The following is a 144,179-nucleotide window of genomic DNA, read 5'->3' as shown; positions in this document are numbered from 1 at the left end:
TCTGGCGTGCCGACCAGGGTCGAACACGTGTGCCCGTGCGTTCTGCTCAAGTTCTGGCGCGTGTGGTCGCTCATCCGAGCCTGCTCTCGCCTTGGTCAGTGCACAAAACCTCTTCTCCTCCCTACAAGCTACCAATCTTGTGTGGGGGTCATAGGATTTTGCCTACTGGTTGCAGAGATATGGAGCCAGGAAATCTGGTCTGTCTCCCTGCCCAAACCCGAGGCAAATCCAAGGTTTTGTCGTGTCTAGGGCTCGCGTCCCAATGCCATCTTCTGGCACACGACAGAGGGGTTAGTTAGACACAATTTTGTCAATGGGGCCATTAGGATTCGAGTTAGGGATCAAGGTGAACATCCCTGATCTTTGGCTCAAGGTCTGAATTTCAGAATTCTAAAATTTAGAATTCCCATTAAGTCCCCACATGAGAGGTTTGATTTGGGATTTTATTTGAGTTATTTTGGCTAAGCTTTCTCAACCTTTCTTGTTGCTCATTAATATACTTCAATTTTTATAATTGGCTCAAGTCATAATTTTAAACTTTTCATCCCCTTTTTCTTATTTTCTTGAATTTTGCTCATGGGGCTCACTTAGGGTTTTTATTAGGGTTGCACACTCTTACCTTTTTTTAAAAGACTCAATTGTTTTGATCATGATACTTTTAGGTATATATACTTGGTGGATTCTTTCTTACTTAAGTTAATTTGATGCTCATGCTTACTTTGGTTCACATGAAATAATGGTTCTTGGTTTGGCATTTTAAGAGAAACCCTAGGTGACACTGGGGTGTCACATCTACTGGCCAACTGCGGTGGCTGACGCCACTAGGATTGTCCGCACCTGCCAAGGGTGTCAATTCTACGCAAGGCAGACACACCTGCCCGCTCAGGCCCTGCAAACAATACCCATCACCTGGCCGTTTGCTGTGTGGGGTCTGGACCTCGTCGGTCCCTTGCAGAAGGCACTCGGGGGCTTCACGCACCTGCTGGTCGCTATCGACAAATTCTCCAAGTGGATCGAGGTCCGACCCCTAAACAGCATCAGGTCCGAGCAGGCGGTGGCGTTCTTCACCAACATCGTCCATCGCTTTGGGGTCTCGAACTCCATCATCACCGACAACGGCACCCAGTTCACTGGCAGGAAGTTCCTGGACTTCTGCGAGGACGACCACATCCGTGTGGACTGGGCCACTGTAGCTCACCCCATGATGAATGGGCAGGTAGAGCGTGCCAACAATATGCTCCTGCAAGGACTAAAGCCAAGGATCTACAACGACCTCAACAAGTTCGGCAAGCGATGGATGAAGGAACTACCCTCGGTGGTCTAGAGTCTGAGGACGACGCCAAGCCGAGCCACAGGCTTCTCGCCGTTCTTTCTAGTCTATGGGGCCGAGGCTATCTTGCCCACAGACTTAGAATACGGTTCCCCGAGGACGAAGGCGTACGACGACCGAAGCAACCAGACCAGCCGAGAAGACTCGCTGGACCAGCTGGAAGAGGCTCGGGACATGGCCTTACTACACTCGGCGCGGTATCAGTAGTCTCTGCGACGCTACCACGCCCGAGGGTTTCGGTCCTGAGACCTCCAGGTGGGGGACTTGGTACTTCGGCTGCGACAAGATGCCCGAGGGCGCCACAAGCTCACTCCTCCCTGGGAAGGGCCATTCATCATCGCCAAGATTTTGAAGCCCGGAACATACAAGCTGACCAATAGTCAAGGCGAAGTCTACAGCAACGCTTGGAACATCCGATAGCTAAGTCGCTTTTACCCTTAAGATGTTTTCAAGTCGTTCATATACCTCGTTCTCTTTACATACAGAAATAAAGTCTAACTGTCAAGGAAGGGTCAGCCTTGCCTCGGCAAAGCCCGACCCTCCCTTGGGGGCTAGAAGGGGGGAACCCAACCCCCTCTGTGTCAAAAATTTTCCTCGAAAAAAAGTCTTTCTGCCAAAACGTCTTTTGCGCTTTTCGATTGCTTCGATAGCGGGGTCCTGAAAACGACAGAGTACACGTAAGCGGCAAGGCCGACCGAGCCGAGGGACTCCTACGTCTTTGGGATACGGATACCTCACTCATCACCTTCTGCGATAAGTAACTCTCGCTCGGATAAGCGACTCTGCTGCCGAGCAAGTCTTAACGCTCAAAAACCTTTCTGGCGAACGATTTTTCGTGCCTTCTCGACTATATCGATAACAGAATCCAACGAACGAGTAAGAGTACATGTAAGCGGCAAGGCCGACCAAGCCGAGGGACTCCTACGCCCTCGGGATACGGATACCTCACTCATCACCTTCCGTGAAAAGTAACTCTCGCTCGGATAAACGATTCTGTTACCGACGGACAAGTCCTGATACTCGAAACAAGAGGAAAGGAAACACAACTTTATAGTACGACAATGATATGTTTGGGCCTCGGCGGCCGCAAAAAACATAAGCACACTATAGACAAACTCTCCCTGCGGGTTCAGACATCAACAGAGGGAGTAGCAGCACCCTCGGCGTCGTCTCCACCTTCGGCGGAATCTGGCCCGGCCTCGGACGGCGACACGGGCGGAGGATCTCCACCTCGAAGGAATATGTCAGCACCGCGCCTGGGCCATCGCCGCCAGGGTCTCCTCCAGGAACCCGGCCCGAGCAGACGGCTTGACCGGCCGCTCCGTAGCCTTAGCCAGCTGTCCTCCGAGGACATCAGCCCGACTCATGGCCTCGGCAGCCCGACTCCGGGGTTGGTCCCGCCAGTGGACGACCTGGCCAGGTTCTAGCCGCCGCAGCTACGCCTCCTCGGCCTGGGAAGTCACCTGCTCCTGGGCCGACGAAGCTTCTTCTCGAGCCAACTCCACCTCTATCCACGCTGACACTGAAAGTCGCCTAAGGGGGGTGAATAGGATGAATCTGAAATTTACAAACTTAATCACAACTACAAGCCGGGTTAGCGTTAGAAATATAAACGAGCCCGAGAGAGAGGGCGTAAAACAAATCATGGGCGAATAAAGAGCGAGACACGATGATTTGTTTTACCGAGGTTCGGTTCTTGCAAACCTACTCCCCGTTGAGGTGGTCATGAAGACCGGGTCTCTTTCAACCCTTTCCCTCTCTCAAAAGGTCACCTAGACCGAGTGAGCTTCTCTTCTCAATCAATTGGAACACAAGGTTCCCGCAAGGACCACCACACAATTGGTGTCTCTTGCCTCGATTACAAATGAGTTTGATCTCAAGAAAGAATGAGAAAAAGAAAGCAATCCAAGCGCAAGAGCTCAAAAGAACACAACAAATCTCTCTCTCTAATCACTAGAGCTTTGTTGAGTTGGGAGAGGATTTGATCTATTTGGTTGTGTCTAGAATTGAATGCTAGAGCTCTTGTAAGTAGTTGGAAGGTGGAAAACTTGGATGACTTGAAAGTGGGGTGGTTGGGGGTATTTATAACCCCAACCACCAAATTAGCCGTTTGGTGGAGGCTGCCGTCGCATGGCGCACCGGACAGTCCGGTGCGCCACTGGACACTGTCCGGTGTGCCAGCCACGTCACCAGGCCGTTTGGTTCCGACCGTTGGAGCTCTGTCTTGTGGGCCCGCCTGGCTATCCGGTGGCGCACCGGACAAGTCATGTAGACTGTCCGGTGTGCCACCCGCGCGTGCACTGCTCCTCTGCGCGTGCAGGCGCGCATTTAATGCGTTGCAGTCGACCGTTGCGCGCGAAGTAGTCGTTGCTCCGCTGGCTCACCGGACAGTCCGGTGTGCACCGGACATGTCCGGTGAATTTTAGTGGAGCGGATTCCCGAAGCTGGCGAGTTCAGAGTCGCTCTTCCTTGGGGCACCGGACACTGTCCGGTGGTGCACCGGACAGTCCAATGAATTATAGCGAAGCGCCTCTGAAAATTCCCGAAGGTGTTGAGTTTAGTTTGAAGTCCCCTGGTGCACCGGACACTGTCCGGTGGCACACGGGACAGTCCGGTGCGCCAGACCAGGGTACACTTCGGTTATCCCTTGCTCTCTTTGTTGAACCCTTTTCCTTGGTCTTTTTATTGGCTTATTGTGAACCTTTGGCACCTGTAGAACTTATAGACTAGAGCAAACCAGTTAGTCCAATTATTTGTGTTGGGCAATTCAACCACCAAAATCAATTAGAAAATAGGTGTAAGCCTAATTCCCTTTCAGACACCGCTGCCTCCGACTCCGGCTCATCGCAGAGCAGCCGAGGGTTCCTTAACTGAACAAGAGAAGCCTTGGGTGGCAAGGCCGACCAAGCCGAGGGATTCCTACGCCTCCGGGATACGGATACCTCACTCGTCACCTTCCGCACAGGCCAACTCACACTTGGTTAAGCGGTTCAGCTAGCCGACAGGCGAGTCCTGGTGCTTGAAATGGAGAAGAATCCCGGTATTACACTAAAATACCCAGATGTTCAGGCCCCGACAGCCGCAATGAACACACACTGGCACTCAAGGTGCCATTACAAACGGAACTCTGGTTCCACTCCTGCGGGTAGGAACAACCTCCACATCGGAGGGCCTACGGCTCGCCGCCGGTCGCTCCATTAGCAGCGATACTTTACTCGTCGGTCCAGGGACCCCCGCGGTTACAAGCACTCCTCCACCTTCGCCTAAACCAGCGGGTGGAAGGGCGGACCGCCATGCAAGTGGCATGCAACTGCACCACGGGGGCGCACCCTTTCGACTTCGACGCATCCAGCATGGAGGCCCAGGCCCACACATCATGTAACCGGCGCGCCGGTTACTACGTGCGAAAAACTGCACCGCCACTTGCGCCAATACCGTGCCTTCTCGACTGCGGAACCGGTGCCGCGACTCAAAGCAACCCTGCGCATGGCCCTACGGTGCCAACCAAGCGCATCGGTCATGGGTCAGTCAGCCGCGGGAGAAGGCGCGATGGTCGATATGGCCAAAAGTGGGCCGGCAGTAATGGCGGCAGCAGGCGGGCGGAAGCAGCAGTCAAATCGTCTGCAGGCTCACGTCCACTCCTGGAGCAGCAGGGGAGCCTTCTCCCACGGCGTGAAGACGATGCACCCGTGTTCCGTCCCTCGAACGGCTCGCGCACGCACAACGGCTGCCCCGCGAACCACCCGTCCCGTCGCATTAACTTCGCGGCAGGGCAGGCGACACCTTTGGCAGGCGAAGCGGGCAACGTTTCACCTCCGCCATGATGACCGCGTCAAAAAAGGTGCGCCGCATCGTTTAATTTCGTATCCTTTTCCTCTTCCCCTTTCTCTCTCTTGCTACAGGGACCGGAAAGGGGATATTTCGAAAGGGATCCTTCTCCGCGAAGGAAGCGGGCCCCGAGCCCCCCTACTGATCAGGGGTTCGAAGGCTGGCCCCTCGAAAGGGTTCGACAACCGCCCAGAGCACTCGGGCTTCAGGCTCATTACTGATCAGAGGTTCGAAGGCTGGCCCCTCGGAAGGGTTCGACAGCCACCTCAAAGCACTCGGGCTCCGCGCCCACTACTGATCAGGGGTTCGAAGGCTGGCCCCTCGAAGGGTTCGACAGCCGCCCCAGAACACGCAGAGCGAGGGATGACTCTGGGTACGTCCGATACATGGCCGAGGCTCGGGCTACGCTCCCGAGGTACCCTAGGACATTTCCGAGACCACCAGGAGCGATTCTGTAACGGAATCCCATCAGAGGGAGGCATCGAGCCCTCGGACCCTATCAAACGGGACCGGGTCCGGCAAATCACCTGCAGGTACTTTTGGAGCGCGCCTCTGGGCCACTAGCCGACCCTTATCGAACGGGGCACGGACGTCCACTCGGATCACCCGTTAGCAACTCACTGGAGACACCATGTTCGGTGCCCTCCGAGGGCAACATGGCGCTTTCCCCCCTCCTCCTTGCGGAAAGGCGACAAAGGGGCGTATGATAAAAGCCGAGTCAGTTCTTGATCGTCCTCTCGCTCTGTGCAGAGGCTCGGGGGCTGCTCTCGCAAACCCGGCTCCGGCCAACCCGTTGACAGCGTCAACAAACCAGCCCGAGAACTTGGAACCTGACCACGCACCCGGGCTACGATCAGATTGCATGAGGGAACAACCAGACCGACCGAAGCATCACAAAAGGCATTAAGACCTCAGAGGAGTCAAACCACTCCTCCGAGGCCTCGTGGGCTACACCCAGCGGGTGCGCTTGCGCGCACCCACCGGAACAAAATGTATCCGAGAAAGGCCGGTCCCCTTGCAAAAAAGTGCGACAAAGCCTCCAAGCGAGTACCAACACTCCCTTTGAGGCTCGGAGGCTACTGTCGGGGACCATAATTAGGGGTACCCCCAAGACTCCTAAACTCGGCTGGTAATCACCATCAGCGCAAACTGCAGAGGCTGATGGGCGCAATTCAGGTCAAGGCCTCGTCTATTCAAGGGACGCGATCTCGCCTCGCCCGAGCCCAGCCTCGGGCGAGAACAGTAGTCCCAGGCGGATTCACGCTCGCCCGAGGGCCTCCTCAAGCAACGGGCGCACCCTCGACTCGCTCGAGGCCCAGCTCGGACAGGCTTCGCAGTGAAGCAACCTTGGCCAGATCACCTCGCCAACCGACCATATCGCAGAAGCATTCAATGCGAGGATCGCCTGACACCTTATCCTGACGCGCGTTCCTCAGTCGACAGGGCCGAAGTGACCGCACTCACTTCGCCCCTCCACTGACTGACCTGACAGGAAAACAGCGCCGCCTGCCCTGCTCCGACTGCTATGCCACCCGCTAGGGTGAGGCTGACAGCAGCCGAGTCCAGCCTCAGGCGCCATAGGAAGCTCCACCTCGCCCGACCCCAAGGCTCGGCCCCCGCCTCGGCCTCGGAAGATGGTCTCCGCTTCGCCCGACCCCAAGGCTCGGCCTCAACCTCGACCTCGGAAGGCGATCTCCGCCTCGCCCGACCCCAAGGCTCAGCCTCAACCTCGACCTCGGAAGGCGGTCTCCGCCTCGCCCGACCCCAGGGCTCAGACTCAACCTCGACCTCGGGAGGAATCGCGTCCTTACCCGACCCCGGCCTCGGCCTCAGGAGGAGTCTCCGCCTCGCCCGACCTTGGGCTCGGACCGACCACACCGCAGGGGGTACATCATTGCCCTACCCTTAGCTAGCTCAGGCTACGGGGGAACAAGACCGGCGTCCCATCCAGGCTCGCCTCGGTGACAAGTAATGATGGCTCCCCGCGTGCGCCCATGACGACGGCGGCTCTCAGCCCCATACGGAAGCAAGGAGACTTCAGCAAGGTCCCGACAGCCCCGACAGCTGTGCTTCTACAGGGCTCAAGCGCTCCTCTGACGGCCACGACATCGCATGCACAGGGCTTTAGCACCTCTCCGACAGCCACGTTGGCATGTACATAGGGCTCTGGCTCCTCTCTGCCGGACACGTTAGCATATTGCTACACCCCCATTGTACACCTGGATCCTCTCCTTACATCTATAAAAGGAAGGTCCAGGGCCCTCGTACGAGGAGGGTGGTCGCGCAGGACTCTCTATCTCTCCCTCGCGGACGCTTGTAACCCCCTACTGCAAGCGCATCCACTCTGGCGCAGGACAACACGAAGCCGCGGTTTTCCCCTCTTTGTGTTCCGTCTCGCGCCAATCCATCTGGGCTGGGGCACGTAGCGACAATTTACTCGTCGGTCCAGAGACCCCCAGGGTCGAAACGCCAAGATCCACCAAATGATTCAGTGCCATACAGTATGTTGTTATTACTCAAGCAGACAGATAGTAACGACACTAACATAAATCGGTATGAAGAATAAGAACAAAGCCAAGTTTGTGACTGAACTTCACTCAGTTTTATCCTACCAATCTAGTGATCCAAACAGTTTAACGGTAGAGCCAGACTCCATGCAGGGAGAGAGAGAGAGAGTAAGAAGGAAAGAGACAGATCTGCGGTGCCGCTGCTGTTGCCGGCCTCTATCCGGCGTTGGTGTTGGCGTGAGGAAGAAGAGAACCAACACATGCACTCTGCAATGCGATCTTAATTTTTTGTGATAGGTGACAAAATTCTGGAGGCGCGAAAAGAGGGAGAGCAGATAGAAACTGGGGGGCGTGGCTACATTTATAGCCGATGAGGACACTGCCGATTTCCACCTTCCATAGTTCCATCAATAGATAAAGTTGGAAAGGAAAGAGATCCACACATTCAAGGAAACAGAGCAGAGAAAAATATAGGAAGGGATCCACCTCAGCTAAAATTACGGAGGTAAATATGACATTCGCACTACAGACATAAGGCAGGAGTATCTTCTAAATGGAGCAAAATCATAAACCCAAAATAGCAGTTAAATCTGTTCAAACAAAATTTCCTAACAATATCCTACTTTTTGGTCCCATAGAAGGGCACGTGTGATTCTATTGACATTTTTTAAAGTCAGTGTCGTAATTTTCATAGTCATAGGTGAGTGCCCATGCGTTGCAACGGGAACATATAATAACATAATAACTTATATACAAAATCTGTCTTATATTGTTATAAGAAAATGTTTCATAATCCATTTGTAATCCTAGCCATACATAAATTTTGTTATTTTAATTTAGCTGTTTCACTACTACATTACAACCATCAGTATCATGCAGACTTCGATATATGCCACGATTTGCATGGTCTCATCATTGAAGAGCACGTGCCACACCTGCCGGTAGAAGTTCCCTCGTACATTGTCAGTCATCAGGTACGCACCACCATACACGCTTGCTTAAACAAAAAAAGCAAGTGTATGTGTTTGCGAAGAGAATTAAAGGCAGGCCGGCACAAAAGCTACCCCGACGATGGCGAGTGGTCATTGTTGTCGGTCCTCCTCTACGTTACCTCTGGCGCCAAGATGACACCATAGTCCTTGATATAGTAGTCGTTGAACTCGCACGACATGGCGAGTACCGATGACTCTTGGTTGGGCTGCCAAACGAAGTGCACCCCGGGCTCATCAGCGAGGTAATACACCTAGCTGTTGCACCACCAGATGTGCTACTCCTCTACATATATTTTGTTCGAGGACACTCACATAATGTCAGCAACGGTCGTCGTCCTAGCGCACAAGAATTCATGGCCGGTCAGTAGTGACTTACGTGGTAGGTTGAGCTTCAAGTGATGATGAGCTGGACGGTGTGACGGCTCCATTGTCGGATGTGGTGCCCAGAACAACCCAAGAGTCGCCGGTGTTGGTGATGACCATGAGGTCCCCCTGTTTGAGATGGACAGCGCGGTGCAGCCGCTCTGGACCGCGTCCAAGCGGCGGCTGCGACGGAGCTTGTCGAACACAGCGACGCATGCGGCCACGTAGTACTGCTTCCAGAGGTCGAACTGACAGTCGCCAAGCTTCTTCTCATCGTCGATGAGCGACGCCAATGCGAGCGCCTCCTACCAGTGGTTTTTGTTCGGGGTTTCCAAGTAAGAAACATGTATTCATCTTTAGCGTTGGTTTATGAAAATGACTCACAAGTCAGATCCATGGAAAAATATTACGGAGAATAAATGTCACACATATAAAAAAGAATTTAAGTTGAAAACATTATTCAAACAAAAATAAATTGCATGCAAGGCTCTTCTTTAAATACTACTTCCTCCATCCAAAAATATAATTCAGGAATCTCGTTGATAATACTACTACACATTGTGCAAAAGTAGCAGGTAGGCTTTGGGAGAGATGTAGTAGATATTTTTACTGTAACAGATATTGACATAAACACATATGTGGTGTAGTGGTAGCTACGAGCACATTTGCTTGAGAGGTCACAGGTTTGCATCCCATTGTGGCCACATTTGTGTTTTTTTAATTTAATTTATCTATGCGTGGGATGCACGTGAGAATGGGAATGAGATTTGCGGGGAGGGGGGAATGAGAAAGACAGTAGTAGACAGGAATGAGAATGAGCTTTGCGGGGAGAAAGGAATGGGAATGACAGAACACGGAATGACAACCGAGAATGAGAATGGGCTTTGCGGGGAGGGGGGAATGGGAATGGCAGAACACGGAATGACAGCCTACCTCTTACCGTCTTAATAAGTAGTAGAGATAGCGCATGTCGTTTGGTTAGAGTACATTCCAGTGTGTGGGTAGAAACGGAGAATCAAGTTGAAACCAAGTCGCCGACCAGCAATAGAGACGAAAACGAACCGAAACGAACGAAAAAACCTTTCTCGGCCTCTGTATCCGTATTTTATTATTGAAATAATCGGGAACGAGAACAGGAGCAGGATAAATAGAATTACGAAAATAAATGGAAACGGAAATACTAATGGAAACTCATAATTTAATTTAAACCCAAATGATATTGATGGTTGACTAGTGATTGATTGGCAAGATAATAACATAAAACAAATAAATACAGGAAGACAACATTCCATTATTGTTTGGTTGCTAATAATATACATATAGTACAGACCACTTGTCATAGAAAATATCTAATGGTTACAATAACCACTTGTCCTTCGATACCATTGATTTAGATTTTGAACCCCTTCAATACCATCACCGTCATTGCTGCCCTCTCCTACCGTCACCTGTTAAATTGGACCCACTCGTCATACCTAACGTCCATTCCATCCCTTTCCATGCTCATCCCCTTTTGTTTAGGTAAAAAGGGATTCAAGTGGATTGAGGTGTATTGAAGAGGATTGAAAAAAAAAATAGTTTATATTACACTTTAATACACCATATACCACCTCAATCCACTTTAATTTGAGATTATCCAAACAAACCCTGAGGCTCGAGTCACCCGCGCGGGCGTTAGTGTCGCTGCCTTTCCACCCCTAACCGTGATTCTGTGAACATGGAGTTATAACGTAAAAGTAAAACCACTGTCATGTGTTTTTTCTTTTCCAGAAGATAATAATATTTCTTTCGCGGGCCTTTTGCGAACCCACCAGAGAAGTTTGAAGCCCCCCAAAATCGCTAGAGCCCACCAGACATGTGTGTTTTCTCTTCCCAGAAGATAATAATATTTCTTTTGCAGACGGATCAGTTTTTTTCTAGGTAGCTTTTATGATAAACTGGTTGTGAGCATAAATTGGCTGATAAGAATCTAGATATTTGGTAAGCTGACGGTAGAAAGAAGCTGATGATTAATTTGCTCCACAAATAACACATGTAATGTTCATTATAACTAATTTGATTTCAACCCTTAAATAGTTTACTTCCGTGTCTGCTTAATGCGAGAAGTCGTCCAACTTCTCGTGGATGCGGGCTGCTGGCCGATTCTTGGGCGCTATAGTGAAGCCTGCTAGGGACGTCGCGCGGTAGGGAGAATCTGATCACGAAGCTAGCTGAAGCTTCTAGCGGCCAGAAGTCCACCAGAAGAAGGTGATCCAAACACTGTCGGCCCGGTATCTGAAGAGATTAGCAAATGGCACAACTCAACATATTGGCGGTCTCGCTGGGCGCACGTCTCTGTCAGCCATCCGCAGAAGAAGGCCGCGGCATGACGTACGGGAGCAAAGTCCGAAGCGCTTGTTGATCTGTGCTTCGTCCGCACGCCTAGCGTCCCGGTCGACCGTGTGACCGGGACTCATACCATTCGTTGCGTCGCACTGTTGGACCGTGACCACTGACTATAGCTGCTCAACATTTTTTCCTCTCTACTGTAGGAAAAGTGTCTGATATCCTTCAGTCAGTAAACTTCTACGGATTCTGACTTTCTTGAACTGATCAAAGAAATGCAGCCTGTCGCAACCAGAGGACGTGTGTTCGTGGCTGAAAACGTGGGTGGAACATCGTGCTACAGTGCAGCCGTCTTGACGATTTCCGTCCTCAAATGACATGGTACCTAGCGGACATAACTTACATAAGCGTTAGTACGTTGTCACAGTAGAGTAGAGTGATACACGAATTGTCCATTATCTGGATTTGACTGAACGCATTTGAACCGAGTGAGGTATCGACGTGGCAAACAGTGTTGTTTGGTTCACGTATTTGTAAAGTAATGTGTAATCAATGATGTTAAAATATGTTTGTTTAAATTCAATTGTAATGAGATGCTACACTAGAAACTGATACCGGTATATTCAAACTTATTACCGCTGATATTCGAGTGTAAATTATTACTATTACTATTTACATTACATTTCATGAATCAACCGACATCTTAGTTTTTTCCCTAAATTATAAATTATTCTATTTGTTGAAAGTAAAATCATTTTAAATTTGACTAAAATTACAGAGAGAGCTACAAAGATATTTGACATCATATAGGTATACTATAAAAATATAATTGATAAAAAAAATCTTATGATACTTATTTAATATAATAAACATTATTTTTTTATTACATAAATTTTGTCAAACTTAAGATGCTTTTAATCTCAAAACAGTTAACATGAGTTCTGATTTGGAAAATATAAAGTATACATACCTAACATTAAAGACCTATAGTTTTATTTTATTTTTTCATTCACATCACCCTAAAGTTGTTTGCTATCACAAATGAGCTTTCGCATATCTTGCAAAGAAAATATACAAATATAGTTCAAGCTATGGAACTAATCAAAGATGTGAAAGCCCAACTAGCCACATTGAGAGATATTGGTTGGGGTCAAGTGTTTGATGAGGCTTAGCAATACTATGAGCACAAAAATATGTTGGTGCCAAATATGATAGACGACATGCTAGTTAGAGATCATGCAAAACGCTGAAATAAAACTATTACTTTCCTTCATTATTATCGTGCCGAGATTTTTTATGGTTCTTGACAAAATATATGTTGAGATGATTCATCAATTTAGGAAATCAACTATTTAGATATTGACATATTTTTCATGTCTAGATCTAAAGAATAACTTATTGAGGTTTCATAGATATAACTTTATTCAGGTTGCTCTTATGATATTGATTTCTCTACTAGTGAGATTGTACAAATTAGGCAATAACTTGAGACTTATATTCTTCAAGTGATAAGACATGCAACATTCTCTACCTGCATAGGTATTGCTATTTTGGCTTCAAGATGGTTGAGATAGAAAAGCATATGATTTTCCATTGGTTTAGAGACTCATTGAATTGGAATTACTATTGTCGGTGTCTATAATATTTGTTGAACGGGATTTTCAGTGATGAAAATTATGAAGACTTATTTATGAGACAAGATAAAAACTATCAAGATATATGAAGAAAACATTAATCACTCTTATATGATACAACATCCTAACAAATGGACGTCACCGCTCGTTCGACCCCTTTTCTATTCCAACATGTGTGTCTGGAATAACTTGACCTGATCCTCCGAGTGTCAGGTAATAGATATTACTATACTATTGCCTCTGGCATGACCTTTTCTATGTGTGGCGGGAATACTATTCGTTAGAAGTCACAACAGAAAATAGAGGAACGACGACTACGGTTATTTCCGACGACCATCCTTGACGGACCTCCGCCACATTTCCTTTGGTTCAAACACAATAGGTATTCGTTTATATATACATGCGTGCGTGTTACAAATGAAGAACTTAGTGTTTAATATCCGAATTTGTGTTACATGTTTCTAAACATCTCCCGCTTCGGTTGCAGCACCTAGAGATGGTGAAAGTCGCCTAGAGGGGGGGGGGTTAATAGGCAAAACCTGAGATTTACAAACTTAAACACAAACTTCAACCATGGGTTAGAGTTAGAGCAAGTCTACTTCAATCAATTGTAGAATTACTTTGGGAACCAACTCAAATTGATATGAAATCAATCACAAGCAAGAGAACAAGAGAGAATGGAGAGGAAGAACCAAATCGCAAAGTAAAGATCAACACAATAAGGATGGGTTTCCCGAGGTTCCGCTCCGAAGAACGTACGTCCCCGTTGAGGATGGGTGAGATTGGTTGAGTTTTCCTTTCCCTTAATGTTGAGGAGTCTACTAAGGATGTGTCTCTTTAAACCCTTTCCCTCACTCAAGCAGTCACAGAGATCGGTTGAGTTTTCCTTCAATTCATGGGGACACCAAATCTCGCAAGGTCCTCCACACAAAGAATAGTCTCTTGCTTCACTTTACAACAATGGGAATGGTGAGAGTAAGAATGAAAACTCAAATCTAGATAACAAGAACTTGAACACTAGAATGCATAAGTCGCTAAGTCTCTCAAACTCAAATCGATCGAATGTGGTGCATATTTGGCTTTGAATACGTGATAGGTGTTGCACTTGATGTATAGTTGGTTGGAGTAGTTTTTGTGTCTTCAATGTGCTAGTTGGGGTATTTATAGCCATGAACCACCCAAATAGTCGTTTGAATGAAAAAGGGTGAATTGCACTTTTTGCGGGTGCACTGGATCACCTATAGTGCTAGTCCGGTGCACCACAGGATCGCCTGGTCCTGTTAGAGTAGAGAGTGAAAGGGAAATGTGCCCTTGGGCCATTTCTAAGTATTTTGGTGATTGAGTGCCAACACAAGTGCTTAAATGTGAATCTATGCCCATGAATGGACAAAGTGCAAATCAAGAATTAAAGGTATGTTTCTAAGCCCTAGTACATTGGTTTTGTGTACTAATATACTTGTCTAAGTGTTAGAAACAGAAAGAAGAAGAAAAGAAAAGAGGTGCAAAAGGCTTGGCTGTGTACAACCAAGACTCAACCCAGTCTGGCACACCGGACTGTCCGGTGGTGCACCGGACAGTGTCCGGTGCGCCAGGCTGACTCGGAGCGAAGTGGCCGCTCTCGGGAATTTACCGGCGACATACGACTATAATTCACCGGACTGTCCGGTGTGCACCGGACTGTCCGGTGAAGCCAACGGTCAGCCGGGCCAACGGTCGGCCGCGGAATCCGCGCGCGACACGTGGCCGAGCCAACGGTCGGAAGGGGCACCGGACTGTCCGGTGTGCACCGGACATGTCCGATGCACCAACGGCTCCCAAATCTGCAACAGTCGGCTTCGCTATTTAAGGAAGGAAATCAGGCATCGGACAGTGTCCGGTGTGCACCGGACTGTCCGGTGCGCCAAACGACAGAAGGCAAGAATGGCCTTCCAGATTTGCTCTCAACGGCTCCTAGCTGCCTTGGGGCTATAAAAGGGACCCCTAGGCGCATGGAGGATGAAACCAAGCAACCTTAGAGCATTCTTGATCATCCACACTCAGTCTTTGCGCATTCGTTTGTCATTCTTAGTGATTCGAGCTCCGTTCTAGTGAGAACTTTGAGATAGTCTTTTGAGCTCGATTCTTGGCCGTGTGTGCGCGCATTTTGCTGTGGATTTGTGTGTGTTGCTTCCCTCCCTTACTCCGTGCTTCTTTGTGAACTTTAAGTGTAAGGGCGAGAGACTCCAATTTGTGGAGATTCCTCGCAAGTGGGATAAAGATAAGCAAAGCAAAAACACCGTGGTATTCAAGTGGGTCTTTGGACCGCTTGAGAGGGGTTGATTGCAACCCTCGTCCATAGGGACGCCACAACGTGGAGTAGGCAAGCGTTGGTCTTGGCCGAACCACGGGATAACCACCGTGTCATCTCTGTGATTGATCTTTGTTGGTTATTTTGTTTTGTTGAGGATTCCTATCTAGCCACTTGGCAATTATTGTGCTAACGATTAACCAAGTTTTGTGGCTTAAGTTTTCAAGTTTCACAGGATCACCTATTCACCCCCCCTCTAGGTGCTCTCAATTGGTATCAGAGCCGTTCTCTTCAAGAAAAGGACTAACCACCCGAAGAGATGGATCCTAAGGGCAAGGGGATGGTGATCAACGACAAGGAGAAGGAGTCCTTCGTCAACGAGCCCAATGATGACAAGCCCACCGACTCAGGCTCGGGCCACAAAAGAAAAGACGGAAGGAAGAAGAAGACAAGGCGCATCAAGGAAATTGTCTACTACGACAGCGACGAATCTTCCTCCTCCCAAAAGGACGACGACGACTACGATAGACGAAAGACGTTTAACTCAAACTTTTCTTTCGATTATTCGCGCATCCCGCATAGCTCAAATGCTCAATTGCTCCCCATTCCACTTGGCAAGCCCCCTCACTTTGATGGAGAGGACTACGGATTTTGGAGCCACAAAATGCGTACTCACCTGTTTTCTCTCCATCCAAGCATTTAGGAGATTGTGGAAAGTGGAATGAAATTTGATAGCTCGGTTAGCCCTGTGTTTATTAATGAATAGATTCATAAAAATGCACAAGCTACTACTGTGTTGCTAGCCTCTTTGTGCAGGGACGAGTACCACAAGGTGAGCGGCTTGGACAATGCCAAGCAGATCTGGGACACCCTCAAGATCTCTCATGAAGGGAACAACGTCACCTTGCTCACCAAAATGGAGTTGGTGGAGGGCGAGCTTGGACGGTTCGCGATGATAAGGGGCGAGGAGCCAACCCAAACATACAACCGTCTCAAGACCCTTATCAACAAAATAAGGAGCTACGGGAGCACGTGATGGACGGACCACGACGTCGTCCGCCTAATGCTAAGGTCATTTACCGTTCTTGATCCTCATTTGGTAAACAATATACGTGAAAATCCCAGGTACACCAAGATGTCGCCCGAAGAAGTTCTTGGGAAGTTCGTAAGCGGGCGAATGATGATCAAGGAGGCAAGATACGTGGACGACGCGTTGAACGGTCCTATTCATGAGCCTCAACCCATTGCTCTGAAAGCAACAAGGAGCAAGGAGGCGCTACCAAGCAAGGTGGCGCAAGTTGAGGTGGCCGGGCTCAATGATGAGGAGATGGCCCTCATAATTAAGCGCTTCAAGACGGCGCTTAAAGGTCGCAAGGGGCAGCCAAGCAAGACCAAAGCCAAGGGGAAGCGATCATGCTTCAAATGCGGTAAGCTTGGTCATTTTATTGCTAACTGTCCCGACAATGATAGTGATCAGGACCAAGGGAACAAGAGGGAGAAGAAGAAGCATTACAAGAAGGCCAAGGGCGAGGCACATATTGGAAAGGAGTGGGATTCGGATTGTTCCTCCTCCGACTCTGACAATGAAGGACTCGCCGCCACCGCCTTCAACAAGTCATCCCTCTTCCCCAACGAGCGTCACACTTGCCTCATGGCAAGAGAGAAGAAAGTAAGCACTCATACTAGTACTTATGATTCTTCAAGTGAGGATGAATCTAGTGATGATGATGAGATAGATTACTCATGCTTATTCAAGGGATTAGATAGAACCAAGATAGACAAAATTAATGAATTAATTGATGCCTTGAATGACAAGAATATGCTTTTAGAAAAACAAGAGGATTTGTTGTATGAAGAACATGATAAATTTGTAGAAGCACAGAAATCTCTTGCTCTAGAAATTAAGAGGAATGAAATGCTCTCTAGTGAATTATCTTCTTGTCATGAAACTATTGCTACGTTAAAAAGTTTTAATGATGATTTACATGCTAAACTAGAAGTAGCTAATAAATCTAATTCGTGTGTAGAAATTGTTGAAACTTGTAATAGGTGTAAAGATTTTGACATTGATGCTTGTAGTGATCATTTAGTTTCAATTTCCAAATTAAATGATGAATTAGCTAGTCTTAATGCCCAACTTAAAACTAGCAAGAATGAATTTGACAAGCTAAAATTTGCAAGGGATGCCTACACGATTGGTAGACATCCCTCAATTAAGGATGGACTTGGCTACAAGAGGGAAGCCAAGGACTTGACAAGCCATAAGGCTCCTATCTCCGCCAAGGAGAAAGGGAAGGCTCCTATGGCTAGTAGTGCTAAAACGAACCATGCTTTTATGTACCATGATAGGAGACAAACTAGTAATGCTTATGATGATTTTGATTCTCATGCCATGTTTGCTTCTAGTTCTTCCTATATGCATGGTAGAAATATGTCTAGGAGAAGTGCTATTCATCATGTGCCTAGAAAGAATATTATTCATGCTCCTAGGAAAGTAATGAATGAACCTTCTACAATTTATCGTGCTTTAAATGCTTCCTTTGCTATTTGTAGAAAGGATAGGAAAATAGTTGCTAGGAAGTTAGGGGCAAGATGCAAGGGAGACAAAACTTGCATTTGGGTCCCTAAGGATATTTGTGCTAACCTTGTAGGACCCAACATGAGTTGGGTACCTAAGACCCAAGCCTAAATTTGCCTTGCAGGTTTATGCATCCGGGGGTTCAAGCTGGATTATTGACAGCGGATGCACAAACCATATGACGGGGGAGAAGAAGATGTTCACCTCCTACGTCAAGAATAAGGATTCCCAAGATTCAATAATATTCGGTGATGGGAATCAAGGCAAGGTAAAAGGGTTAGGTAAAATTGCAATATCTAATGAGCACTCTATCTCTAATGTGTTTTTAGTTGAGTCTCTTGGATATAATTTGTTATCTGTTAGTCAATTATGCAATATGGGATATAATTGTCTATTTACAAATGTAGATGTGTCTGTCTTTAGAAGAAGTGATGGTTCACTAGCTTTTAAGGGTGTATTAGACGGCAAACTTTATTTAGTTGATTTTGCAAAAGAGGAGGCCGGTCTAGATGCATGCTTATTTGCTAAGACTAGCATGGGCTGGCTGTGGCATCGCCGCTTAGCACATGTGGGGATGAAGAACCTTCACAAGCTTCTAAAGGGAGAACACGTGATAGGTTTGACTAACGTGCAATTCGAAAAAGATAGACCTTGTGCAGCTTGTCAAGCAGGTAAACAAGTGGGAGGAGCGCATCACAGCAAGAATGTGATGACCACTTCAAGACCCCTGGAGCTACTACATATGGACCTCTTCGGACCCGTCGCCTATCTAAGCATAGGAGGAAGTAAGTATGATCTAGTTATTGTTGATGACTTTTCCCGCTTCACTTGGGTATACTTTTTGCAGGATAAATCTGAAACCCAAGGGACCCTCAAGCGCTTCCTCAGGAGAGCTCAAAATGAGTTTGAGCTCAAGGTGAAGAAGATAAGGAGCGACAACGGGTCCGAGTTCAAGAACCTTCAAGTGGAGGAGTTCCTTGAGGAGGAAGGGATCAAGCACGAGTTCTCCGCTCCCTACACACCACAGCAAAATGGTGTGGTAGAGAGGAAGAACAGGACGCTAATCGATATGGCGAGGACGATGCTTGGAGAATTCAAGACCCCCGAGCGTTTTTGGTCGGAAGCCGTCAACACGGCTTGCCACGCCATCAACAGGGTCTACCTTCATCGCCTCCTCAAGAAGACTTCGTATGAGCTACTAACCGGTAACAAACCCAATGTATCTTACTTTCGTGTATTTGGGAGCAAGTGCTACATTCTAGTAAAGAAGGGTAGAAATTCTAAGTTTGCTCCCAAAGCTGTAGAAGGGTTTTTGTTAGGTTATGACTCAAATACAAAGGCGTATAGAGTCTTCAACAAATCATCGGGTTTGGTTGAAGTCTCTAGCGACGTTGTATTTGATGAGACTAATGGCTCTCCAAGAGAGCAAGTTGTTGATCTTGATGATGTAGATGAAGAAGACGTTCCAACGGCCGCTATGCGCACCATGGCGATTGGTGATGTGCGACCACAGGAACAATTGGAGCAAGATCAACCTTCTTCCTCAACAATGGTGCATCCCCTAACTCAAAACGATGAACAGGTTCATCAAGAGTAGTGTGATCAAGGGGGAGCACAAGATGATCATGTGATGGAGGAAGAAGCACAACCGGCACCTCCAACCCAAGTTCGAGCGATGATTCAAAGGGATCATCCCGTCGACCAAATTCTGGGTGACATTAGCAAGGGAGTAACTACTCGATCTCGATTAGTTAATTTTTGTGATCATTACTCCTTTGTCTCTTCTATTGAGCCTTTCAGGGTAGAGGAGGCCTTGCTAGATCCGGACTGGGTATTGGCCATGCAGGAGGAGCTCAACAACTTCAAGAGAAATGAAGTTTGGACGCTGGTGCCTCGTCCTAAGCAAAATGTTGTAGGAACCAAGTGGGTGTTCCGCAACAAACAAGACGAGCACAGAGTGGTGACGAGAAACAAGGCTCGACTTGTGGCAAAAGGTTATGCCCAAGTCGCAGGTTTGGACTTTGAGGAGACTTTTGCTCCTGTGGCTAGGCTAGAGTCCATTCGTATTTTGCTAGCATATGCCGCTCACCATTCTTTCAGGTTGTTCCAAATGGATGTGAAGAGCGCTTTCCTCAACGGGCCAATCAAGGAGGAGGTGTACGTGGAGCAACCCCCTGGCTTCGAGGATGAACGGTACCCCGACCACGTGTGTAAGCTCTCTAAGGCGCTCTATGGACTTAAGCAAGCCCCAAGAGCATGGTATGAATGCCTTAGAGACTTTTTAATTGCAAATGCCTTCAAAGTTGGGAAAGCCGATCCAACTCTTTTCACTAAGACTTGTGATGGTGATCTTTTTGTGTGCCAAATTTATGTCGATGACATAATATTTGGTTCTACTAATAAAAAGTCTTGTGAAGAGTTTAGCAGGGTGATGACGCAGAAATTCGAGATGTCAATGATGGGCGAGTTGAACTACTTCCTTGGGTTCCAAGTGAAGCAACTCAAGGACGGCACCTTCATCTCTCAAACAAAGTACACGCAAGACTTGCTGAAGCGGTTTGGGATGAAGGATGCCAAGCCCGCAAAGACTCCGATGGGGACCGACGGACACACCGACCTCAACAAAGGTGGTAAGTCCGTTGATCAAAAGGCATACCGGTCAATGATAGGTTCTTTGCTTTACTTATGTGCTAGTAGACCGGATATTATGCTTAGCGTATGCATGTGTGCTAGATTTCAATCCGATCCTAAGGAGTGTCACTTTGTAGCAGTGAAGCGAATCCTTAGATATTTAGTTGCTACGCCTTGCTTCGGGCTCTGGTATCCAAAGGGGTCTACCTTTGACTTGATTGGATATTCAGATTCCGACTATGCTGGATGTAAGGTCGATAGGAAAAGTACATCGGGGACGTGCCAATTCTTAGGAAGGTCCCTGGTGTCATGGAACTCTAAGAAACAAACTTCCGTTGCCCTATCCACCGCTGAGGCCGAGTACGTTGCCGCAGGACAGTGTTGCGCGCAACTACTTTGGATGAGGCAAACCCTCAGGGACTTTGGCTACAATCTGAGCAAAGTCCCACTCCTATGTGATAATGAGAGTGCTATCCGCATGGCGGAAAATCCTGTTGAACACAGCCGCACAAAGCACATTGACATCCGGCATCACTTTTTGAGAGACCACCAGCAAAAGGGAGATATCGAAGTGTTTCATGTTAGCACCGAGAACCAGCTAGCCGATATCTTCACTAAGCCTCTAGATGAGAAGACCTTTTGCAGGTTGCGTAGTGAGCTAAATGTCTTAGATTCGCGGAACCTGGATTGATTTATAGCATACATGTGTTTATGCCTTTGATCATGTTCATTCTGCATTGTGTTGCTTATTATGGTGCTCAAGTTGTACAAGCACTCCCCGGACCTCACAAGTCCTTGTGCCAGTAATGCACATATTTAGGGGGAGATGTGTTACAACTTGACCCGTTGAGACTAACCGTTTGCTTGAGTTTGATTGTTTTAGTCTCAAAGGAGGTTTGAAAGGGAAAGGTGGACTTGGACCGTGAAAGACTTCCACTGCACTCCGATGAGAGGGTAACTTATTCCAAGTTCATCTTTAAACTCTTATTGCCTATTTGCTCTTAATTGAAGATTTTGGTGAGGCAATGGGGTTAAAGGGCCAAGATTGATCCCGTTTTGGTGCTTGATGCCAAAGGGGGAGAAAATAAAGGCCAAAGAAATAGTTGGATCAGCTACCACTTGAAACTTTGAAAATAGTAGAATAGAGCTTTTGATTTGTCAAAACTCTTGCATTGTCTCTTTTGTCAAAAGTTGGCCTCTTGTGGGGAGAAGTGTCGATTATGGGAAAAAGGGGGAGTTTTTGAAATCTTTGATCAATCTCTTTTGGAATGACTCTCTTTATGCTTCGACATGTGTGTTTGACTTAGAGATAGAGATTTGAGGTTGATTTGCAAAAACAAACCAAGTGGTGGCAAAGGATGATCCATATATGCCAAAATTGAATCAAAATAAATTTGAGTTTTATTTGAAGTGATATTGCACTTGTTCTAGTTGCTTTATGTTGTATTGGCATAAATCACCAAAAAGGGGGAGATTGAAAGGGAAATGTGCCCTTGGGCCATTTCTAAGTATTTTGGTGATTGAGTGCCAACACAAGTGCTTAAATGTGAATCTATGCCCATGAATGGACAAAGTGCAAATCAAGAATTAAAGGTATGTTTCTAAGCCCTAGTACATTGGTTTTGTGTACTAATATACTTGTCTAAGTGTTAGAAACAGAAAGAAGAAGAAAAGAAAAGAGGTGCAAAAGGCTTGGCTGTGTACAGCCAAGACTCAACCCAGTCTGGCACACCGGACTGTCCGGTGGTGCACCGGACAGTGTCCGGTGCGCCAGGCTGACTCGGAGCGAAGTGGCCGCTCTCGGGAATTTACCGGCGACGTACGACTATAATTCACCGGACTGTCCGGTGTGCACCGGACTGTCCGGTGAAGCCAACGGTCAGCCGGGCCAACGGTCGGCCGCGGAATCCGCGCGCGACACGTGGCCGAGCCAACGGTCGGAAGGGGGCACCGGACTGTCCGGTGTGCACCGGACATGTCCGGTGCACCAACGGCTCCCAAATCTGCAACGGTCGGCTTCGCTATTTAAGGAAGGAAATCGGGCACCGGACAGTGTCCGGTGTGCACCGGACTGTCCGGTGCGCCAAACGACAGAAGGCAAGAATGGCCTTCCAGATTTGCTCTCAACGGCTCCTAGCTGCCTTGGGGCTATAAAAGGGACCCCTAGGCGCATGGAGGATGAAACCAAGCAACCTTAGAGCATTCTTGATCATCCACACTCAGTCTTTGCGCATTCGTTTGTCATTCTCAGTGATTCGAGCTCCATTCTAGTGAGAACTTTGAGATAGTCTTTTGAGCTCGATTCTTGGCCGTGTGTGTGCGCATTTTGCTGTGGATTTGTGTGTGTTGCTTCCCTCCCTTACTCCGTGCTTCTTTGTGAACTTTAAGTGTAAGGGCGAGAGACTCCAATTTGTGGAGATTCCTCGTAAGTGGGATAAAGATAAGCAAAGCAAAAACACCGTGGTATTCAAGTGGGTCTTTGGACCGCTTGAGAGGGGTTGATTGCAACCCTCGTCCGTTGGGACGCCACAACGTGGAGTAGGCAAGCGTTGGTCTTGGCCGAACCACGGGATAACCACCGTGTCATCTCTATGATTGATCTTTGTTGGTTATTGTGTTTTGTTGAGGATTCCTATCTAGCCACTTGGCAATTATTGTGCTAACAATTAACCAAGTTTTGTGGCTTAAGTTTTCAAGTTTCACAGGATCACCTATTCACCCCCCCTCTAGGTGCTCTCAGAGAGCCATTGGAGTGTGTAAGTCTACCGTTGGGCGTTGTCAACGGTCCGGTGTGCCACCGGACCGATTCGACGCCCTAGCTCCAATCTGCCTAAGAAATAACCTCTCTGGAACTTCGATCTGACGCCCCACCGGACCAGGTCCTTGTACACGGGACTGGTCTGACACCATCTTTAGTTGAAGTCTTGTTGCAGTCCTCTCTGTACACTTGGTCCGGTGTGCCAGCCAGTAGACCAGGTTTTGCTAACTTGATCAAATCTTCTTCAAATGACTTTGGCTATATTTGAGGGTGCTCCTATGACTTAGACAAACATATCTAGTGGCTTTCCAACTAGTCTATTTCATAGAATTTGGTTGTTTTAATTACTCAAACTCATATTCCTATTTTTGCTCCGACTAACTTCAAAAGAGTGAATTGCTGAATCTGAGCCCACTTGTTAGATCTCACCTTCTCCATCTTGTAACAAACTCGTGCGTGCCATCGGGGAGATCCCATCTTCAGTTCATCGATGTTAACGTGAACAAACAGAGCCACTAGGGCTCTCCTCTGCCCTATAAAACTAAGTCGCGTCCCTAGGCCATAGCCATGCGCCACAATGATATCTCCATTCATCGCATGTGTGACCAGAGGAAGCAGTGGTAGATTGGATGCCGCCACGTGCCATCACATGCAGAGAGCCGGGCGGAGGAAGAAGAGAGAGATTGTGCCACAGCTGTTGTTCTTCGCCTACGCGGACGGTCGGTGCTTGGCAAACGAACTGAAAGGGAAATGGCCTTAAAAACCATTTCTTATATTTTGGTGCTTGATGACCTTCACAACCATTCGGTCTGACCAGTTTGCCTAGTCTCTGATTCACAGGTTCATAAGATCAACAGTTCATTTTCTAAGTCAGAATCAGCTTAGTTAACGAAGAGCTCCGCGGCTAAAATTCACCGGACTGTCCGGTGAGCCCAGGGACAACGGTCATCTTCGCTAAAGGTCGACTGCTACGCGGTCAGAAAGGATAGAAGGATAGAAGTGGTCAGAGAAAGTCAGTCGCACTGGACTGTCCGGTGTGCCACTGAAAGGGAAATAGGGTTTAACCTTTTCCTATAAATAATTTTGGTGGTTGAATGCCCAACACAAATATTGGACTAACTAGTTTGCTCTAGATTATATATTCCACAGGTGCATAAAGATTCAACACAAACCAACAAAAGAACAAAGTTAGGGTTCAAAATCAAAGGAGCAAAGGAACCAAGGGTGCCCTGGTCTGGCGCACCGGACTGTCCGGTGTGCCACCGAACAGTGTCCGGTGCACCAGGACCATAAATTCCAAACTCGCCACCCTCGGGTTTCTCTAGGCATGCTCCGCTATAATTCACCAGACTGTACGGTGTGCCACCGGACTGTCCGGTGCACCAGTGGAGCAACGGCTCCTTCGCGCAACGGTCGACTGCAAAAGCTGAAGAAACAGAGCTACAATGCGCAAACAGTGCGCGACAGAGCAGAGCAGTCGTCAGAGGCGCACCGGACAGTGAACAATACCTGTCCGGTGCGGCACCGGACTGTCCGGTGCCACTAGAAGACAAAGCCTCCAACGGTCGTCTGCGCCCGAACCCTAACGGTTGGGTGACGTGGCTGGCGCACCAGACTGTTTGGTGCGCCCATTGACAGCAGCCCAACCCCAACGGTTGTTTGGTGGTTGAGGGCTATAAATACCCCTCAACCACCCACTCCAACCGTCCAAGCATTCATCACTCTTCATTCAATACAAGAGCAAAGTGCAACACTCCAAGACACAAATCAAAGCCTCCGATCCAATGAAAGTCCCCAATTCAATTCTAGTGCTTTAGGACTTGTGAGAGGATCGTTCTTGTGTTTTCTTGTTGCTCTTGTTTGCTTGGTTGGCTTTCTTTTCTTTCTCACTTCTTACTCTCAAGTGCTTTGTAAGTGAAGCAAGAGACACCAATTGTGTGGTGGTCCTTGCGGGGTCTAAGTGACCCGTGAGATTAAGGAAGAAGCCTCACTCGGCCTAAGTGACCGTTTGAGAGAGGGAAAGGGTTGAAAGAGACCCGGTCTTTGTGACCACCTCAACGAGAACTAGGTTCTTTAGAACCGAACCTCGGTAAAACAAATCATCGTGTCATCCGCTTTATTTCTTGGTTGATTTGTTTTCCCCCTCTCTCCTGGACTTAATATTCGTTATAACGCTAACCCCGACTTGTAGTGTGTGCTTAAGTTCATAATTTTCAGATTCCGCCTATTCACCCCCCTCTAGGCGACTTTCAGCCATCGAACTGTCCGATGCGCCACAGGGGCAGATGAATCCAACGGTCGACTCTAATGGGTGACTGACGTGGCACACACCGGACAATGAATAGTGCAGTGTCCGGTGCGCACCGGACTGTCTGGTGTGCCCGTCGACAGAAAGCTGCTACTTTCTGTCCAACGATCATATGGGGGGTTGGAGCCTATAAATACCACCTCAACCGGCCATTTCAGGGGGTGGGAGCCCAAGCAACGTATCAAGGCATATAGTTGACATATCCAAGCCCTCTCAACCACCTCCATTCATTGATCTATCTCATACACAAGGGTTGTGCCACATCAAAGCCTCACAAGCGCCACAAAAGAGAGATCAAGCAAAAGAGAGCTACTCGTGTGTGTTTAGTGATAGTGCCTTGTGAGAATCATTGAGAGAAAGTGTGTGCTACATCTTGTGATCATTTGAGCGTGGAGTTTTGACTCCCATTCATCTTCCTCCAAACTTTTTTGAGACTTATAAAGCTAGCAAGAGACACCTAAGTGTGTGGTGGTCTTTGCAGGGTCTTAGTGATCCTTGAGATTAAGAAGAAGCACTCGCTAGTCTTGGTGATCGATGGAGAGAGAGAAAGGGTTGAAAAAGACCCGTCCTTAGTGGACTCCTCAACGGGGATTAGGTTCTTGGTGAACCAAACCTCGGTAAAACAAATCACCTGTGTCACTTGTGTTTATTGCTTGTGTTTTGTTTGTCTTCTCCCTCTTTATGTTCTCTTTCACTATTCTTTGTTGATATTATTTTGTGTTGCCTCAAGTTAAATTCTCATATATAGAAGCAATGCCTTGCAAGAAAGAACTTTTGTTATTTCTCTTCTCATCTAAACCCTCTTGCATTATTCTCCATAAACATTTAAGTTGTGTTGCTTTTGTTAATTCCGCATTCTTTGAAAGCAATACTCTTTGCAAGCAAAGGACTTAGTTTTATACTCTGATAATTTCCCATCTTGTTCTAACCACTAATAAAGGGATCAAGTCCAGGTTTAAAGTTATAATTTTTAGGTTTCGTCTAATTCACCCCTGTAACACCCCTGGTGTTACTGCCACTAAAACTTGAGCATAACATCATGAGCATTAGCATATCATGTTATTGTTACACTTAGAATGCATCCACTAGGCAAAAAGTTCAAACAAGTTGTACTGATGTGACATGTCATGGGTAAAACCCTAGGGTAGGGTAATTAACCCTAAACTGAGCTTAGGGTATCAATAAAGCCCAAATGAGTTAAATTCTCAAAACTTATTAGAACTGGTCATAAGGTATCCACCCTAAAAGGATTTGATAGTATTCAAACCCTAGAAGTACCAAAAACCCTAAATAGACCCCTAGAAAACCCTGGACTGAAACTAGGGATGGCAACGGGTACATACCCGTCGGGTAGTACCATTCCATACCCGTACCCATCAAAAAAATTCTACCCGTCGGGTTACCCATATATACTCGCGGGTATAAAATCTTACCCATACCCGTACCCGCGCGGGTATTTTTACCCGTCGGGTAACCCGTACCCGCTAGGAAAGAATTAAATTCCAATAAACCAATCACTCAAAATATTAAAGAAACATATAAAACAACTTCAATTTCACATATAACAAATTATATGATTACATAACTTAGTATCTATATAAATGATAATTAGAGAAGAGTTTTATTCTAGCTAAGTTAGACTCTATTAGATGTTTATATTGCTATTGATGCGGGTATATTTTACCCACGGGTAGACGGGTATGGGTAGTACCAACCCATACCCGTACCCGTCTACCCAACGGGTAGAGGTTTTTACCCATTAACATACCCGCGGGTAGAGAAATCATCCCGTACCCGCCTTCATATCGGGTAAAACCCGTCGGGTATTCGGGTTTCGGGTACCCATTGCCATCTCTAACTGAAACCCTAGGGGGTTATATGCAAATGTTGCCCACTTTTGGACCTAAGTGCAAAAATCATGGAAATATGGTACCTCATGTCATATGGTTCACATGGTTGAAGATTTACAAGTCAAAAGATGTGGATTGGGCTTATTTGCAAAAAGCCATTCAATTCTCCTTATAAGACTAAGTCTGAAAACAGTGGGACATAGTTGACTTTAGAGCTCTGTAGATCTAAAAATATTAGGAATTTGCCTAGGGTCAACACATCAAAAGTCTAGAGCTACTATAGGAGAACAACTTTGCTATAGTGATTAAGCCTTGGTGTCATGAGAAATTTGGAGATATTTAGATCCAAAGTCGGGCTATCAGGCAACCTTAAGTCTGAACTTTCAGTGACAGTGAAGTTGGATGAACTTTGGGCTTGATTTTGAGTAAGATCTATTGCTCGATTGAGGATAGTTACCATAGCAAGATTGTAGCTGGATTAAAGGGCTATAACTTTGTTACAGAGAGATTGACAAGTTGCCACACAAAAAACGAAGATTAATGCCCTGCAAATAGCACTGTCAGATAGACTGAATGGTGTTCTGATTGTACAGTAACTGAATAAGATTGCAGGTTCACCCCACTCGCCGCCAGTGACCTTGCACCCAGATCCACGTCGGCGTCGTGATTCACGCCCGGTCGAACACAGATAGCGCTCCTCGGTAAGAAATATCGCGCCGTAGATAACCTTCGGCCACTATTCTCACCGGCCGTCGTGTCCTGCCGCGGTTAATCGCGCTGGCATCACCGGAGTTTGCCATTATCTGGCCCGACTGTGTGCCTCAAAGTCGTACCACGTCGCAGTGAGTCACCATAAGCTGCTCTATATCACTGGCTCGTCGACGGTGAGTCCGCCACGATGAAAGACACACAGCTCTTGCTCCAGTACATCTCCATTTCTCCGGCCGCCACCGCGCCAACTCCAATTCACGCGCCACCGCCCCCGGAGCCTATAAATTGAGCACGCCGTCGGGTCCGTAAGGTAGTCAAGCACCCAATCCACCAAGCCGTGCCTCCAATTGCTCACCAGAGCTCCCCAATTTCGGATTTCCCCCAAATTGGTACGAAACACCGCGCCTTGTGACCTCGTCGTGGTCAGCGTGTTCTAGGTCCCCTCATGCCCCCTGCTCTTTTGTTTCAATATCCTTGTGTGTCCCTGATGCTCCCCAACCCAGCCGATTAAGTAGAACCTATTAAATCGCCGGGAACACTCGGTGTTGTTCTTGTATTGCACGGACACGTGAGCAGAGAGTTTGGGAGCCCGAATGGTGAAATTGAGCGAGGGGAAACGGGTCTTAAGGATCGAATTAGGTGTCAGCCATGTTGGAGCACCGGTCATCGCGTATCCTGGCTAGTGCAAGCTCGCCGGAGTTCCTGCTCCACCGTCCACGGTCATGGACTTTCCCTTGTGAAGAATTAGAACCTTGGGGGTCTATGTGCAAATGTTAGCGAGACAGAGGAACAGTGGGGAGGGCTCTTTATAGGTATTTCAAACCGTCAGGGTCCCCTGCGTAAAATGGACAGCGTAGGCGCGCTTTCGTCTATTTCTGGGCCGACTTGGACCAGATTCAGCCCAGTACTGTTCATAGTTTCTCTTTTTCTTTTTCTCCTGAACTTAGAGAATTTCTAGAGAATTGTAGAAAAATGCTAAAAATACAAGACCAATTTTGCTAAGTTCCTAATTTTCCATAGTATTTAATAAAAATAGTTTCATGATTTTTAGTCCAAATAGGAAATTATAGAGTATTTAAAATAGCCAAAGCTTATACTTCTGGAATTTTAGAAACTAATTAATAATTCCAAAAATCACCAAACTTTTTAGATAAGCTTTAAATATTATTTAGAAGCCTTGGGTAAAGTTTGGTATGATTTGGACCATATTTGGTGCATAGAACCCAAAACCATAGCCTCCTGCCCTATGAACTTCACTATAGACTCCAAAAACCCTAGTTTCCTGGAGATCCGTGAAGGAAAATTATATTCAAGACATTAGATAATATACTTTTATTATCTTTGCATTTTCATGAGCATTACATGAGCATTCATGATTATATATGGCTATATATAGAAAACGAAGAAGAGATAGAAGTTGAAGAAGCAAGGACTACACCACCACCACCACCTGAAGAACCCCAGGTTGGGAACTGCTTTTACTTTGACATCCGTGGAGCAGAGCCTGACTCACCTATAACACAAGGCAAGCCCCGGTGCATTTGCCACCTCCTTTCTTGTTGGCGTTTCGGACCCGGGGGGTCCCTGGACCGACCAGTAAATTTGTCGCTGCGTGCCCCTGCCCAGATGAGTTGGCGCAAGATGGATCACAAGGGGAAACGCGGCTTGTATTATCTCACACCAGGGGTGTGCTCGTAGTAGGGGTTACAAGCATCGCGAGAGAGAGTGAGCCTGTTCGTTAGCTCGTTCCCCCGCGCGACCCCCCCCCCCCTCCCCGCAGGAAGGCCCTGGACCTCCCTTTTATAGATGCAAGGAGAGGGTCCAGATGTACAATGGGGGGTGTAGCTATGCGCTAACGTGTCTGGCAGAGGAGTGCCTGAGCCCTGTGTACATGCCAATGTGGCTGTCGGAGAAGTGCTTGAGCCCTGTGTACGCGATAACGGGGCCGTCGGAGAAGTGCCTGAGCCCTGTAGAAGCACAACTGTCGATGCTGCTGGGATCCTGCTGACGTCTCCTTGCTTCCGTAGGGGGCTGAGAACCACCAACGTCATGGACGCACACGGGGAACCATCATTACCTGTTACCGGGGCGAGCTAGATGGGACGCCTGTCTTGTTCCCTCGTAGCCTGAGCTAGCTAGGGGTAGGGTAATGATGTATCCCCTGTGGCGCGGTTAGTCCGAGCCCAAGGTCAGGCGAGGCGGAGACTTCTCCTGAGGCCGAGGCCGGGGTCGGGCGAGGACGTGATTCCTCTCGAGGCCGAGGCTGAGGCCGAGCCCTAGGATCGGGCGAGGCGGAGACCTCCTTCCGAGGCCGAGGCCTAAGGTCGGGCGAGGCGGAGCTTCCTGTTGCGCCCGAGGCTGAACTCGGTTGTTGTCAGTCTCACCCCATTGGGTGGCATAGCAGTCGGAGCGGGGCGAGCGACGCTGTTTTCCTATCAGGTCGGTCAGTGAAAGGGCGAAGTGACTGCGGTCACTTCGACCTTGCCGACTGAGACACGCATGTCAGGATAAGGTGTCAGGCGATCCCCACATTAAATGTGCATGCGATACGATCGGTTGGTGAGGCGATTTGGCCAAGGTTGCTCACAACGAAGCCTGCCCGAGCTGGGCTTCAGGCGAGTCGAGGGTGCGCCCACCGCCTGAGGAGGCCCTCGGGCGAGGCGTGAATTCGTCCGGGACTATTGTTCCCGCCCGAGGCCGGGCTCGGGCGAGGCGAGATTGCGTCCCTTGGTAGACGAGGCCTTGACCTGCACCGCGCCCATCAGCCTTTGCGGTTTGTGCTGAGGGTGGTTACCAGCCGTGTTTAGGAGTGTTGGGGGTACCCCTAATTATGGTACCCGACAGTAGCCCCCGAGCCTCAAAGGGAGTGTTGGTACTCGCTTGGAGGCTTTGCCGCATTTTTTTGTGAGGGGACCGGCCTTTCTCGGTTATATTTTGTTCTGGTGGGTGCGCGCGAGCGCACCCGCCGGGTGTAGCCCCCGAGGCCTCGGAGGAGTGGTTTGACTCCTCTGAGGTCTTAATGCTTTTCGTGATGCCTCGGCCGGCCTGGTTGTTCCCTCATACGGCCTGGCCGTAGCCCGGGTGCATGGTCAGGTTCCGAGTTTTTAGGCTGGTATGTTGACGCTGTCAACAGTTTGGCCGTAGCCGGGTTGCGAGGGCAGCCCCCGAGCCTCTGCACGGAGCGAGAGGACGATTAAGGACTGTCTCGACTTTTATTATACACCCCTTTGTCGCCTTTCCGCAAGGAGGAAGGGGGGAAAGCGCCATGTTGCCCTCGAAGGGCGCCGAACATGGTGTTTCCAGTGAGTTGCTAACAGGTGATCCGAGTGGACGCCCGTGCCCCGTTCGATAAGGGTCGGCTAGTGGCCCAGAGGTGTGCTCCAAAAGTACCTGCGGGTGATTTGCCGGACCCGGACCCATTCGATAGGGTCTGAGGGCTCGATGCCTCCCTCTGGTGGGATTCCGTTACAAAATCGCTCCTGCTGGTCTCGGAAATGTCCTAGGGTACCTCGGGAGCGTAGCCCGAGCCTCGGCCATGTAACGGACATACCCAGAGTCATCCCTCACTCTGCATGCTCTGGGATGGCTGTCGAACCCTTCCGAGGGGCCAACCTTCGAACCCCTGATCAGTAGTGGGCGCAGAGCCCGAGTGCTCTGGGCGGCTGTCAAACCCTTCCGAGGGGCCAGCTTTCGAACCCCTAATCAGTAATGGGCTTGGAGCTCGAGTGCTCTGGGGCGGCTGTCGAACCCTTTCGAGGGGCCAGCCTTCGAACCCCTGATCAGTAGGAGGGCTCGGGGCCCGCTTCCTTCGCGGAGAAGGATCCCTTTCGAAATATTCCCTTTCCCGGTCCCTACAGCAAGAGAGAGAAAGGGGAAGAGGAAAAGGATATGAATTTAAATAGTGTGGCACACCTTTTTTGACGCGGTCATCATGGCGGAGGTGAAACGACGCCCGCTTCGCCTGCCAAAGGTGTCGCTTGCCCTGTCGAGGAGTTAATGCGACGGGACAGGTGGTTCGCGGGGCGGCCGTTGCGCGTGCTCGAGTCATTCGAGGAACGGGCGTTTCACCTTCGAGTTTTGAATTTCGCGGCGAGTTCGGGCGAAGTTTTGAATAGATCTCGCCCGGGCCTTTATATACCCAGAAGAGGGGCCGGCGGTGGTTCTTTACCCTGCCATTTGCGCTTGCCTCTTGCTTTGGTTTCCGCAACCTAAGAGAATAGCCGGGGAAAAGAAAACCGCGCACCTCATCCCCTCCGCCTCCACCACCTTCATTCGGCGATGGCTAACATGGTGACCGTCGTTCCGCCGCGCGACCCGTGGCCTTCCTCCACATTCGTCGTGGGGGATCTGGAGGCCCTTGTTGCCGATGGTTTGCTCCGTCCCCTCTCCGGTGGGCCGCAGCCGGAGTGGATGGTCCCGAGCGAGGCCGACCCGACTCCGCCGCCGGGGTACGTGGTCAGCTTTATCCCCTTCCATGAGCGGGGGTTTGGAGTGCCAGCAAGCCACTTCATGCGGGCGCTCCTGCACTACTACGGGGTGGAGCTGCATAACTTCAACCCCAACTCCATCGCGCAAGCGGCCATCTTCGCGGTGGTTTGCGAGGGTTTCTTGGGGATTGACCCTCACTGGGATCTGTGGACCCATCTCTTTTCCGCGGAGCTCTTTGCCTCGACGATGGAGGCGAAGAAGGTCCGTATGGCGGTGCGGGCCGGGGGCTGCACCCTCCAGCTGAGGCCAGGGCGCATGCAGCAGTACATCCCCGCCACCCTCGTGTCTTCGAACAAGGGGTGGCAGCGCCGGTGGTTTTATCTCCGGAACGACGACGGGAGGCTCCCGTCGTTTTCTCAACGAGCGGTGACCGCCGCCGGCACTAACTGGCGCTGGGGGGCCACGCGCGAGAAACAGGAGAAGCTCCAGCCTCTTCTGGATGCCTTGCAGAAGTTAAGAGATGACAGACTCACCGCTGCGGGGGTTGTTGCCGCCATTCATCGCCGTAGGGTGCTTCCTTTGGTGGAGCGGCGGTTGCTGCTTTCAGAGATGAAGCCGGGGGTTGATTTGGAGGGCTCACAGATGTCCTCGGCTTCCCTCTCCACCGACGACCTCCGCAGGCGGGTAGCAGGTACGGTAGGGAGGCTAGATGCCGGCGCCCTTACCTAGCCCGTGATGTGTCCCGAGCGTGGGTACGTGTCCCTGGTGAGTGTCCGCTCCTTCTCCTGTTTTGCGCCGAGTTGCCTTTGATTCTTACCGTCGAGATTTCCGTTCTTCTCCAGGGGTTGAGGTTTTACAAGCCCTCCCTGCCACCGGTCCTGGAGGACACGGTGGGCCGAGCCGCGCGGAGGGTTGTCGCGGAGAAGAAAAAGGAGAAGAAGGACGCGGAGAAGGTCCAGGCCCACGAGCGGATGCGGGCTCAAGAAGCCTTGGAGAGGCGTCGTCGGAGGCAGGAGAGGGACGGGCTCCCGAGGGAGCCGTCGCCGGAGACGCCTGACGACGACGACGATGATGATGATGACGAGGACGGCGACATGGCGGCCCATCTTGGCCTCAAACCCGGATCTGAGGCTGGGCCAGGGGTCGCCGAGCCAGCCTCCAAGTGGGCTGGCGCCATTAGTATTTGGGGTCGGGACATCAAGGTCCCGGTCCGAGGAGCGGGGGCAGGCCGAGGGGGTACTTGACCCCTTGGCCGAGGTAGTTGAGATGACTCCGGGGAGTCGGGCCGATCCGCCTGTCCCCCAAGAGCAGGCGCCCGTGCCGGCTGCACAGGAAGTTGGTCCTCCGGCCGTCGTGACGACGCTTGGGCGGGCCGCCCCTTCGACGCATCGGGCGCCCGAGGTGGAGGCAGCGTCGGAGTTGGCAGCGGGGCTACCCTCGGCAGCACCTGCGAGGGCCAAGGGCCGAGGGGCCTCCCCGCAGGCACGTTTGGCCTTGGTCCGGAGCGGGTAAGTATCCGAGGGTACCTCTGCTTTGGTTTTTTCTCCGTGTGTCTTGATCTTGTCTTCTCTCTTTCTTTCAGCAAGCGGAGGCAAGGCTCGACTGGTCTGGCCCCCAAGAAGGCCCTTAAGACGATGCTGACCTCTGCAACCGGTGCCGCGGTGCACCATGCCGGTTGGCTGGCCTCCGCACAAAGCGCCCTCGAGCGGGGGGCCCAGGCGGCACGAGTTGCCATGGGGCAAGTCCCCCAGGCCGACCCGTCTATCGGGGCGGCCATCGTGCCGGAGGAGACCGCTGACGCGGCCGTGGCCCCAAGCCTGCCTGACCTGTTGCTGGCGCCGGCGTCGACTCCCGCGGGGGCCGTCGCTGATTCGCCCGCGGAGCCGCTCGTCGCTTCCGACGTCGGGATGGTTGAGGTGCCACAGCTCGTGGTCGTCCCCGACCTCCCCGTTCTTGGCCACGAGGAGAGGGCGACCGCCGTCGCCGAGGTTGGTGATCGGAGGCCCACCACCTTAGCCGAGGGGAGGCCCAGTACGTCAACGGCGATGGTGTTCGACGCGTGGACTGCAGGGGGACCCAACGCCTTAGTGGAGGGGCGCACAGAACCGTGGCCCGTCTTGGGGAGCAGCGGCCTTGTCCCCGCGCAGCACAACCCCAATGAGTGGCGCGGGCAGCCGCTCTAGTTCTGGAGCCGCGGCGCCTCGGAGCTCCTCCTTTTCCTCAACGATGAGCGGGAGGAGCAGTCTTGGAATGAGCTCCGTGAGCATGCCGAGGTGGCGATGAGGTCGCTTCGGTCAACCATGGAGGTCCTTTCCAGGGACGTTCCCAGGGTCTTCCAGGTAAGGATGTGGGCATACACCTTGCTTGACCAGGGCATTCTTTGTAATACCTTGCTTTCCTTCTTCAAGAACTTGCGGATATGAGCACCCCAAGTCGCTGTTCATCCACCGCGAGAGCGGCGTCTGGGGTTCGCTGCGGTCCCAGAAGGCCGCGCTTGCCGAGGCTAATGAACGCCTCGCCCAACGGAGCACCGAGGTGGCGGACCTTCGGCTGCTCCGTGATGAGCTGAAGTCGGAGGCAGCGGCGGCGCGGGCAGAGGCGGCGTCGGCACGGACGGAGCTGCTCTAGCGGCAGTTGGATCTTGGTCGGGTCATCGGCGAACGGGAACAATTTCGGAGCCAAGCTGCCGAGGCCATGGGCCGGGCTGAGGCCCTTAGGGGTCAGCTGGCTGAGGCTATGGAGCGGCTAGCCGAGGTGTCTGCTCGGGCCAGGACCCTTGCTGAGAACCTAGTCGTGGCCATCGGGTCTGCCCAGTCCACCCAAGCCGTGGCCTCGCAGGAGCGTGCCCGGGCCGAAGGTACGTTTCGACCGCTTTGTGACCTTGATTCAGCTTCATTCTTCAACTCGTGTCTGAGAATTTTGTTCGGTTGTCTGCAGAGTTCGAGACGGCTCTTAACGAGTCCGCCAAGGCGCTTGCCCAGGCGGCTGAGCAGAACGAAGTCGACCACGTGGCTATGTCCGAGGCTATCTCGGCCTTTTGCCGGGCCTTTGACCTCGACGACGTCCCCTCGGGTAGCTCCCCCCAGAGTCACATGTGGGCCTTGGGCGGCCATGTGTGCAGCAGACTCCGCGGGGCGCTGCACCACGGTGTTAGGCGGGCCTTCGCCGTGCTCGCCTCCCACTATGACGTGGATCTGGAGCGGGTCAGCGATGGGTACTGCCTACTCGACGAAGATGAGGCTGCCTTAGCCGAGATCCAGAGGCTTGACGCGGCCGTCGAGGGCCCAAGCATGGTGCTAGCGTCCTCCTTCGAGGTGGAGATCCTTCCGCTCGCATCGCCGTCTGGGGCCGGGCCAGATCTTGCCGAGGGTGGAGACGACGCCGAGGGTGGCCCTGCCAATGTCTGATCCTGCCGGAACAGTTTGCTTGGAGTATGTGTGTAGGAAACGGGTGACGCCTAAGAGGGGGGGTGAATTAGGACTTCTAAAACTTTTACTAAACTAGGCCACAATTAAATCCCTAGAGCAAAACCTATGCAAATAATCAAAACTAGAATGTGCAAACTCGGTTTTGTCTAAGTGTTGCTATCTCTACCGCAAAGGCTAAGTTTCAATCTACACTAAATAAGTATGACAATAAGATTGAAACTTAAATGCTTAATATAAATGCGGAATGTAAAGAGCTAAGTAGAGAAGCAAACTCTCGTGGATGACGCCGGTATTTTTACCGAGGTATCCGGAACCACGCAAGGTTCCGACTAATCCTCGTTGGTGCCCCTACGCAAAGGGAAGCCCACGCGAGGGCCAAGCACCACGGTCGAGTAACTCCGTAGAGAGCCACGGGCCTTCTCCACGCGCAAGTGGTGCTCCGCTTCCGGCTCCTCTCGGACGCTCCCCGCTGTCTCCACTATCGAGCTTCCGGCCGAAACGCCGCGGGCCTCGTTCCCTCCGATACACGGTGGCGGCCATGACACAAACGCGGTTGTCACGGTCTCGCAAGACTCTCGCCCCACTCGGTACAATTACAACGACTCACGCAAGAGCCGAGGGGTTGTGTGGTTTTACAAAACTCACTCAACTAACTAGGGTTCACCTAGAGCAAGCGCTAAAGCGGTCTAACTAACCTAAGCACTTCGCAAAGCACCTACGCAAATCACCGAGTGATTCTATTAAGCACTTGGGTGTTTGAGCTCTTGGAAATGTGCACTATATGCCTTGGTATGTTGCTTGGGCTCCCACACATGAGAATGGCCGGTTGGGGTGGTATTTATAGCCTCCACACCCCAAACTAGCCGTTGGACAGAAAGCAGCAGCTTTCTGTCGTCGGGTGCACCGGACAGTCCGGTGCACCACCGGACACTACACAGTGGATGTCTGGTGCACGCCACGTCAGTCGACCGTTGGCGCCTGTAGCAGTCGACCGTTGGATCCGACCGTTGCCGTCTGCCCGTTGGCACACCGGACAGTCCGGTGCACACCGGACAGTCCGGTGCTACAGCCAGAGAGCGCCTGTCTGCGGCCTCTCTGCGCAGACTGTCCGGTGACTCACCGGACAGTCCGGTGCACACCGGACACCAATGTCCGGTGCGCCACCAGGCGCTGGCTGACAGCCCTTATCTTGGATTTCTTCGCTGATTTCTTCGGGCTTCTTTGTTCTTGAGTATTGGACTCCTATGCATCTTTTTATGTCTTCTTTTGAGGTGTTGCATCCTCATTGCCTTGGTCCAATTCTCTTCGCATCCTGTGAACTACAAACACAAACACTAGAAAACTTATTAGTTCACGGATTGTGTTGTTCATCAAACACCAAAACTCAATTAGCCAAAAGGCCCGGGGTCCATTTTCCTTACAATCTCCCCCTTTTTGGTGATTGATGACAACACAACCAAAGCAAGCAAATAATACAAGTATTTGAGTGAAAATATGCAATCTACTTGCTAAGATGCATGATTGTCCCCAAAATGTGATATTATGGACTTAAGCCTCCCCCTAACTCCATAATTCACTTACTTCCTATTTTTGGACCAAATAACCAAAACCACTTGAAAAGCCATTTGTAGATATAAAATTGTAAATTGGTGGTGTTTGGTGTTTGATAAAGTTTTCATTGCTTTGGTCCCTAAACTTCTCCCCCTTTGGCATCAACCACCGAAAAGGAAGACATTAAAAGCATGTAGGAAGTAAATAAAAGCTTGCCCTCATCAAGAATTGTATCAAATGATATCACTAGAAGGATATTAAATTAAACTATGTGAATGATACCACTTGAAGGAGTCCTCAAAAGATTACTCCCCCTAAATGAGTTGTCTCCTTTAGAAAGAGTTTTTCTCCCCCTTTAGAGATGAAGAAATACTCCCCTTGACAGAGATCCTCTACTTAGGAAAAAGCATGTGAAAATTAGAGGTGCAAGACATGATTTGAAAAGACTAACTTCCCTTATGCATAGGTAACAGAATATAAGTTAACTACTTATGCATTTTTAGCAACATGGAAGCATATGATATGAAATATAGTCTAATCAAATATTGGAGAAGACATGTAAATGATACTGAATGTAGTCTCAAAAGATACCAATTGAAGATCAATGGTGAGCTTGAGAGACATGAGAGTTCTTGGAGATTTTGCAGTGGAAGATTGTTGTCTTTCTCCGGGGACTTCATTTTCCTTACAATGAGACTATCACATGAAATAGACTTGAAAAGGTGTTAGTCTCAAAGTGTTAGATTATAGAGTAACCTCCCCCTAAAGGTGTGCATACAAGTTTTGAATACTTGTAGGAGACATGCACTTTGATTTGATATCAAGAGGGGCAAATTATCCATAATCCAAACTTTGGCACATATAAGTTAAATGATACACTTTGTAGAAATCAAAATTTTCAATTGATGCATCATTTACTATGGAGTGATATAAAAGCTATGTGCCGTGCTTTAACTAAACATTTTACGCCATGTAGGTTTGCTTAAGTATATGAATTTAAAAACTAGCAATCCTACCATATGATTTACCTAGTATGATTTTGAACAAAAGTACATAACAAATGTAATACTAGGCAAGAAAGGTAAACTAGATAAAAGATAAATAGATACACATATCTAAAAACGAGAAATACAATAAAACTAGTTACCTCAGTCATGGGTGGGAAATTTGGGTCCAAAGTTTTCACTAACCCACTTGGCAAAAAACTTGATCTAGTATGATGTATCCCATGATATACATCCCAACTTTGCCAAGTCTCCAAATTTCCCGAAGACCTTTGGTCCACTCACTTCCCTTTCGGGATCCAAACCTTCTTGGTGCTTTTCATGGTTGAAATTATCTCCTTTGGCACCCAGATGCGTTTGGCCCCCTTTCCTTTGTTGGCTTGCTTGTTGGCCTTGATTGCTATCACCTTTCCATTCTTCTTCTTTTTGATTAAGTATGGTGTAGCAGTCTTTTTATCCACCTTTTTTATGTAGGTGTTTGAGATTTTGCTTGATGGCTTTTGCTTGAGCTTTTGCCTTTGTTTATCCCCGGTCATTGCCTTGCATTGGAAAGACTTGTGGCCTTCCTTGTGGCACAGCCTACAAATCACAGTTTCTCCCTCCATAGGCTTGTTCACTCCCGCAGTGGTGTTATCCTGTGGAGGTTGGATTTGTTTGGCTTTGCCTTTCTTGTTATACAAGGCCTTGCCAAGGCGAGCCACTTCTTGCTTTAATTGTTCATTTTCCTTTGCAACCTCGTCCGAACATGTCTCTACACACTACAAGAAACTGGTTAAAGAACGTGGGTGAAAAACCATCGAACTTAATGTAATAGGCCGTTGAACTTACCATAAGAACGTGGGTTTACCCACGAATATAGCCGACGGCGATTTTTGGACGAACTTAAAGAAGTAAGTTCGACGGCCCCCACGTTCTTAAGGTTAAGAACGTGGGTACCGTCGAACTTAACATTAAGAACGTGGGTACCGTCGAACTTAAGGTTAAGAACGTGGGTTTTTAAGTTCAACGGGGGTCGTCGAATGTTTTCCCATAAGTTCGACGGCACCCACGTTCTTAACCTTAAGTTCGACGGGGCCACGTGGTCGTCGAACTTATGGGTCGTGCGTGGGTCGGCGAGGGCTGCCCATTAAGTTCGACGGTACCCACGTTCTTAACCTTAAGAACGTGGGTACCCACGTTCTTAACCCTTTTCCAGAAAAAAATAAAAAATACAGAAATGTAAAATTAGACACACATAATATCACATGCAACACAATATATCACATACAATACAGATTTCAAACACATTGATATATGTTCATATCACAAATTCACATAAGTCCAAATATATAAGTTCGCAAATTCACATAAGTCCAAATACATAAGTTCACAAATTCACACAGGTTCACATCCATAGTTCACAAGTTCGAACACAAGTTCAAACATTAGCTCCATCGCTCTCGATCAGGACATCAGATTGTTGTTCGTAGCTCCACCACTAGAATTGAGACATCTGTCCGCAAAGTCAACGTGAGGGGGAGGAGTCACTTGATGACAGCCGAAATCCTACAAAATAAACCAAATATCTCATAAATATACAACTGGCATTAAATCACATGTACACAAAGATATAGGAAAGCATAATAAACACAAAATATGGCTTCCAAGAAGATCACAAAATGCTGGCATTAAATCACATGTACACGAAGATATAGGAAAGCATGATAAACACAAAATGGGGCTTCCAAGAAAAGTTGCAAGATTAAATTCAGTTGGCATTGGAACGTGTAGGATTAGAGTGGTTGATAGACACAGAAGAAAGACAGAGCTAAAAAGCACTCGCGCCACCATAGTATGTATGTTCATATCACAAGACTTCATTAATCAAGACAAGAACTAACCAAATCTAGTTACCCACACAAAAGAGACTCCAAGCAACCATTTTAATATTTGCTGATTTTTGGACAGCAGGACAGCAACTACTTGTTTAGCTCATAACTCACAAGATATGCATCCAAAAATAGTAAACTAGGACTTTCTAGAAAGCTTATAAAGCCCTCTATAACTTTTGTATTATCATCATAACAATATTCGACCTTTAGAAAGGTCAAACAGTGCTAAACGTAAATTCTGTCCAGATTTGGACAGAATTCGACTACTCACTTCAAAAATCTATAACTGGAGTCTCAGGCATCCAAATCAAGTGATCCTAGACTTTTTAGAAAGATAATAAAATTGTCTACAACTCATTTATAATAATCTCAAGGTGATTCAATGTGTATCAAAGTCAGTTAATACAAACAAACATTGTTGTCCAGACTTTTGACAGATTCAAACATCACATTTCAAACAGCCATAACTTGACTTCTAGACCAGAAAAAAGGGTGCTCCAAAATTTGTTGGAAATCTTAAGGAAAGTACTACAATTCTCCTATAATTACTAAGAGCAGATTCTAAGTTTAACATGGGCAAACAAGGTGTTGATCTCAATGCAAAGGTGTTGTTTTCATCCAACTCCAAGAAATATGGAGTAAATTACATGTATTCATTTCCCTTCACCGTACTAACAAAATCAAGGAATAAATACTTACTGGGGAAAAGAAGTATCCACGTATGTCTCTGGTTTCTCCAAGATGGCTGCTCACAATCGCATGCTTGAGCTTCCCCTTCTCTGGAAAGACAACGACCATTGCGACTTGAAAATATATAAGAAGCCAACCAAAACAGACGCAAGCACAAATAGCAGAGCAGCAACAAATGACCAGCGCACATCACCTGCTGCCGCAATCCTCCCAATTTGATGCATCACATTAACAATGGCCGATTTCCCAACGTTTGGGATCCCGACCAGGAGGGCAGTTCCCGTGCAATTGCAGTCGCCATGCTTGATCTCCCTCATTCTTGCTTGCACGACTTTCAGCACCTACATGGTAGATAGATTTCAGGGGGGAAAACGGCCGTATTAGACATGCATCATCTCCAAGTATAGCAGATCCCAGAATCACCTACACGATTGCGAAACCACCAGAAACAGCACTGCTGGCCGCGACCTGGCCTACCTCCTTGATGCTTTCCCTGCTGTGTGAGTTTACCGCGACGCAAGGGCAGCTCCTCTGCTTCTTGATGTACGCCACCCACCCCTGCAGCAGCACGAGATATACTGTAATAATAAAAGGTAGCTCTGCCTTAACAGCATCAGTCTTAGCAGTAGAACATGACCCGCTTCACGTTTTCCTTGAGGGCAGGTAATGGCCTAACATCAACATTCCCAACACCGGCAGCCTTGGTGTGGCGCCCCCCTAGTGGAGGGCCACGGCTTGCCATAGATCCACTGTCACTCGTATCTGGCTCCATGTAGAACCGAGCTCGAAAGACTGCCAGGTGAGCATATTATGCAGGAGGAACTGCAACCGATCCAAATTGCGGGTCAACATTCTGTGTACCTCAACGGTGACCAAGAAATTGAACTCAAATGCCAACTAGAACTTACCAATCGATACTGAGCGTGTGCACCTAGCATACCTGAAAAAGGTTCATCTTCAGCTTTGAAATCAATCAAAAGAACGAAAGCAATGGACGGGAGCAGTAAAACGTTACGTGTAACACAAGTTGTTGGTGAGAGTTTGTAACCCATCAGTCGTAAAGTTGTTCTCATCCCACAGAACATGGTAATGGGCAGGGCGGCTTGTTCCCTGAAAGCACCCCCCATTAGCTTGGTAAAACAATTAATGAGATTCAGCTATGGGATAGGGAAACCCAACCTGAATGCCAGCATGGCTGCACAGGTAGAAATCAAACTCAGTTGGATGGCAGATCTTCGAGTCCACCACGGTGCCTATATTTCCACACAAAAAAAGAGTTTTAGGACATTCAGATTATAAAATAAAGCTTAAAATGCAATGAAGGACACATCGAGAACTAACCAGGCAGTATGTTCCCGCTTTTATCGACAGCACGATTATCATTGTGATTATTAGCAAACAACCTGGTGTGATGACGCTTCTGGACCACGACAAAAGTAACTGGAGGCTAGTAGTCAGACTCCAATGACGCATAGGCCTATATCCATAGTTTCACAATGGTGGTCAGAGAAAAAAATAAAGGTGAAGCCAGTTACCAAACTAATGCATTCAAATCAAGTTTACCTTTCTAATGGCATCAAGTTCATACAACAGAACTTGGTAGAATTGTCCCTCACTGACGCCATCCCTGAAAGTGATAAAGTGTTTAATATACAGAGAGTGGCAGACAGAGAAGGTGCTCATGAAAGGAAACAAACCTGTAGAATATGATCCTCTTTGGTTTCTGTCCAGTTGCCCTCCAGAAAGATATGAGAAGCTCCCTGCACAACCAACAAAAGTTATGTATCTGGAGGAATCCAAGCGTGTAAGAGTAGGAGCGAATGCATTTCACTTATCTTAGTAAAGATCATACCTGATCATGCCACCAGAGACAGTCCCCCTTTTAGGATCTTGCCATACCTTGAAAAGATCCTGTATCAATTCTTGACGATGGGCTTGAGCAATCACCAATCCTACATACTTTGTAACCTCAGGCCAGTCTTGAGAAGCAACCACCTAGGAGAAAAACAGTGAGAAAAAATAGTAAAACTTCAACTTAAAAGATAGCATTTCTTTGTCAGGATAGGTCTTCACTTACAGCTGCAATGGAAGGACTAGAATCTTCCCCAGGATGGGGATGGGGTCACATCAGCACCAAAGATAATAGTCGCTATGTCACTGACAAGGGGGATTCTCCTTGCCAAAGCATCAACAAGCACAGTATTCCTTCCCCCAACCTTAAAAGTATGATAACTTTAAGAGGAGAATCGGTGTTAAAATCAAGATTAGAAGAGTTAGCGCAACTACATACCTTCACATTTATTTTCAGGGCAACATTTGCAAGATACTGCTGCTTGTTCACCTTGAAAACATGTTTAGTCAGACAACATTGGGAGACCAATCCAAGATTAGTCTCACAGATCCTTTTGACATCCCCTGAAGAATGAGAAGAAAATTAATAGCAAAGCTTATTCATTGAGCAAATGCCCAAGCCTTTTGGAAGAAAACATACCGTAAAGAGAACCATTATTGTCAGGCAGTATAACAATCAACAAGTTGAGTTCTCGGCCCTGAGGCCCGAGTATGTTCATCGCATCTTGATAGCGTCCCTTTAGTGCTCTTTCAACAAGTTCAGGCCTTGCATAGCAAGGTGACAGCACAGGTTCAAGTACAAAATCCTAAAAGAGAGTAAGAAGAGCAAATAACACAAATGAAAATCAAAATGACAAACAGATGTATATTCAAGTTCCAAGTGACACGCATACCATTCCTGATACTTGGCACATCAAACCCAATTCATGACAGAAACTCCCGGCAGCACCATCTTGCACATTCCGGCAGCAACCTCGGGCATCGGGATCCAGAAGCAGCCGCCCCACCCAGGACGCAGCGCACAAACAACGTAGGTCTGAGGAGGAGGGGCCTGGTTACCTCGGTTTCGGATGGGTCCACCAGGTCTGCCTTGTTAAGAAGGACGACCGCGCGGCGGTCTGGCTCCAGAGACCCGCGGCGGTGGAGGAGAGGCTCGAACGATGAGGAGGCGGGCGCGCGTGCGTCGCGGAACTCCGGCTTGACGCCGGGGAAGGACTTGGGCACGCCGAGAAAAGGGTTTATCGGCTGCGGGTCGAGGTGCTCGCAGCAGCGGCGCTTGATGGCGAGCACCGCGTGGTACCACCCTGCCCAGGCGCGCGGTGGGGCGGTGGGGCACGCATGGCGAAGCGCTGGCGGCGGGCAGGTAGCGGCGGGCTGGCGGCGAGGCAGGTAGCGGCGGGCGCGCGTGCGGTAGATAGAGGGAAAAGAAGACAGACGCGCGGGGTGAGAGGTATTTAGGTTTTTAGGTTAAGTTTGACGGTGTTCACGTGGCCCACGAATTTAAGTTAAGAATGTGGGTACTCACGTTCCTAATATGATAAATTCGACGGTTTTATCATGGGCCCACGAATTTAATATAAAAACGTCGGTACCCACGTTCTTAAATTAGCCCACGAACATAACTAAATTAAGAACGTCGGTACCCACGTTCTTAAATTAACCCACGAATATTTATTAGTTTCTTGTAGTGACAACAATATTCTCAACAACGACTTGGTTGCAGGGGTATTCTCAACAACGACTTGGTTGCAGGGGTTAGAATCATCAATTAAATCAAAGCAGGAAGTAGAAGCATCTTTCTTAATTATTTCAGGTATTTCAACTAAAGATGCTGCTGGGGTGCTACCAATGTTTTCTAGCTTAGTAGTTAGCTCATTATTGTGTATGCTAAGAATTTCCATTTTCTCTAGCAAATTTTCAATAGCTTCTTGGGAGCTAGCTAACTTAGCCTTAAGTTTTTCATTCTTTTTAATAAGGTTGTCATCGGTAGCAGTGGATGGAGCACTAGATTCTAATAGCTCAATTTTAGTTGATAGCTCACTATTTAAGTTTGCAAAAGTTTCAAATTTTTTTAGCAAACTTTTGTAATCATTTTGAGAGCTAACCAACTTATTTTTCAAAGTTTTAAGTTGAGCTTTTTGCTTAGTGCAAACATCCTGAAAAAATTCTACGGCTTCCGCAAGCTCATCTAGAGAGGGCTTTCCCTCACCTTCATCATCACTACTACTTTCATCACTAGAGGATGGAATGCTTTTGTTACCTCTTGCCATAAGGCATTTGTGTGATGACCGTGATGAGCATGATGAGGACCGGTGGCTGCGCGTCCTTGGAGGTTCATCTTCACTTGAAGAATCATCCCAAGTTCTAACACTTGTTAGCGCCTTGCCTTTGCTCCTCTCCTTTTTGGGTTTGGCCATATTTGGACAGTTGTCCCTGAAGTGGCCCTTCTCCCCACATGTGAAGCATCCTCTCTTCCTTTGCTTTTTCTTATCAATATTAAAGAGAAGATCCTCGACCTGCAGGGGCACACCCATTAGATTAATCTTGCGGATCATCCTCATTACCTTTCCGACGCGTCGGATTGTTTCTTCGTCCTCGGAGGATGATGTGCATGGTTGATTATCTTCATCATCATCACTTTCTTCTTCTTCTTTTTCTTCGCTTGAGGAACTTGGAGTGGGAGCCTTCTTTTTGCCCTTCCTTTCATCACATGCAAAGGCATATGGTCTTGAGGAAGTTGGCTCCTCTCCCCGACTCATTTTTCGCGACATCTCAAAGGCCGCGATTTTCCCAATCACAATGGTCAGGGTCATGTTGCTCAAGTCCTCCATGTTGTGAAGGATGGTGATGATGCTCCCATATCTTTGTTGTGGTAGCAGGGAGATAATCTTCCTCACAATGTCCGCATCGCCTAGCTTATTAATGCCAATAGAGTTGAGCTCATTGATTATTAGATTCAAACGAGAATACATGTCTCTAACAAGCTCATCATCTTTCATAGCAAAAGAATTATACTCATTTAAGACTAGGCAATGTTTTTGCTCACGGACATTGGATGTGCCGTCATGGAGCTCATGCAATTTTAGCCAAATCTCATTAGCAGTTTTCAAGGTAAATACTTGGTTAAAAATATCCATGCTAAGAGATTCATACAAGCAATTTTTGGCTCTAGCATTTAAATGGATTTCTTTTTCCTCACTCGTGGTGGGTTTCTCGGGATTCTTGAGGGGTTTCATCCTGTCACGAGTGACTCTCCAAACACCTAGATCAACGTCCTCTAGGTAACAAGCCATTCTAGCACTATAATATGGGAAGTTAGTGCCGTCGAAGTGTGGTGGCCTATGGGTATCCATCCCTTCCTCTAAAAAGCGTCGGCTCTTTTAGCGGTGAAGCTAAAGCGTTTCAAATGAGCCAAACCGGGCTCTGATACCACTTGTAGGAAACGGGTGACGCCTAAGAGGGGGGGTGAATTAGGACTTCTAAAACTTTTACTAAACTAGGCCACAATTAAATCCCTAGAGCAAAACCTATGCAAATAATCAAAACTAGAATGTGCAAACTCGGTTTTGTCTAAGTGTTGCTATCTCTACCGCAAAGGCTAAGTTTCAATCTACACTAAATAAGTATGACAATAAGATTGAAACTTAAATGCTTAATATAAATGCGGAATGTAAAGAGCTAAGTAGAGAAGCAAACTCTCGTGGATGACGCCGGTATTTTTACCGAGGTATCCAGAACCACGCAAGGTTCCGACTAATCCTCGTTGGTGCCCCTACGCAAAGGGAAGCCCACGCGAGGGCCAAGCACCACGGTCGAGTAACTCCGTAGAGAGCCACGGGCCTTCTCCACGCGCAAGTGGTGCTCCGCTTCTGGCTCCTCTCGGACGCTCCCCGCTGTCTCCACTATCGAGCTTCCGGCCGAAACGCCGCGGGCCTCGTTCCCTCCGATACACGGTGGCGGCCGTGACACAAACGCGGTTGTCACGGTCTCGCAAGACTCTCGCCCCACTCGGTACAATTACAACGACTCACGCAAGAGCCGAGGGGTTGTGTGGTTTTACAAAACTCACTCAACTAACTAGGGTTCACCTAGAGCAAGCGCTAAAGCGGTCTAACTAACCTAAGCACTTCGCAAAGCACCTACGCTAATCACCGAGTGATTCTATTAAGCACTTGGGTGTTTGAGCTCTTGGAAATGTGCACTATATGCCTTGGTATGTTGCTTGGGCTCCCACACATGAGAATGGCCGGTTGGGGTGGTATTTATAGCCTCCACACCCCAAACTAGCCGTTGGACAGAAAGCAGCAGCTTTCTGTCGTCGGGTGCACCGGACAGTCCGGTGCACCACCGGACACTACACAGTGGATGTCCGGTGCACGCCACGTCAGCCGACCGTTGGCGCCTGTAGCAGTCGACTGTTGGATCCGACCGTTGCCGTCTGCCCGTTGGCACACCGGACAGTCCGGTGCACACCGGACAGTCCGGTGCTACAGCCAGAGAGCGCCTGTCTGCGGCCTCTCTGCGCAGACTGTCCGGTGACTCATCGGACAGTCCGGTGCACACCGGACACCAATGTCCGGTGCGCCACCAGGCGCTGGCTGACAGCCCTTATCTTGGATTTCTTCGCTGATTTCTTCGGGCTTCTTTGTTCTTGAGTATTGGACTCCTATGCATCTTTTTATGTCTTCTTTTGAGGTGTTGCATCCTCATTGCCTTGGTCCAATTCTCTTCGCATCCTGTGAACTACAAACACAAACACTAGAAAACTTATTAGTTCACGGATTGTGTTGTTCATCAAACACCAAAACTCAATTAGCCAAAAGGCCCGGGGTCCATTTTCCTTACAATGTGTATGTTTTTCGCGGCCGTTGAGACCTAAACATCTTATTATCATGTTATAAAGTTGCATTTCCTTTCCTCTTGTTTTGAGTATCCGGACTTGTTCATCGGTAACAGAATCGCTTATCCGAGCGAGAGTTACTTTTCGCGGAAGGTGATGAGTGAGGTATCCGTATCCCAGAGGCGTAGGAGTCCCTCGGCTTGATCGGCCTTGCCGCTTACGTGCACTCTCACTTGTTTGCAGGATTCCGTTATCGATATAGTCGGAAAGCACGAAAGTTGTTTTGGTAGAAAACTTTTCTTGGTAGAAAACTTTTCTAAGGAAAATTTTGACGCAGAGGGGGTTCCCCCCCTTCTAGCCCCCGAGGGAGGGTCAGGCTTTGCCAAGGCAAGGCTGATCCTTCCTTGACGGTTAGACTTTATTTGCTTATGTAAAGAAAACGAGGTACTTGAACGACTTGAAACATTTTAAGGGTAAAAGCGATGTAGCTGTTGGATGTTCCAAGCGTTGTTGTAGACCTCGCCTTGATCGTTGGCCAGCTTGTATGTCCCGGGCTTCAAAATCTTGGCGATGATGAACGGCCCTTCCTAGGGAGGAGTAAGCTTGTGGCGCCCTCGGGCGTCTTGCCACAGCCGAAGTACCAAGTCTCCCACCTGGAAGCCTCGGTGTCGAACCATTCGGGCGTGGTAGCGTCGTAGAGATTGCTGATACCGCGCCGAGTGTAGTAAGGCTACATCCTGAGCTTCTTCGAGCTGGTGCAGCGAATCTTCTCGGCCGGTCTGGTTGCTTCGGTCGTCGTACGCCTTTGTCCTCCGGGAACCGTATTCTAAGTCTGTGGGTAGGACAGCCTCGACCCCATAGACTAGAAAGAACGATGAGAAACCCGTGGCTCGGCTTGGCGTCGTCCTCAGACTCCAGACCACCGAGGGTAGCTCTTTCATCCATCGCTTGCCAAACTTGTTGAGGTCGTTGTAGATCCTTGGTTTAAGTCCCTACAAAATCATACCGTTGGCATGCTCCACCTTCCCATTCGTCATGGGGTGAGCTACGGTGGCCCAGTCCACACGGATGTGGTGGTCCTCGCAGAAGTCCAGGAACTTCTTCCCAGTGAACTGTGTGCCATTGTCGGTGATGATGGAGTTCGGGACCCCAAAGCGATGGATGATGTTTGTGAAGAACGCCACCGCCTGCTCGGACCTAATGCTGGTTAGGGGTCGGACCTTGATCCACTTGGACAATTTGTCGATGGCGACCAGCAGGTGCGAGAAGCCCCTGGGTGCCTTCTACAAGGGACCGACGAGGTCCAAACCCCACACGGCAAATGGCCAGGTGATGGGTATTGTCTGCAGGGCCTGAGCGGACAGGTGCGTCTGTCTTGCGTAGAATTGACACCCTTGGCAGGAGCGTACAATCCTAGTGGCGTCGGCCACCACGGTCGGCCAGTAGAAACCTTGTCGGAAGGCGTTCCCCACGAGGGCTCGAGGTGCTGCATGGTGACCGCAAGCCCCCGAGTGTATTTCTTGCAACAGCTCTTGTCCTTCGGCGACAGATATACATCGTTGGAGAATGCCTGAGGGGCTGCGGTGGTAGAGCTCCTTTTCATCACCTAGTAAGACGAACGACTTGGCGCGCCGCACTAGTCGCCGAGCTTCGGCCTTGTCGAGGGGTAGCTCTCCTCGGAGGAGATATTCTAGGTACGGGGCCTGCCAGTTCGGGTTAGGCATGACCCCATTCTGCTCTCCCTCGATGCGCAGGGCCTCACCCTTGGCGGCCGAGGATACCTCGGGCTGGGCCGAGGCCTCCTCGGGCTCGGGCGTGTCGTCGATCTTGACGGAGGGTTGATGTATGTCTCTGGAGAAGACGTCCGAGGGAACCGTTGTCCGCCCCGAGGCTATTTTAGCCAGCTCATCCGTAGTCTCGTTGTACCGTCGAGCGATATGGTTGAGTTCCAGCCCGTAGAACTTGTCTTCTAGGCGCCAAACTTCGTCGCAGTAGGCCTCCATCTTCCAGTCGCGGCAGTGGGAGTTCTTCATGACTTGGTCAATGACAAGCTGCGAGTCACCACGAGCGTCGAGGCGCCGAACCCCTAGCTCGATGGCGATGCGCAACCCATTAACCAGAGCCTCGTACTCAGCCATGTTGTTTGACGCCGGAAAATGGAGGCGCAACACGTAGCGCACTTGTTTCCCGAGGGGTGAGATGAAGAGCAGGCCAGCACCTGCTCCTGTTTTCATCAGTGACCCATCGAAGTACATGGTCCAAAGTTCGGGCTGGATTGGAGCTGTCGACAATTGGATGTCGACCCATTCCGCCAGGAAATCCGCCAAGACTTGGGATTTTATGGCCTTCTAAGGGACGAATGAGAGTGTTTCGCCCATGAGCTCCACTGCCCACTTTGCTATCCTACCTGAGGCGTCTCGACACTGGATGATCTCCCCCAGGGGGAAGGATGACACCACAGTCACTAGATGAGACTCGAAGTAGTGTCGCAACTTTCGCCGCGTCAGAATTTCTGCGTACAGTAGCTTCTGGATTTGCGGGTAGCGGATCTTGGTCTCAGATACTACCTCACTGATGAAGTAGACCGGCCTCTGAACGAGCAGTGCATGCCCTTCTTCTCGTCTCTCGACTACGATCGCGGCGCTGACCACCTGAGTGGTTGCGGCTACGTAGATCAAGAGGGCTTCTCCCGCAACGGGGGGCACCAAGATGGGCACATTGGTAAGGATTGCCTTAAGGTTTCCGAGGGCTTCTTCGGCCTCGGGGGTCCAAGTGAAGCGCTCAGCCTTCCTTAAGAGGCGGTACAAGGGCAGCCCTCTCTCGCCAAGGCGCGAGATGAAGCGGCTCAGAGCAGCAAGGCATCCCATGACCCTCTGTACTCCTTTCAACTCTTTGACCGGTCCCATGTTGGTGATGGCCACGATTTTCTCCGGGTTGGCCTCGATGCCCCGCTCGAAGACAATGAACCCTAGGAGCATGCCTCTGGGGACTCCGAAGACACACTTCTCGGGATTGAGTTTCACGCCTTTCGCTCTTAGACACTTGAATGTCGTTTCAAGGTCAGAGAGGAGGTCAGAGGCTTTCCTTGTCTTGACAACGATGTCATCGACGTAAGCCTCGACCATGCGGCCGATGTGCTCTCCGAACACGTGGTTCATGCACCTTTGGTATGTCACACCTGCATTCCTCAAGCCAAATGGCATAGTAATATAACAATACATGCCAAAAGGTGTGATGAAAGAAGTCGCGAGCTGGTCGGACTCTTTCATCTTGATTTGGTGATAACCTGAATAGGCGTTGAGGAATGATAGGGTTTCGCACCCAGCAGTGGAGTCCACAATTTGATCGATGCGAGGTAGAGGGTAGGGAACCTTCGGACATGCTTTATTCAACCCGGTCTAGTCGACGCACATCCTCCATTTCCCACCTTTCTTTTTCACAAGCATAGGGTTAGCTAACCATTCAGGATGGAATACCTCTTTGATGAACTCTGCAGCCATCAGCTTGTGGACCTCCTCGCCTATGGCCCTGCGCTTCTCTTCGTCAAAGCGGTGCAGGTGCTGCTTCACGGGTCGAGCTCCAGCTCGGATATCCAGCGAGTGCTCGGCGACATCCCTCGGTATGCCCGGCATGTCCGAGGGACTCCATGCAAAAATTTCGGCATTTGCGCGGAGAAAGTCGACGAGCACTTCTTCCTATTGGGTCAAGCTCGGAGCCGATCTGGACCTTCTTGTCGGCGTCATTGTTGGGGTCGAGAGGGACAGACTTAACCGCCTCAGTTGGTTCGAAGTTGATAGCGTGGCGCTTCGCATCAGGCATCTCCTTGGAGAGGCACTCTCGGTCGGCGATGAGGGCCTCGGACTCGGCGAGGGCCTTAGCGTACTCCACGCATTCCACGTCGCATTCGTACACGTGGCGATACGTGGAGCCGACGGTGATGACCCCGTTGGGACCTGGCATCTTGAGCTGATGTACGTGTAGTTGGGGACGGCTATGAACTTGGCGTAGCACGGTCTCCCCAGCACCGCGTGGTAGGTCCCTCGGAACCCGACCACCTCAAACGTGAGGGTTTCCTTTCGGAAGTTGGAGGGAGTTCCGAAGCAGACGGGCAAATCGAGTTGTCCAAGGGGCAGGACGCGCTTCCCGAGGATGATCCCGTGAAAGGGCGCCGCACCGACCTAGATCGTGGACAGATCGATCCCCAAGAGCCCGAGGGTCTCAGCGTAGATGATGTTGAGGTTGCTGCCTCTGTCCATGAGGACCTTGGTGAGCCTGGCGTTGCCGATGACGGGGTCGACAACGAGCGGGTACCATCCTGGGCTCGGCACGCAGTCGGGGTGGTCGCCTTGGTCGAAGGTGATGGGCTTGTCAGACCAGTCTAGGTAGACTGGCGCCGCCACTTTCACCAAGCAGACCTCCCGGCGCTCCTGCTTGCGGTGCCGAGCCGAGGCGTTCGCCACTTGCCCACCATAGATCATGAAGCAGCCATGGACCTCGGGGAACTCCTCTGCCTTGTCGCCCTCCTTCTTGTTGTTGTTTTGGCCTTTGCCATCTCCCGCAGGGGACCCGGCTTTATGGAAGTAGCGCCGAAGCATGACGCATTCCTTAAGGGTGTGCTTGACGGGACCCTGGTGATAGGGGCACGACTCCTTGAGCATCTTGTCGAACAGGTTGGCCCCTCCGGGAGGCTTCCGAGGGTTCCTGTGCTCGGCAGCAGCGACAAGATTTGCGTCGGCGGCTGTTGGGGCGAAGGCAAAGACGCCACCCTTCGCTCGAGGCCTTCGCTGCAGTCACTGGTCCGACGGAGACAAAACGGGCAGGGACACCCTTCGCTTGATACGGCGCCAGACGAAGGCCTGCGACGTCGTCACCCCACCGTGCGGCCTCGTCCAGCTCAGAGGCCCACGTGTGATCCGGCCCATTGTAACGGGCCCCGCGTGGCCGCTGCGTGTTACAGGCCTAATTTGCAAAGGCATTCCTGTAATTACAGTCTGTAACCCTGCTTTATGGGAATATTCTGGGGATAACCTAGGTATCTGAGGGCACATGCGTCCTTAGCACAAGGCGCTGGGCGCTCAGACACCTATAAATACCCCCGCACAGTGCCCGTGAGGGGGCAGATTAACAGAGCTATTGCCATCTTGCGCGAGAACCCTGTTGACGTCATTGTTCACCCTTGTTGGATCCCCTTGCAACTGAGAGCAAGTTCCAACATTTGGCGCCCACCGTTCGTGCTACGAAAAAACCACCCGCGATGGCACCCAAGAAAGCTAACTCGAAGGCTGACGAGGCTGCGAAGGCAGCGCTACTTGCCGCAAGAAATTGCAAGGCCCTCGTCCTCACCCAATCCACCCACCAAGAAGCCACTGAAGATGACACTCGCCGCACCTGCGAAGACGACACTCTCCGCACCTGCGGCCCTGAAGGACAATCGCAGCCACCCACAGGCTTCGCCCCACTGGAGGGCGCGGACCTCACCGAGGACGGTGAAGTCCTCGGCGTCTCAGCGGAAGAACAGCTACAGCTGCGCGCCCTGCGCCTCAAGAACCACAATCTCCAGAGGCAGAAAGAGATACTGGAGGCCAAGCGCCAGCGCGTGTCCGCACTAGCCAAAGTGCGGCAAATGATCCGCGACGAAGAGCAGAAGGCCCAGGACCTCGAACGGGAGATCGCGCTGATGCAGCGCGAAGGCCATCTTGGCCTGCAGCACGGGCCACCCCTACAACAGCGCGCACAGCTAGAAGACACGCTCGAAGGCCACCTCGGCCTGCAGCATGGGCCACCCCTGCAACAGCACGCACAACCGGAAGACCCGCGTTTCCCCCAGCGTGACCACACCTTCCTGCACGCCACGCCATTCCAAGGGGTCAACTACCTGGACGAGCGAAGTCCCCTGGCGCCACACCTGCAAGTGATGCCTTGGCCCGCTAACTTCCGGGCAGGGACCTATCCCAAGTACAACGGCAGCACCGACCCAGCACAATACATAATGAGTTATCAGGTCGCCGTTGCATCTTCCGGAGGGGACGACGCCACAATGGCCAAGTCTTTCATCATCGCCCTCGAAGGCCCAGCTCTCACCTGGTTCACCAGGTTGCCTCCGCTGTCCATTGATTCCTGGAGAAGCCTCCGGGACAAGTTCTTGCTCAACTTCCAAGGGTACCGCCCGGACACCGACGCCTTGGCCGAACTCTCGCTCTGCAAGCAGTTAGAAAAAGAGACTCTGCGGGAATATTACCGCAAGTTTCTAACACTCAAGTCACAGCTGCCCTCAGTTGACGACCAGATCGCCATTCACTACGCCATCAGTGGCCTTCGCGCCGGCGTCCTTTACAGTCATTGCATCAGGGACCCGCCCAAGAACCTTCAGGAGTTATATCAACTATTTGAAAAATACGCCAAATCCGAAGAGCTCCACCAGCGCAAGGTTGAGTCCCAGAGAAAGCCCAAAGATGCTCCACAGTCCAGCCGCACGTGGACGAGGACTCCGCAGCCAGACTCTGGCCGAGAAGGCCGCAACCAACAGCAGGTGCACAACATCGTCAACCAGCACCCCGCTGGTGATGCCCCCGCCGCCAGGAGTATCCCCCCCAGGGCCGCGGAGGTGGAGCTCGCGGTAGGGGCCGGGGACGCGCGCAGCCGCCGCGCCGATTCTATTGTCTCTTCCACGGCGAAGACTGCGCCCACCAAACCAAAGATTGCCCAGAAACGAAGGCCACCAAAGATAGGATGGCACGGGCGCAGCCAGCCGACAACCCCAGAGTTGTCGCACACACTTACCAGCAACCCCCTCCACCATATATCCACGCCCCCACCCCGCATCCACCGCACCACGCTTACCAACACCATCCGAAAGTACAAATCGTACCTCCCCCACCCCCACCACCACACCAGCAACATCAAAACATCCCCCACGCCCCAAAGTAGGAAGACTTCGCCGATCAGCCGTATCGCGGAGTCATTCACATGATAACTGGGGGGTCCAGCACTGACTTCGACACAAAGCGGCAGAAGCGGGACCACTACCGCAGCATCAACCACGTCGCCGTCACTGGCCCAGTCGTGCAGACAAAGTGGTCCCACATACTGCTAACCTTCGACGCACGAGACGTCGACCTGCGCAGCGCCCCCCACAGCGACGCCATGGTTATCAATTGTAGCGTGGCAGGCTGGGACCTGCATAAAGTCCTAGTCGACAATGGCAGTCAGGCGGACATCATCTTCCTCCACGCCTTCGATCGCATGGGCATAAGCCACAGCCTGCTCAAGCCTTCGGACAACCCGTCGTGTGGCTTCGGCGGCAACGGCACCTTCCCTGTCGGTAAAATAGAGCTGCCTCTCTCCTTCGGTGTAGCACCCAATGCCCGAAGCGAGCAAGTAACTTTTGATATTGTGGATATGGTATATCCATACAATGCCATCATGGGCCGGGGCTCCATCAATAAGTTCGAAGCAGCCATCCACGGACTGTACCTATGTATGAAGATACCAGGTCCGTTAGGCGTTATTACGGTCTACGGCAATCAACAGACTGCGCGCAACATAGAGCGAGACTTCGTGCCCGGTCAGAGAAATGTGCACTGCCTCACGGCCCAGCGCGAGGTCCCCACACCCGCCAGCCCAACCGATAAACAGCACGACAAGGCACAGCTGCAGAGCAACGACGGGACCAAGACTGTCCCCCTCGACCAGGCCACGCCCAAGCAGACAGTCACTATCAGCGAAGACCTCACTGCGCATGAAGAGGAGAGGCTCCTCTGCTGCCTGTCCAAGAACAAAGATGTCTTCGCCTGGTCAGCCCTCGACCTGGCCGGGGTCAGCCGATCCATAATTGAACAGCTTGGGAATCGACCCTTCGGTGAGGCCGAAAAAATAGCAGCTTCGCAAGATGTCCGACGAGAAGACAGAGGCCGCCAAGGCAGAAGTGCACCGCCTCCTAGAAGCCAAATTCATCGAGCCGGTGGCTTACCCCACATGGCTCTCCAATGTCGTGATGGTGCAGAAAAAGAGCAGGAAGTGGCGAATGTGCATCGACTTCACCAGTCTCAATAAGGCCTGCCCAAAGGACAACTTACCGTTGCCGCGGATCGACCAAATAGTCGATAACGCGGCCGGGTGCGAAGTCATGTCACTCCTCGACTGCTTCTCCGGTTACCACCAGATATACATGAGAGAGGAAGACAAGGCTAGCACCAGCTTTATAACGCCCTTCGGCACATATTGCTTCATCAGAATGCCGGAGGGACTCAAGAACGCCGGGTCCACCTTTTCCAGGCTTACCAAGACAGTGCTCAACGGGCAGGTTGGCAGAAACATATTCACATATGTGGACGACATCGTCGTCGCCAGCAAGAGCAAAGAGGACCACCTCGCAGACCTCGCTGAGACATTCGCGAACATGCGGGACGCACGACTTCACCTGAACCCCGATATGTGCGTCTTTGGTGTTCGCCAGGAGAAAATATTGGGTTATCTGGTATCACACCGCGGCATCGAGGCCAACCCAACCAAGATCCAGGCCATTATTAACATGACGCCCCCGCAGTCACCCAGAGAGGTCCAGCGTCTGATGGGCAGATTGGCTGCCCTCAACAGGTTCATTTCCAAATCCGCTGAGCGAAGTCTTCCCTTCCTCAAAACACTCCGTGGCGCAAAAGACTTCGTTTGGGGACCAGAGCAGGTGGCGGCCTTCGCCTCACTAAAACAGTACCTGATGGAATTGGCCGTTCTTACGAGCCCCGACTCTTCGCTACCACTGTTGCTTTACGTCGCGGCTTCGCCGCACGCGGTCAGTGCGGCACTGGTTCAGGAGCAGAAGGCAGAGGGCGTGATCAGGCAGTGCCCAGTATATTATGTCTCCGAGGTGCTCACACCGTCAAAGTGTAACATGACGGAGCTCAAAAAGATTGCATATGCAGTTGTCATGTCTTCGCGCAAATTGCGCCACTATTTTGAAGCATTCAAGGTCCGCGTCACCTCAGATAGGGGACTCGGTGAATTATTCAGAAACCCGGAGGCATCGGTGCGGATCGCCAAATGGGCGGCCTAGCTCTCCGGCTGCCACATCACTTTCGAGCCAAGGACAGCGATCAAGTCACAAGTTCTAGCAGACTTCGTCGTCGACTGGACCGGGCCAATAACAGAGCCAGAGCCATCCGCAGAGAAGGTTTGGACAATCCACTGCGACGGCGCTTGGTGCCATGCGGGGGCAGGCGCTGCTGCAGTCATCACCTCACCCGCTGGGGTCAAGCACAGATACGCGGCACGCTTAAGCTTCGCTCTGGAATCTGACAGATGCACAAACAACATCGCAGAATACGAAGCTGTCATCCTCGGCCTCCGCAAATTAAAAGCCCTCGGCGTCACCACCTGCATAATCCGAACGGACTCCAAGGTAGTCGCCGACCAAGTCGAGAAAGACTATGCAGCCAAGGACCCCGCACTTATGCAGTACCTCGCGGCCATCCGGCGCCTCGAGAAACAATTCAAGGGATTCACTTTGCAGCATGTGGACCGGGTCAAGAATGAAGAAGCTGACGCATTGGCCAAGGCGGCCGCCAGGGGTGAAACCCTCCCCTCCGACGTGTTCTATCACGTCATCGGCACACCAGCCGTCCGCAGCCCCGAAGGGCTCCAAATAACCAACGACAGCGAGGGCCAGCGCACGGTCAACCTTATCATGACCGAAGACTGGAGGGCGCCAATAACCCTGTACCTACAAGGGTTCTATCACCCAGTCGACAGCAACGAGGCCAAGCGCCTCCACCACCGAAGCCGGGACTTCGCATTGATCGAGGGCCAACTGTACAAAAAGGGGGTCAGCCAGCCGATGCTTAAGTGCGTCACCGAGACCGAGGGCGTTCAAATCTTGCGCGAAGTCCATAGGGGGACCTGCGGCTCCCACGCAGGCCCCAGGGCCCTGGCGGCAAAGGTGATACGACAAGGCTTCTACTGGCCCGCCATTATCTGCACCGCAAATCGGGTCGTCAGATCCTGCGAAGCCTGTCAGAAATTTTCCCCACGCTCGGGGCGCCCCTCGCAGTTCACGAAGCTGATCGCCCACACGTGGCCCCTCCAGCGCTCGGGCATAGATCGTCGGGCCCCTGCCCACGGCTCAGGGGAACCTCAGGTTCACCTTTGTAGCCGTTGAATACTTCACCAAATGGATTGAAGCGAGGGCAGTCTCCACCATCACATCAAAGACGGCCCAGAAATTTTTCTGGCAAAATATTGTTTGCCGCTTCGGAGTACCATCCGAACTAACGGTCGACAATGGCAAGCAGTTCGACAACCAAGATTTCAAAGACTTCTGCTTCTCCATCGGCACCAAGCTTGCCTTCGCCTCCGTGTACCATCCCCAGTCCAACGGAGTCGTGGAGCGCGCCAACGGCAAAATTTTCACAGCTGTCAAGAAAATGCTCCTCGACGACAAAAAAGGCAAGTGGCCCGACCTGTTACCCGAAGTGGTCTGGGCACTAAACACAACTGAGTGCAGGGCGACTGGGTTTACCCCCTTCCGCTTATTATACGGATCGGAGGCCATGACTCCGCAAGAAATAAAGCACGGGTCGCCTCGGACAGCCGCGTCGGCCGTCCCAGACGTAGATGAGCCAACTTCGAAGGATCTCATCGACGAAGACTGCTTCTTCGCCCTGCAGGCTCTGGACAAATACCAAGCCCAGACAAAAGCATGGCGTGACCAGGCAGTCATCCCAAGGGAATTCAACGAAGGGGACCTCGTCCTCATCCGGACAGCTCGAACGGAGTCCAGAGGCAAGCTGGAACCCGCGTGGGAGGGCCCTTACATTGTTAAGTCGAAGGCCTCCCCCAGCGCTTACAGGCTTGCAACGCCAAACGGCGAAGACTTAGAGCATTCCTGGAACATTGATAACCTGCGCAAATTTTTTGTTTGACTCATCAGGGCCAGCCCGCCCTTGTAATTTGTAAAAACAATTTTGTTCTGGCCCGCACTCTTTTCCTCCCGGGGGGTGAGGTTTTTAACGAGGCGGAGTCATGTAATATACAAGAGAAAAATCCCCCGCAAAATCCACGTCGAAAAAAGACCGCATCAACGGTCTTCGACATTCGACTAATACAAAGTCACCGCGAGGCCCCGCAGCAGTCGCCCTCGCGTGCGACAAATCCGCGCAGAAGTCGCCTAAGGGTGCAGCCGGATTAGCACAACAAGTGCGAAAAATCGAAGTCTACCGCGAAGACTTACCGCGCAGAAGTCGCCTAAGGGTGCAGCCAGATTAGCACAACAAGTGCGAAAAATCGAAGTCTACCGCGAAGACTTACCGCGCAGAAGTCGCCTAAGGGTGTAGCCGGATTAGCACAACAAGTGCGAAAAATCGAAGTCTACCGCGAAGACTTACCGTGCAGAAGTCGCCTGAGGGTGCAGCCGGATTAGCACAACAAGTGCGAAAAATCGAATTCTACCGCGAAGACTTACCGTGCAGAAGTCGCCTAAGGGTGCAGCCGGATTAGCACAACAAGTGCGAAAAATTGAAGTCTACCGCGGAGACTTACCGTGCAGAAGTCGCCTACGGGTGCAGCCGGATTAGCACAACGAGTGCGAAAAATCGAAGCTACCGCGAAGATTATCCGCGCAAAAGTCGCCTAAGGGTGCAGCCGGACTAGCACAGCAAGGGCGACAAACCGAAGTCCACTGCAAAGACCATCCCGAGGGCACAGCCGGGCGAACGCCTCCGCAAGCATAGCCAAATGTGCGAGGGCACACAACTTCACCATACAAGCCTTTACACATGTACAAGCGAGGGCACCACACTCTACATCGGCTCAACCTTCGGAATAATTTCCATCTCCCTATAGTTAAATAACATAATCCTAAGCTCCTCACCCGCAAAAAGACTTCGCAATTCCCCTTCACCTGTACTCGCGGCAGCCGGCAAGGACAACAGTTCCTGCCGGCTAGCCCTATTCACACGAAGCCGACCGCCCTCCGCCCCGCTCACTCTACGCTTCGCAACAGCCCTTCGCCGCCTGCGCCCAGTACTCGGACCAGGCACATCTTCTGTGTCCGCAGCGCACGGTGAAGCCTCCGCCACTGCCACATCCAAGGCCGCAAAATAGTCCAAGTCCTCATCCGACGACTCCTCAGTCCACTCAACCGAGCTCCCGGAGTCACCAAAATCAGAAAACTTAGATGTGGACCCATCCGATTTATTAATACCATCCACGGTCGAAGCCGCCAAAAAATTAGTAGTGGCGGTTGCGTGCGCAGGCCCAAAATCTTGAACCTGCGCAGCAACCAAGATTCAGCAACATATCCAAAATTCCCTAACTACCCACACCCATTACGCCACCTGCGAGGACCCAGCCGTTGCGGGAGCCTCCGCCGTCACCTCCACCGCCACCGTCGCAGGATCTTCAACCCTCGGCACAGCAGCAGGCGGCAGGCCTTCGCCGGCTGCAGCGGCTACGGGGGCATCAGGGACGCTTTCGGCGGCCTCCAGGGGTGGGCCTCCGCCGGCCGCAGCGGCTGCGGGGGCATCAGAAGTGCCTTCGGCAGTCTCCGGGGGCGGCTCCAGGGCGGCCCCGGACACGGCCTCCGCCGGGTTCGACTCCGGGTCAGGCAGCGCGCTGTTCAACACCCCGAAATCATCCACCCTCTCGCCGCGCGCCGCCTAAGACACAACACACAGATTCAGCAAACCCACACATAGCCCACATCCAGCAAACATCAAACTAAAGCCAAACGTTACCTGAGCCCTCGCCGTCTCGGCCCGCTCCCTGACCACCTCGCGACCGTGCGGACCCCACATCCGGTCGTAGATGGCTCCGGCGGATTCCTTCACTATGGGATCCTCAACCTTGTAGATATCTCGCTCAAAGTCTTCATCAGCCTGGTCGAAGACCTCAAAGTGCCGGCACCCCTCGCGGGAGAGCGCGTTCATCGCCCCCTCGCAGGTGACCAGGGAAGCATACGACATGAACCCCTCCACGATAGTGGGGAGCGCCTGCAACTCCTCCTGTACCCACTCCAGGCAGCGAAGTCCGGACTCTCGGTCCGGCACTTCGAAGTCACCGGTCCGCGCGCCCAGCTCATGGTACGAATCCATAAGCTGTTTGCGCGTCCGCTCGGCCTCCACGCGCGTCGCGGCCTCGGCCCTCTCCACGCGGCTCTCCAGGGCGATGAGCCGCTCCTGCAGCTGCTCGGCGCGCTCCCTGGCAAGATTGCCCTCCGCCCGCGCCAGATTGGCCTCCATCTGCGCAGCCTGCGCCTTGGCGAGGGCCTCGTTGGTCTCCCTCCTCTCCCCCACCAGTTGGCGCCGGAGGTCAGCCTTCTCCCCCTCCAGCGCGGCCACCTTGTCCGCCAGCTTGCGACACTTACTGTCGGCGGCCGATTTTTCACGGACGGCGTCCGCATGTTGCGTCCGAAGTCTCTCGACTTCGGCAGACACAACTGCCGTGAGGGCCCCCGACGCCGTGCGGTTGGCGAAGTCAGCCACCTGCAGAACACACGTAAGACCGCGGCCACAGAAAAAAAACGGAGCCTAGCTCAACGGACCTGACTTAGTGCCTCCGTCACCTCCTTCAGCCGGCGGGACGCAGCGCCCGCCTCATCCCTGACAGCCGCCAGTGCCGACATCTCGCCTCCGGCACTAAGAGCACCGCCCTTTGCCTTCGGCACTACGGCAGCCGCCATGGCCGCCGCGGCAGGCGCAACAATAGCAAGCTGGCCCTCGTCCGACCCTGCAACGTATCAACGAATTAAAAAAAACGAGAACGAGCCAAGGGCTTACCACCAAGATAGTCGTCCACACTAATATCGGTGGCGAAGTCGGCGACGCGCTTGCCCGACGACGGCAACTCTCGGGCCGCCTTCGTGACCTCCGACACCCTGCTGGACGGCGGCACAGCCTTCATCGATTTGGAACCACCGGCGCCTGTCGCTGCCTCCGGCGCCTTGCTAAATACAGGGCCGCCTGACTTCGCCGCCAGCGGCGGCTTGCCTCCGCCAGGGGCCGCAGCCTTCGCAGCCCCCCGCTGCCTCTTCGGCCGGGCTTCATGAAGCCTGACAACCGCCTGGCGCTTTTGTGCAGCTCCCTGGCGATCCTTGTCCATCACTGCCGACACAATAGCAGCAATATTCCGCCCGTAAGGAAACACTTTCCATTCATGAACCATGCGAGATGTAAAAAAGTCTTCGCCGGCCGCGCGGGGGATAGGAACATTCCTAGGCCACCAACCCCCGGTAACCCTCAGCATCCGCGCCGAAGACTCCCGGAGCTCGGGCGAAGACATCCTTCCCCCCGGTGCCGCGCAAGTCCTCATCAACTCTCTAGCAAAACCATCAGAAACCCCAAGTCCTCCCATAGCAGTACCTAATTTCCTCTTTTTAGAGGATGGGGCGGCCGCCAGCGCAGGGTCGTCTCCAGTCTCCACCACCGGCTTCTTCCCACGGCGGTCCACATCGTCTTGGCCGGGGTAGCCGCCATACGGTAGTTGATTCAATTCAAAAACCCTGTTCAAAACGGTCATTCGACCCGCGGATATCCCAGCTACGCTGGCCCTCTGTCCTCGGCACGTACCGACCAACGAGCCGTACCGCCCCATCCTCTATCTCACGCACAAAGGCGGCCGGATCGCGGCTTTGCAGATTCAGCGCGAAGGCAGGACTTCGCACCATCTTCCCACCATGGGAAGGCATCCGGCGAGGGCACACTTCGCCCAACGCCTAGCCATGCGGCAAGGGCCATACCCCGTACGCCATAAATTCTTCAACCAAATCGCGCCCACTGCTCAGGCCGGCGGCGCACCGAAGGGCCCCTTCGTTCGCATCTCCCTCCGCCACCTCAAAGGACGGGTATGCTGAGTAAAAATGTGAACACATCTCGGACACGGGGAGCCCCTCATGGCCTTCGACGGTACCCTCAGCGACATAAAACCAAAACTCATTCCAGTTGCCCCACTTGTTGCGGGCGCAAGGAACCAACTCGACTACCTGCATCGTGGTCTTGCCGGTCTTCGGCGTAAACGTACAGGACCCAAACTGGGCAACTTCATCTCCAATCATCCTCTTCTGCCAGTGCAGACAGTAGTACTTCGCAAAGACTTCGACTGATGGCTGTCCGCCGTACGAAGTCGTCGCCCAGACATACATCGACAGAGCCACCACGGCATTCGGAGTCAGCTGATGTATCTGAACGTTAAACCTGCGCAGGACTTCGCCAACAAATCGGTGCGCAGGCAGGCGGAGACCGGCGGCGAAGAACGCCTCGAACACAACCAACTCGCCCTCCGGCTCGGGGACTTCCTCCGTCCCCGGGACACGAGCAACTCCTCCGCCACCAAACTACTCAGCGTCTCCTCAGACGAGGCGTAGGCCGGCGGCGAAGCGACGGCCGGCGGCGAGGCGTCGGCCGACGGTGTAGCGGCAGCAGAAGAAGAGGAGGTCGGCATCGCTACGTACCGTCGGCGGCGGCGGGCGATCTGCTTCACTCGAGCCAGATCTCCGGCGAACAAAAGCAAGGCGGGCAGACGAGCAGCAAGACGGTGGAAAAGGCGGCTAGGGTTTGCACGGAGCGCGGAAGGTGAAGTTCAAAAAGCGCCGACCCCCGCCCCCTTTTATAGACAGGGCGCGACGCTTCGGGAAACCCGCAATCCAACAGTACGGTGTCAATCAACGGTCATGTCAAAAACCCCCACGGAACCACTTCGAGCGAGGGCAGCGTCTCCGCCATCTAGCGACGTCTTCGGCACCAGGTGACTTTGTCGAACTGGTCCCTCGGAGGGCAAATGTTGGGGCGAAGGCAAAGACGCCACCCTTCGCTCGAGGCCAACGCTGCAGTCACTGGTCCGACAGAGACAAAACGGGCAGGGACACCCTTCGCTTGATACGGCGCCAGACGAAGGCCTGCGACGTCGTCACCCCACCGTGCGGCCTCGTCCAGCTCAGAGGCCCACGTGTGATCCGGCCCATTGTAACGGGCCCCGCGTGGCCGCTGCGTGTTACGGGCCTAATTTGCAAAGGCATTCCTGTAATTACAGTCTGTAACCCTGCTTTATGGGAATATTCTGGGGATAACCTAGGTATCTAAGGGCACATGCGTCCTTAGCACAAGGCGCTGGGCGCTCAGACACCTATAAATACCCCCGCACAGTGCCCGTGAGGGGGCAGATTAACAGAGTTATTGCCATCTTGCGCGAGAACCCTGTTGACGTCATTGTTCACCCTTGTTGGATCCCCTTGCAACTGAGAGCAAGTTCCAACAGTGGCGTCGGGCTTCGCTTGCGACTTCTTTTTGGCCTTCTTCTTTGTGCCCCGCTGGGCGGACGCCTCGGGGACGTCTTCCTGCTGCCGTCCCTGAGGCTGCTTGTCCTTCCGGAAGATAGCTTCGACCGCCTCCTGACCAGAGGCGAACTTGGTGGCGATGTCCAACAATTCGCTCGCCTTGGTGGGAGTCTTGCGCCCCAGTTTGCTCACCAGGTCGTGGCAAGTGGTGCCGGCGAGGAACGCCCCAATGACATCTGAGTTAGTGATGTTGGGCAGCTCGGTGTGCTGCTTCGAAAACCGTCGGATGTACTCTCGCAGGGACTCCCCTGGCTGCTGGCGGCAGCTTCGGAGATCCCAGGAGTTCCCAGGGCGTACGTACGTACCTTGGAAGTTTCCAGCGAAGGCCTTGACCAAGTCATCCCAGTTGGAGATCTGCGCAGGAGGCGGATGCTCCAGCCAGGCCCGGGCGGCGTCGGAGAGGGAACAGGGGGAGGTTGCGGATGATGAGGTTGTCGTCGTCCGTGCCTCCCAGCTGGCATGCCAGCCGGTAGTCCGCAAGCCACAACTCCGACCTTGTTTCCCTCGAGTACTTGGTGATGGTAGTCGGGGCCCGGAACCGGGTCGGGAACGGCGCCCGTCGTATGGCCCGGCTGAAGACCCTCGGCCCTGGCGGTTCGGGCGAGGGGCTCCGATCCTCTTCACTGTCGTAGCGTCCTCCACGCCTGGGGTGGTAGCCTCGGCGCACTTTCTCTTTGAGGCGGGCTCGACGGTCGCGGCGGTGGTGCTCGTCGTTGAGGCGATCCGGGGCTGCAGGCGTCCTGTCCCGCGTGCGCCCGGTGTGGACCGAGGCCTCCCGCATGAGTCGGGAAGTCGTTGCGTGATGCTCTATGGGGCACCCTTGCCTTCGGGAGGCAGAGATTTCGGCCCGTTGGTCCGCGGCATCCTCCAGGAGATTCTTGAGTTCTCCCTGGATACGCCGCCCCTCGGTGGTGGATGGCTCCGGCATTGCTCGGAGTAGCATTGCTGCTGCAGCTATATTCTGGCCGACCCCGCTGGAGGCCGGGGGCAGCCTTGCCCTAGCATCGTCAACGATACAGTGTTGGACGTCCCGGGCCCGATGACGCGCTTCTCCGGCGAGTGCTCGGCCTGCCCACTCCTGCTCAATGTTTTGCCGGAGCTGCACAAGTTGCCTTGCTTCCTCGTCGAGCTTGGCATGCATCTCGCGGATTTGCTTGAGCTGTGTGTCCTGACCCCCCGCAGGGACTGGGACCACAGCTAGCTCCCGCGGGATGTCAACGCGAGAAGCAGGCCTAGGGGGATCGTCATCCTCCGGCATACCGAGGTGGTTGCCTTCGTCGCGACCCCAGATCGACGTGGAAACATTCGCGACTTGGGCCACAACCTTCGTCGTCAAGGCTGTGGCCATCATCCGAGCAACTGGAGAGGCAGTAATCACATGTGGTCATGAAGTCTCGCATGGCACTGGGATCACGGAGCCCAGAGAAATCCCAACCAGAGTCGGGATCGTCTTCTTCCTCGAAACCCGGGGGCCCGTAGGTTGACACGGCCGTCAGTCGGTCCCAAGATGACCACATATGGTACCCCGAAAGGTTAGGATATGCCTTTACGAAAGCGCTCACCGAAGCGGGGTCGCTTGGTGGATCAAAGCTGAATCTAAAAGGCACAGGGTGGAAAATGGACGGTACCTCTTGATCGATGGACGGTGGTGAAGTCGCGTCGGGGGTGGATTGCACCATCATCTCAGGTACGAGGCTAACGCCCAGCAAGTCCTTCGCGAGAGTGCTGGCGTCATCAGTCCGCTTGGGGTTGGCACGTCACGGGGAGATGACATCCATCGTTGTCTCAGGTGCGAGGACAACACCCGACATGTCCCGCGCTGGGGTGCCGGCGTCGTCGACTCGCTCTGGACCGACAGCCGACGAGGTGCCGCCTCCTGCCTGGCCATGGTTGCCTCGTCTCCTCCTCCTGCGGTGAGGAGGGTGGCGAGACTAACCCGGATGTTGCTCTTCCGCCACGGGGGGAAGACGTCGTCGAGTTCGCCGCCACCGGGCGAGCTAATGACCGTCGTTGTTGCTGTCGCGCCACGGGGGGAGGAGTACCATGTTGTAGCTGCCATCGAGGGACATGAACTCGAGACCCCCGAAGCAGAGCACCGTCCCGGGCTGAAGAGGTTGCTGAAGACTACCCATCTGGAACTCAACGGGAAGGTGTTCGTTAACACGCAGCAGGCCCCTACCTGGCGCGCCAACTGTCGGTGTTTCGGACCCGGGGGGTCCCTGGACCGACCAGTAAATTTGTCGTTGCGTGCCCCTGTCCAGATGGGTTGGCGCAAGATGGAACACAAGGGGAAACGCGGCTTGTATTATCTCGCACCAGGGGTGTGCTCGTAGTAGGGGTTACAAGCGTCGCGCGAGAGAGAGAGAGAGTGAGCCTGTTCGTTAGCTCGTTCCCCCGCGCGACCCCCCCCCCCGCATGAAGGCCCTGGACCTCCCTTTTATAGATGCAAGGAGAGGGTCCAGATGTACAATGGGGGGTGTAGCTATGCGCTAACGTGTCTGGCAGAGGAGTGCCTGAGCCCTGTGTACATGCCAACGTGGCTGTCGGAGAAGTGCTTGAGCCATGTGTACGCGATAACATGGCCATCGGAGAAGTGCCTGAGCCATGTAGAAGCACAGCTGTCGATGCTGCTGGGATCCTGCTGACGTCTCCTTGCTTCCGTAGGGGGCTGAGAACCACTGACGTCATGGACGCACGCGGGGAACCATCATTACCTGTTACCGGGGCGAACCAGATGGGACGCCGGTCTTGTTCCCTTGTAGCCTGAGCTAGCTAGGGGTAGGGTAATGATGTATCCCCTGTGGTGCGGTCGGTCCGAGCCCAAGATCGGGCGAGGCGGAGACTTCTCCTGAGGCCGAGGCTGGGGTTGGACGAGGACGCGATTCCTCCTGAGACCGAGGCTGAGGCCGAGCCCTAGGGTCAGGCGAGGCGGAGACCTCCTTCCGAGGCCGAGGCCTAAGGTCGAGCGAGGCGGAGCTTCCTGTTGTGCCCGAAGCTGAACTCGGCTGTTGTCAGTCTCACCCCGATGGGCGGCATAGCAGTCGGAGCAGGGCGAGCGGCGATGTTTTCCTGTCAGATCAGTCAGTGAAAGGGCGAAGTGACTGCGGTCACTTCGACCTTGCCGACTGGAATACGCGTGTCAGGATAAGGTGTCAGGCGATCCCCAGATTTAAATGTGCATGCAATACGGTCAGTTGGTGAGGCGATTTGGCCAAGGTTGCTTCACAACGAAGCCTGCCCGAGCTGGGCTTCGGGCGAGTCGAGGGTGCGCCCACCGCCTGAGGAGGCCCTCGGACGAGGCGTGAATTCGTCCGAGACTATTGTTCCCGCCCAAGGCCGGGCTCGAGCGAGGCGAGATTGCGTCCCTTGGTAGACGAGGCCTTGACCTGCACCACGCCCATCAGCCTTTGCGGTTTGGCTGAGGGTGATTACCAGCCGTGTTTAGGAGTGTTGGGGGTACCCCTAATTATGGTACCCGACATTGCTATTTTAAAATCTTTCTCACTTGCTTGATGCATTAGGTGATAGGAGTTGTGTGCTAAACCAGTTGCTGCATTTCCTTCCTTGAGGATTTGATTACCTTTCTTTAATCCTGTTGGGGACTTGTTCTCAAATGCTAAGAATTAAGAACAAGGCAACACAAAAAATGTTAAGTGTTAAGGTCCTTCGTCCTCCATAACGATATATCCCTTCGGGATATAAAGCATCTCGGACGAAGGTTACGAAGGACATACCTTCGTAAGCATAACAACGAAGAATGAAGCATTCACATAAATCATAGAATATGAAATAAACATTTAAATATTGTCATAGAATTATCTCTACTTGTATTATTGATTATAAATGACTTTGAATTACAAATGTACCTTCGGTCTTGCAGAAGGCAAAAGTACAAGCGTGATGTGAAAGCAAATGACAGGTTCACGTGAACAGTACAGAGGTACTGTTCATTTATTTATAGGCACAGGTCGCAGCCTGTGACAAATTACGATTATGCCCCTTGCGAAAGTTTACAGCATTGACTCAGACCTATATGTATAAAAAGGTCATTCTATCTCTATGTCGGTTTAAAACGCCGAAGCTCCATGAAAAGGGACCTTCGGCCATCTCTTGGAGACGACTTCAGCCGAAGCTGCTTCTTCGTGTGAGACCTTCGGCGCACCGAAGCACGACCCCAACAGTAGCCCCTTTCGCGGTGCTAGATCGTTCTTCGTAACGAGCTTGACCCGTGAAAAAAGCCTCTTCAGCTTCGGGAAGCCGAAGGTCCAAAAAACACCTTCCCTGAGCTCGTTGCGGAGAAACGATCCGACTTCCGAGCGCGTGTCGGTCCCACCTTGCGGAGTTACTGTTTGATCCTTGCGGTCCACTGCGCAGCGGGTACGAGTTACTGCGCGCCTGGTGTAACAATTCCGCCGCTTCGCCTTCTTACCTGCAGCACTATATAAACTGACAAGTAGTTGTGAAGTTACCACAGCATTCATTGCTATTTGCACTGTTTTGCTGCCGAAATTTTCCATCATAGCCGAAGCTTGTTTGTCAGAATTGAACGAAGCTCCATCTTGAAACCTGCTTCGGAGAAAAAAGTATTAAAGTTTCACAAGTTCATAGTTAAATGGCCAGAGTCCGTTCTACCGCTAGGATTGAACGCGAGGGGGAGGAAACTGAAGCTTCGGAGACCGTCCCTATCTCCGAAGCCATGCAACGGTCCGGGCTAGTGATTCCGGAAAAGATTCCTATTGATGATGCAGAACAAGCAATCGCTGAAGCAGAAGGAGAAGAAGCTGAGGAAACAGACTCCGAAGATGATTATCACCTTGCCACACCAAGCAAACCCAGCCATTTGGACTTCGGGAAATCTACTGTTTCGAAGGCTGATTTGTCCAAGATGGTAAAGTCAGGCTATTTTACTGAAAATCAAAAGAAGCTACTACGCTTCGGAGGAGAAGAGACTACCCCAAAGCCGGAGAAAGATGAAATTGTTATTTTTAAAAGCTTCTTAAAGGCTGGGTTGAGATTCCCCCTTCATGGGATTATTGCAGAGATATTGAATAATTTTGGAATCTATTTTCACCAGCTAACCCCTAACGCTATCGTTAGGCTTAGTGTTTATATTTGGGCACTCCGAAGCCAGGCGGTGGAACCGTTTGCGGACAGCTTTTGCCGAGTTCATGAACTGCACTATCAGACAAAGGCTAGAAAGGATGGATTACATGACAACTTTGGTTGCTATAATTTTGCTTATCGGAAAACTACAAAGTGTCCTGTGATCAGCTACCGAAGCAAATGGGCAGCAGGGTGGAAATCGGAATGGTTCTATGTTAAGGTTGATGATGATAAAGAGAAGCTTGTGCAAAGCCCACTGGAACTGACCTTCGGAGAAACCCGCCCCCAGTGCCACATGTTACCAGAGGGTCCAACTCAAAAAGCAATGTATGAATTCAAAATAATTGCAGAAAATATCAGTACAAGGGACCTGGTCCAGGAATTCTTGGCTTTCAAAGTTTTCCCTAGTGTAAAAGAGTGGGAAATGCCGAAGCTGGAGGGGGAAAAGAAAAAGGGTGAACTTGTACGCTTGCCTTACTACTTCAAATTTAAGAAATTCTTTAAAACTCCTTGCCAAGAGTGGCTAGATACGATTGAAGTGATGTGCAACGAAATACTTGGTAATTATTCCAAGAAAGAAGATCAATTGATGACTGCAGCCTTCGGCAGCCGTCCAAAACGAAGGCTGAATCGAGTATTGGACGCCCTGGGCTTCGAATACCCAGACTACGAAGATCTGAACAAAGGTGCCAGGGGCCAAAAAAGGAAAAGGGCAACTGAAGCCTTAGATGAAGGTGAAAAAGAACCAATAAAGAAGAAAATTCAGAAGAAAAAGAAAACTTCTTCTCCGAAGCAACAAATATCCGAAGCAGAAGAAACCCCCGCATCGCCTTCTGCTGCTGTTGTTGGGGAAATTCTGAAGGTAATGACTGAATCCTTACCTGCAAAGCTAAGTCCACTGGGTCCTCAACTGACAAAGTTTTTTCAGAAGGACAAGGAGCCCGAGAAATCAAGGAAAACAATCAAGGCAAAGAGACAAAGAATCATTACCGTGACAGAGGTAATTGACAAAACGCCGCCAAGAGCTTCGGCCCAAAAAACACGAGCGGCTGCAGAGGGAGCAGATATTGAAATTGCACCTTCGGAGGCCGCAGCCGCCAAAGTTACCTCAGCTGAAGATTTTAATTTAGAGAGCACAATTGAACATATTGACCAAATGCTGCTAGACATGGCTGCAGAAGAAACTGCTACTGCTGCCGGAGAAACTGTGACCGTAGCGTCAAAGAAAGGAAAAGAAATTGCTGACGAAGTTTCAAAAAACGAAACCTTCGCGTTCCAAAACTTAGTTGGAGAACATCTAACAAAAGCTGAAATAGAAGAGCTTAAAGAGTATGCCCAATCCTGCGGATACAAACCTGGGGCACTCCTCTTCGGAGGTGTTGATGATGAGAAATTAGAGTGTATTCGGGACCAAACAGGGGCCAGAGTTTTTAGTACTCTGTCCAAGAGTATTGGATTTCCGAAGCTAGAAGCAGATATCAGCCGCTACCGACGACAGCATGTCGTTGGTAGTTTGTTTTACTCCAACTTCAAGGTAGATGACTTGTCCCCTAACTTTTATTGCTCCTAACAAAAACATGTCTGATGAAGGTTGTGTTTGTGTAGAGTATGCTATTGAGCAAAGCCTTGCAAATGCAGCAAGATCTTGAAGATAAAAAGCATGAAGTTATAATTGGAAATTTGGAAAACAAAATAAAGGAGCAATCAGATGCTTTTGAGAAAAAGAACTTTGAACTCCAGGCAGCCGAAGGTTTACTGGCGGAAGCTGAAGCAAAAATATTAGAACTGAACACGAAGCTTCTCCGCCAGTCTGAGCAGTTCGAACAAGAGAAACAAGATCTCAATGCAAAACTTGAAGCCGAAGCTCAGCAAAATTCGGATTTGAGAAAACTACTGACAAATCTTCAAGAAAAATGCCTAGAATTTAGCAACAAGTGCATTCAGCGACTAAGAAAGATTTTTCATTCAGTTGGAGCTAGCAGCGAAAAATTTACCCCCTCAGCTGAAGACCTACCACAAACCTTCGAACACATTGAGGGGGAAATTGACGAGCTCGACGAAGTCATAGCTGGGCATGGTGACTTCTGTGCCTGGGTGGCTTCTCGAGGGACTGCTGCTGCATTTCTGAAAGCCGGCTGCAAACATGGAAAGGTTGTCAACAGGCCCAATTTCACCTTATCTTCATCAATTCTGGATGATATGCCCGACCTCGCCCGAAGTATCTCCAATAGATTTATAAAAATGGTATGGACAAAGGGCGGGCGAGAGAAGGCTGGAGATGAAGCACGAAGTCATCTTGAACCAGTAAGAGATAATGCTTCGTACTTACCTTTTTCTTTGCACTTGATTTTTACTCACGATTCTTTGATTTATGTAGGATGACGAAGGTGAAGATGATGCCTAAGTTATGTCGCCGAAACTGTCGCCGAAGCTGAAGCTCAATGAAGATCAGTAGAAATGTACTATAGGAAAAAAACTCAGGATACTTTTGTAACAAGTTTTGTAAATACAATTGAACTGTTCTCAAGGAACTTTGTACATACCTTGTAATATATCCTTACCCTTCGATTGAGTCGCTTTGATGTGGACGAAATCAGTATTTTGAGCCGAAGGCGAAAAAACACCTTCCCTTCTTTTCGTACACAACGAAGCCTAAACGGTCGCTTCCTCTTTTTGCCAAAGCTTTTCTTCACATAGCAAAACATAAAAAACTACTTCTTCTTTCTGCCGAAGCTTTTACATAGCAAAACATAAAAGACTACTTCTTCTTTCTGCCGAAGCTTTTACATAGCAAGACATAAAAGACTACTTCTTCTTTCTGCCGAAGCTTTTACATAGCAAAACATAAAAGACTACTTCTTCTTTCTGCCGAAGCTTTTACATAGCAAAACATAAAAGACTGCTACTCTTATACACAACGATTCATAAAAAACCACTTCTTCGAAACCTTTCTTTTACATAACAAACCATTTATCCGAAACTTTTCTCTGTGCCGAAGCAACCATTTAGGAACACAAATGCTATGAATGAATGCTTATGCATGCAAATGCCATGATGCAATGTGCAAATGAATGTCCGAAGCGTATGTCCGAAGCCACACTCATCCATCATTTTTTTTAGAAGCAAACACACGTCAGCTCTGCATTCCCTTAGGAACGACTTTGGAGCATCTTTGCCTTTTACTTAGGCAGTATCAGCGTTGACTTTTCGCTGTAAGCTCTGCATCCCCCTAGGGACGTCTTTGGAGCTTCTTCGTCCTTTACTTAGACGGTATAAGCTCTGCATTCCCTTAGGAACGACTTTGGAGCTTCTTCGCCTTTTACTTTCGGCGGAATCAGCGTTGACTTTTCGCTGTGAGCTCTGCATCCCCTTAGGGACGTCTTTGGAGCTTCTTCTCTTTTTTAGTTTCGGCACTCGATGGTCCACTCTCAGCTTTTACATTTACATTCTTTGGGGGATTTTGCTCTTATAAAACTAAAAAGGAAATTACATAAGATGGCCCCATTAAAAACCTTTCTCCCCCTTTTAGAAAGGAAAAGGGTGCCATGAAAAAGAAAAGAAAAGTCAAAATTACATCGAGTTATACATAAAACCGCCGAAGCTCATCCGCATTCCAAGATCTTGGAATTTCATTGCCATCCATGTCCTTCAGTCTGTACGAACCAGGCCTTGACGAAGATGCTACTAAGAAAGGCCCTTCCCATTTCAGTTGCAATTTGCCCACTGTATCCGGATTGGCCACTCTCCGAAGCACCAAGTGTCCTGGCTCAATATTTTTTAGCCGGACCTTTCTATCTCGCCATTTAACTGTTTCAGCCTGGTACTTATTGATATTCTCCACGGCCTGAAGCCTGATCCCTTCTAAGGCATCTTTTTCCACGAGACAAGTATCTTCGGGACCTGATTCTGCCGAAGCTACCACTCTTATTGATCCAGCTTTGGCTTCTTCCGGGGTTATTGCTTCGTCACCAAATAACAACTTAAATGGGGTAAAGCCTGTAGATCTTGATGTTGTTGTGTTATGGCTCCATACCACTTTGGTAAGCTGATCTGGCCACTTTCCCCTTGGTTGATTAAAGATTAGCTTCATTATTCCTGTCATTATGATGCCGTTGGCCCTTTCAACAAGCCCATTCGACTCCGGGTGCCTGACTGACGCAAAGTGGATCTTCGTGCCAATTTGATCGCAAAAATTTCTGAATTCTTCGGAGTCAAATTGTGTTCCATTATCTACAGTTATAGCCTTCGGCACTCCGAAGCGACAGACAATATTCTGCCAGAAAAATTTTTGGACAGTGGCCGAAGTTATTGTAGCTAATGGCTTCGCCTCAATCCACTTGGAAAAATATTCCACAGCAACTACAACATATTTCAGATTGCCTTGAGCCGGTGGTAATGGGCCCAGCAAATCGAGGCCCCACCTTTGCAATGGCCAGATGGGTTGTATTAGCTGTGTCAAAGACGAAGGTTGTTTTTGATCTCTTGCACATTTCTGACAACCTTCGCACTTTTGAACTAACTCAGCTGCATCCGAAGCTGCCTTCGGCCAATAAAATCCTTGACGGAACACTTTTCCAAGTAACGGCCTGGATCCGATGTGGGATCCACAAAGGCCTGCATGTATCTCCTTCATCAACTCTATACCTTCGGCTCTAGACAAGCACTTGAGCAGCGGGGCACAAACTCCATGCTTGTATAACTCCCCTTCTATAATGATATACGGACGAGCTCTTGCCTCTATTCTTTTATTATAAGTTTCGTCATCTGATAGAAAGTTGCCCTGAAGGTAAGAAATTATCTCAGTTCTCCAATCTTCACTGTACACAGGAGAAATAGTAAGAACTGCTCTTTCAAGTAACTCCACTGAAGGTGCCTTTATTGTTTCGAAGAATACATCCGAAGGTAGCGGCAGCCCCTGTGCTGCAGACCTGGCTAACAAATCAGCATGTTCATTTTGCCCTCGAGGGATGTTCTTAACAGAAAATCCTTCGAAAGAAGCTTCGATCCTTCGGACTGTGTCTAGGTATTTTTCAAGCTTCGGGTCTTTAGCCTTGCAACTTTTGTCAATATGACCCGAAACAATCTGAGAATCAGTTTTAAGGATCGCCCTCCTGATCCCCATCGCCTTTAGTTTCCGAAGGCCCAGGAGCAAGGCTTCGTACTCAGCAATATTATTTGTGCAGCTGAAGTCCAGTCTTGCTGCATAGCAAGTTTTAACCTTGGACGGTGAAACCAAAACAGCAGTTGCTCCTGCTCCGAAGGTTCCCCAGGAGCCATCACAAAACACTGTCCATGCTTCGGCATCTTTATTTGCTTCTTCGCCCTGAGCCCCTGGCGTCCAGTCGGCAATAAAATCTGCCAATGCTTGAGACTGGATCGAGGATCTGTGCACATAATCAATGTAAAATTCATTAAGCTCCGCAGCCCATTTTCCAATTCGGCCAGTAGCTTCTTTATTTCTCATGATATCTTTCAACGGCTGCGAAGAAGGAACAATAATATTATATGCCTGAAAATAATGCCGAAGCTTCCTAGATGCCATTAGAACGGCATACAACACCTTCTCCAGTTCTGTATAATTTTTCTTTGAGACACTAAGGACCTCAGATACAAAATATACTGGGACCTGCTTCTTGATTTGTCCATCAAACTTCTCCTGCACAAGCGCCGCACTTACTGCTGAGTGCGAAGCTGCCACATACAACAACAGAGGAGCCCCTGGCATTGGTGGAGTTAATGTTGTTAGATCTATCAGGTATTGCTTGAGTTCTTCGAAAGCTTTTTGTTGAGCTGGGCCCCATTGAAAGACTTCAGCTGATTTTAGCACCTCGAAGAAGGGTAGATTTCTTTCCGCTGATCTGGATATAAATCTGTTAAGAGATGCCAGTCTTCCTGTCAATCTTTGGGCCCCCTTTCTTGTGGTTGGTGGCTCCATTCGAAGTATAGCTTCGATTTTGTTTGGATTAGCTTCAATTCCCTTTGTTGAAACCAAGCATCCAAGGAACTTACCCTTCTTTACTCCGAAGACACATTTTTCTGGATTCAGCTTCAGACCAGCTTGTCTGAAGCTGGCGAAGGTCTCCTGCAGATCAGCAATATGGTCTTCTTGCTTCGTACTTTTTACAATAATGTCATCAACATAGGTCAACACATTTCTGCCTATCTGAGATTGGAGAACCTTCGCAGTCATCCTGCTGAAACTCCCTCCAGCATTCTTAAGCCCCTCAGGCATCCGAAGATAGCAATATGTACCACTTGGGGTTATGAAACTAGTCTTCGGCTCATCCTCCTTTTTCATCCAGATTTGATGATAGCCTGAGTAACAATCCAGGAGACTCATGAGTTCCGAAGAAGCTGCTGCATCAACTAAAGAGTCTATCCTTGGCAACGGGAACTCATCCTTCGGACAAGCCTTGTTGAGATCTGTGAAATCAATACACATTCTCCACTTTCCATTGGCCTTCTTCACCATAACAGTGTTAGCTAGCCATTCTGGATACTTCACTTCTCTGATAACTCCTGCACTTAGGAGTCTTTTTACTTCGTTGCGAGCCCCTTCGGCCTTGTCATCAGACATTTTCCGAAGCCTCTGCTTGCGGGGTCTGAAGGATGGGTCAATATTGAGCGAATGTTCAATAACATCCCGATTCACTCCACAAAGATCATTGGCTGACCATGCAAAAACATCTTTATTGTTGAATAAAAACCTTATCAAGGTTTTCTCTTGATCTTCAGATAATTGCGAGCCCAATAGCACCTTCTGCTCTGCTATATCCTCACACAGCAGCATGGGCTTCGGCTGATCAGCCGAAGCTGCTTTTTCCCTCCTGAACTTGTACTGTTCACAAGCTTCAACTCCATCTATATTATGGATTGCCTTGGAATCAGTCCAGCTTCCTTCGGCCCTTCTGGCAGCTTCCTGACTCCCATGAATAGCAATAGGCCCTCGGTCCGAAGGTATCTTCATGCAGAGATAAGCTGGGTGAAGAATTGCTTCAAAAGCATTTAGGGTACCACGACCAATGATGGCGTTGTAGGGGTATTCCATGTCAACAATATCAAACACAATTTGCTCAGTCCTTGTGTTATTAACAAATCCGAAGGTTACCGGCATGGTAATCTTCCCGAGTGCCACAATCTGCCGCCCTCCGAAGCCACAAAGAGGGTGCGTAGCATCATGAATCTTGTCTTCAGGCTCTTGCATCTGTCTGAAGGCTTTGGCAAATATAATGTCAGCTGCACTGCCTGTGTCAACTAGGACATTGTGAACCAGAAACCCTTTGATCACACAGGAAATGACCATAGCATCATTGTGAGGATAGTCCTTGAGCTGAAGATCTTCCTGAGAGAAGGTAATCGGAATATGAGACCATTTTGACTTAATGAAGGGTCCCTGCACTCCAACATGCTGTACTCTTCTCTGAGCCTCCTTCTTCTGCTTTTTGTTAGCTGGCTCTGAGCAAGAACCGCCTGTTATCGGGAGCACCAGCTTCGAAGCCGAGGCAGCTCCAGCTTGGGTGTTGAACGAAGCCATCAGCTCAGAAAGGTGGAAGTGAGTTGACCGGAGGTGGGCGCCAATGTTGGGGACTTGTTCTCAAATGCTAAGAATTAAGAACAAGGCAACACAAAAAATGTTAAGTGTTAAGGTCCTTCGTCCTCCATAACGATATATCCCTTCGGGATATAAAGCATCTCGGACGAAGGTTACGAAGGACATACCTTCGTAAGCATAACAACGAAGAATGAAGCATTCACATAAATCATAGAATATGAAATAAACATTTAAATATTGTCATAGAATTATCTCTACTTGTATTAATGATTATAAATGACTTTGAATTACAAATGTACCTTCGGTCTTGCAGAAGGCAAAAGTACAAGCGTGATGTGAAAGCAAATGACAGGTTCACGTGAACAGTACAGAGGTACTGTTCATTTATTTATAGGCACAGGTCGCAGCCTGTGACAAATTACGATTATGCCCCTTGCGAAAGTTTACAGCATTGACTCAGACCTATATGTATAAAAAGGTCATTCTATCTCTATGTCGGTTTAAAACGCCGAAGCTCCATGAAAAGGGACCTTCGGCCATCTCTTGGAGACGACTTCAGCCGAAGCTGCTTCTTCGTGTGAGACCTTCGGCGCACCGAAGCACGACCCCAACAAATCCCCTATTTTACAAAAAGGTTTTTCTTATGCTTAGCTTTGCTCTAGAAAAACAAAATGTTTTGTTTTGACAAAAGATGATGCTTCAAGTGGGTGGGATGTTTTCAAAAATAAAACTTGATGGCCGTGATGGGTTCAACATCGGAAAAGATGTACCTCTGCTAGGTACCAAACTTTGCGTTTGAAATGATAAAGGTGAGACCGGGCGGGTGACTTGAACGAGAAGAGAGTCTCGGTGTAGTGTCTCCATCTGAGTCGATTAAGGACCTTCTCGATGTAGGCTTGCTGATTGAGGACCTTTTAACTGGTCACATGCCTCATCATGGGTAAGCTTTGCCTCGGGCAGACTAATACTAGAATAAGATAACACGCAATGGGAGTGGAGATATGGCGAGAGTAGCGTGTACCCTCCGTGGCAAGAGGCTAGACGGCGGTGTATCTGTGCTCTCGGTTGGTGTGAACCTAATCTGGTCTTAAGAACCCCGGTGGCAAGTTGACATATGCAAGGGTTAAGTGCTATATATGTCGTGTGATTGGAGATCCTCAGCTGAGTATTAATCGATTCGGATCGCCGTTACTTCTCGAATATGAAGACTTGGTCACTGCCCTACACGTAGCAATCCAGTGAACAAGAAGGATTGATAAGAATTGGCTAGTATAGGTCAAGTGCTTGAACTAGGTGTTGGGGACTTGTTCTCAAATGCTATGAATCAAGAACAAGGCAACACAGAATGTTAAATGTTAATGCCATTCTTCCTTCGTAGCATTATCTCCCTTAGGATATAATGATCTTCAGACGAAGGTCATGAAGGACATACCTTCTTCATCGTAGCATATGCTAATAAAAGAAGAAGTATATGAAATATACGAGACAACATGAATGATCACATAACATTATCAATTCATCCTTATTATATTAACATGGAAAAATAGAGACAATATTGAATTACATATGTACCTTCGGCTTGACAGAAGGCAAAAGTACAAGCGTGACGCACGAGTGAATACAAGTCAGCGTGAACAATACAGGGGTACTGTTCATCTATTTATAGGCACGGGACGCAGCCTATGAGAAATTACATTCATGCCCTTTACATTTATTATTGGCTTATAGAAAAATCTATAAGGACGGGATAGCCTTTTCCTTTTTAAGTCGGTTCCTTTTCCCGTGATTGAGCCGAAGCTCCTTTGCGCATAGCTTCGAAGTATCGGCAACCTTCGTCACGATCGCGCCCTTCTCATCGTGTAATCCGAAGGTACCTATCCATAAGCCAGACTTGGAAGACATTGTTAAATTACGTTTTTGAGGACCTTTGGAGGACGAAGGCCCCCAACAGTAGCCCCTCGTAGTATTAATTTGTTTAAGATAACGAATTCAGACTGCGTCATGGACGAAGGCCTTAAGCCAAAGGTCCGAAAAAACACCTTCCCTTTGCTAGAATAGCAACAGTCAATGATAGACAGAACCCTCCAATTTGGAGCGCGCCGAGCGTATAAATAAGAACTCACCCTGACCACATTTGGTACGTTGTTTGTGCCACTTGCTTTGTTTGCTCAATTTTATAGTTCTTGCTCACCAACGCTTGCTTAGTTTCTCAAGCTTTCTAAGCTTCGGTTTGAAGGACACATTTTCGTCATTTCCGAAGAAAAGATGTCTCAAGACAAGAAAGTTGCTGCTGAGACGAAGCTAACCGAAGAGGAGAAGCTCTTTGAGCAGAAGAAGGCGGCAAATCCTTATATAGCTGGGTTTTAAAATCAATGGCAAAATCAAATATAGAGAAGATTACAAGAGAGATATTGGAGGGCCTGTCTGAAGATACTGGTGACAGTGATAGTTATGATGCTGAAAGGGGGGTGAAGATTCTGAGGACTGGCCCTGGAGGCCAAGTCATTCGATTTTTGGAAAATCGACCATCAAACAAAATCACCTTGAGAGCATGAGAGGAAGATACTTTCGGGATATGTCTATTGTGAGAGCTGGCGGAGACAACAACGTCCTGCCCTTGAGGAAGATGAAGTTGTGATTTACCGAAGCTTCTTCAAAGTTGTGCTTCGGTTTCCATTGAGCAGGTTTGTGGTAGAAGTATTGAAAATTTATCAGATCTTCCTTCATCAGATAACCCCCGAAGCTATTATTAGAATGGGAATTTTTGTCTGGGCTGTGAGAAGCCAGGGAGTGGAGCCAAGCGCGAAATGTTTCTGCAGTATGCATGAACTTGCATATGAGACGAAGGCCATGGGCAAGGAACAATATCACAATAACTTTGGCTGTTATGGATTTACTGCCTGTCCCAACGCAAGTTATCCAGTGCCAACATAGCGAAAAAGGTGGCCTGGAGCCTGGATGGAGGAATGGTTTTACGTGAAGAATGACTTGAAGGCAAGAGAAGATATCGAAGAAGTTATTATGCGCCCTATTTGGTCCCGCTTCGGCCTTCGAAGGCCAAAGGTTGATATTAACGAAGCCACCGAAGCATGCCAAAAGGCTTTTGGTACTGTCTGCTTTTTTATTGGTACAAGAGATTTAATCCAGGAGCATATAGCCTTCAGAGTATGGCCACTTGTAGAGAACTGGGAAATGCCGAAGGAGACTGTCACCAAGTCTAGCGAAGGTGAGTTGGTTCGACTGAAATACACCTTCAGATATGGAGGTAAATTTGATGAACCAAATGATGACTGGTTGAAATGTATCGAAGCTACAAGTGATGAACTGCTTGGGCCGTATTCCAAAGCAGAAGATAATGCATTATCCACATCCTTTGGTGGCCGAGGAAAAAAGAGATTGAACAGAGTTTTTGATTCTATTAGTTTTGTTTACCCCGACTACTGCTACCCGCTGCGGGGATGGGGAAAGAAGAGGAAGACTGCTGCTTCGGCCACTCCAGATGAGCCTGCGCCGAAGAGCAAAAAGTTGAAAGTCCTTACCCACCGGCCGCGTTATATTGAACCGGTCGTGGTGCCTGAGTTTGGCGGAGAGACTTCTTCAGCTGCTAAACCAAAGGAGCCCATTTCTCCTACGCAGAAGGCTGAAGATCCGGCTATAATGCCGAAGGTACTCTTAGCCGAGCTAGCTGAATCGAAGACTGATAAAGGTAAGGCTGAAGAGCCAATAATCGAAGGAACAAAAATGTTAGAAATTTTAAGCCCTTCGGCAGAAGTAATAGTGCCGAAGGCACAAAAAAGTCTTGCGGCAACTCCCAAAAGAAGAAGGATGACAAATGTACTAGATGTGTTAGAAACAGTAAAGGCTTTAAGCTCTACTCCTTCAGGGAAAATCGCCGAGGCTTCGAAAATACAAACTGAAGCTGAAACAAAACCGACCGAAATTGGAGCTGCAGTAAGCCAGGCTAGTGCCGAAGCTGGGCCTTCAGAGCCCGCTGAGAAAAAGCCTTCAGAAATTGAAGAGAAGGCAGCAGAGAAAGAGGCTATAGAATAGACTTTGCCTGAAAAAGTTGCCACTCCTAGTCCCGAAGCTTTAAAAGAAAGTATTGAATATATCATCTGACATGCTTCGGGAAAAAGACTCTCTAAAGAAGAGGAACGAGAAGCTCAACACTATGCCCAAAAACTGAAATATCCGAAGGGGGCATTAGTGTTCAATGGCAGCGGAGAGGAAGATTTTTTGTACTGTCTCCCAGATAGCAAAGAGATATCTGTTTGCTGGGAGATGGGTAGAAGCTTCGGATTTCCAACGTTAGAAGATGGCCTCTCAGTACTGTCGAAGGATGAATTGGCTGACAGTTTGGCATATAATAGCATAAAGGTATAAAAGTTAACTTTGTATCTGAAAATGAATTGTTTCTTTTGCTTATATTTGATCTTGTTATTCTCTTGCAGGGCCTAATCCTTAGCAATGCCCTTAGAGCACAGAAAAATATTGAAGATGAAGGGTATACAATAGCTCTGAACAACCTTCGTTCAGAAGTGATTGAACTAAGGAACGAAGGTCATGAGAAAGACAAGATATTAATTTCATTGATAAACAAAATAAAAGAAGACGAAGCTAGCTCCAAAACTCAAGCTGAGGCCCAGAAGAATGAAATCGAAGACCTTCGGAAACAACTAGCTGAGGTCAAAGTAAAATGCGCTGTCGCTGAAGCTGATCGAGATGCCAGCGAATATTGGAAAAATTATTTAGAAAAAACAGTTGCAGAACTTCGCGCATCCAAGGAAAGATGTTTTGAAAAATCTGTGGAGTGCGTGAAGAAAATTAAGACCAGCTTCACCAATGTGGGCGCTTATTCAAACGAAGACAACTTCATACGAGGCGATCCAAAGGGTGTTATCGAGTGGATCAGCAGAGAAGCCGAAGCTTTTGAGGAAATACTGAGTGACCATGGGGATGTCTGTGCGTTTTCTGGTGCGAGAGGAGTTTTAGCTATCTTGGAGAAGGCGGGTTGCAATCATGTTAAAACCCTAGCTCAGGCCGAAGCTGCCTTCTCCGTGGAAGACACGAAGGATCCCTCGGCCGAAGCAAGTTTATTGGGCGGAAAATTTTTCACTGATATTTGGGAAAATGGCGGCCGAGAAATGGCCCATGAAATAATGAAGAAGAGCGAAAAAGATATCCATGACTCTCGAGAAGCAGCAAAGAAAGCTGTAGAACTTGAGAGACAGATAGGTATTGTTTAATGGCTTGCATCTTCGCCGTTTGTTTTCATGGCTTCAAACTGATTGATTTTTTCTATCGCAGCTGAGCTACCTCCTCCACCGGAGCCGTTCGACCCCCTGGCCGATCCTGAGACAAAGAAAGCAATAGAAATCATTAATATGGACGAAGTTGTTACCAAACTGCTTAACGAAGCTGCAGAAAAAGTTCTGAAGGAAGAGTAGTAGTTATTGTAAAAAAAAATTAGGATATTAATGTAACATTTGCTGAACTAAGTCTATAATATTTGATGTTTATAATTTTGAATCTAATATGTAAGTTGTAATTCAATTCTTTGCGATGCATGAAACTTTATGTATATACCGTTTTTGAGCCTTCGACGAAAAAACACCTTCCCTTCTTTTCATGCTTCGTAAAGAAGAGTTTTTATGCCTTGCAAGAACATCCACACTTCGTAAAAACATCAATGCTTCGTAAACAATAGATCCCTTCTTCCACAACAGAACTGATGAAGCTGTAATTCTCAGCTTACTTTGTGCCTTATCACCTTTTCATTTTTGTAAATCATTCTCCGAAGATCAGCTTCGTTTCCAATTCATGTCATTGGTGTGATATGATGTATGATGTGATGCTATGCGATATGATGCGATGATATGATGCAAAGAATGATGCAAATGCCGAAGACACATACCCATGCTGAAACACAACCTCTGCGTCCCCTTAGGAACGATCAAAATCTCTTTGCCGTTTATTTTTCGGCTTCACCGCTTATTTTTCGATGTAAGTTTTGCATCCGTTTAGGAACGTCTTTTGAACTTCTTCGCCTTCTATTTCGGCGGTATTCGCGTTGACTTTTCGCACTTTGCCTTATATTTCGGTGGTATTTGGCTCTGCATTCCCTTTGGAACGACTTTTGAGCAGAAAACTTACACTGCACTCCCTTAGGAACGACTTTTTGTAGCTTCGGCAAACTTACGCTGCGCTCCTTAGGAACGACTTTTTGTAGCTTCGGCAAACTTACGCTGCGCTCCTTAGGAACGACTTTTTGTAACTTCGGCAAATTTACGCTGCGAATTTTAGCTCTGCATTCCCTTAGGAACGACTTTTGAGCTTCAGCAATTTTTGAGCTTCGTGAGTCTATGGAAAAGATATATTTCACTATGACAAGAACGAAGCTATTACAAGAAATGAAAAATGACAAGAAAACTAGGTTTACATTGATTGTTCCTTATTAAAAAGAAAATGACAATGAATGTAAAAATGCTTCAGAGGTAGGATATCTCTCAATAGATGTGTTTTGATTCTGGCACAGTACTGTTGACTGTGCGAGCTTCGGATTCCTCCCTGAAATCTCGCTGCTGATGGGTCTGTTGGCTCCCTTCTGGTTGCTGTCCTCGTGAATAGGCAGGTTGTAGTGGTGGCGGAGGTGGAAACTATGGCCAAGAAGTCTGTGGCTGACTAGCCAAAGCAACAGAAGCTGCAGGATGATTACCCGCATATTCTGGTATGTCGGGTGAGTGACACGAAGCAGTGTGCAGGACCTGCTTCGGTTGATTTTGCCGGGCTTCGGCTTCTGCGATCTTCTTCTGCTTTTGAATGGTGATTTGGCACATTCCTGTAGTATGGCCCTTGTCTTCACCACAAAATAGGCAGTAGATCTTCCTTGGCTGATCCCCATATCTTCCTCCGAAGCCCCTGGCGCCTCTGCCTCTTGGAGCTGGCGACCGGAAAGAACTCTGTTGCTGCCCCGAAGATTGTGAAGTATACTGCGGCCTCTGCAGCTGACTTCCTTTGTCATCACTCTGAGTGGAGTTGTGAATTGACCTGACATGCCTCGGGTGGATTCTTCCTCCGAAGCCCCTCAGAGAACCTGTAAGCTTCCTCCCTTCTCTGGCGGAAATCATTATCAGCCCGGATGTACTGATCCATCTTTTGAAGCAGCTTCTCCAGAGTCTATGGAGGCTTTCTAGCGAAATATTGGGCAGTAGGTCCTGGACGAAGCTCTTTAATCATGGCCTCAATGACAATTTCATTAGGCACTGTAGGCGCTTGTGCTCTCAAACGCAAGAACCTTCGGGCATATGCCTGGAGATACTCCTCGTGGTCTTGCGTGCACTGAAACAGGGCCTGAGCTGTGACTGGCTTCATCTGAAAGCCTTGGAAACTTGTCACTAGCATATCCTTAAGCTTTTGCCACGAAGTAATAGTTCCTGGCCGAAGAGAAGAATACCATGTTTGGGCCACATTCCGAACTGCCATGACGAAGGACTTGGCCATGACAGCTGCATTGCCTCCATATGAAGATATAGTTGCTTCATAACTCATCAGAAACTGCTTCGGATCTAAATGCTCATCATACATGGGGAGTTGAGGTGGCTTGTATGATGGGGGCCATGGGATAGCCTGCAGTTCTGCTGCCAAGGGAGAAGCATCATCAAAGGTAAATGTATCATGATTAAAATCATCATACCATCCATCCTCATTGAATAAACCCTCTTGATGAAGCTCCCTATGTTGGGGCCTTCGATCTTGTTCGTCTTGAGCAAGATGACGTACTTTTTCAGTGGCTTCGTCGATCTGTCTTTGAAGATCAGCCAGTCGGGCCATCTTTTCCTTTTTCTTTTGTACTTGCTAATGGATTATCTCCATGTTTCGGATTTCTTGGTCCAGCTCCTCCTCCTGGAGTGTTGGACTGGTGGTCTTTCTTTTCTGGCTTTGGGCCTCTCGGAGAGAGAGGGTCTCCTGATTTGGGTCCAGTGGCTGTAGTGCGACAGCCCCTGGCGCTGAAACTTTCTTCGGCGGCATGACGAAGGTTAGTGCTTGCCGAAGGCGATCGAAAAAGGGTTCACCGGAGGTGGGCGCCAGTGTTGGGGACTTGTTCTCAAATGCTATGAATCAAGAACAAGGCAACACAGAATGTTAAATGTTAATGCCCTTCGTCCTTCGGAGCATTATCTCCCTTAGGATATAATGATCTTCAGACGAAGGTCATGAAGGACATACCTTCTTCATCGTAGCATATGCTAATAAAAGAAGAAGTATATGAAATATACGAGACAACATGAACAATCACATAACATTATCAATTCATCCTTATTATATTAACATGGAAAAATAGAGACAATATTGAATTACATATGTACCTTCGGCTTGACAGAAGGCAAAAGTACAAGCATGACGCACGAGTGAATACAAGTCAGCGTGAACAGTACGGGGGTACTGTTCATCTATTTATAGGCATAAGACGCAGCCTGCGAGAAATTACATTCATGCCCTTTACATTTATTATTGGCTTATAGAAAAATCTATAAGGACTGGATAGCCTTTTCCCTTTTAAGTCGGTTCCTTTTCCCGTGATTGAGCCGAAGCTCCTTTACGCGTAGCTTCGAAGTATCGTCAACCTTCGTCACGATCGCGCCCTTCTCATCGTGTAATCCGAAGGTACCTGTCCATAAGCCATACTTGGAAGACATTGTTAAATTACGTTATTGAGGACCTTCGGAGGACGAAGGCCCCCAACACTAGGGTAGAAAGAACTCTAGAACTCAGGTAATGACTTAACTGGCTAATAAAACTGGACTTTTAAGGATCCACTATTAGTAAGCATTTCTGCAAACAGAGTCTTTGAATATTAATAAGTCACACCTTGACTCCTTTAAAGCCAGCATATCCTTGAGAGTCTTTTATTTTGACGGGTAAGACTTACGAAAGTACACTTCGTAATCAAGGCTTTATCCCATGTTGTTTTAGGTGAGGAAGCAGCAAATATTTGTTGCTTTTGTTCCAAGGTGGTGCCTAAAGAAGAAAATCAAGACTGAAGCAGCGGGAGGAAGTGTCCTCCTTTAAAACTTTTTACTGTTTATCGGGAGAGGTTTTTGCCTCCTAGGTTATGTAATAATATTACTCCAGCACTCTTATTTTTACTCTGATCTATAATAATACTACTCTTTCGATACTTTAATCTAAAATTTGTGTAACTGCTTCCGCATTATCGTACCTCCGATGTGTTGTAATATCTGCGTGACGAGTGAAACGCTCTTGGGCAAGGTAAGGATTACAGATACCGAGTTTATCAAGTGATCAGGTGTACCTGCAGGGTTGTCTGAAGTCCGATGGATAAGGACAACTATAGGTGGGTCTAATGATTTGAGAGGTTTCATCACAACCCCTCTAGGTGACTTTCACGAACCGATGGAATCACTGACTCCACAATCTGAGGAAGCCTCCGGGAATTCGTCATCGGAGCGCGCATGCCACATGGAGCCACGTCTCGCCGTGGGCGAATCGAACAGCTAGACAAACCACGGTGAGAATTACCACAATCGTTTCAATTCCATTTATGTCGTGTGTAGCATCCTCCGGTGGGGAACAATAGGTCGTGGTCAGCAGGTGCTCTGGTGAGCTCGCCGATGGGAGTTCGGGGTGTCCTGTTCCGTCTCGACCAGTGAAAGAAGGAGGTCTCGTCAGCGTCGATTTGTTGGGCAACAGCCATGATTAGAAGGAGCATAACAATTCGATCTAGATGAATCTGGGTTGTTGATTAGCGAGTGTGCGATCGATATTAAATCAATCCTAATACCAAATTGACTTCTGATCGGGACAGTGGGTACAAGATCATGCGGTCAGAGTGAATCCACTTACGCCCCGTTTGGATCACTGGAATTGAATTCCATTCTAATAATAATAATTTAGGCATATATCAATTAAGCTAATTCATTTTTATACAAAATATATTTGTATACTATTATTAGCAAGATGTCCTAAATATTTATGTGCTACATTTTTACTATAGAGGAGTAGAACGAAGCGTGTCATGTAAGTTATAGATTAGAAACAAATTCTAATCATGCATAAAATCATTTCCTATCCTCCACCCTATGAATTTGAGATAGGCTTATATCTAAACTTTGGAAAGTGGTGGAATGCCAAATTCCAAACTAAATAAGTTACTTTATTGAGTGAATTCCAATTCCATTAAAATAAAGGGATCCAAACGGCCCGTTAATGTAATACCCAATTTGTAAATTGTAATAGATAATATAAAAGGAGACACAATTTCACTCCATCTATACGTGAGTTTGACCTTTATGCATTATCACATGTGAACACCCTATGTAAAAAAACAAATAGTTAATAACATAAAAGCCACTAAAATATGTATCATGCTGGTTTTCATTTTTGTGTGCATCTTGTGACCACATAATAAATCATATGAAAAGAAAATATTAAAGTCCAAAGTGGAGTTTAAAGGAAAATTAAAGAATGTAGAAAAAGAGAAGAAGAGAAATTACTAGGTTAATAAAAATGAGTATAAATATAAATATATATATATATATATATTATTCTTAATACAAATTTGCGTTTGTATATTTGACTCAAAGGTGCAACTCATAAAAGGTTTCAAATCCAAATGTGGAATTCAAAATCAAAGGAAGATAAAATAGAAAAAAATGAATGAAAATATAAAAGAAAAGTGGATCTGTGCGCAGTTGGGCCCTAAACCCCCTTTCGGCCCACAACCGATTCCCATCGCGCGCGCTCAGGCCATACTCCAGTCCGCGCAGCCCAGCTAACTTGCGTGGTGTCTCGCTGGTTGGCTAGGCCCACACGCCAGTCACACACGTCACCCGCACCCGCCCAAGCTCGCCGTCCATGGAACTCGGGTTCCGATTCCACAGCTCCGTCGCAAGCCGTTGGGGTCAACGCGGGTTTGTAGGATTCCATTCTGGTGTTCTGCAGAGCGCTCGGACTCCGCTACGGAGTATAAAGCCGGGGTACCTCGTGCGCCCCTCTTCCATTGGCACCCTGGTGTTTGACCGCGCTACACGAGCTAAACGCCGCCACCGTCAGGAGCGAGGTAGATCGTCGATTGGTCCTTGGGGAGGGGATGCTCGGAGTCGTGGGCATCTCTTGATGCTAGTTGATGTGTCACTGGACCTGGCGTACCGCTGGGAAGCTTCCAATTGCTCGTCAGAATCTCCTCCGCCCCGCCAATCGCCTCCCACCGTGGCCGTGTGCCTCCGCGCCATAATCGCCGGTTAGAAGTCTTCCTATGTGTTCACCTTCGCCTTCTCATCGCGTAGAACCCGTGGGATTCGAGTTTGCGTGGCCGTGTGTGGGGGAGGGAGGTCCGGCCATGGAGCGCCGCCGCTCAGGGTGCTCACTCTGCCGTAGTGTGGACCGATGGTGGAGACGTGTGTAGTCCGTTGGATGTTCAGCCGAGGGCCGAGATTGATTCGGGATCGTACTGATTGGTGGGAACGTCGGGTCCGTCCGATCTAATCGAACGGTCTGTGTTAGAACAAGGTTGATCAAATGTGGGCTGTGGATCTTGGATCCGAGGGCCAACGACGCGTACCGGTTCAAACCCTAGAGATTTAATCTGGCGCGTCCGGTGTTGATCGGACGGCCAGTATTTGTCCTTACCCTTTCGCCGTGGCGATTTGCACATGAGCCCTCCTGAAATTTAGGAACCAACCCGCAGTCCATATTCACTGTTCTCTGAGTCTAGGAAACCTTGCGCAGAGACCCCTGCACTTCTCTGTATTAATGTGCCCAGTCCAGGAAGCTAAGAAATCAGATAAATGGAATTAGAAAATGATATTTAATGCAAAAATAAATGCTAGAATGTGTAAATCATAGAAATTTCATATGATGTCCAAATTAGTTCATTTCAATTCCTATAATTTTGTAATACTATTGTTCATCATCTAGTACCACTGTTTTGACATGAAAATCATATTAAAATGTATCTCTTAATCAATCTTGTATCAAATACATAAAACCTTTAGAAATTCATAACTTAAAATCCATTACTCCAAATTGATTCATTCCAGTGGAATTAATTTGGGTTAAGTATTTTTATCACCTAGTACCTTTATCTAACCGTGAAACTTGATTTAAAATTATTCACATGAATTACTTTATTCTAGGTACTTAATAACTACATAAAATCATAACTCGGTGAACGTAACTCCGATTTTAGTGGTTCTCGTTCCCACGATCTCGTAGCAACGCATAGAGTATTATTACGTAGTTTGTTCTTATGTTTGGTGTGATGTTTATTTTGCCTATACCATGTTTGCTTGTATTGCTACGATTAGCAGTGAGATCACGAGGATCTGAAGAATCATCCTGGTAACTGGAATCTCAAGTGCCAGACAAGTTGTGCCCTTGACCACTTTTTACCCAATAATGTTCTTTAATGTCACATATTCATGCATAGGTTAATTTTGATGGGGACCCAATAGGTTACCCTAGATTGTTTATCTCATTACCTTGTTTACCCCTGAATCACTTGGGTAGTTTGCTATTGCTTTACATGGATTTGGGATAATTATTTATCATATCTATGTTCCAGTTTTTTTTGTTATTCTATTTATGTTCATGTCAAGATCATTAATGTTAATTGGAATATAGAGCTTAACTTGAGAAACACGTGCCACCACAAGGGTTTATGGACGCCCTTGGCTGATTAATTAGGAAAGCTAGTGGAGGACTACCATACCCGAAAGGGGCAAGGGCAGTAGGAGAGTGGTCAATGTAGGGAGGTCCTTGGTTGATTTTGCTGCGATGGCGGTCAGGCAAGAACCCTGCATTGGAGCTTCCTATAAACTGTAGCGGGTTTTCTGAAGCTAGTGGAACTTTGTAAAGGCCTCGTAGTGTTACCCTGCCTCGCCTCCTCGGTAGTGGTGTATGGGAAGTCGCGATCCCTTGGCAGATGGGTAACATGACTTGTGGGTAAAGGGTACCACCTCTGCAGAGTGTAAAACTGGTATACTAGCCGAGCTCACGGTCATGAGCAGCTCAGGACTCTCTGATGATTAAATTATGGAACTTAAACTCAATTTGTCATATGCATTGCTTCGCAGGTGATGTTGTTACTTTTGTTCTACTACTTAATTGGGTTGGTATTTACTTATACTTAGTAATTGCTAATAAAATTTTGACCAACTTTAAAAGCAATGCTCAGCTCTAACCATCCTCTTTGGTAAGCCTTACACTTCACGTGAGCTCCCACCTTTGGCGAGTTCATGCACATTATTCCCCACAACTTGTTGAGCGATGAACGTATGTGAGCTCACTCTTGCTGTCTCACACCCCCCACAGGTCAAGAACAGGTACCACAGGATGAGGCGCTTGGAGGATGTTGTGATGTGTTCGTGAGAGATCTAGGCCGTCGTCTCCCAGTCAACTTTGGGTTGCTGGACTGTTGTCTCCTTATAATGTAATTATTTATTTTGTATAGAACTCCTATTATATAGTAAAGATGTGACATTCGATCCTGTGCCATGATTCATCATATGTGTGAGACTTGGTCCCAGCACACCTGGTGATTGTTCGCGCCCGGGTCTTGGTGCCCCGAAATCCGGGTGTGACAGAAGTGGTATCAGAGGAATGTTGACTGTAGGACGAAACCTAGATAGAACTGGACAACCTTTACCTACTTACCTTACTCTGATTCTTCTATACTTTTCTTGATCCTGTCTCACCTTCTACTGTTCTACTCTGATTAACCTTATCTTTGCTACTCTGATTCTTTTCTAAACTTAGCTACTTCCGCTTGACTCTGATCATTCTTACCTTTTATTTTTAAAGACAAATGTGGATTTCACACTTTGAAATCCCGTGCCTAAAGTGACCTTAGGAATAGGAGACCTATTCATAGGAACCACAACAAAACTATTTTTTTATATAAATATTTGTATGCTTGAATGTTTGTTCTTATGATGCCTGACTGATTTGGATCTTTGATTGAGTGTGATTAGTTGTGGAGTAATGTCCACAATTACATCTACATATACGTATAGGCATAAATAGAATTCGTAACAACTTAGATTATCCTCCATTAAAATATATCTATTTTATAGAGAACCCTCTTATCTTAAAAGACTCTCTTATCTTAAATGATTCATCTTATCTTAAGAGATACTCTCTTACCTTAATAGACTCATCTCATCTCGAAAGGATTCTTATCTTATCCTAATAGATCTAACTAATCTCAAAAGATTCTACCATGATCTTAGAGACTCATCTTAACCAAACAAGCATACTTATCCTAACCACTTTGCTTATCTCATAACAGTGTAACAAACATGATCTATTACAAAATAAATTTAGAAAATCCTATCTAGTCTAATCTGGATACACCAATTTTCTGATCCCATCTAATCTGATCAGTTCTAATCTAATGGACAAACATGTTAGATAATACTGATAAGATAAGATAAGATTGGATCCTACTCTTATAAATATGTTTTAATCCATATTGGACTAAGATTCCAATTTAGACTAGACCACATACAACAACCTGGCCATATGCAACTACCTTAACCACCCGATATTTGCATAACCCCTCTGTTTTAACCGACAGAGATTCTGACTTACCTACACCATATAATCCCTCCTATCTCAAAAGATTCTAACATATCATAATAATACCTATTCTATCCTGGTAGATTTATCTAACTTAAACTAGTCTATTCTAGTTATACCTAATCTAATATGGTCTAATCAACGTTACAAGTATTAACTAAACCATATTCCTATAAATAGGTTTAAACATAAAATGGTGTTTTAAACAACTCGTTCGTGAAACCATTACATAGCCTATGATTTAGGTTTCCCAACCCATTTATCTTACAAGCAAAGAAAAAAAACTCTGTTCAATCTACCTACCCCATGTACCCACACCTATCTCAACCATGTCTCTAGTTATGGTAACACCAATACCCATTACCCTTGATGATAACACCAACTTGACCGATATAACAGGTTACATAACTTATCCAACCAATCTAGAAGCAAAACAACAAGACAGACTTTGCTTAAACTTATTTAACTCATAACCACCTATTAACCTATTTTGTTTACCTAAGAATCTGCCTTAACAACATGTCCCAAATTCGGATAACAACTTCAAGAACGAAGATCGAAGATGATCGACCTCATCAAATCAAGGAAGGATAAGATTCAAGCCAGATCTTCAAAGAAATCAAGATTCACAATATTGGATGGAGTATTTCCTTACCCTACCCTTTCTTGCCCAAACCTATCTATGCTTTAAAGGCATCTTCTATCCTACATAATCAAGTGCACATACATATATACACCCATGCTTTCCTAACCACCAGCTCCACCAAGCTACATATATATATATATATATATATATATATTATTACTATTTGTAAGACCTAAATGTTACTAGTTGGTATGATACTATTTTAGGAGGAATAATAAGGTCTAGTTGACCCCATGTGTTGCTAATAAATTATGCATCATGCTGAGATTTTTGTTGTGCATATGTGTTAAATTAACATGGTTATATATCCTTTCCTTACAAATCTCGAGGACGAGATTCTTTTTAAGGGGGGTAGGATTTATAATACCCAATTTGTAAATTGTAATAGATAATATAAAAGGAGACACAATTTCACTCCATCTATACGTGAGTTTGACCTTTATGCATTATCACATGTGAACACCCTATGTAAAAAAACAAATAGTTAATAACATAAAAGCCACTAAAATATGTATCATGCTGGTTTTCATTTTTGTGTGCATCTTGTGACCACATAATAAATCATATGAAAAGAAAATATTAAAGTCCAAAGTGGAGTTTAAAGGAAAATTAAAGAATGTAGAAAAAGAGAAGAAGAGAAATTACTAGGTTAATAAAAATGAGTATAAATATAAATATATATATATATATATTATTCTTATACAAATTTGCGTTTGTACATTTGACTCAAAGGTGCAACTCATAAAAGGTTTCAAATCCAAATGTGGAATTCAAAATCAAAGGAAGATAAAATAGAAAAAAATGAATGAAAATATAAAAGAAAAGTGGATCTGTGCGCAGTTGGGCCCTAAACCCCCTTTCGGCCCACAACCGATTCCCATCGCGCGCGCTCAGGCCATACTCCAGTCCGCGCAGCCCAGCTAACTTGCGTGGTGTCTCGCTGGTTGGCTAGGCCCACACGCCAGTCAGACACGTCACCCGCACCCGCCCAAGCTCGCCGTCCATGGAACTCGGGTTCCGATTCCACAGCTCCGTCGCAAGCCGTTGGGGTCAACGCGGGTTTGTAGGATTCCGTTCTGGTGTTCTGCAGAGCGCTCGGACTCCGCTACGGAGTATAAAGCCGGGGTACCTCGTGCGCCCCTCTTCCATTGGCACCCTGGTGTTTGACTGCGCTACACGAGCTAAACGCCGCCACCGTCAGGAGCGAGGTAGATCGTCGATTGGTCCTTGGGGAGGGGATGCTCGGAGTCGTGGGCATCTCTTGATGCTAGTTGATGTGTCGCTGGACCTGGCGTACCGCTGGGAAGCTTCCAATTGCTCGTCAGAATCTCCTCCGCCCCGCCAATCGCCTCCCACCGTGGCCGTGTGCCTCCGCACCATAATCGCCGGTAAGAAGTCTTCCTATGTGTTCACCTTCGCCTTCTCATCGCGTAGAACCCGTGGGATTCGAGTTTGCGTGGCCGTGTGTGGGGGAGGGAGATCCGGCCATGGAGCGCCGCCGCTCAGGGTGCTCACTCTGCCGTAGTGTGGACCGATGGTGGAGACGTGTGTAGTCCGTTGGATGTTCAGCCGAGGGCCGGGATTGATTCGGGATCGTACTGATTGGTGGGAACGTCGGGTCCGTCCGATCTAATCGAACGGTCTGCGTTAGAACAAGGTTGATCAAATGTGGGCTGTGGATCTTGGATCCGAGGGCCAACGACGTGTACCGGTTCAAACCCTAGAGATTTAATCTGGCGCGTCCGGTGTTGATCGTACGGCCAGTATTTGTCCTTACCCTTTCGCCGTGGCGATTTGCACATGAGCCCTCCTGAAATTTAGGAACCAACCCGCAGTCCATATTCACTGTTCTCTGAGTCTAGGAAACCTTGCACAGAGACCCTTGCACTTCTCTGTATTAATGTGCCCAGTCCAGGAAGCTAAGAAATCAGATAAATGGAATTAGAAAATGATATTTAATGCAAAAATAAATGCTAGAATGTGTAAATCATAGAAATTTCATATGATGTCCAAATTAGTTCATTGCAATTCCTATAATTTTGTAATATTATTGTTCATCATCTAGTACCACTGTTTTGACATGAAAATCATATTAAAATGTATCTCTTAATCAATCTTGTATCAAATACATAAAACCTTTAGAAATTCATAACTTAAAATCCATTACTCCAAATTGATTCATTCCAGTGGAATTAATTTGGGTTAAGTAATTTTATCACCTAGTACCTTTATCTAACCGTGAAACTTGATTTAAAATTATTCACATGAATTACTTTATTCTAGGTACTTAATAACTACATAAAATCATAACTCGGTGACCGTAACTCCGATTTTAGTGGTTCTCGTTCCCACGATCTCGTAGCAACGCATAGAGTATTATTACGTAGTTTGTTCTTATGTTTGGTGTGATGTTTATTTTGCCTATACCATGTTTGCTTGTATTGCTACGATTAGTAGTGAGGTCACGAGGATCTAAAGAATCATCCTGGTAACTGGAATCTCAAGTGCCAGGCAAGTTGTGCCCTTGACCACTTTTTACCCAATAATGTTCTTTAATGTCACATATTCATGCATAGGTTAATTTTGATGGGACCCAATAGGTTACCCTAGATTGTTTATCTCATTACCTTGTTTACCCTTGAATCACTTGGGTAGTTTGCTATTGCTTTACATGGATTTGGGATAATTATTTATCATATCTATGTTCCAGTTTTTTTGTTATTCTATTTATGTTCATGTCAAGATCATTAATGTTAATTGGAACATAGAGCTTAACTTGAGAAACACGTGCCACCACAAGGGTTTATGGACGCCCTTGGCTGATTAATTAGGAAAGCTAGTGGAGGACTACCTTACCCGAAAGGGGCAAGGGCAGTAGGGGAGTGGTCAGTGTAGGGAGGTCCTTGGTTGATTTTGCTGCGATGGCGGTCAGGCAAGAACCCTGCATTGGAGCTTCCTATAAATTGTAGCGGGTTTTCTGAAGCTAGTGGAACTTTGTAAAGGCCTCGTAGTGTTACCCTGCCTCGCCTCCTCGGTAGAGGTGTATGGGAAGTCGCGATCCCTTGGCAGATGGGTAACATGACTTGTGGGTAAAGGGTACCACCTCTGCAGAGTGTAAAACTGGTATACTAGCCGAGCTCACGGTCATGAGCAGCTCAGGACTCTCTGATGATTAAATTATGGAACTTAAACTCAATTTGTCATATGCATTGCATCGCAGGTGATGTTGTTACTTTTGTTCTACTACTTAATTGGGTTGGTATTTACTTATACTTAGTAATTGCTAATAAAATTTTGACCAACTTTAAAAGCAATGCTCAGCTCTAACCATCCTCTTTGGTAAGCCTTACACTTCACGTGAGCTCCCACCTTTGGCGAGTTCATGCACATTATTCCCCACAACTTGTTGAGCGATGAACGTATGTGAGCTCACTCTTGCTGTCTCACACCCCCCACAGGTCAAGAACAGGTACCACAGGATGAGGCGCTTGGAGGATGTTGTGATGTGTTCGTGAGAGATCTAGGCCGTCGTCTCCCAGTCAACTTTGGGTTGCTGGACCGTTGTCTCCTTATAATGTAATTATTTATTTTGTATAGAACTCCTATTATATAGTAAAGATGTGACATTCGATCCTGTGCCATGATTCATCATATGTGTGAGACTTGGTCCCAGCACACCTGGTGATTGTTCGCGCCCGAGTCTTGGTGCCCCGAAATCCGGGTGTGACACTTAAGCTGCTGGTGTAGATTTGCAAAAGAAACCTTTCACTTTTACCAAATCAACCTGTAGTCCTTTCCATAATAAAGATCATGACTGAGAGGTCCAAAAATTTTCGACTAGACCCTGACTTTTATATAAATAGCAGCCGCAGTCCATAGGCCTATGAAATTTATAAAATTCAAAATAGAAAGTGGTTTTTAGTATCGAAATAAATCCAATAATCTTAGAAAATTTATAACTAATTCATTTTGACTCCGAATTTAGCGGTTCTCGAACCTACGAATTCTTAGCGGCGCATAGAATATTATTATTCAGTTTGATTCTATGTTTGGTGTAATGTTATTTGTATCCATTATTTGCTTATTTGTATGTATTACTACAAATATAAGTAAGGTCACGAGGAACCTGAAGGCCAACTTTGGAGAAATATCTAAGCAACAGATTATCGCAAGTAAAAGCCAAGTTGTATCCTTGATCACATTCTTTTACCTAATAATGTTTACTATCGTGTTCTCACCTTGCTTGCACTGTTAGGTTAAATTGATGGGACCTAATAGGTTACCTAGCCTTGTTTACCCTACACATTACATACAAATGAATTATTGGCTAGTCTTGCCAGAGATCAATATTATATATGAATTATGGTCATGCCTTATTACTATTGTTGGCTTAATTATTGTTCATGATAAGATCATTTTGTTAATTGGAACATAGAGCGACCACCCGATACAACAGTGCTACCACAATGGTAGAATGAGACACACTTAGCCAATTAATTAGGAAAGCTAGTGATAGATTACCTTACTCGAAAGGGGCAAGTAGGGAGGAGTTGCCGCAAGTATAGGGAGGTTCTCTGTCACACCGGTTTTGGAAGGCAAACCGAATGCGAACCATGTACGTGCCAGGATCAGAAACTCACGTACACAGCGATTACATAATTGGACATCATCACACAATGCTTGAAATAAATAGCGGAAAGGTACTTGATTACATCAAGATGTCCAAGGCATCCATAGAGTCTATTACATAACCATTGTTCAACATAACTATCAAAGTGCGGAATTACGAAACGTAGATGCTAAGCCTACACAGGCAGCTGACTGGGGGTTTGCCACTAAGAAAGAACTAGAACTCGTGAGCAAATGTCCCGTTTGGCTAGCATCACCTCCTGAGCATTTGGTACACTGGGGACAACCTTGGGTGGGGGTGGTGTGTAAAGCAAGGGTGAGTACACATCAACGTACTCAGCAAATGTCCCGTTTGGCTAAAGTGGACTAGCTGTATATGGAGTTGAGGTTAAGCAGTTGCTTTTAGTTGGTCAAGTATTTATTATTATTAGTAGAGCCAAGTTTTAGTAAATAACCTAGTTATTACCCAGAAGTACCTCCTCAAAAGAGGAAATACCAGAGATCAGATTTTATAACATCATTGTTAATCATCAACATAAAAGTATCCAAAGTTCTTCTAATTAAAGAGGATCCTAAGGCTGCTCTTAACCGTGAGCTCGGCTGATATATCAGTTTTTAACACTCTGCAAAGGTTGTACACTTTACCCACAAGTCGTGATCCCTTTCCAGCCTGGGTTGTATAGACTCGATCTTCACTACCAAGGTGAATGGCCAGGAATACACTATGTAGCCTTTACAAAGACTCCCCTGGTGCATAGTTACTCGTTAGGTTTCGCCAGTCGTACAAACGCAGTACACCTCCCCAAGGTGGGTGACTAACAAAACCAAATCGAAAGAACCTCTGCACCCCAACCTTGGCAGAGCGAGCACTACGCCCTGGCCCCTATTGACGGCCCTCCGGCAAAGCCAACTACACCCTCAGGTTCATCTAATTAATCAGCTAAGGGTGTCCCATTCCACCCTCATGGTTGTACTGTTATCCCGGGTGGTCACTCCACGAACAGGTCCTTACGGAGAGGTACTCAGGAAAAAGGCCTGAGCCCCCTAAGGTATCACAAGATCATCCACATAATCAAGATAACAGTGTCGTATCATAAATGTTCACATCATGTTCATTGATTAGGTTAAGGCAATAGCAACATGCTAACCATGGTAACCCAAAAGGTAAACAAGGATAAGTGAATACAGATTAGTCAATCCTTAGGTTTCATAAATTAATGCGGGACAGTGAATCATGAAGTATGTAGGACATAATGGATCAGTGGACACTTGCCTTCACCAGGTTGTTGCTCAGGTAGGTCTCCAACAACACACTCAGGAACCTCGGACTGCTCGTTGTCTAAATAAAGCGAGCATGCATTCAATACATTTGGAAAGTACAAATGAACATCACACCAAACATGTACAAACATTGGAACACATCTTAAAAAGACACAATACTACATAAGGGATAATGAATTCAAAGTATAACATAAACTATGGCATACATTAACTTTATTTGAAAATAGATTATTATTTCCCTAAGTGTTATTTACAAGTACATAATCATAGGTCAATTTATTTTATGGTGACCGAAAATTTAGAACAGAGATGAACTTATGTAATACATATTATTAATCTCACCAGCTTAAACAAGTTTAAATCTCTAAGGTTCTCCTTTATTTATTTATTAAATAAATAAAACATACACCTACATTAGTTCATATTCAATCCTAAAAATTAGAGTGTGCAGCCAGTAAGTGAACCTATTTTATTTAAACAGAGAATAATTCTATGAACATAATGCAATTTGAAACACTAAATTTGGAGTTCATATGCAAAAGTTATGAAATAAACAAGTTGGGGAATTCAAAATATGAAATTAGGGCCAATTCTGTGAATATTTAAAAGTCTAGGGCTAAATCTGCAAGATTACAGGGGCCTGCACGCGGAAACTAGGGACGGCGGGTTGATTTCCAGTAAACCGAGGGTCTCTTTAAGAAAACTAACGCGCGAAGGGGTATCGGGTGAATCTAACCGTCAGATCTGAAACCAACGGCTAAGATTAGATCTGCGGTTGAGGGCGCGCGCGCGCGAGCGGGCGAGCGCTGACAGGCGGGCCAGGGAGTGTCAGCGATAGAGGGGGAGAGTGCGCTGACCAAGCGGGCCCAGCGCCAGGGGGTTTGGGCGCTGACAGGCGGCCCAGGGCGCCAGGGCGCGCGGGCGTGAAGTGATACCCGCGGTCCGGGCCATGCAATCTGAATCAGACGGAGGGGATCAGACCGGGGGGATGGATGGCTGCAGGCGGCGCTGACAGGCGGGCCAGGGCGTCAGGGCACGCGTGCGCGAAGCGGTACCCGCAGTCCGGGTCGTGCGATCAGGATCGGAGGATCAGACCGGGGAGGGGTGAACGGTTGCGGGCGGCGCTGCTCCTCTCCACGGCGGTGAGGTTGCCGGAGTTGAGGCAGGCGTGAGCTAAGGGGGTCCGGGGTCGCCGGGATTGGGCAGAGAGGAAGAGGGCGCCACTGCGAACTCAATGGCAGGGAAGGGACCATGAATCCACGGGCAGAGAGGGGAGAATGGCGGTGAGAAGGCCTCGGGCGGGCCGGAGCAACTCCAGTGAGCCATTCCGGCCACGGGGAGGGGACTTAAGGCACGCTAAGGCCTGGGCTAGCTTCAGCAGAGGCAGGGGTGACACAGGGACCTACTCCGGGGAACTAGATCGGGCTAAATCGGCTGGCCACCGCGCGAGCACGGCGGACCGCCGCGGCCGAGCACCGACGATGCCAAAATTGGCCTAGCACAGAGCGAAACTAGAGAAATTGAGCACGGGGACGGGTGTCTCACCTCGGGGCGGAGCTGGCGGCGTGAGCAGAGCGCGAGAGAGGGTGAAGCTGAGCGAAATGAGGCAAGGGGTGTGCGCGGGGCACTGGCAGGGCTCTAAGAAGGGAGCTGGGCGCGTGGGCGGGCGTCGTGGCCGAGAAATCCGGCGACGTGAGCAAGTGCGCACGCGCCGGTCCATGGCGAGAGCGGAGGGGGCGGAACTGACAGGGTAGGCCCACGGCGTAGAGAGAGAAGAAAGGGGTGCGTGGGGCAACGGCTCGATGACTGGCGATCCAGGCCCGCGAGATAGAGAGAGTGAGGGAGCGCGCGAGTGAAGAAAACTGGCGCCGACAGGTTGGTCCTAGTGGGCAGCGAGCGAGACAGGGAGGGCGCGTGCGAGGGAGAACTGCCGCTGACAGGCGGGGTCCGCCTGTCAGACGGCGCGGGCGCGCGACCTGGCTGGGCTTAGTGGGCTGACTAGGCTGCTTTCTCCTTTTCTTTTTCTCTGGATTTTCTAATTCCTTCTATTCCTTTTTCTATAGGGTTTTCCAATCCAAATTCAAACTAGGTTTCAAATTCAAATAAATTCAAGCTTATGCAACACCTCAAAAAATATTTTAAGCTCAGCATGATGCAACATGTCATGACTCATAAGGTTTTGACAAAAATAAATAATTAATCTCCACTAGTTTAAGCTATTTCTAATCAAAAAGAAAAAGGGAGAAAGAATCTAGAGAGAGAAATCCTAGAGTGAGAAAAGGAAGAGTAACACATGATTTTGGGTGATAATTAGAAAGAAAATTTATACCGCCAAAATCAGGGTGTTACATTCTCAGGTCGAGCTGTCTGTGTTAGGTTTTCGGATGAGTGATTCCTATACCCCCTCTGCCTAAAATGGTAGCAAGTTTTCTCGAACTAGTAGAACTTTGTAAAGGCCTCATAGTGGTTCCCTAGCCATTCACATCAGAAGTATCTAAAGGCTTTGCAGATCCTGACTAGACGGGATACATGTCTTGTGGGTAAAGATTGGCAACTTCTGCAGAGTGTAAAACTGGTATATCAGTCGTGCTTATAGCCATGAGCGGCTTGAAACCTCACATGAGTAGTTTATGGAATTAAATTTAACATGTCATGCATTTGAATTGTGGGATTTCAATATTATCAAGTAATTGGGATGATATTTACTTATAAAATTTTGGTCAACAAATTTAAAAGCTACGCTCAGCCTTAACCATTATCCTTAGTAAGCCTTACACTACACTTTTCTCCACACTTGCTGAGCGATGACCGTATGAGAGCTCACCCTTGCTATGACCACACCATGTTAAGAACATGTACCGCCAGAGGAGAGACTATGAAGATGAAGATGAGTTCGGAGAGATCTAAGTCGTCGTCTCCCAGTCAACTATGGTTGTGGAGGACCGTTGTCGTCATATGATGTAATTTATTTAGTTATTTTGTATAGAAATTGTATGAAGTAATAAAGACGTGACATTGTTTTCTGTACACTGATTCGCCATATGTGTGAAACTTGATCCTAGCACACATGTGATATACATCTGGATTTGACCTTAAATCTGGGTGAGACATTGTCGTGTAATGTGATAGAAGGTGCACTAAGTGAAATGGAACAACTAACGATGATGGAGAGATCCCTTATGATAAGGTTTATATCGTTAGATATGCATGTTTATCCTTTACTATGTGATATGTTGATTTAATTCTTAATATAACATGAGTGCCTTATTTAAGTAAAGATGTTATCCTACATAACATACTAGAAGAAACACATATATATGAGTTCGACTACTAGTCATAGTCTATAAGATGTGGATAATATATAGATACTTAAGGGTTCGAAGTGTGATCTATATGTGTCAAAAAGAGAAGATGCTTGTAACAGTCTAGTGCCAGATAGGAACCTTACTGAAACTCACTTCTCACAATATTGTTAATTCAAGGCATAAATCTATTGTTCAGTTGTGAAGGAGTGCACGACTTATTCCTAGGCGGATATTCCACTTAACAGTCTTCGCTGAAACCCTGATATATCAAAGAACAATGGTTGAGATTATTTAATACGTGCCTTAGATTTTGATGGGATTGTTAGTTATTTCGTGGGGTTGGCCCATATAAACAACTGAATAAATTTTAAAGGGTCGTATTAAATAAGATATGCATTATGGTTTAGTACCATACATGATGTTGACAGGTGTTAATACAACTTGTATGGTTAAACTTTATGTGTATACATATAGAGTTGTTGGAAAGGACGAATGTGTGTTGCATGCGCGTGCACCTCACCACCGTCGCTGAGCCGAGACGATGCATGGTGTGGCCGACGCGATCATGGTCACCCCTGGCTTCTTGTGTCCGCTTGATTCTCCGACTCTTAATCACCCGCACTTGTATGTTTTTTTACATACTTGGTTCTCATGGCTCACCTATATGAACTCATGTTACCATGATGAGTGATTTATTTTTGTCAGTATTATCTATATGATTATTATACTCATATCTTATGTCCACATATCTAATACCACATTCGTCCTAAAATATTAGTTGTTTTAGCCTTTGAATTTTATATCTATATTCAAATGGATAAATCTAGACATATATAAAATATACACATAAAGTATTGTACGGATCTAGTAAAATACTAAAACGGCTAATATTTTAAAACAGGGGGAGTATTATACATGTGTTGTTTTTTTGTTAAGTTTGCTACTGAAACTGTTCAAATATATGTAGCAACGTTTAGTTCGAAGATGGCGGCACGGAACCTGAATTGCACCCCGGCCGCGGCAACTTGTGGCCTGGAGCGTGACACACTGACACCTCGTTCTACTTGTGTATCGATGCCGCCGCCGGCAGCAGGAAGACGCCTGCCAGTCACGGAAACGTGGCCCGTGCCATGGAAATCCAGTAGCACTGCCGGCGGGACCCTCTGGTAGGACCGGGCTGCGGGCGGCTGGCGGCACAAGTGAAGTCCTACGTGATGCGGACGCTGCAACCAACCGGCTCCCTGCGTCCTGCTCTGCAGCTGCTGACCCCTTCTCCCGCCTCCGAAGGAAAACGGGCGGGCAACCTTCTCGTCCCTTCCAAAATCCCGAGTTTCCCCCCGATTTCGACCCTCCGTTTTCCCCCCGCTTCCTTCTCTGCTCCACCGCCTCAGGAATATAGATAGTCGGAGAAAAAAAAAACTGAGAGAGAAAGAGAGAGGAGGAGGAGGCAGGGGAGTGGAGGGGAGGGGAAGCATCGCAATTCCGAACCCCCACCTCGCCGCTCCCACCACCGCGGCCGGGTTGCGTCCGTTTCGATTGCCCAGGATGAGCACCGAGTCCGGGGAGCTGCTCGGGATCGACCCCGTCGAGCTCCGGTTCCCATGTATGTGTTCCTTCCTTCCGCGATTTCGATTCGCTGCGTCCAGCTTCCATTCGATAAATTTTTCTATGACCATCTTTTCTTATCCTTTCTGCGCTCATTTCGATCGATGTTGCTTCTCTGGTTTCTAGTAGTAGTCGTTTTTAAGGAAAATCCGCGGCCGTCCTGTGTCGTTCCTTCCTTCGTCTTCTGATCCCCTTTCCGTTTTCTCTCTCTGGATCATGCATGCATGCACGCAGTCGAATTAAATAAGCAGATCTCCTGCACGCTGCAGCTGACGAACAAGACAGACAAGCAGGTCGCGTTCAAGGTAAAACGACTCCTTTCCTGTGGGCTCTGGCCTCTGGGGGCGGGGGCAGAGCGAGCTGTGTAAAAACAAAAACAAAACAAAATGGTGGGGTGCCGTATCCTTTCAGGGACTTTTAACGTGTGCAGCATCGCGACTGTAGGTGAAGACGACAAGCCCGAAAAAGTACTGCGTTCGCCCAAACAACGGCATGGTGGCGCCCCGGTCCAAGGCTGACGTTGTTGGTAATTATCATGACATAGAACTGGCTCTTTATTTTAACGTGTGATAACCCACCGTGAACCATCGGATCCAGTTACGATGCAAGCGCAGCGGGACGTGCCACCGGACATGCAATGCAAGGACAAGTTCCTTGTGCAGAGCGCCACTGTCGCCAAGGAGGTCGTGCCAAAGGAGGTCACTGGAGACATGGTAATAAGTCACAGACTCACAGTTTCAGTGTGTTCTGTGGTTCAGCGTTTTATATTGGGGCTGCTCCTTCTGTTCACTAAAAAAATATCTTAATGATGGATTATGTAGTTTACCAAAGATTCAGGCAATGTAGTGGAAGAAGTGAAGTTGAAGGTAGTTTATGTAGCACCATCGTCCTCTCAAAGCGAAAGATTTGAGGATGGTAATCTCGGCAGTTTGAGTTATCAAGAGGTAAGAAATTTATTTTAGAATCGATTGTTATATAAGTAGTAGGTTTCAAAAACCTACAAATATTTACACTTAGAGCAACTCTAAGGGACTTCTAGAAATCCAAGTTGCATTTTTTGAACGCAATAGGATGTTTTTTTGAACGCAATATGCAATAAGATGTCAAAATAGTTTTTAGGTTTTTGAGGAAGTTGCTTTTTGCAAGATGTCAAGAACTCGAGATAGCTATAGGTCTCTATAATAATCTCTAAAAGTTGCAGTTGTTAACCCATGTCAAAATACTTATTAGGATTTTTAATTTAGTCTTCTATAACTACAGCATGTACATCATGATCTGTGCCAACGATTTACTGTCTGATAGTAGAACACTTAGGCTTATTCTCTTCTACTGCCTGACTAACATTTTGCACTGATAATTGGTTCTTTCCCAATATTCACCTTCTGAAGCTGAGAGTGGTTCTTTCTTTGCAGGAAACAAAGGAACCTAAAGAATCAGAAAAAATAATCACTGAGGTGAACCTCTTCTGTATAAAACTTGTCAAGCTGTGCCTACTGAAGATTCTAGCTGTAGTACTGTTGTACTTGAAATACTCATGCCTCAGAAGCCATCAAGTTGTAGCGTCAGGATGCCATTTTCTTAAATATTGCACCGAAGTAGATGGAATTAACCATTGGTCTAATTGTACCACTTGCACTCATTCTGGTACTGTCTGCCACTGGAAGAAACTATTCACGATCCAGAAATAGAGATGGCGTTAGATAGTTCATCTGAGAGCATTCTACTTGAAGCAATCAACAATGGATAACTAGTCTCTCGAATAGCATTCAATTATAAGCCTATAGCAATGCTTCAAACTGTTGATTCAACTTATTCTGGCTATAGCAGATTTAACTGTATTTGTTCAATCTTCTTGCAGTCAACATTCTCAATATTCTGATATTGTCATGTGCCTACAATGTCCTTTACTGCATTTTTTTCAAGTGTTCATTCATCAATTATTTTTTCCTCGTCCGTATAAATTTAGATGTAAATGACCTTAATTAGATGTATTATGCTCTCATGTATTAGCATTCTAATTGTATTGAATTCTTCAGCATGCCAACAAATTTTTAAAAACCAAGAATTTGAGGCTTTGGTAGGTATCATGGATTCCATTGGAGTCTTGACATGATCTATTTATGTCTTTGTAGCCATTTGCTTTGATTTCGAAACTGATGGAGGAGAAGAATTCTGCTATTGAACTGAACAACAAGGTTCGACAAGAATTGGTCAGTACCACATGTTTTTTTGTTGCTTATTACGCAAACAGTTAATAGGCTGAAGTGCAATTTTGTTGCCTTTGACTGTAGGTTACATTTAGCTTTTGTTTTTAGGCTAGACAAAGTTGTGTTATAGCTCTGTTGATAGCTTGTGCATTTTTTTACTGAACAATTTCAGATTGTACTCTGGTTACTTTTTAGTACATATGTTTTACATAGGCTAGATGTAGCCTCGTCCTTTTTGTATCTTGCAACCCCCTTTCTCGTTCTCTTTTGAGTTCTTTTTGCTTTTCATGATTCCATCAAGTGCAGAACTACATATGCAGATTCACATGATCCCTGCATCCACTTTTATAAAGCGTGTTTTTATCTGAAGTATAACTTCATAAAGCTTGACCAAGAACTATATCAAATTATATGCTTGTCTAGTGCGCAGAAGTTATATTTATAGATTCATATCAAAAAATGCTTCTGATATGGTTTTGTTCCTATAGCAATCAGCCTATAATGTAAGAGAAATTAAGGGTTAAAATATGCCCATAAGAAGCATACGGCACTAGGTCTGCCCTATTTAATAATCTTTGGATGGATTACTATCGCACTGCTTCCTGCCACAGGGATACCTTAATACTTGGATCGATTGCAGTGGCAGGGCAGTTTTATTTTGATTATAATTTTATTTGAATTTTGACAGGATTTTCTAAGGCGAGACATCAGCAGGCGGCATGGTGGTTTCTCATTAGTTTTAGTACTGGTGGTTGCTATTCTGGGAATACTGCTAGGGTTCCTCATGAAGAGATGAGTGTATGTAATGATTTATCTTGTTTGGCCTTTTCTGAACTAAACAAAATTGTATGTGCTCTGTGTGCTTGCTGTTGTACAACTCAGTGATCTGTTAATCATAGTATCTGAGGCCTATTGTAATTTTCTGATTCATATTATAAACTTTAGTCAATCTGTCATAGTTACTAACACCAGCTGTTATCAGCTTGCAAGCGACTTGAGGTCTGGAGGTGTGGTCTTTTGGTTTTCGATAGATTTTGACTAATTGTTGGCATCCTTTTGCACATATAAACAGAATGGTTTCTTTGAAATTGTTGTTCGTGATATATATGTTGGATGCTTTCCGGATTGGTTACTCGCATATTTGTCAGCCCCTCAAGAGTACTCGTTGAGCACGCAACTGGGTCAGCGGTCATCCAACCAATGGGTCGAGAGAGAAAGCCTAACGTCCGCTATGCCGGCCCAGAGTGGCGGCTGTAATAGGCAGGAGTGTGCGTGGGAGAGGTAGGAGAGAACAGAGTATTGTTATGTTTGTATTCTGTACTGAGTAGATACTTTCCTCATCCCTAAACCCCACTGTTCCTACCTTCTTCGTCCTCGCGGCGCCGTCACGCACGGTGGCTGCTAACATCTGGTATCAAAGACCACCGATCGCCGAGCCTGGAGGGTGTTCCTCACTACACTCGCCGCACAAGGATGGGGGAGCAACAGATCCCATTATTGCCACGGCGCTGGAGGACCAAGCACGCGCGCTCAAGATGAAAGCGAAGACGCTAGACTCCACCCAGAAGCTCCTCCAGCGGATCTGCGAACGATTCGACGAGCAAAATGTTCGCTGGCGCGAGCTTGAGCACACGGTGGCAACCAGCGCCTCCGACCTGTCGGCGCTGCAGGCCAAAGTGGATGCGGCCGATCTGGAGCGCATCGTGGAGGACCACGTCGGGGCACATGTGGAGGCGTTCGAGCGCACGGCCTGGCACCGTCTCGACGATCTCGCAGCAACAACCACAACGCGGGTGGCGGCACTGGAAAACGTCCACCAGGTGTTCGACGCTTGGCGCCCACGCATCGACTCATCCATGGACGCGATGCGGGCGGAGCTAGCCAAGGTCTCCCGCTTCCTCGAGCGTGGAGCGCGCCCAGACTACGACGTGCCCACCGGCGTCCTTGGTCCGCACGAGTCGGCAGCGGCCGGGCCTTCGGCTCCCGCAACCTTCGCCGACAGCCAATTCAGCAACCGCATCGACTCAGCTACACGGGAGGGTGGTCTAGGGTTTGTCTATACCCAAAACCATCCCCCGGCAAATGGTATGCACGATTTACCTCCATTCCAATTTATTCCCCACACACCTATCCAACCAGGTCCAATTCCTCAATTGCCTTTTCCGTATCATCCACCTCCTGGTCCTATCGGTCATCGCCCACACAATACACCTTTGCCTTCACCTTTAGGACATCTTCCCAAGCTCAACCTTCCAGTTTTTGACGGGGACAGTCCCAAATTGTGGCAATCTACTTGTGAAGATTATTTCTGAAAGGGAAATAGGGTCAAACCTTTTCCTAAATGATTTTGGTGGTTGAAATGCCCAACACAAATAATTGGACTAACTAGTTTGCTCTAGATTATATATTCTACAGGTGCTAAAGGTTCAACACAAACCAATAAAAAGATCCGAGTTAGGGTTCAAAAGAAAGGAGCAAAAAGAAACCGAAGAGAACCCTGGTCTGGCGCACCGGACAGTGTCCGATGCACCAGGGGCGATCGACTCAAACTCTTCACCTTCGGGTTTCTAGAGAGCCGCTTCGCTATAATTCACCGTACTGTCCGGTGGGCCAGTGGAGCAACGGCTATCGAGCGCAACGGTCAACTCCAACGGTCGTCTGCAACGTGAACAGTGCGCGGACAGTTCGCGCAGAGTCAGAGCAGCGCCAGAAGGCGCACCGGACAGTGAACAGTGCCTGTCCAGTGCCCTAAGATGTCAGAGCTCCAACGGTCGAAACCGTCAGAACCCTAACGGTTGGGTGATGTGGCTGGCGCACCGGACTGTCCGGTGCGCCCATCGACAGACAGCCTCCCCAACTGTTGAATTGGTGGTTGGGGCTATAAATACCCCCCAACCACCACCACTCCAAGCATCCAAGTTTTTCAGACATCTCATTCAATACAAGAGCTAGTGCAATAAATACAAGACACAATTCAATAGAATCAAAGCCTCTCCAAGTTCCAAATCCACTCCAAACAAATAGTGACTAGAGAGAGTGTTTTTGCTTGTGTTCTTTGAGCTCTTGTTCTTGGATCACTTTCTTCTTCTCCATTCTTGTTCTTCAAAGCACTTGTAATCAAAGAAAGAGACACCAATTGTGTGGCGGTCCTTGTGGGGTCTAAGTGACCCGTTTGATTAAGGAGAAAGCTCACTCGGTCTAGGTGACCATTTGAGAGAGGGAAAGGGTTGAAAGAGACTCGGTCTTTGTGACCACCTCAACGGAGATTAGGTTCTTTGGAACCGAACCTCGGTGAAACAAATCATTGTGTCATTCGCTATATTTCTTTGGTTGATTTGTTTTCCCCTCTTTCGGACTCGGATTTATTTCTAACGCTAACCCCGGCTTGTAGTTGTCCTTGAAGTTTATAAATTTCAATTTCCTCCTATCCACCCTTCCTCTAGGCGACTTTCAATTGGTATCAGAGCCCGGTACTTCATTAGAGTCTAACCACTCGAAGTGATGTCGGGAGGATCCGCCAAGAGGGAGATGGAAACGGACACAAGCCGCGGGAAGGCTCCATCAAGGGAGTCCGGCGCCAAAGGAAGGGAGGACTCACCTCCCCGCGTTAAGTCGCATCGGAGTGGCGACAAGAAGAAAAAAGATGAAGAAAGTGGTCTACTACAAGACCGATTCTTCGTCGCCCTCCATCTCTGGCTCCGACGCACCGTCCGTCACTTCTAAGCGCCATGAGCGCAAGAAGTTTAGTAAGATCCCCTTACGCTATCCCCGCATTTCCAAACGCACTCCTTTACTTTCCGTCCCATTAGGCAAACCACCAGTTTTTTGACAGTGAAGATTATTGTATGTGGAGTGATAAAATGAGGCATCATCTAACCTCACTCCATGCTAGCATTTGGGACATTGTTGAGTTTGGAGCGCAGGAACCATCCGTGGGGGATGAAGGCTACGACTCGGACGAGGTCGCCCAAATCCGGCACTTCAACTCCCAAGCCACTACTATACTCCTCGCCTCTCTATGTCGAGAGGAGTATAATAAGGTGCAAGGGTTGAAGAGTGCCAAAGAGATTTGGGACGTGCTAAAGACCGCGCACGAAGGAGATGAGGTGACCAAGATCACCAAGCGGGAGACGATCGAGGGGGAGCTCGGTCGATTCATCCTCAACCAAGGAGAGGAGCCACAAGCCATGTACAACCGGCTCAAGACCTTGGTCAACCAAGTGCGCAACCTAGGGAGCACCAAATGGGATGACCATGAAATGGTCAAGGTTATTCTTAGATCACTCGTATTTTGTAATCCTACTTGTCGGGGACCATAATTAGGGGTACCCTCAAGACTCCTAAATCTCAGCTGGTAACCCCCATCAGCACAAAGCTGCAAAGGCCTGATGGGTGCGACTAAGTCAAGGATCGGTCCATTCGAGGGACGCGATCACGCCTCGCCCGAGCCCAGCCTCGGGCAAGGGCAGCCGACCCCCGGAGGATCTACGTCTCGCCCGAGGCCCCCCTCCAGCAACGGACACACCTTCGGCTCGCCTGAGGCCCAATCTTCATCAAGAAGCAACCTAGGCCAAATCGCCACGCCAACCGACCAAATCGCAGGGGCATTTAATGCAAAGGTGCCCTGACACCTTTATCCTAACGCACGCCCTCCAGTCGACAGAGCCGAAGTGACCCCAGTCACTTCGCCGCTCCACTGACCGGTCTGACAAGAGGACAGCGCCGCCTGCGCCGCACCGACTGCTGAGCCACTCGACAGAGTGAGGCTGACAGCAGCCAAGTCCAGCCCTAGGCGCCATGGGAAACTCCGCCTCGCCCGACCCCAGGGCTCGGACTCGGGCTCAGCCCCGAAAGACGACGAACTCCGCTTTGCCCGACCTCAGGGCTCGGACTCGGGCTCAGCCTCGGAAGACGACGAACTCCGCTTCGCCTGACCCCACGGCTCGGACTCGGGCTCAGCCCCGGAAGACGACGAACTCCGCTCCGCCCGACCCCAGGGCTCGGACTCGGGCTCAGCCCCGGAAGACGACGAATTCCGCTTCGCCCGACCCTAGGGCTCGGACTCGGGCTCAGCCCCAGAAGACGACGAACTCCACTTCGCCCGACCCCAGGGCTCGGACTCGGGCTCAGCCCTAGAAGACGACGAACTCCGCCTCGCCCGACCCCAGGGCTCGGACTCAGCCCTGGCCTCGGCCGACGGTCTCCGCCTCGCTCGACCCAGGGGCTCGGACTCGACCTCGACCTTGGAAGACAGACTCGACCTCGACCTCGGAGGAGCCTCCACATCGCCCAACCCAGGGCACGGTCCGACCACGTCAACAGGAGGCGCCATCATTACCCTACCCCAAGCTGACTCAGGCTACGGGGAACAAGACCGGCGTCCCATCTGGCTCGCTCCGCCAGACAAGTAACGATGGCGCCCCGCACGCTCTATGACGACGGCGGCTCTCAGCCCCCTTACGGAAGCAAGAGGACGTCAGCAAGGACTCGACAGCCCCGACAGCTGTCCTTCCGCCAGGCTCCAGCGCTCCTCCGACGGCCACGACACCACACGAACCGGGTGCCAAAACCTCTCCGGCTGCCACGATGGCATGTACTTAGGGCGCTAGCTCTCCTCCGCTAGACACGTTAGCACACTGCTACACCCCCCATTGTACACCTGGATCCTTTCCTTGCGCCTATAAAAGGAAGGACCAGGGCCCTCTTACAGAGGGTTGGCCACGCGGGGAAGGACGGGGCGGCGCTCGCGTGAGGCCGCTCGCTCCCTCCCGCGTGGACGCTTGTAACCCCCTACTGCAAGCGCACCCGACCAGAGCGCGGGACAAACACGAAGGCCGCGGGATTCCACCTCTCACACCCGTCTCCCTCCGGCTCCTTCCCCCCTTCGCGCTCCATCTCGCGCCGACCCATCTGGGCTGGGGCACGCGACGATAATTTACTCGTCGGTCCAGGGACCCCCCGGGTTCGAAACACCGACAACTAGCGTGCTAGGTAGGGGCCTGCTGCGTGTTGACGAACAACATCCCGTCAAGCTCCAGATGGGCAGTCTCCAGCAACCTTTCCAGCCCGGGACGGTGCTTCGTTTCGGGAGTCTTGAGTTCATGTCCCTCGACGGCAGCTACGACATGATACTCCTTCCCCCGCCGTGCGACAGCGACAATGGCGGCCGACAGCCCGCCCGCCGGCGGCGGAATCGACGACGTCTTCCCCGCGTGGTGGAAGAACAACATTCGAGCTCACCCCGTCCCCTCCCCCGCCGACGGAGGAGGAGGCGGGGCAACCAAGGCCAAGAAGGAGGCGGCACCTCGTCGGCTGTCGAGCGAGTCGACGGCGCCGACGCTCCAACGGGGGGCACGTCGGGCATCAACCTCGCGCCTGAGACGAAGACGAGCGCCGTCTCCCCGCAACACGCCAACTCCAAGCAAACGGACGACACCAGCACGCTCGCGAAGGACTTGTTGGGCGTCACCCTCGTACCTGAGACGATGGTGCAGTCAGTCCCTGACGTGACTTCGTCACCGCCCGTCGACTAAGAGGTACCAACCGATTCCCATCTCACGCCTTTTGGATTCAGCCTCGACCCGCCAAGCGACTTCGCTTTGGTGGACGCTCTCATAGAGGCAAGTCCAAACCCTCTGGGGTATCGTATGCGGTCACCCTGGGACCGGCTGGCGGACGTCTCGACCTACAGGCCCTCGGGGTCCGAGGAAGATGACGAGCCCGACTTCTATTGGGATTTCTCCGGACTTGGTAACGCCAGTGCCATGCGGGACTTCATGACCGCATGCGACTACTGCCTTTCCGACTGTTCTGACGGTAGCCGCAGCCTCGGCGACGAGGACTGCGGCCCAAGTCGTGAATGTTTCCACGTCGATCTAGGGGGTCCCAACGAAGGCAACTATCTTGGTATGCCAGAGAACGGTGATCTACCTAGGCCTGTGCCTCGCGTTGACATCCTACGGGAGCTAGCTGTGGTCCCCGTCCCGGCGGGGGGTCATGACCCACAGCTCGAGCAAATCCGTGAGATGCAGGCCAGGCTCGACGAGGGGGCAGGAACACTTGAGCCGATCCGCCGGGACATCGGGCAGGAATGGGCGGGCCAGCCTCCGGCCGGAGAAGTGCGTCACCTACCCCAGGGTATCCAGCACCGCATCGCCGACGATGTCAGGGTGAGGCCGCCACCGACTTCCAGTGGAGTCGGCCAGAACCTGGCTGCAGCGGCAATGCTTCTCCGCGCGATGCCGGAGCCATCAACCACCGGAGGGGCGGCGTATCTAGGGAGAGCTCAAGAATCTCCTGGAGGACGCCGCGGTCCGACGGGCCGAAAGCTCTGCCTCCCGAAGGCAGGGGTACCCCTCGGAACATCGCGCCGCGACTTCCCGATTCATGCGGGAAGCCTCGATCCACACCGGGCGCACGCGCAACACAGCGCCTGCGGCCCAAGGTCGCCTCGGCAACGAGCACCACCACCACAACCGTCGGGTCCACCTCGACGAGAGGGTGCGCCGAGGCTACCACCCCAGGCGTGGGGGACGCTACGACAGCGGGGAGGATCGGAGTCCCTCGCCCGAACCACCCGGTCCACAGGCCTTCAGCCGCGCCATACGACGGGCGTCGTTCCCGACCCGGTTCCGAACCCCGACTACCATCACAAAGTACTCGGGGGAGACGAGACCGGAACTGTGGCTCACGGACTACCGGCTGGCCTGCCAACTGGGTGGAACGGACGATGACAACCTCATCATCCGCAACCTCCCCCTGTTCCTCTCCGACACCGCTCGCGCCTGGTTGGAGCACCTGCCTCCGGGGCAGATCTCCAATTGGGACGACCTGGTCCAAGCCTTCGCCAGCAATTTCCAGGGCACGTACGTGCGCCCTGGGAACTCCTGGGATCTCCGAAGCTGCCGACAGCAGCCGGGAGAGTCTCTCCGGGACTACATCCGACGATTCTCGAAGCGGCGCACCGAGCTGCCCAACATCACCGATTCAGATGTCATCAGCGCGTTCCTCGCCGGCACCACCTGCTGCGACCTGGTGAGCAAGCTAGGTCGCAAGGCCCCCACCAGGGCGAGCGAGCTGATGGACATCGCCACCAAGTTCGCCTCTGGCCAGGAGGCGGTTGAGGCCATCTTCCGGAAGGACAAGCAGCCCCAGGGCCGCCCACCGGAAGATGTCCCCGAGGCGTCAACTCAGCGCGACGTCAAGAAGAAAGGCAAGAAGAAGTCGCAAGCGAAACGCGACGCCACCGACGCGGACCTTGTCGCCGCCGCTGAGTACAAGAACCCTCGGAAACCCCCCGGAGGTGCCAACCTCTTCGACAAGATGCTCAAGGAGCTGTGCCCCTATCATCAAGGGCCCGTCAAGCACACCCTTGAGGAGTGCGCCATGCTTCGGCGCCACTTTCACAAGGCCGGGCCACCCGCGGAGGGTGGCAGGGCTCGCGACGACGATAAGAAGGAAGATCACCAGGCAGGAGAGTTCTCCGAGGTCCGTGACTGCTTCATGATCTACGGTGGGCAAGCGGCGAACGCCTCGACTCAGCACCGCAAGCAAGAGCGTCGGGAGGTCTATTCGGTAAAGGTGGCGGCGCCAGTCTACCTAGACTGGTCCGACAAGCCCATCACCTTCGACCAAGCCGGGGCTCGGCATGCCGAGCCCGGGGAAATACCCGCTTGTTGTCGACCCCGTCATCGGCGACGTCAGGCTCACCAAGGTCCTCATGGACGGAGGCAGCAGCCTCAACATCATCTACACCGAGACCCTCGGGCTCCTGCGTGTTGATCTGTCCTCGGTCCGGGCAGGCGCTGCGCCTTTCCACGGGATCATCCCCGGGAAGCGCGTCCAGCCCCTCGGACAACTCGATCTTCCCATCTGCTTTGGGACGCCCTCCAACTTCCGAAGGGAGACCCTCACGTTCGAGGTGGTCAGGTTCCGAGGAACCTACCACGCAGTACTGGGGAGGCCATGCTACGCGAAGTTCATGGCCGTCCCCAACTACACCTACCTCAAGCTCAAGATGCCGGGCCCCAACGGGGTCATCACCGTCGGCCCTACGTACCGACACGCGTTCGAATGCGACGTGGAGTGCGTGGAGTACGCCGAGGCCTCGCCGAATCCGAGTCCCTCATCGCCGACCTGGAGAGCCTCTCTAAGGAGGTGCCAGACGTGAAGCGCCATGCCGGCAACTTCGAGCCAGCGGAAACGGTTAAATCCGTCCCCCTCGACCCCAGCAGCGACGCCTCCAAGCAGATCCGGATCGGCTCCGAGCTCGATCCCAAATAGGAAGCAGTGCTCGTCGACTTTCTCCGTGCGAACGCCGATGTTTTCGCGTGGAGTCCCTCGGACATGCCCTGCATACCGAGGGATGTCGCCGAGCACTCGCTGGATATCCGAGCTGGAGCCCGACCCGTGAAGCAGCCTCTGCGCCGATTCGACGAAGAAAAGCGTAGAGCCATAGGCGAGGAGATCCACAAGCTAATGGCGGCAGGGTTCATCAAAGAGGTATTCCATCCTGAATGGCTTGCCAACCCCGTGCTTGTGAGAAAGAAAGGAGCGAAATGGCGGATGTGTGTAGACTACACTGGTCTAAACAAAGCATGTCCGAAAGTTCCCTACCCTCTGCCTCGCATCGACCAAATCGTGGATTCCACTGCTGGGTGCCTACTCGGGGTATCACCAAATCAGGATGAAAGAGTCCGACCAGCTCGCGACTTCTTTCATCACACCCTTCGGCATGTACTGTTATGTTACCATGCTGTTCGGCTTGAGGAATGCGGGTGCAACGTACCAACAGTGCATGAACCACGTGTTCGGCGAACACATTGGCCGGACGGTCGAGGCCTACGTCGATGACATCATAGTCAAGACGAGGAAAGCCTCCGACCTCCTTTCCGACCTTGAAGTGACATTCCGATGTCTCAAGGCGAAAGGCGTGAAGCTCAATCCCGAAAAGTGTGTCTTCGGGGTTCCCCGAGGCATGCTCTTGGGGTTCATCATCTCCGAGCGGGGCATCGAGGCCAACCCGGAGAAGATTGCAGCCATCACCAGCATGGGGCTCATCAAGGACTTGAAAGGCGTATAGAGAGTCATGGGATGCCTTGCGGCTCTGAGCCGCTTCATCTCGCGCCTCGGCGAAAGAGGTCTGCCTCTGTACCGCCTCTTAAGGAAGGCCGAGTGCTTCACTTGGACCCCTGAGGCCGAGGAAGCCCTCGAGAACCTGAAGGCGCTCCTTACAAACACGCCCATCTTGGTGCCCCCTGCTGCCGGAGAAGCCCTCTTGATCTACGTCGCCGCGACCACTCAGGTGGTTAGCGCCGCGATTGTGGTTGAGAGACGAGGAGAGGGGCATGCATTGCCCGTCCAGAGGCCAGTCTACTTCATCAGCGAGGTACTGTCCGAGACCAAGATCCGCTACCCACAAATTCAGAAGCTGCTATACGCGGTGATCCTGACGCGGTGGAAGTTGCGACACTACTTCGAGTCTCATCCGGTAACTGTGGTGTCATCCTTCCCCCTGGGGGAGATCATCCAGTGCCGAGAGGCCTCGGGTAGAATTGCAAAGTGGGCGGTGGAAATCATGGGCGAAACGATCTCGTTCGCCCCTCGGAAAGCCATCAAGTCCCATGTCTTGGCGGACTTCGTGGCTGAATGGGTCGACGCCCAGCTCCCAACAGCTCCGATCCAACCGGAACTCTGGACCATGTTCTTCGATGGGTCGTTGATGAAGACAGGAGCAGGCGCGGGCCTGCTCTTCATCTCGCCCCTCGGAAAGCACCTACGCTACGTGCTACGCCTCCATTTCCCGGCGTCCAACAATGTGGCTGAGTACGAGGCTCTGGTCAACGGGTTGCACATCGCCATCGAGCTAGGGGTCCGACGCCTCGACGCTCGCGGTGACTCGTAGCTCGTCATCGACCAAGTCATGAAGAACTCCCACTGCCGCGACCCGAAGATGGAAGCCTACTGCGATGAGGTTCGGCACCTGGAAGACAAGTTCTACGGGCTCGAGCTCAACCACATCGCCCGACGCTACAACGAGAATGCGGACGAGCTGGCTAAAATAGCCTCGGGGCGAACAACGGTTCCCCCGGACGTCTTCCCCCGAGACCTGCATCAACCCTCCGTCAAGACCGACGACACGCCCGAGCCCGAGAAGGCCTCGGCCCAGCCCGAGGCACCCTCGGCTCAGTCCGAAGTACCCTCGGCTCGGCCTGAGGCACCCTCGGCTCAGTCCGAGGTACCCTCGGCTCGGCCCGAGGCACCCTCGGTTCGGCCCGAAGCACCCTCAGCTGGGCCCGAGGCACCCACGGCTCGGCCCGATGTACCCTCGGCCTCCGAGGGTGAGGCACTGCGCATCGAGGAGGAGCGGAGCGGGGTCACGCCTAATCGAAACTGGCAGACCCCGTACCTGCAATATCTCCGCCGAGGAGAGCTACCCCTCGACCGAGCCGAAGCTCGGCGGTTGGCGCGGCGCGCCAAGTCGTTTGTCTTGCTGGGAGATGGGAAGGAGCTCTACCACCGCAGCCCCTCAGGCATCCTTCAGCGATGCATTCCCATCGCCGAAGGTCAGGAGCTCCTACAAGAGATACACTCGGGGGCTTGCGGCCATCACGCAGCACCTCGAGCCCTTGTTGGAAACGCCTTCCGACAAGGTTTATACTGGCCGACGGCGGTGGCCGACGCCACAAGAATTGTCCGCACCTGCGAAGGGTGTCAGTTCTACGCAAGGCAGACCCACCTGCCCGCTCAGGCCCTGTAGGCAATACCCATCACCTGGCCTTTTGCTGTGTGAGGTCTAGACCTCGTCGGCCCCTTGCAGAAGGCACCCAGGGGCTACACGCACCTGTTGGTCGCCATCGACAAATTCTCCAAGTGGATCGAGGTCCGACCCCTAAACAGCATCAGGTCCGAACAGGCGGTGGCGTTCTTCACCAACATCATCCATCGCTTTGGGGTCCCGAACTCCATCATCACCGACAACGGCACCCAGTTCACCGGCAGAAAGTTCCTGGACTTCTGCGAGGATCACCACATCCGGGTGGACTGGGCCGCCGTGGCTCACCCCATGACGAATGGGCAAGTAGAGCGTGCCAACGGCATGATCCTGCAAGGCCTCAAGCCGCGGATCTACAACGACCTCAACAAGTTCGACAAGCGATGGATGAAGGAACTCCCCTCGGTGGTCTGGAGTCTGAGGACAACGCCGAGCCGAGCCACGGGCTTCACACTGTTCTTTCTAGTCTATGGGGCCGAGGCCATCTTGCCCATAGACTTAGAATACGGTTCCCCGAGGACGAGGGCCTACGCCGACCAAAGCAATCAAGCTAGTCGAGAAGACTCACTGGACCAGCTGGAAGAGGCTCGGGACATGGCCTTACTACACTCGGCGCGGTACCAGCAGTCCCTGCGACGCTACCACGCCCGAGGGGTTCGGTCCCGAGACCTCCAGGTGGCGACCTGGTGCTTCGGCTGCGACAAGACACCCGAGGGCGGCACAAGCTCACGCCTCCCTGGGAAGGGCCGTTCGTCATCGCCAAAGTTCTGAAGCCCGGAACGTACAAGCTGGCCAACAGTCAAGGCGAGGTCTACAGCAACGCTTGGAACATCCAACAGCTACGTCGCTTCTACCCTTAAGATGCTTTCAAGTTGTTCGTATGCCTCGTTCCCACGCAAAGTTTAGTCATCAAGGAAAGGTCAGCCTTGCCTCGGCAAAGCCCGACCCTCCCTCGGGGGATAAAAGGGGGGAACCCCCTCTGCGTCGAAATTTTCCTCGAAAAAAGATCTTTTCTGCCAGAATGTCTTTCGTGCTTTTCGACTACTTCGAAAGTGGATCCTGAAAACGACGGAGTACACGTAAGCAGCCAAGGCTGACCGAGCCGAGGGACTCCTACGCCTCCGGGATACGGATACCTCACTCATCACCTTCTGCGATAAGTAACTCATGCTCGGATAAGTGACTCCGCGGATCGAACAAGTCTTCACGCTCGAAAGCTCCTCTGCCGAAACGATTCTTCGGGCCTTCTCGACTGCGTCGGTGATAGAACCCTATGAACGGGTAAGAGTGCACGTAAGCGGCAAGGCCGACCGAGCCGAGGGATTCCTACGCCTCCGGGATACGGATACCTCACTCATCGCCTTCCGTGAAAAGCAACTCTCGCTCACACAGACAATTCTGTTACCGACAAAAAAGTCCAGATACTCGAAACAAGAGGAAAAGAAACGCAGCTTTACAACACGACGATGGTGTGTTTGGGCCTCGGCGGCCGCAAAAAACATACACACACTACAAGGTAATCCGATCCTGCAGGCTCGGATCTTGACAGTTGAAGGGAGCAGCAGCACCCTCGGCGTCAACTACACCTTCGGCGAGGTCCGACCTAGCCTCGGACGGCGAAGCAGTCGGAGAATCTCCACTTTGAAGGACGACATCAGCGCCATGCCCAGGCCATCGCCGCCAGGGCCTTCTCCAGGAATCCGGCGCGAGCAGACAGCTCGACCGGCCACCCCGAGGCCTCGGCCAGCTGTCCCCCGAAGACATGAGCCCGGCCCGTGGCCTCGGCAACTCAATTCCGGCGTCGGTCCCGCTAGTGGACGACCCGGTCAGGCTCCGGCCGACCAAGTCTTCTTTTCGAGCCAACTCTGCCTCTGTTCGAGCTGACACCGCTACCCCCGGCTTCGGCTCATCGAAGAGCGGCCGAGGGGTTCCTTTAACTAAGCAAGAGAAGCCTCAGACAGCAAGGCTGACCGAGCCGAGGGACTCCTACGCCTCTGGGATACAGATACCTCACTCGTCACCTTTGCACGGGGCAACTCACGCTTGGTGAAGCGGTTCAGATAGCCGACAGGCGAGTCTTAGTGCTCAAAATGAGGAAAAAACACGGCTCCGCGCCAAAAATACACACATGTTCAGGCCCATACAGCAACAATGAACAAAAAGACCGGCATTCAAGGTGCCATTACAAACGGAACTCTGGTTCCGTCTCCGCAGGTACAAACAACCCCACACGATTGGGGGGGCCTACGGAGCAGTAGAAGACCGACGAACGGCTCGCCGTCGCCCGCTCCAGCAGCAGCAACGACGACGACTTCTGCTCCGGGGGGCCGAATAGCAGCAGCGATGACCTCAGGGCGGATGCTGCTGCCATGAGGCCCTCGCCCATGCCCTCACTCGAGAGGCAAGGACGGGCAGAAGGCCGTAGAGTTGGAGGTCAGTCCGTGGGCGGCACCGGCTATCTCGTTGGCAGAGGAACCTCTTCCAGCTGCCGTGGCGGAAGGCGGCGCCGGGAGCGGCTCCGAAGCCACTCGGGTCAGAGAGCCAGGCACGCGGCAGCTGCCAGCGCCACGAACGGCGAACGCCCTTCCCCCCGATCACAAAGGGAAGGAGCGGGCCGCCGCCCGCGCAGGGACCGACCCCAACTCGGCACACTCCCCTCCCCAGCACTGATGATGAAAATCCTTGAAGCTGAGGGAGGGGCAGAGGCCGCAGCCCGGCTTGCTTTTCCCCGCCATCGAACTGGAGGTCACCGTCTTGGGTGACCGCCGACGAGGGGGTGCAGCCGGGCTGCATGATGAAAATCCTTGAAGCCGAACGATGGCTGAAAGGTACCAACTTCCACGAAGTTGCATTCCTCCAACGATAAGGCGGAAGGATTGCGGGTGTCCCCCATCTGGGCGCTCGGAAGGTGGAAAGACACGGTGCATAAGGGAGCGCGAAGACATGGTCGCCTTTCAAGGGGGTCACCCTCCTTTTAAAGGCAACTCTCCCTACTTGCGTCCCCAGCCGTCGTGGGCTGAGTCTTCTCCAACACGCTCCAAGGTCCTCCCCCTACGGCGCGGGGGCTAGGTCCCACGCGTCATGCAAACTGGCCCAGGGCAGAAGAAGCCAAACCGCCGCGCGCGGTGCATGCAACCGCCCAGCAGCTACAAGCATTCCTCCACTTTCGCCCAGACCAGCGGGTGAAAGGGCGGACAGCCATGCAGTCGGCACGCAACCGCGACAAGTGGGCGCACCCCTTCGACTTCCAACGCACCCAGCATGGAGGCCCAGGCCCACGCGTCATGCAACCGGCGCGCCGGTTGCTACGTGCGAGCAACTGCACCGCCACTCGCACCACTACCACGCCTCCTCGACTGCGGAACCAGTACCACGACTTGAGGCAACCCTGCGTACGACCCAGCAGTGCCAGCCAGGCGCGGCGGTCAATACGGCCAAAAATGGGCCGGTAGTAAAGGCAGTGGCAGGCGGGCAGGAGCAGCGGTCACGTCGTCAGCCAAGCTCACGTCACCTCGTGGGACAGCGAGAGAACCCTCTCTCACGGCGTGAAGACGGCGCGCCCGTGTTCCGTTCCTCGAACGGCTCGCGCACGTGCAACGGCCGCCTCGTGAACCACTCGCCCCGTCGCATTAACTCCGCGGCGGGACAGGCGGCGCCTCAGGCAGGAGAAGCAAGCGACGCTTCGCCTTCGCCATAATGACCGCGTCAAAAAAGGTACGCCACGTCATTCGATTTCGTATCCTTTTCCTTTTCCTATTTCTCTCTCTTACAACAGGGACCGGGAAAGGGGGATACCCCAAAAAGGATCCTTCTCCGTGAAGGAAACAGGCCCCGAGCCTCCCTACTGATCAGAGGTTCAAAGGCTGGCCCCTCGGAGGGGTTTAACAGCCGCCTCAGAGCGCTTGGGTTCTGCGCCCACTACTGGTAAGAGGTTCGAAGGCCGGCCCCTCGGAAGGGTTCAACGGCCGCCTCAGGCCACTCGGGCTCTGCGCCCACTACTGATCAGGGGTTCGTAGGCTGGCCCTCAAAGGGTTCACAGCCGCCTCAGACACAGAGCGAGGGATGACCCTGGGTACGTTCGATACATAACCAAGGCTCGGGCTACGCTCCCGAGGTACCCTAGGACATTTCCGAGACCAGCGGGAACGATCTTGTAACGGAATCCCATCAGAGGGAGGCATCAAGCCCTCGGACCCCGTCGAAAGGGGACCGGGTCCGGCAAATCACCCGCAGGTACTTTTGGAGCGCGCCTCCGGGCCTCTAGCCGACCCCTAACAAATGGGGCACAGGCGTCCACTCGGATTACCCGCCAGCAGCTCACCGGAGACACCATGTTCGGCGCCCTCCGAGGGCAACATGGCGCTGTCCCCCTCCTCCTTGCGGAAAGGCGACGCAGGGGCGTATGTAAAAAAGTTGAGTCTGTCCTTGACCGTCCTCTCGCCCTGTGCAGAGGCTCGGGGGCTGCTCTCGCAAACCCGGCTCCGGCCAAACCGTTGACAGCGTCAACATACCAGCCCGAGAACTTGGGACCCGACCGTGCACCCGGGCTACGACCAGCTCGCATGAAGGAACGACCAAACCAGCCGAAGCATTGCACGAGGCATTAAGACCTCGGAGGAGTCAAACCACTCCTCCGAGGCCTCGGGGGCTACACCCGGCGGGTGCGCTCGCGTGCACCCACCGGAACAAAACGCAACCGAGAAAGGCTGGTCCCCTTGCAAAAAAGTGTGACAAAAGCCTCCAAGCGAGTATTAACACTCCCTTCGAGGCTCGGGGGCTACTGTCGGGGACCATAATTAGGGGTACCCTCAAGACTCCTAAATCTCAGCTGGTAACCCCCATCAGCACAAAGCTGCAAAGGCCTGATGGGTGCGACTAAGTCAAGGATCGGTCCATTCGAGGGACGCGATCACGCCTCGCCCGAGCCCAGCCTCGGGCAAGGGCAGCCGACCCCGGAGGATCTACGTCTCGCCCGAGGCCCCCCTCCAGCAACGGACACACCTTCGGCTCGCCCGAGGCCCAGTCTTCATCAAGAAGCAACCTAGGCCAAATCGCCATGCCAACCGACCAAATCGCAGGGGCATTTAATGCAAAGGTGGCCTGACACCTTTATCCTGACGCACGCCCTCCAGTCGACAGAGCAGAAGTGACCGCAGTCACTTCGCCGCTCCACTGACTGGTCTGACAAGAGGACAGCGCCGCCTGCGCCGCACCGACTGCTGAGCCACTCGACAGAGTGAGGCTGACAGCAGCCAAGTCCGGCCCTAGGCGCCATGGGAAACTCCGCCTCGCCCGACCCCAGGGCTCGGACTCGGGCTCAGCCCCGGAAGACGACGAACTCCGCTTCGCCCAACCCCAGGGCTCGGACTCGGGCTCAGCCCCGGAAGACGACGAACTCCGCTCCGCCCGACCCCAGGGCTCGGACTCGGTCTCAGCCCCGGAAGACGACAAACTCCGCTTCGCCTGACCCCAGGGCTCGGACTCGGGCTCAGCCCCGGAAGACGACGAACTCCGCTTCGCCCGACACCAGGGCTCGGACTCGGGCTCAGCCCCGGAAGACGACGAACTCCGCCTCGCCTGACCCTAGGGCTCGGACTCAGCCCTGGCCTCGGCCGACGGTCTCCGCCTCGCCCAACCCAGGGGCTCGGACTCGACCTCGACCTTGGAATACAGACTCGACCTCGACCTCGGAGGAGCCTCCACATCGCCCAACCCAGGGCACGGACCGACCACGTCAACAGGAGGCGCCATCATTACCCTACCCCAAGCTGACTCAGGCTACGGGGAACAAGACCGGTGTCCCATCTGGCTCGCTCCGCCAGACAAGTAATGATGGCGCCCCGCACGCTCTATGACGACGGTGGCTCTCAGCCCCCTTACGGAAGCAAGAGGATGTCAGCAAGGACTCGACAGCCCCGACAGCTGTCCTTCCGCCAGGCTCCAGCGCTCCTCCGACGGCCACGACACCACACGAACCGGGTGCCAAAACCTCTCCGTCTGCCACAATGGCATGTACTTAGGGCGCTAGCTCTCCTCCGCTAGACACGTTAGCACACTGCTACACCCCCCATTGTACACCTGGATCCTTTCCTTGCGCCTATAAAAGGAAGGACCAGGGCCCTCTTACAGAGGGTTGGCCACGCGGGGAAGGACGGGACGACGCTCGCGTGAGGCCGCTCGCTCCCTCCCGCGTGGACGCTTGTAACCCCCTACTGCAAGCGCACCCGACCAGGGCGCGGGACAAACACGAAGGCCGCGGGATTCCACCTCTCACGCCCGTCTCCCTCCGGCTCCTTCCCCCCTTCGCGCTCTGTCTCGCGCCGACCCATCTGGGCTGGGGCACGCGACGATAATTTACTCGTCGGTCCAGGGACCCCCCGGGTTCGAAACGCCGACACTACTCAAGTTCAATTAATACGTGGTGATCCTAGATATAAACTAATGTCTCCCGAGGAAGTGATAGGAAAGTTTGTGAGCTTTGAGTTGATGATCAAAGGCTCCAAACAAATCGTCGAACAAGGCGACACCTCCACACTTGAGGTGCAACCAGTCACATTCAAAGCGACAGAAGAAAAGAAAGAAGAGTCTACATCAAGTAGGCTCCCCATCGACGCCTCCAAGCTCGACAACGAGGAAATGGAGCTCATCATCAAGAGCTTCCGCCAAATCCTCAAGCAAAGGAGAGGGAAGGATTATAAACCCCGCTCCAAGAAAGTGTGCTACAAGTGTGGTAAGCCCGGTCATTTCATTGCTAAATGTCCTATGTCTAGTGATAGTGACAGGGGCGACGACAAGAAGGGAAGGAGGAAGGAAAATAAGAAGTACTACAAGAAAAGGGCGGCGATGCCCACGTGTGTCAGGAATGGGATTCCGATGAAAGCACGACTGATTCCTCCTCCGACGAGGACACCGCCAACATCGCTGTCAACAAAGGCTTCCTCTTCCCCAACGTCGGCCACAAGTGCCTCATGGCAAAGGACGGCAAAAAGAAGAAGGTAAAATCTAGAGCCTCCACTAAATATACAACATCTAGTGATGAAGGTAGCTCTATTGAAGATGAGGATGATTTACTTAGTCTTTTTGCTAACCTTAACATGCAACAAAAGGAAAAACTAAATGAATTGATAAGTGCTATTCATGAGAAGGATGAACTCTTGGATAGCCAAGAAGAATTCCTCATTAAATGAAATAAAAAGCATGTTATAGTGAAAAATGCTTATGCTGAGGAAATAGAGAAATGTGAAAAATTGACTAGTGAGCTTAGCATTTGTCATGACACTATCTCCAACCTTAGAATTGAAAATGCCAAATTGATTGCTAAGGTTGAGAAGTCAAATGAATGTGATGATTCAATTGCCAATCTTAAAAATGAGAATGCTAATTTAATTGCTAAGATTGACAAATTGAATGAATCAATTTCTAGCCTTAAGGTTGAGAATGATAAACTAATTTCTAAGGCTAAGGATTTAAATGTTTGCAATGTTTATATTTCCTATCTTAGAGATGAAAATGCCATGCTAAAATCTAAGGTAGATGAATTAAAATCTTGCAAACCCTCTACATCCACTGTTGATCATGTTTCTATTTGCATGAGATGTAGAGATATTAATGTTGATGCTATCCATGATCACATTGCTATGATTAAACAACAAAATGATCATATAGCTAAACTAGATGCTAAAATTGCCGAGCATGAACTAGAAATGAAAATTTTAAATTTGCTTGTAGCATGCTTTATAATGGGAGACGCCCTGGCATTAAGGATGGCATTGACTTCTAACAGGGAGACAATGTCAAGCTTAATGCCCCAAGAAATTGTCTAATTTTGTTAAGGGTAAAGCTCCCATGGCTCAGGATAACGAGGGCTATATTCTATATCTTGCTGGTTATCCCGAGCATAAAATTAGGAGAATTCATTCTAGGAAGTCTCATTCTAGTTCTCATCATGCTTTTATGTACAAGAATGAGACATCTAGCTCTAGGCATTCTACCCATGTTAAAATGCCTAAAAAAAATCTCCTGCTGCATCAAATGAACCTAATGTTTCATTTAAAACTTTTGATGCATCCTATGTTTTAACTAACAAATCAGGCAAAGTAGTTGCCAAATATGTTGGGGCAAACACAAGGGCTACAAGACTTGTGTTTGGGTACCCAAGGTGCTTGTTTCTAACATGAAAGGACCCAAGACCGTTTGGGTACCTAAGAACAAGGCCTAAACTTGTTTTGTAGGTTTATGCATCTGACGAGAAAAATGAAGATCCCTAAAGAGCTATCACATTCGGGGATGAAAATCAAGGTTTTGTCAAAGGACTTGGTAAAATTGCAATATCTCTTGACCACTCTATTTCCAATGTTTTTCTTATAGATTCTTTAGATTATAACTTGCTTTCAGTTTCTCAATTATGCAAAATGGGTTACAACTGTCGTTTTACGAATATAGGTGTTACTGTCTTTAGAAGAAGTGATGATTCAGTAATATTTAAGGGAGTATTAGAGGGTCAGCTATACTTAGTTGATTTTAATAGAGCTGAACTCGATACTTGCTTAATTGCTAAGACTAATATGGTTGGCTCTGGCATCGTCGACTAGCCCATGTTGGGATGAAGAATCTTCACAAGCTTCTAAAGGGAGAGCACATTTTGGGACTAAGCAATGTTCATTTTGAGAAAGACATGGTTTGTAGCGCATGTCAAGCGGGAAAGCAAGTTGGTGCCCACCATCCACACAAGAACATCATGACGACCGACATGCCGCTTGAGCTACTCCACATGGATTTATTCGGCCTGATCGCTTACATATGCATCAGCGGGAGTAAGTATTGTCTTGTAATTGTGGATGATTATTCTCGCTTCACTTGGTTATTCTTTTTACAAGACAAATCTCAAACCCAAGAGACTTTAAAGGGATTCTTGAGACGGGCTCAAAATGAGTTCGGATTAAGGATGAAGAATATAAGAAGCGACAACGGGACGAAGTTCAAGAAGTCTCAAATTGAAGGCTTTCTTGAGGAGGAGGGCATCAAGCATGAGTTCTCTTCTCCCTACACACCTCAGCAAAATGGTGTAGTGGAGAGGAAGAATAGAACTCTATTAGACATGGCGAGGACCATGCTTGATGAGTACAAGACTCCGGACCGGTTTGGGCTGAGGCGATTAACACCGCCTGCTACTCCATCAACCGGCTCTACCTTCACCGAATCCTCAAGAAGATATCATATGAACTCCTAACCGGTAAAAAGCCCAATGTTTCATATTTTAGAGTCTTTGGTAGCGAATGCTTTATTCTTGTTAAAAGAGGTAGAAAATCCAAATTTGCTCCTAAGGCTGTAGAAGGCTTTTTACTTGGTTATGACTCAAACACAAGGGCATATAGAGTCTTCAACAAATCCACTGGATTAGTTGAGGTTTCTTGTGACATTGTGTTTGATGAGACTAATGGCTCCCAAGTAGAGCAAATTGATCTTGATGAGCTAGATGATGAAGAGGCTCCATGCGTCGCACTAAGGAACATGTCCATTGGGGATGTGTGTCCTAAGGAATCCGAAGAGCCCACACAAATTCAAGATCAACCATCATCTTCAAATCATGCATCTCCACCAACTCAAGATGAGGATCAGGCTCAAGACAATGAAGAAGAAGATCAAGAAGATGAGCCACCTCAAGAGGAGGACAATGATCAAGGGGGAAATGATAATGATCAAGACAAGGAAGATGATCAAGAAGAACAGGGTCAAAGACCGCCACACCCAAGAGTCCATCAAGCTATTCAAAGAGATCACCCCGTGAACTCCATCCTCGGTGATATTCATAAGCGGGTAACAACTCGATCTCGAGTCGCACATTTTTGTGAACATTACTCTTTTGTGTCTTCTATTGAGCCATATAGGGTGGAAGATGCATTAAGAGATTCGGATTGGGTGTTGGCAATGCAAGAGGAGCTGAACAACTTCACGAGAAATGAGGAATGGCATTTAGTTCCACGTCCTAATCAAAATGTTGTAGGTACCAAATGGGTATTCCGCAACAAGCAAGATGAGCATGGTGTGTTGACAAGGAACAAAGCCTGACTTGTGGCAAAGGGATATTCACAAGTCGAAGGTTTGGATTTCGGTGAAACCTATGCACCCGTAGCTAGGCCTGAGTCAATTCGTATATTACTTGCCTATGCTACTTACCATGGCTTCAAGCTTTATCAAATGGACGTGAAGAGTGCCTTCCTCAATGGACCAATCAAGGAAGAGGCCTATGTTGAGCAACCTCCCGGCTTTGAAGATAGTGAGTACCCTAACCATGTGTATAAACTCTCTAAGGCGCTCTATGGGCTTAAGCAAGCCCCAAGAGCATGGTATGAATGCCTAAGAGATTTTCTTATCACTAATGGCTTCAAAGTCGGAAAAGCCGATCCTACACTCTTTACTAAAACCATTGCAAATGATTTGTTTGTATGCCAAATTTATGTTGATGATATCATATTTGGGTCTACTAACAAATCTACTTGTGAAGAGTTTAGTAGGATTATGATTCAAAAATTCGAGATGTCTATGATGAGGGAGTTGAAGTATTTTCTAGGATTTCAAGTAAAGCAACTCCAACAGGGCACCTTCATCAGCCAAACCAAGTACATTCAAGATATACTTACCAAGTTTGGAATGAAGGATGCCAAACCCATCAAGACACCCATGGGAACTAATGGGCATCTCGACCTCGACACGGGAGATAAATCCGTAGATCAAAAGGTATACCGGTTGATGATAGGATCTCTACTCTATTTATGTGCATATCGACTGGATATTATGCTCTCCGTATGCATGTGTGCAAGGTCCCATGTCGATCCTAAGGAAGTTCACCTTAGGGCCGTGAAAAGAATCATGAGATACTTAGTTTATACACCTAAGTTTGGTCTTTGGTACCCCAAGGGATCCACTTTTGATTTAATAGGTTATTCAGATGCTGATTGGGTAGGGTGTAAAATTGATAGGAAGAGCACATCAGGGACTTGTCAGTTTCTGGGAAGATCCGTGGTGTCTTGGGCTTCAAAGAAACAAAACTCAGTAGCTCTTTCCACCGCCAAAGCCGAGTACATTGTCGCAGGCCATTGTTGCGCGCAATTGCTTTGGATGAGGCAAACCCTCAGGGACTATGGCTACAAATTGAGCAAAGTCCCTCTCCTATGTGATAATGAGAGTGCAATCTGCATGGTGGATAATCCCGTTGAACACAGCCACACTAAGCACATAGCCATTCGGTATCACTTTTTGAGGGATCACCAACAAATGGGGGATATCGAGATTACTTATGTTAGCACCAAAGAACAATTAGCTGATATCTTTACCAAGCCATTAGACGAGAAAACATTTACCAAACTTAGGAATGAGCTAAACATTCTTGATTCTCGGAACTTTGATTGACACTTTGCACACATAGATCATTTATATACCTTTGATTGTATCTCTTTTATGTCTACGACTAATGTGTTTTCAAGTTTATTCCTATGCTAAGTCGTAGATTGAAAGGGAAATGGAGTCCTCGACGAAGACAAGGCTTCCACTCTACTCTATCGTATCATCTACCCTTCGTCATCACTCCACTCTCGATTGGTATAATCTTCACTCTTATTACTCATACCAATGGGGAGAAAGTACAAGGGCTCTCAAACGTCTCCGTTTTTGGCGATTCATGCCAAAGGGGGAGAGAATATAGCCCAAAGCAAAAGGACCGCACCACCACCAAATTTCAAAATTTCTTAAAGTAGTATATTTCAAATTGATATATTTAAAGGAGGATTTTCCAATTGGTATCTAAATATTTTTCACATTGGTAAAATCCTCTTGAACACTAAGAGGAGAATTTCATCCAGGGGGAGTTTTGTTTAAGCCAAAGGAAAATCATTTGAAACAGGGGGAGAAAATTTCAAATCTTGAAAATGCTTCTCGAAATCTTATTTATGTACCTTTGACTATTTGCAAAAAGACTTTGAAAAGATTTTCCATAAGAATTTGCAAAAACAAAACAAGTGGTGCAAATGTGGTCCAAAATGTTAAAAGAAAGAAAGCAATCCATGCATATCTAGCGAAAGTATAAATTGGTTTAATTCCAAGCAAACTTTGCACTTACCTTATGCAAACTAGTTCGATTCTGCAGTTATATATTTGCTTTGGTTTGTGTTGGCATCAATCACCAAAAAGGGGGAGATTGAAAGGGAAATAGGGTCAAACCTTTTCCTAAATGATTTTGGTGGTTGAAATGCCCAACACAAATAATTGGACTAACTAGTTTGCTCTAGATTATATATTCTACAGGTGCTAAAGGTTCAACACAAACCAATAAAAAGATCCGAGTTAGGGTTCAAAAGAAAGGAGCAAAAAGAAACCAAAGAGAACTCTGGTCTGGCGCACCGGACTGTCCGGTGCACCAGGGGCGATCGACTCAAACTCTTCACCTTCGGGTTTCTGGAGAGCCGCTCCGCTATAATTCACCGGACTGTCCGGTGGGCCACCGAACTGTCCCGTGTGCCAGTGAAGCAACGGCTATCGAGCGCAACGGTCAACTCCAATGGTCGCCTGCAACGTGAACAGTGCACGGACAGTTCGCGCAGAGTCAGAGCAGCGCCAGAAGGCGCACCGGACAGTGAACAGTGCCTGTCCGGTGCCCCAAGATGCCAGAGCTCCAACGGTCGAAACCGTCAGAACTCTAACGGTTGGGTGACGTGGCTGGTGCACCGGGCAGTGTCTGGTGGCGCACCGGACTGTCCGGTGCGCCCATCGACAGACAGCCTCCCCAACGGTTGAATTGGTTGTTGGGGCTATAAATACCCCCAACCACCACCACTCCAAGCATCCAAGTTTTTCAGACATCTCATTCAATACAAGAGCTAGTGCAATCAATACAAGACACAATTCAATAGAATCAAAGTCTCTCCAAGTCCCAAATCCACTCCAAACAAATAGTGACTAGAGAGAGTGTTTTTTCTTGTGTTCTTTGAGCTCTTGTTCTTGGATCGCTTTCTTCTTCCCCATTCTTGTTCTTCAAAGCACTTGTAATCAAAGCAAGAGACACCAATTGTGTGGTGGTCCTTGTGGGGTCTAAGTGACCCGTTTGATTAAGGAGAAAGCTCACTCGGTCTAGGTGACCGTTTGAGAGAGGGAAAGGGTTGAAAGAGACTCGGTCTTTGTGACCACCTCAACGGGGATTAGGTTCTTTGGAACCGAACCTTGGTGAAACAAATCATTGTATCATTCGCTATATTTCTTTGGTTGATTTGTTTTTTCCTCTCTTTCGGACTCGGATTTATTTCTAACGCTAACCCCGACTTGTAGTTGTGCTTGAAGTTTATAAATTTCAGTTTCTGCCTATCCACCCCCCTCTAGGCGACTTTCAATTTCCACATGTACATTGTTGACCCAAGCCTATGGATCTAGGTTGCAACCATGCAGTGCACCGGACCCGCGGCTCGCTGGTTGCAATCCGTCAAACCATCGCTATACAATACGTCCTGGTCTCAATTCACTCATATGCTCCTTGAACGTTTTAGGAAGCACGAACATGAAGTCCTTATTCGTCGCCTTTTCCATTTAAACAGTCTGGTTCGGTGTCTGATTACATCGACCAGTTTGCACAATTACTCGACCAACTTCGAGCATACCAACCAGTCACCGATCCTCTCCATTATACCATGAAATTCATAGATGGACTGAAACATGACGTTAAATCAGTTGTTGTTATTCAACGTCCCCAAGACTTGGATACTGCCTATGTTTTGGCTTCATGGCAGGAGGAGGTGGGCAACTCGGCTAAGAAATGGGATAATCGACGTTGGGAGCCTGTCCATCAAGCACGACCATATGCTAAGGGACCCCTGCCCTTACCGCCACCACCAAGCAACTCTTCACCAGGTGGTTCTGCACCATCATATGCTGAGAGGCCTAACCAGGACATGCTCAAGAATACTACAACAGAAGATCGCCTGGCCAATTTGTATGCTTACCGGAAGGCAAAAAGGTTGTGTTACAAGTGTGGCCTTACCTATTCCAAGGGTCACAAATGTGCCGACACTGTGCAACTCCACTAGGTGGAAGAAATTTGGAACCACTTCACTCCATTCGAGTCTAACGAACCGGTGGATACGGTGCCTGCCGAATTGCATGCGGTACTCATGTCTCAAGCCGCTCAGGGCGAAGTGTCTGCAACTAAAACAATGAAATTTCTGGGTTCCATTCAGGGGGTCGATCTACTGATTTTATTAGACTCAGGGAGTTCCCATACATGCCTCAGTGCAGCAGTGGCATCACAGTTAATCGGGTGTTCTCAGATCTGCCCACCACTATCTGTGCAGATTGCTAACATGACGTGTCTAAGCTGCTCCACATAATTGCCTCATGCAACTTGGTACCTCAATGACTATCAGTTCACCTCCACACTGAAAGTGTTACCACTATCCTCCTACGATATGATGGTTGGTATGGATTGGCTACAACTACACAGCCCCATGCTAATCCACTGGACCGACAAATGGCTAACTGTTTCCTATCCAGGCACCACTGTTAAACTTGTCGGTCTTCAACCCAGGAGTATCCAATGTTCAGTTATGGAGATCACTCTGGGGGCAGAGCAATGAGGCAGTCATGGAGGTATATTCAGCTGAAGACATCTCAGAGAAGGATCAGTCTATTCTTCATTCCCTGCCGGTGCCCTTGCAGGACCTACTTCTTTGGTTCTCTCATGTGTTTGCTATGCCCCACGGTCTTCCTCCAGCGCATGACTGTGACCATCAAATCCCACTAATTCCAGGAGCACACCCAGTCCAAATGAGACCCTACCACTATGCCCTAGCTCTGAAGTCAGAAACTGAGAAGCAAGTGGCTGACATGTTGCAATCTGGCATCATAGAAGCAGCAAGAGCGAGTTCTCTTCGTTTGTAATTTTGGTGAAGAAAAAATATGACACTTATCGGTTTTGTGTGGATTACAGACACTTGAATGCCTTGACAGCAAAAACCAAATTTCCAGTGCCGGTCATCGACGAATTTTTGGATGAGTTACATGGAGCAGCCTGGTTTTCTACCCTTGATCTGCGAGCAGGGTTCCATCAAATTCGTCTGGCACCTCATGATCAGCACAAAACAGCCTTCCAAACCCACCATGGCCATTTTGAATTCAAGGTCATGGCCTTTGGTCTCTCCGGAGCACCGGCAACCTTTTAAGGGGCAATGAATCGTACCTTGGCACCGTTACTCAGATCATGTGTGTTGGTTTTCTTCGATGATATCCTGGTATATAGTACCACATGGGAGGATCATTTACATCACCTCGAGCTAGTGTTGAATCTGCTCTCACAGGATCGTTGGCAGATCAAACTTTCCAAGTGCTCCTTTGCCAGACAACAAATTTCATACTTGGGGCATGTTGTCTCCCATCAAGGGGTTGCTACTCACCCTGCCAAAATTGATGTTGTCACCTCTTGGCCCACACCTACTAATTGTAAAGAACTACGAGGATTCTTGGGACTAGCGGGGTATTATCGCAAGTTTGTGCGCCACTTCGGAATACTAGCCAAACCACTTACTACCCTCTTGAAGAAACATACACTGTTTGTCTGGACCAACGAGCACGATCAAGCATTTCAGGCATTGAAGTCAGCTCTTTCTTTTGCGTCGGTTCTGGCTTTACCCAACTTTACCAGACCTTTTGCCCTGGAAACAGATGCTTCCGGCACAGGCATAGGAGCAGTGCTTACATAGGATGGCCACCCCTTAGCATTTGTCAGTCGCGCGCTGGGTGTCAAAAATCAGGGACTTTCCACTTATGAAAAAGAATATCTCGCTATCATCTTGGCTGTCGATCAATGGCAGCCATACCTGCAGCATGCTGAGTTCATCATTTATACGGATCAGCGCAGTTTGTCACACCTGACTGAGCAACGCTTGCATACACCCTGGCAACAGCGAGTCTTCACCAAATTACTGGGCCTCCAATACAAGATTGGGTATAAAAAAGGCGTTGAAAATGAGGCTGCAGACTGAAAGGGAATTAAGCTTACACCTTTTTCCTAATTGATTTTGGTGGTTGAATTGCCCAACACAAATAATTGGACTAACTAGTTTGCTCGAGTCTATAAGTTTTACAGGTGCCAAAGGTTCACAATAAGTCAATAGAAAGACCAAGACAGGGTTCAAACGAAGAGAGCAAAAGACAACCCAAAGGCACCCTGGTCTGGCGCACCTGACTGTCTGGTGTGTCACTAGACAGTGTCTGGTGCACCAGGGCACTTGAAGCTGAACTCGCTACCTTCGGGAAATTCCAAGGGTGCTCCGCTATAATTCACCGGACTGTTCGGTGAGTCACAGGACCGTGTCTGGTGCACAACGGATTGTCCGGTGTGCCAGCGGAGCAATGGCTAGTTCGAGCGCAACGGTCGACTGCAACGCATTAAATGCACGCCTGCGCGCGCAGAGGACAGAGGACGCGCAGTTAGCGCACCGGACAGTCTACAGGACCTGTCCGGTGCACCACCGGACAGCCCAGAGGTCCCACAAGTCAGAGCTCCAACGGTCGAACCCCAACGGTCTGCTGACGTGGCTGGCGCACCGGACAGTGTCCGGTGGCGCACCGGACTGTCCGGTGCGCCATGCGACAGCAGCCTTCCAACGGCCATTTATGGTGGTTGGGGCTATAAATACCCCAACCACCCCACATTCAATGGCATCCAAGTTTCTAACCTTCAACACATTACAAGAGCTATATCATTCAATTCTAGACACAACCAAAGAGATCAAATCCTCTCCCAAGTCCGAAATCACTCCAAATCAAATAGTGACTAGAGAGAGCGACATTTGTGTTCTTTTGAGCTCTTGCTCTTGGATCACTTCTTTTCTTTCTCATTCTTCTTGTGATCAACTCAATTGTAACCAAGGAAAGAGACACCAATTGTGTGGTGGTTCTTGCGGGAACTTCGTGTTCCATTTGATTGAGAAGAGAAGCTCACTCGGTCTAAGTGACCGTTTGAGAGAGGGAAAGGGTTGAAAGAGACCCGATCTTCGTGACCACCTCAACGGGGAGTAGGTTTGCAAGAACCGAACCTCGGTAAAACAAATCATCGTGTCTCGCTCTTTATTTGCTCACGATTTGTTTTGCGCCCTCTCTCTCGGACTTGTTTATATTTCTAATGCTAACCCGGCTTGTAGTTGTGCTTAAGTTTGTAAATTTCAGATTCGCCCTATTCACCCCCCTCTAGACGACTTTCAATTGGTATCGGAGCCCGGTGCTTCATTAGAGCCTAACCGCTCGAAGTGATGTCGGGAACATCCACCAAGAGGGATCTCGGGACCGGTGACAAGTCCGCAAGCTCGGGAAGAACACACTCAAGGGAGTCCGCCCACAAGCACATGGAGGAATCCGCTTCCTCCATCAAGTCCCATAGGATGGGTGACAAGAAGAAGAAGATGAGGAAAGTGGTCTACTACGAAACCGACTCTTCGTCACCCTCCACCTCCGGCTCGGAATCGGCCTCCACTACTTCAAAGCGCCATGAGCACAAGAAGTATAGTAAGATGCCCCTTCGCTATCCTCGCATTTCTAGACGCACTCCATTACTCTCCGTTCCATTAGGTAAACCACCTATGTTTGAAGGTGAAGATTATTCTATGTGGAGTGATAAAATGAGGCATCACCTAACCTCACTCCACAAAAGCATATGGGATATTGTTGAGTATGGAGTGCAGGTACCAAAGAAGGGAGACAAGGATTACGACTCGGAGGAGGTCGAACAAATCCAACACTTCAACTCCCAAGCCACAACTATACTCCTCGCCTCTCTAAGTTGAGAGGAGTATAATAAGGTGCAAGGGTTGAAGAGCGCAAAGGAGATTTGGGACGTGCTAAAGACCGCGCACGAAGGAGACGAGGTGACCAAGATCACCAAGCGGGAGACGATCGAGGGGGAGCTCGGTCGTTTCCGACTTCGCCAAGGGGAGGAGCCACAAGACATGTACAATCGGCTCAAAACCTTGGTGAACCAAGTGTGTAACCTCGAGAGCAAAAAATGGGATGACCACGAAATGGTTAAGGTTATTCTTAGATCACTTGTTTTCCTTAACCCTACTCAAGTTCAATTAATTCGTGGTAATCCTAGATATACATTAATGACTCCCAAGGAAGTAATAGGGAATTTTGTGAGATTTGAGTTGATGATCAAAGGCTCAAAGAAAATCGTCGAGCTAGATGGCCCCTCCACGTCCGAAGCACAACCGGTCGCATTCAAGGCGACGGAGGAGAGGAAGGAGGAGTCTACATCAAGTAGAACACCCATTGACGCCTCCAATCTTGACAACGAGGAAATGGCGCTCATCATCAAGAGCTTCCGCCAAATCCTCAAACAAAGGAAGGGGAAATTTTACAAGTCCCGTTCCAAGAAGGTGTGCTACAAATGTGGTAAGCCCGGTCATTTCATTGCTAAATGTCCTCTATCTAGTGATAGTGACAGGGGCGACGACAAGAAGGGCAAGAGGAGAGAAAAGAGAAGGTATTACAAGAAGAAGGGCGACGATGCCCATGTGTGCCACAAGTGGGACTCCGATGAAAGCTCCTCAGACTCCTCATCCGACGAGGACGCCGCCAACATCGCCGTCACCAAAGGGCTCCTCTTCCCCAACGTCGGCCACAAGTGCCTCATGGCAAAGGACGGCAAAAAGAATAAGGTAAAATCAAAATCCTCCACTAAATATGCATCCTCTAGTGATGAAGATAATGCTAGTGATGAGGAGGGTAATTTGCGTACCATTTTGCCTACCTAAACATGCAACAAAAGGAAAAATTAAATGAATTAATTAGTGCTATTCATGAGAAGGATGATCTCTTGGACTCTCAAGAGGACTTCCTAATTAAGGAAAATAAGAAGCATGTTAAGGTTAAAAATGCTTATGCTCTAGAAGTAGAAAAATGTGAACAATTATCTAGTGAGCTAAGCACTTGCCATGATACTATTACCAACCTTAGAAATGAAAATGCTAAACTAATTGCTAAGGTTAATTCTAATATTTATGATGTTTCAATTCCCAATCTTAGAGATGATAATGTTAATTTGTTTGCTAAGATTGAAGAATTAAATGTTTCTCTTGCTAGCCTTAGGATTGAAAATGAAAAATTAATTGCTAAGGCTAAAGAACTAGATGTTTGCAATGTTACAATTTTTGATCTTAGAGATAACAATGATATTTTACGTGCTAAGATCGTTGAACTTAATTCCTGCAAACCCTCTACATCTACCACTGAGCATGTTTCCATTTGCACTAGATGTAGAGACATTAATGTTGATGCTATTCATGATCACCTAGCTTTAATTAAGAAACAAAATGATCACATAGCTCAACTTAATGCTAAAATTAATGAGCATAACTTAGAAAATGAAAATTTTAAATTTGCTAGAAGCATGCTCTATAGTGGGAGACGCCCTAGCATCAAGGATGGCATTGGCTTCCAAAAGGGGGACAATGTCAAACTTAATGCCCCTCCTAAAAGATTGTCTAACTTTGTTAAGGGCAAGGCTCCCATGCCTCAGGATAACGAGGGTTACATTTTGTACCCTGCCGGTTATCCCGAGAGCAAAATTAGGAGAATTCACTCTAGGAAGTCTCATTATGGCCCTAATCATGCTTTTATGTATAAGGGTGAGACATCTAGCTCTAGGCAATCAACCCGTGCAAAATTGCCTAAGAAGAAAACTCCTATTGCATCAAATGATTCTAACATTTCATTTAAAACTTTTGATGCATCCTATGTCTTAACTAACAAATCCGGCAAGATAGTTGCTAAGTATGTTGGGGGCAAACACAAGGGATCAAAGACTTGTGTTTGGGTACCCAAAGTTCTTGTATCTAATGTCAAAGGACCCAAAACCATTTGGGTACCTAAAGTCAAGAACTAAACTTGTTTTGTAGGTTTATGCATCCGGAGGCTCAAGTTGGATCATCGATAGCGGGTGCACAAACCATATGACACGGGAGAAGAAAACATTCTCCTCCTATGAGAAAACCAAGATCCCCAACGAGCTATCACATTCGGGGATGGAAACCAAGGTTTGGTCAAAGGATTGGGTAAAATAGCTATATCTCCTGACCATTCCATTTCCAATGTTTTTCTTGTAGATTCTTTAGATTATAACTTGCTTTCAGTTTCTCAATTATGTAGAATGGGTTACAACTGTCTTTTTACAGATACAGGTGTTACTGTCTTTAGAAGAAGTGATGATTCAATAGCATTTAAGGGAGTGTTAGAGGGTCAGCTATACTTAGTAGATTTTGATAGAGCTGAACTTGACACTTGCTTAATTGCTAAGACTAACATGGGCTGGCTCTGGCATCGCCGACTAGCACATGTTGGAATGAAGAATCTTCACAAGCTTCTAAAGGGAGAACACATTTTGGGACTAACAAATGTTCATTTTGAGAAAGACAGGATTTGTAGCGCATGTCAGGCAGGGAAGCAAGTTGGTGTTCATCATCCACAGAAGAACATCATGACGACTGACAGGCCACTCGAGCTCCTACACATGGACCTATTCGGCCCGATAGCTTACATAAGCATCGGCGGGAGTAAGTACTGTCTAGTTATTGTGGATGATTATTCTCGCTTCACTTGGGTGTTCTTTTTGCAGGAAAAATCTCATACCCAAGAGACCTTAAAGGGATTCTTGAGACGGGCTCAAAACGAGTTCGGCTTAAGGATCAAGAAAATAAGAAGCGACAACGGGACGGAGTTCAAGAACTCTCAAATCGAAGGCTTCCTTGAGGAGGAGGGCATCAAGCATGAGTTCTCTTCTCCCTACACTCCACAACAGAATGGTGTAGTGGAGAGGAAGAATAGAACTCTATTGGACATGGCAAGAACCATGCTTGATGAGTACAAGACTTCGGATCGGTTTTGGGCTGAGGCAGTCAACACCGCTTGCTACGCCATCAACTGGTTGTATCTACACCGAATCCTCAAGAAGACATCATACGAACTCCTAACCGATAAAAAGCCCAATGTTTCATATTTTAGAGTCTTTGGTAGCAAATGCTTTATTCTTGTTAAAAGAGGTAGAAAATCCAAATTTGCTCCTAAGGCTGTAGAAGGCTTTTTACTAGGATATGATTCAAACACAAGGGCATATAGAGTCTTTAACAAGTCCTCTGGGCTAGTTGAAGTTTCTTGTGACATTGTGTTTGATGAGACTAACGGCTCTCAAGTAGAGCAAGTTGATCTTGATGAGATAAGTGATGAAGAGACTCCATGCGTCGCGCTAAGGAACATGTCCATTGGGGATGTGTGTCCTAAGGAATCCGAAGAGTCTCCAAATGCACAAGATCAACCATCTTCCTCAATACAAGCATCTCCACCAACTCAAGATGAGGATGAGGCTCAAAATAATGAAGGAGAAGATCAAGGAGTTGAGCCACCTCAAGAGGAGAGCAATGATCAAGGGGGAGATGCACATGATCAAGATGAGGAAGATGAACAAGCTCCAAGACCGCCACACCCAAGAGTCCATCAAGCAATTCAACGAGATCACCCCATCGACACCATCCTCGGCGACATTCATAAGGGGGTAACCACTAGATCTCGTGTTGCACATTTTTGTGAGCATTACTCTTTTGTTTCCTCTATTGAGCCACACAGGGTAGAGGAAGCACTTCAAGATTCGGATTGGGTGGTGGCGATGCAAGAGGAGCTCAACAATTTCACTAGGAATGAGGTATGACATTTAGTTCCACGTCCTAACCAAAATGTTGTAGGAACCAAGTGGGTCTTCCGCAACAAACAAGATGAGCATGGTGTGGTGACAAGGAACAAAGCCTGACTTGTGGCCAAGGGATATTCACAAGTCGAAGGTTTGGATTTCGGTGAAACATATGCACCCGTAGCTAGGCTAGAATCAATTCGCATTTTACTTGCCTATGCTACTTACAATGGCTTCAAGCTTTACCAAATGGACATGAAAAGTGCCTTCCTCAATGGACCAATCAAGGAAGAGGTCTATGTTGAGCAACCTCCCGGCTTTTAAGATAGTGAGTACCCTAACTATGTATATAAACTCTCTAAGGCGCTTTATGGGCTCAAGCAAACCCCAAGAGCATGGTATGAATGCCTAAGAGATTTTCTTATTGATAATGGCTTCAAAGTCGAAAAGGCTGATCCTACTTTATTTACTAAAACTCTTGAAAATGATTTGTTTGTATGCCAAATTTATGTTGATGATATTATATTTGGGTCTACTAACGAATCTACATGTGAGGAATTTAGTAGGATCATGACACAGAAATTCGAGATGTCTATGATGGGGGAGTTGAAGTACTTCTTGGGATTTCAAGTGAAGCAACTCCAAGAAGGCACCTTCATTAGCCAAACGAAGTATATTCAAGACATTCTAAACAAGTTTGGGATGAAGGATGCCAAACCCATCAAGACACCCATGGGAACCAATGGGCATCTTGACCTCAACACGGGAGGTAAATCCGTAGATCAAAAGGTATACCGGTCGATGATAGGTTCTTTACTCTACTTATGTGCATCTCGACCGGATATTATGCTTTCCGTATGCATGTGTGCAAGATTCCAAGCCGACCCTAAGGAAGCTCACCTTACGGCCGTAAAACGAATCTTGAGATATTTAGTTCATACTCCTAAGTTTGGGCTTTGGTACCCTCGGGGATCCACATTCGATTTAATTGGTTATTCGAATGCCGATTGGGCGGGGTGTAAAATTAATAGAAAGAGCACATAGGGGACTTGCCAGTTCTTGGGAAGATCTCTGGTGTCTTGGACTTCGAAGAAGCAAAATTCCGTCGCTCTTTCTACCGCCGAAGCCGAGTATATTGCCGCAGGTCATTGTTGCGCGCAATTACTTTGGATGAGGCAAACCCTTAGGGACTATGGTTACAAATTAACCAAAGTTCCTCTTCTATGTGATAATGAGAGTGCAATCCGCATGGCAGATAATCCTGTTGAACATAGCCGCACTAAACACATAGCCATTCGGTATCATTTCTTAGGGATCACCAACAAAAGGGAGATATCGAGATTGCATATATTAATACCAAGGAACAATTAGCCGATATCTTTACCAAGCCACTAGATGAACAAACTTTTAACAAACTTAGGCATGCGCTGAATATTCTTGATTCTCGGAACTTCTTTTGATGTTTTGCACACATAGCTCATTAATATACCTTTGATCATGTCTCTTTTATATACTATGACTAATGTGTTTCCAAGTAAAAGAGGGCTTATATTTCACTCAAATATCCATTTTTGGCGATTCATGCCAAAGGGGGAGAAAGAATTAGCCCAAAGCAAAAGGACCGCACCACCACCTAATAATTTTAAGATTTTCAAATTAGTATCTCATTATGTTCAAAAGGGGGAGAAAGTAGTATTTTCAAAAAATTGATATCTTAAGACCCTCTTGAACACTAAGAGGAGGATTTTATTGAGGAGGAGTTTTGTTTAGTCAAAAGAAAAGCATTTGAAACAGGGGGAGAAAATTTGAAATATTGAGAATGCTTCTCAACATCTTATTCATTTACCTTTGACTATTTGCAAAAGAACTTTGAAATGCATTTACAAAAGAATTTGCAAAAACAAAACATGTGGTGCAAGCGTGGTCCAAAATGTTAAACTAAAGAAACAATCCATGCATATCTTATGAGAATTTATATTGGCTCAATTCTAAGTAACCTTTGCACTTACAATTATGCAAACTTGTCGGCGTTTCGAGACCGGGGGGTCCCTAGGCCGACGAGTGAATGTCGCCGCGTGCCCCAGCCCAGATGGGTCGAGCGCGAGGGCGAGCGCGAAGGGGGGAGAGCGAGGCGGCCGGAGACCGGCGTGAGAGAGGTGGGAATCCCGCGGCCTTCGTGTTCGTCCCGCGCCCAGGTCGGGTGCGCTTGCAGTAGGGGGTTACAAGCGTCCACGCGGGAGAGGGAGCGAGCGGCTCCAAGCGAGCGCCTGTCTCGTCCTCGTCCCCGCGCGGCCAACCCTCTCTAAGAGGGCCCTGGTCCTTCCTTTTATAGGCGTAAGGAGAGGATCCAGGTGTACAATGGGGGGTGTAGCAGGGTGCTACGTGTCTAGCGGAGGAGAGCTAGCGCCCTAAGTACATGTCGTTGTGGCAGCCGGAGAGATTTTGGCACCCAGCTGGTGTGATGTCGTGGCCATCGGAGGAGCGATGGAGCCTGGCGGAGGGACAGCTGTCGGAGCGGTTGAGTCCTTGCTGACGTCCTCTTGCTTCCGTAAGGGGGCTGAGAGCCACCGTCATCACAGAGTATGCGGTGCGCCATCATTGCCTATCTGGCGGAGCGAGCCAGATGGGACACCGGTCTTGTTCCCTGCGGCCCGAGTCAGCTCGGGGTAGGGTGATGATGGCGCCTCTTGTTGACGTGGCTGGTCTGCGCCCTAGGTTGGGCGATGTGGAAGCTCCTCCGAAGCCAAGGTCGAGTCTGTCTTCCGTGGTCGAGGTCGAGTCCGAGCCCCTGGGTCGGGCGAGGCGGAGTTCGTCGTCTTCTGGGGCTGAGCCCAAGTCCGAGCCCTAGGTCGGGCGGAGCGGAGTTCGCCGTCTTCCGGGGCTGAGCCCGAGTCCGAGCCCTGGGTCGGGCGGAGCGGAGATCGCCGTCTTCCGGGGTTGAGCCCGAGTCCGAGCCCTGGGTCGGGCGAAGCGGAGTTCGCCGTCTTCCGGGACTTAGCCCGAGTCTGAGCCCTGGGTCGGGCGGAGCGGAGTTCGCCGTCTTCCGGGACTTAGCCCGAGTCCGAGCCCTGGGTCGGGCGGAGCGGAGATCGCCGTCTTCCGGGGCTTAGCCCGAGTCCGAGCCCTGGGTCGGGCGGAGCGTAGTTCGCCGTTTTCCGGGACTTAGCCCGAGTCCGAGCCCTGGGTCGGGCGAAGCGGAGCTTCCTATGATGCCTTCGGCAGGGCCTGACTGCCTGTCAGTTTCACTCTGTCAAGTGGCACCGCAGTCGGAGTGGCGCAGGCGGCGCTGTCCTTCTGTCAGGTCGGTCAGTGGAGCGGCGAAGTGACGGCGGTCACTTCGGCTCTGCCGGCTAGGGGGCGCGCGTCAGGATAAAGGTGTCAGGCCACCTTTGCATTAGATGCTCCTGCGATTTGGTCGGTTGGTGCGGCGATTTGGTCAGGGTTGCTTCTTAGCGAAGGCAGGGCCTCGGGCGAGCAGAAAATATGTTCGTCGTTGGAGGGGGGCCTCGGGCGAGATGGAAATCCTCCGGGGTCGGCTGCCCTTGTCCGAGGCTAGGCTCGGACGAGGCGTGATCGAGTCCCTTGAATGGACTGATCCCTGACTTAATCGCGCCCATCAGGCCTTTGCAGCTTCATGCTGATGGGGGTTACCAGCTGAGAATTAGGAGCCTTGAGGGTACCCCTAATTATGGTCCCCGACAGTAGCCCCCGAGCCTCGAAGGGAGTGTTAGCACTCGCTTGGAGGCTTTCGTCGCACTTTTTTGCAAGGGGACCAGCCTTTCTCGGTTGCGTTTTGTTCCGGTGGGTGCTTGCGAGCGCACCCGCCGGGTGTAGCCCCCGAGGCCTTGGAGGAGTGGTTTCACTCCTTCGAGGTCTTAATGCCTCGCGTAATGCTTCGGCTGGTCTGGTTGTTCCCTCATGCGAGCTGGCCGTAGCCCGGGTGTACGGTTGGGTCCCAAGTTCTCGGGCTGGTATGTTGACGCTGTCAACGGTTCGGCCGGAGCCGGGTTTGCGAGAGCAGCCCCCGAGCCTCTGCACAGGGCGAGAGGGCGATCAGGGACAGACTCGGCTTTTTTACATACGCCCCTGCGTCGCCTTTCCGCAAGGAGGAGAGGGGGAAAGCGCCATGTTGCCCTCGATGGGCGCCGAACATGGTGTCTCCGATGAGCTGCAAGCGGGTGATCCGAGTGGACGTCCGTGCCCCGTTCGTTAGGGGTCGGCTAGGGGCCCAGAGGCACGCCCAAAAGTACCTGCGGGTGATCTGCCGGACCCGGTCCCCTTGCGACGGGGTCCGAGGGCTCGATGCCTCCCTCCGATGGGATTCCGTTACAAGATCGTTCCCGCTGGTCTCGGAAATGTCCTAGGGTACCTCGGGAGCGCAGCCCGAGCCTTGGTTATGTATCGAACGTACCCATGGTCATCCCTCACTCGGCGTCTGAGGCGGCTGTGAACCCTTCGGGGGCCAGCCTTCGAACCCCTGATCAGTAGTGGGCGCGGAGCCCGAGTAGCCTGAGGCGGCTGTGGAACCCTTCCGAGGGGCCGGCCTTCGAACCTCTGACCAGTAGTGGGTGTAGGGCCCACGCGATCTGAGGCGGTTGTCGAACCCTTCCGGGGGGCCAACCTTCGAACCTCTGATCAGTAGGGAGGCTCGGAGCCTGGTTCCTTCACGGGGAAGGATCCTTTTCGAGGTATCCCCCTTTCCTGGTCCCTGTTGCAAGAGAGAGAAAGAGGAAAAAAGGAAAAGGATACGAAATCTAACGATGCGGTGTACCTTTACTGACGCGGTCAGTATGGCGAAGGCGAAGCGTCGCCCGCTTTTCCTGCCAAAGGCGCCACCTGTCCCGCCGCGGAGTTAATGCGACGGGGCGAGTGGTTCGCGGGGCAGCCGTTGCGCGTGCGCGAGCCGTTCGAGGAATGGAACACGGGCGCGTTGTCTTCACGCCGTGAGAGAGGGTTCTCTCGCTGCCCCCGGATGGGACGTGAGCTTGGCTGACGACGTGACCGCTGCTCCTGCCCGCCTGCCACCGTCATTACTGCCGGCCCATTTTTGGCCGCACTGACCGCCGCGCCAGGCTGGCGCTGCTGGGTCGCGTGCTGGGTCACCTCGAGTCGCGGTATTGGTTCCACAGTCGAGGAGGCACGGTGGTGGCGCAAGTGGCGGTGCAGTTGCATGCACGAAGCATTCGGCGCGCCGGTTGCATGACGCGTGGGCCTGGGCCTCCATGCTGGGCGTGTTGGGAGTCGGAGAAGCGCGCCCACTTGGCGCGGTTGCATGCCGCCTGCATGGCTGCCCGCCCCTTTCGCCCGTTGGTCTGGGCAAAACTGGAGGGTCACTTGTAACCGCTGGGCGGTTGTGCGCACCGCGCACGGCGGTTTGGCTTCTTCTGCTCTGAGCCGGTTTGCATGACGTGTGGGACCCAACCCCTACGCCGCAGGGGAGGACCTTGGAGTGTGTTGGAGAAGACTCAGCCCGCGACGGTTGGGGGCGCAAGTAGGGAGAGTCACCTTTAAAAGGAGGGTGACCCCCTTTGGAAGGCGACCATGTCTTCGCGCTCCCTTATGCATCGTGTCTTTCCACCTTCCAAGCCCCCGGATGGGGGACACCCGCCGTCTTTGCGCCTCATCGTTGGAGGAACACGACTCCGTGGGAGTTGGTACCTTTCAGCCGTCGTTCGGCTTCAAGGA

General features: G+C 49.5%; 2 protein-coding genes and 1 pseudogene across 2 annotated transcripts; 1 reads left to right on the top strand and 2 right to left on the bottom strand.

Moving 5' to 3' along the window:
- Window positions 1-41,047: 41,047 nt before the first annotated feature.
- LOC109945836 (DAR GTPase 2, mitochondrial) lies at window positions 41,048-87,990 on the bottom strand. Its single transcript, XM_020552195.1, has 5 exons — window positions 87,894-87,990; window positions 43,985-44,229; window positions 41,552-41,632; window positions 41,268-41,415; window positions 41,048-41,163 (listed from the first exon to the last, which is right to left on the bottom strand). The coding sequence occupies exons 1-5, from the start codon at window positions 87,988-87,990 to the stop codon at window positions 41,048-41,050; spliced, it is 687 nt and encodes a 228-aa protein (XP_020407784.1).
- Window positions 42,071-43,885, bottom strand: LOC103653846 (protein argonaute 1B-like; annotated as a pseudogene).
- Window positions 87,991-102,393: 14,403 nt separating the features above from the next.
- LOC100281331 (uncharacterized) lies at window positions 102,394-105,931 on the top strand. Its single transcript, NM_001154249.1, is given in 8 exon segments — window positions 102,394-102,800; window positions 103,037-103,107; window positions 103,247-103,328; window positions 103,400-103,515; window positions 103,624-103,746; window positions 104,215-104,256; window positions 104,935-105,012; window positions 105,698-105,931. Coding segments are annotated over 8 exon segments (678 nt in total). The 5' UTR covers window positions 102,394-102,742; the 3' UTR covers window positions 105,806-105,931.
- Window positions 105,932-144,179: the final 38,248 nt, after the last annotated feature.

This window comes from Zea mays, chromosome 4, assembly GCF_902167145.1.
Source record: "Zea mays cultivar B73 chromosome 4, Zm-B73-REFERENCE-NAM-5.0, whole genome shotgun sequence".
Lineage (NCBI taxonomy): Eukaryota > Viridiplantae > Streptophyta > Magnoliopsida > Poales > Poaceae > Zea > Zea mays.
This window is presented reverse-complemented; position numbering and strand designations above follow the sequence as displayed.

What these genes read in the sequence shown, in the direction of transcription:
- LOC109945836 (XM_020552195.1), bottom strand. Translation starts at nt 87,990, where the DNA reads ATGGCGCGGAGGCACACGGCCACGGTGGGAGGCGATTGGCGGGGCGGA. An exon ending in TGGACCCATCCGAAACCGAG is followed by an intron (nt 41,633 to 43,984) that starts GTAACCAGGCCC and finishes GTGCTGCTGCAG; the next exon opens with GGGTGGGTGGCGTACATCAA. An exon ending in TGGGAGGATTGCGGCAGCAG is followed by an intron (nt 41,164 to 41,267) that starts GTGATGTGCGCT and finishes TTGTCTTTCCAG; the next exon opens with AGAAGGGGAAGCTCAAGCAT.